Below are 141,391 nucleotides of genomic sequence, written 5' to 3'. Positions count from 1 at the left end.
ACAGTGTTTCCCCCCCCCCCCTTCGGACTGGGTGTCCCTCATCTTCTCCTTGCCCCTCTGGATGTGCCTAACAAGAAATAAAAAGCAATGCATTATTTATCATGACAAAGATATTAATCATGACAACAATCAGTGCTGCGAGCCAAAGTATATCGACTTAACACATGGAGAGGGTCCGCTGATTCACATCAAAGAGCTGGATCCGGGTGCTCGCCATGAGGGCAGGACAGTTGACCCCGTTCCTGTATTTTCTTAGCTTGATGGACCATCATGATTGATGGAAGTGTGTGTGTGTGGCTGCAGCCACCCCAAGAAAAAACTCAGGGTGGCGGCGGGGGGGGGGCCTCGCGGTCACTGCGCATTTTGTCCTGGCGCCACTGCTCCACCGTTCCCCCGTCGGCCTGGGCGCAAAAGGTCTCCCGCTTGTAGCGACTGTGGCCGTACTCTTTGGTCCTGGGCTGGCCACAGCGGCTGCATAAGGGGCTGCTCCCGGCCCCTTACCCACGACGACACTGCAGAGAGAGGGAGAGGGAACGTGTTAGTTACTGACTATAGCAGGCTGTAAAAAAAAAAGAACAAAATTGTTAGTGCCACCGGTTACCGCTTCACACTGTCCACTCCCGGAACGTGAGCGTGCCGGGTGCTGGTTTTGAACTGGCCCATGACAAGCCTGTCCTGGTGGCGGGGGGTGAAGGTCACCGCCGCCTTGTCCCGCTCCGTCAGCCTCTCCCAGAGAGCGATGATCTCTCTGGTCTGACGGACCGTTACAAAGGCGTGGTGACGCAGCTCCACGAGGGCGTGGGTCAGGGCCACCAGCTGGCGGTAACCGGGCTCACCGTCTGGCCCGACGACGTCCTGAAAGAGACAAGATACGCGATGAGACGCTGCAAGCAAACACATTGGTGAAAATATATATTTTCATATGAAATGTTGACAGGTGACGGTGCACTCACTTCCTCCTCTTCCACCTCAGCCTGCTGCACCTCCATCCCGTCGTCAGGAGGCGGGCGGGGGGACCCCGACGAGGCATCGTCCGCAGGCACGCCGCGGGGCTCCTGGAGGAGAGCGCTGTCGTGTGCCAGGAGACGGAGCTCCTCCTCCTCAAAGTCGTCGTCGTGGTCCTCCTCCTCCCCCTCCTCGGTCCCATCCAGAGCGTCGGGATCCGGCTGCAGCACAGCGCCCGACTGGGAGTACAGGTACTCCACCCCCAAGAGTTCCCCTGCAGAGAGAGAGAGATAGACACACACACACATTAGCAGATGCCACAAGACAGCCGCAGCAAACACTCTCTGTCACTAATCTCTATGTACCTGTGTACTCCCTGGGCTGGGTGAAGTCGTCAACCAGCTGGACCCCCTTGACCTCGAGAGCCAGCTGGTTGAAGCTGTGCTGCAGCTGGGAGCTGTAGCACCGCAGCGCCGCTCGCGGTCCTCCCTCGACCGCCGCCCTGCCGTGGTTCTCGTTCCACCTCGCCAGGCCCTCCAGCAGGTACACCTGGTAGTGGACGTCACTAGAGGTCGTCCCTGTACATAAACCACGAGGGACAAGAGTTAGCGATGAGGAGCAACAAAATTAAAACAACACGTGTAAAGGTGGTGGAAAAAGACTTACCAGGAACGAAGCGGCACTGGTGAAGGTGGATGGACTTGAGGGAAGTGGAGCCGCGGGCGCACCAGAAGACGGGGAGCCTCACACCACCCTTGGTGAGCTCTCCCGTCTTGGTGTACAGCTCCACCCCCTCTGGGTCCTGGATGCAGCCGAGGTGGCGGCGCTGCGTGCTCCAGATCTCCTCCATGCGGGCGCGGTCAATCAGAGGGACACCCATGGTGTCCAGCACCTCCCGGAGGAGCCACTCCATCTACGCCGCACCCCTCGTACGGAGGCGACAGTGGTGAGCCAGCACCTTGGCGGACAGCGTGACAGCGTCCCACCCCTCCGAGGACTGCTTGGCCTCTTTCAGGCGGGCCACGTCCCCGCCGTCCTACTCAAAGATGGGAAAGGACAGCCTCACCATGAAGAGGCCGTAGAGCTGGTGGCTGTCGGTGGTGACGCCCCTCGCGAAGCGTCGCATAAGGTGCCACACGTCGAGCCGCACCACCAGCTCTCGCCACTCGTGGTACATCTCATGTACCGACGATTTACCCACGGCAGCGCAGCAGTCCCGGTCCACGTACATGACCTTTGGAGGGGCCTTCCTGGCATCACGGTACCGCCGCATCAGGCCAACCACCATGTTGGTCAGTCCGTCCCCCTCGACCGCAGTGAGGACGGACACAGCCGACCCAGCGGCAGCACCTGCAAGCTTTTTGGCGATCTGCGAGACGCAAACACACACAGTTAGACACACAGACGGCACACCGACGTCATAGAGGGCGCGGCGGAGAGAGAAACCTCACCTTCTTGGTGGAGTCCATCTTGAGGAGCTCGCCAAAAATGGACGTAATCCTGGCCTTGGTCTCGTTCAGCCTGGTCATGGCCTCCAGGACGTAGACCTTGCCGAACCAGGTGAGTCCGGGCACCTTGACAAAGGTCGGGAGCGACGCCTCCTTCTCTTCCGCTCCGGGTGCCCTCACCTTACGGAGCACGGACAGGTATTCTATGGACCGCGCCATCCAATCCCTTGAGTGCTGCTCCACCAGGGAGGCACGAAGGCGAGACACACTGTTGCCCAAGGTGTGCTCCTTCAGCTGCCCAATCAGTGCTCTGTCGCAGGACAACCTGTGTGTGTGTGTGTAATGAATGAGCTTTTTCTCTTTTTATGATTAATGAAATGACAATAAAGGCTATCTATCTATCTAAAGTGACATACTTGTACGTCAGAACAGCTGGGAATTTCTCGCGGTGAGCTACGTCCAGCTGCTCCAAGATGTGCTTGGACCAGCCCGTCACCTTCTTGCCACAGGAGGGGCACTGAAGACACTCTGTGGCCATGTAGTACCACCCACTCCTGTCCAAGACTCTCCTGACGGTCTTGTAGAGGCCAGCGCCCATCAGCTTGCGTCCATCGGAGGAGCACTTGAGGTGGTACGCCCACATCTGATAGGGCAGCCAGAGGAAGAATGGGTGCTGGAAGAAGGCGTGGGATGTGGCGGGGGGCTGCCTGTAGAGGTGCCAGGCGCCTGGCGGGTACCACCACAGGCGGGGCGGTGTGGTGAGGACCACCTTCCCGCTGCTGGGTTCCGTGTGGAACAGTGCTGCTCTTCAGGCAGCGTCTGCCTCCAGCTAAGGGGAAGCAGCTGAAACACACACACACAGCAGAGACACACACAGTTAACGAGTGTGAATGTGCAGCAGACAGGCACACTTAAACACACACACACACATCATACATACCTCTTTGCCGGAGGCAGGCCTCTGGGCAATCAATTTTTGATCGACCCCGCCCGCATGGAGGAGATCTGGAGCACGCAGCGCCGCCACATTGACTGCATCCAGGACCCAGAGGGGGTGGAGCTGTACACCCAGATGGGAAAGGTCACCAAGGGTGGTGTGAGGCTCCCCGTCTTCCGGTGCGCTCGAGGCTCCACTTCCCTCCAGTCCTTCCACCTGCACCAGTGTCGCTTTGTCCCGGGTAAATCTTTTTCCAACGCGTTTACATGCGTTGTTTTTATTCGTTTTTTTTTGCTTCTCACTAACTCTTTGCTCTGTTCCTCCCTCGTTTTTTTTATGTACAGGTACGACCGCTAGTGACGTTCACTATCAGGTGTACCTGCTGGAGGGCCTGGTGCAGTGGAACGAGAACCGCGGCAGGGCGGCAGTCGAGGGAGGACAGCGAGCGACGCTGCGCTGCTCTCCTCGCGCATCACAGCGCTCTCCTCCAGGAGCCCCACGGTGTGCGTGATGTCGATGCTTCGTCATCCCAGTTGGGATCGCCCCGCCCGCCTCCTGACGACGACTGGATGGAGGTGCAGCAGGCTGAGGAGGAGGACGTGAGTGGGACCGTCGCCTGTCAACATTTCATATTTGCCACGGTGTTTGTGCTTGCAGGTTCTCATCATGTGCTGTGTCTGTGTGTTGTGCTTTCTTTCAGGACGCCATTGGGCCAGACGGTCCAACCAGAGGAGAAGCCACTGCCTCTGCCCCCCCGATGGACCCCACCCCACTCGCTGCCGCAGCCACTACTCCAGCCGCCGCTCCAGCCTCTGCTCCAGCCTCCGCTCCAGCCTCTGCTCCAGCCTCCGCTCCAGCCGCTGCTCCAGCCACTGCTCCAGCCGCCGCTCCAGCTGTTGCCATGGCTGGAGCCATCCCCCGCTCCACTGCCTGGAGGCACCGAGTCCAGGCAGAGAAGGAGCGTCGTGCCCGGGAGCTAGGGCTCTACCTCAAGCCCTTGAAAAAGGTCTCCTCTTGTAACTGCAGCCGCTGTGGCCAGCCCAGGACCAGGGAGTACGGCCACAGCCACTACAAGGGGGAGACAAGGGGGAGACCCAGGGTGGCGGTGGGGGGGGGGGGGCCTCGCGGTCACTGCACATTGCTCCACCAAGGCGAAAAAATGCGCACTTCACACAGCATGATGGATACACACACACACACACACACATACTTTACACTTTACAGTAGCCGTCCAGGCTTGGAGCCTGAGGCTGTTGAGCCAGAGCCAGAAGGTGTGTATCTATCTTGCTAAATTGTTTTTGATCTGTGTGTACCAGTGTGTGTGTGTGTGTGTGTGTGTGTGTGTGTGTGTGTGTGCGTGCATCCATTTCATTTTACCTAGACTAAAAGCGTTCTATATTGCCTTGTGCTCAGTGTTCAACAGCGCTGCTGCTGCTCCTCCTCCATCGAAGAGGAAGCCACCGAGCTGCAAGGTGGATACAGCGTTCGTCGAGTGGACGCCACACAGGTCATCATGTGCCGCATGAGGAGTTGGGACGAGCTTCTGTGCCCTGTATGCCGGCAAAAGTGTGGAGCTGTGGCTCGCTGAGCAGAGGGACCACAACAGCCAGCAATTGTAAATAGTTTATTGAAATATGTGTGTATATATAAAATAAACAGAATTACCAAAAGACTATGTTTGTGTGGAGGAAAGAAAAACTATTTTTGCTCAACTCACACCACAAAAAGAAAATACACCATAAAAGTGGGTTGAAATGAAGCCATTCTTTAATAAACAATAAATACATTAAAAACACCATAAAAGCGGGTTGAAAAATAAACAATAAATAAATGAACATTTATTACAATTACGGTTCGATTGAAATATATAGGTTAAGAAATAAATAGACAAATTACATAAAAGATTATTTATAAAAAAAGAAAACGACACCGGCCCCTCGACCGACTGGGCGTTTCTGTCCCGTCTCACCCGACCCGACACGTTTGATTACGCTGGTGCGGTCCACTTTTGTTGTCTCATTAAAATGACCTGGACGGTTCGGTTGGCTCCTTGCGGGAAGCGCGAGTTCAGCTACAGTAGGCCTACGCTCCTCCTCCAGCCGAAACTTCTCACTACTTTCAACCATCACGTAAGTTTTTGGCTTCATAACAGCATATACAATCTTATATTACTACTAAGACGTTCTGTCTTTAGACTGTAGAAAATGCGACAAAAGAAGTGAAGAGACAATTTCTCACGTCAACAACGCAACGGCAAGTCGTTTATTGTATCATAAAAACCGTTAAATTCAAACGTCGCGCCGATCAAACAAGTCACGTGATCTCAAAGAGACCAATAACACAGTAAGGTGAATTATGTCAGTCCACCACAAGACTACTACTACAATGTCTTTACAATTTGTTACTAAAATGTAATAATACTCTCCTCCTTGAGCCTCCCGAAATGTCTTGCGATATTGATATCCCATCTCCCACTACCGACTATTTTTCTAATGTTTTGTGTAGACGTTTTTACACTGCCAAATATGCTGTCTTATGCACGCCTTTTTCCCGGCATGGTCCGTGCGTTTTCACTGGCCGAGGTAAATTGCCTACTTGAGCTAGCACCCCAATTTACCACCCAGACGTGTTGCAAAAGTATCCGCAAGAAAAAACACAGCTGAGACTCGTAGCAGCAGATTCGAGCAGTTGTATCGCTAGACTTGTGCTCGCTCATTAGAATGCTCATTGAACATAGCGATCTATATAATTTCATTTGTGAGGAAATATTTCACAGATGTGCAACTTGTGATGCATAAGTTCACATTTGGGTTTACGAATGCACACATTTTGTGCATGTTCTCAGATTATGAAACACGGGTGTGCACATGTGTTTTGCACCAACTGCGCTGCAATTATTGTTGCAAAAGTGTCAAGTGCATGACTCTTTGGAGTTGTGATGCACAGGATAGGATTTGTGCACCTGTGACAAAGGACCTGTGAACTCGTAGCACCTATTTTGTGTTTACAATGGTAGAAAAAAATATTTACGACTTCAAATTTACTGTCACACATTTGTGACTTTAGTGTACACATGCAACTTACATATTTACGACTTCAAATTTACTGTTACACATTTGTGACTTTAGTGTACGCATGCTCAAGACTTTTGCTACAATAATACCTTCATAAAAACCCCGTTCGTCACAGCGCGGGCTTTCTTGGCGACTGGAGAAGGCGGGGCTACGCACGGAGTCTAGACCTCTTTAGAATAATTTGCATACTAGGAATGTTTTTATTTTTTTAAGAATGAAGACACCCGCATGCAAGAATGAGTTCACGTCTGAGTGTAGGCTACAAACGCGATTAACTATTTACAAGTGAAAAAACGCCAACCTATTCTTTATTTTGCTGACCACTTGTTTTATATCCAGACGAAAGCCTCGTAAGGACAGTTCCTCTGCGTTTTTCTCGTGGATCGCACCATCTCTCCCCGTCTTCGTTTAATTCGACTGCATCACCTTCTCTCCCATGATGATCAGCAGCTCGCGGATTTCCCCGACTCCAGTAGAACTCCTCATGTTGATATCGCAGCTCTCTCTCTCTCTCTCTCTCTCTCTCTCTCTCTCTCTCTCTCTCTCTCTCTCTCTCTCTCTCTCTCTCTCTCTCTCTCTCTCTCTCTGTTGTAGAGAACGTCTAATCCCTTTTTTTGCTACAATAATACCTTCATAGATTTTACCCCCTCGGTTTCACAGTAGGCAAGGCAGTGAAATTGCGTGCCGAGCCGCGACCGAACCGACATTGCAGTGTAAAAATGCTTTTTTGTTGACGATCATATAAGACAAATGACAACGTTTAAAATGAATCTTTAAAAGAAAGGTATGCATCTTGTCTTCAGGAGATGCAGTGGAAAGGTGATCAGTCCATCGCTTAGAGGTCGCATGCTGACACCTAGCGGTAGCTTTTGGAATATCACATTTACAATTTTCAAAACATTTAACAATCAAAAAGCTACTGTTAGGGGTCAGCTTGTGACCTCTCTTCTGGCTCATACTGCTCGGTAACCCAACTACAATTGATCCAATTATGTATTTTATATTTGTATATTTGATTTTATCATGTATAGAAGTAGATCGCAGTATTAGTCAACCTATAACTGTATGCTTTCTTGTTGGGCAACACAGTGTTCTGAATTGTATTCAGGGATAGACTAAATCAATCCCCAAATAAGTTGTGGGATATGGAGTATGAATCGTTCCTTCCTAACCCTAGACGCAACGCCAACTCTTCTACCAACACAAGGTTGCGAGCCCTACGCTGCGTTGCCTTGGAGATCAACAGACTTCTTGTGAACTGCAGCTGTGTAACCAGGAAGTAGGAAGGGTTGCATCACACACATCCCCACACACAAACCATGAATGTGTAAACCAACACTTTTCTCTTCTGGGTCCACAGGGGAAGCAGAGCTCCGGGCGCCTCTGATGTGCGTCAGAGGAATGCAGAGGCTGCCGGGTGGGGGAGGGGAGTCATGTGACAGGGGATTAGGGCCTCTTTTGTCCGGCTCCACCAATCCCACGCCAGAGAGTCACCGCCATGCTCTACCCAGAGTGCCTGTCGGTGAGGCGTTCCAGAATAGTTGAATCAACAATATACATAATATTATTCTATCTCAATATCCTGGACTCGTGTATGGTTCTATTATGGCTGTGTATTGTAGTGTTAGTGTGTCTGAGTTCTTTGTAGGACCACACCAGTACAGAATTTTCATTGTGTGAGTAGAGGTATATATATAACCCAGGATCAGGCTATATTTGTGTTACTTCGGTATCACATATACTAAAATTGGAACGATACAGAGAAGATTAGCATGGCCCCTGCGCAAGGATGACACGCAAATTCGTGAAGCGTTCTATCTTTTAATATTTAATTCATATCACAGCTCTTATCATTGAATATATTGTTTTGGTTTTGGGTGAAACACTGACCCCTAGCGGCGCGCTACAGCGGTGAAACAGTGCCCCCTAGTGGCAGAGTAGTCCGCTACAGCGCTCCTCCACTGTCCTGGACGACAGTTACCAGGAGAAATAGCGCCAGGAGTAGTCGAGCTACTGAATAACTTAAATGGCCATTTTTTTTCCCGGCTTATTGTTTTGTACCTGTATTTGTATTTCATAACAAACTTATTTCTGCATTAAAATAACCAAATTCCCTGTTATCTCCCATGACTCTGATTCTCAACTGTCAAAAATAAATTTGTAATACTGCTTAATCGTATAGGCCTACACCCTATGAAGATTCTTAATTTGTCATTGCACAAGTGCAAGTACTTCCCACGAAATGAGAGCTCTACATTTAACCCATCACGAGCAGCACTAGGAGGCTCTGCTAGAGCTCTCATTCGGGCAGCCTCAGTGCTGCGCCCGGGGACCAACTCCAGTCTACTGCCCAATGCCCAAGGGCACCGACAGGGTTATTAACCGAGCAAGGACGCGTCTTAGTGCGGGAGGAAACCCAGGTGAACACGGGCGGAACATACTCCACTAAGAAAGGTACAAATATTGTCAGATTTTGTCTATGTTCTACCTGACTGCTTCGATCTGCTTAGTTGTAAGCGTATCCTTTTGCGTTCTTCGTTTCATATAGTTTTGCAATATTTACTGCATGTCATCGGAAGGCGATACAATAAAACATTCAATTGCATGCTTTTGTTTAATGAGAAATACACCAAACTTGACAAATTAAAATAAAATATAGGCTACTTGCAATTATTAACAAACTCGTCCCCCGTGTCTCGCCTACAAGCTTTGAAAGTCTGATGACTCTTGTCTCTGCCCGTAGACAATTAAAAACCCATTTCAACTAGAGAGCCGAAGATATATAATATATTCCAGTAGACAACATATTCTCTTCTGTCCATATCCCAGAATACAATTCAGAACACTGTATAGCCCAACACGAATACATACAGTTATAGTTATAGAAAGACTAATACTACGATCTACTTCTACACAAAATAAATATACAATCAGTCACATGCTGACACCCAGCGGTAGCTTTTTGATTGTTAAATATTTTTACATTTTAAGTGTGATATTCCAAAAGGTGTCAGCATGCGACCTCTTCTGGCTCTGAGCGATGGACTCACGGAAAAATATGATGATTCTTTCATTAATCTTATGTGACGGAACGCAGTTTTCATCTTCGGGGACGAAGACGGAACGCACCTGTCCCGTGCGTTCCATCGGCCCCGTCCCGTCGGATCGAGGGCTCCGACCGAACGGTTCGAGCCCAAACTCGGCGCGGGGGCTCGGACGCGTCGCCGCAGGCGGCTGCCGGGACAAACTGCTGCGAGTCCGTCAGCCTTAACTTTGCCAAAGACATTGTATCTACAATGACAAGAAATGACACAGCACAGCATTAAACGAGCACTGCATTAAACAAGCATTACAGTGAGTTTTATGTTTATGGATGCTTACATGAATGATAAGAGAGTGGCTGACTGAATGATGCAGCCTATGATATACATCTGTGTGTGTGTGTGTGTGTGTGTGTGTGTGTGTGTGTGTGTGTGTGTGTAGAATATAGAATAGAATATCTTTATTTGTCATTGCAGCAAGTACAACGAAATTAAGTGCATTCCTCGTTCAGTGCAAAAGTAGCAATAAATAAGTATAAAAAGTCACTATGGACATAAAAAATAAAAACCACACACCCCGCACATATACATCCACATTCATGAAATGTAAAACATAAAAGCTATGCTTTGGTAGCACCGTTCAGTGAGATAATGGCTGTTGGGTAGAAACAGTTTTTTAGTCTGTTTGTCCTGGTTTTTATGGATCTGTATCTCCTGCCTGATGGCAGCAGTTCAAACAGTTTGTGACCGGCGTGTGATGAGTCTATCAGGATGAAATTGGCCTTTTTGAGGCAGCGGGAACGTTGCAGTTCATCCAGAGAGGGAAGAGGGCAGCCGATGATTTTCTGCGCTGCCTTAATGACCCCCTGGAGCATTCCCCTCTGTGCCACAGTGCAGCTTGTGAACCACACACAAAGGCAGTATGTCAAAATACTCTCAATTAAGCAGCGATAGAATGACACCAGCAGCTTTTGAGGGATGTTGTCCTTCCTGAGAACTCTCAGGAAGTAAAGTCTCTGCTGGGCCTTCTTCACTAGCCCAGTGGTGTTGATGCCCCAGGTCAGGTCCTCCATGATGTTGACTCCCAAGAAGCGGAAGTCTGTGACCCTCTCCACACAGTCCCCCGCTATCACCAGCGGCTGGATGGCTGTCTTTTTCTTCCTGTAATCCACAATGAGCTCCTTGGTCTTAGCTGTGTTAAGGAGCAAGTTGTTGGCCTCACACCACCCCACCAAACGCTCCACCTCGTCTCTGTAGGCGGACTCATCCCCCTTGGAGATGAGTCCAACTACTGTGGTGTCATCTGCAAATTTGACTAAGGTGTTGCTGAAGTAAGCAGGGGTGCAGTCGTGGGTATAGAGGGTGTAGAGCAGGGGGCTCAGCACACAGCCCTGCGGGGAGCCAGTGCTGAGGCTGAGGGCCGTGGAGGTGTGGTGGCCTACTCGTACTCTCTGAGTGCGGTCTGTTAGAAAGTCCTTAATCCAAAGGCAGGTGGAGTGTGGTAGTCCAAGGCCTGATAGCTTGTCCACCAGTCTGTGGGGCAGGATGATGTTAAAGGCCGAGCTAAAATCCATGAAGAGCAGCCGAGCATAGCTCCCCTGCTGCTCCAGGTGGGACAGTGCAGCATGGAGGGCTGTGGCTACGGCGTCCTCAGTAGACCTATTAGCCCTGTACGCAAACTGGTGTGAGTCAAAGGTGGGGGGAATGAATGACATGATGTGCTTCCAAACCAGTTTTCCAAAGCACTTCATCAGCACAGGGGTGAGTGCTACTGGCCGGTAGTCATTGAGGGTGGAGATATTTGTTTTTTTGGGCAGAGGGACTATGGTGGAGGACTTCAGACAGGATGGGACGGTGGACTGGGAGAGTGACCGGTTGAAGATCTTGGTGAAGACCCCCGCCAGCTGGTCTGCACAGTCCTTAAGAACTCGCCCACAGATGCCGTCGGGACCAGCTGCCTTCTGCGGGTTGACAGCTCGCAGCATACGCCTCACCTCATGCCATGTGTGTGTGTGTGTGTGTGTGTGTGTGTGTGTTTGTGCGTGCAATGAATGAAGGGTGATATTCGTTTTTTATGATTAATAAGGCACCTTACTGGAGTAGCTCTCTAATGACAATGAAGGCATTCTAATTCTAATTCTAAACTGCATGTAAATTGCTATACTACCAGGATCTCACACTCTCGTTTTGAAGGCCTATCACCGCGCCATTCGTTTCAATGGGAATCGCGACAGACTATACTTTCAACATAAAGTGTACATATTTATACTTCGACATTCGTTACATAATTTATAACACAGATACCTTAGGGTCTATAGCATATAACTGGCTAATCTGCTCACATTTTAATGCATTTTTCACGATTTGCCAGCTCTCGTTTCAAGGCCTATCACCGCGACATTCGTTTCAATGGTCGACGCTGATTGGCCGAAGGCTTCTATGTCTCGACTAAGTCTCGACTCTGGTCGATGCTGATTGGCCGAAGGCTTCTATGTCTCGACCAAGTCTCGACTCTGGTCGATGCTGATTGGCTGGCCATACAGAGAACATCGCTGGGCACAGGCAAACACCCCGCATTCTTCTGTTTTGGAAACGAGGAAAAAAAGGAAAAAAACGCCGCCCGCGCCAAGTAAGGTCTCGCTGCAGCCTGTAGGGTTAGCGTCACTCACTCACGTCCAGTCGCGAAGCGTGGTTCACGGGCGTGGAAAGTTTCAATCTCTTCTTTCAATCCCTAACCCTAACCACTACTACCCTATCCCTAACCCTAACCACTACTACCCTATCCCTAACCCTAACCACTACTACCCTATCCCTAACCCTAACCACTACTACCCTATCCCTAACCCTAACCACTACTACCCTAACCCTGAAAGGGACATAATTTAATAAACATCATCGCTGGCGTAAAACGACTTTGACGGTAGCAGTTGGATGTTGATGTCCATGTCCTACAGGCTGCAGCCAGACATTATTGCCCACGCCAGCAAAAAGCGAGACCCAAAGCGCGTGGGTTGAATCCCCGCCGAAGCGCTGTCATAAAATTGCGGAAGTAGGTACTTGATGCGGATGAAATAACTCGTAAGCTTATAAATTAATTAGATTCATGGTTTTTAGGATTGGCCCAATGTAATATAACACATTTGCTGTTAGTGTTTCTGACTTGTGTCTTCATTTAAACAAAACATGTATTATTATTATTCTTGTGGACTTACTGCTTATGAATTAATTAGCTTATTCATGGTTTCTATGGCTTTTAGGATTGGCCCAATGTAATACAATACATTTGCCGTAAGTGTTTTTCACTTGTGTCTTCATTTAAATAGACAAAACATTTATTATTATTCTTGTTGTTGCTTATTTCTTATAAGCTTATAATAAAAAGAATGAAAAGCATGTACGGTATAAAATTATTTTTTATTCATATATATATGTTTAAGCAATAGATCACGACAGGCTGTGGTATACGTGGCGCAGCGGAGGGGCGGCGACCCCCTTCACTGTGGTATAAATTATACCACAGTTTACTCTTCTACACACACTTTACTTACTGCATTGACTATCAAGGGGGCGCTCACACAGTTTGTCGTTGCATTTTTTTCATAACCAGTCGTTGTCTTGGGGCCCCTGGACAGCTCGGGGCCCCAAGCAATTGCTTGGTTTGCTTGCCTTCTCGCGACGGGCCTGGGTATAATGACCGTATATCACTGACTGAAGTGATCTATTGCTTTTATAAAACGGTTACGTAAATATGGCGAAATTAAAGTCATAGACACCCTCAATTTTGAAAAAGCGAGAAAGTCGGAAAAGCATTTTTTTTAACGAATACAGAAAAGTAGTCCCTCCTGGCTGCCGGCAAAGTGTACGGCGGTTGCTATGCAACACACTAGCGTCCTTCAGAGAGAAGGCTAGAGACGGTAGCTTGGTTCGCCGGCAATTTAGCAATTTAGAAGGCTAAATTGCCGGCGACCGTGTGCCTATTGCTTTACAGGCTTTTTTTTAGGCTTCAGTGAACTACGCTATCGCTTTTATATATAAATAAACAACAGTTCAAGTTAGGCGCGGAGTGATACTGGACTCTGTAAACTGAACGGGCGTCATAGCTGTGTGTATACGCTCAATATACAACGGTTGGGAACCAATCAGATCGCTTGATTTAGGCCCCCCGTTTTATAACGGGGGGCCTAAATCAAGCGATCTGGGTCGCCGCCCCTCCGCTGCGCGTCGGGACGGACAACGCCCCTTAACTGTGGTATAATGAGAGTATACCACGGCCTGTCGTGATCTATTGCTTAAATATATACATATACATATATACATATACATACATACATACATACATACATACACAACAATAATCCTAATTATTATTAGGGTTATACTGTCCTGGTTATAACTGACTGTTAGTCATGTACATTTACACAACTCAGTGCAAACCTAACCTAACCCAACACTAGCCTAACACTAACCTAACACTAACCTAAAACGAACCTAACCTAACAGTAACCTAACACTAGCCTAACACTAACCTCACTAGCCTAACAACTAGCCTAACACTAACAACACTGAAACTATATACAAATACAAAGAACTATATTCACCTGCCCCAGCAGTAGTGTGAAATCAGTCCGCGGCAGAACAAAAATGTTCTCTGCCGTAGCGGGTGTGTCCGGTCTCCCTCTGCTTCAGCTGGCTGCATTTTCTGCACTTGTGCACCTGTGGCACGCCGGTCCGGGCAGAGGTGGTTGAAGGAGGAGCAAGAGGTGCTGCCTGCTCTTCTTCATTCCCTGGCAGTGCAGGCAGCTGAGGGAGGGAGGACGTGTGGGGCTGGCATTGTCCGAGGGAGCGTGGGGGGCGGGCAGCTGATGCTGCCGCTGCCTCTGCCGCCGGGCCCGCTGCCGCTGGTGGTAGTCCCTCTGCTGCAACGCCTGGAGCCAACACAGTCCTCTCATTCTCCCGCAGCGTCCGGGTAAACCTGAGAACGGATTTCAACATAGTGTTTTAGTTACATGTCCAATTTTCAGAGTGCATTATTCAAGCGTGTCACCATAACACTGTCCAAAAGCATCAAACATACCACAGCGAGAGGGTCCTGCAGTCCAGCTCATAGAGCTGAACGGGCCCCCGGATGTGCTGGTAGTGAAGCAGTGTGCTGTCCCACCGCGTACCCCGGGCACCGTGCACACGGTTGCCCATGGGGTACAAACGGCAGAGCTGTATGCACACTGCTTCCACCAGCCGGCTTGCGCTGGGACTGCTGCGGACGAGGGACAAAAACAATGACAGATATAAGCATGATGGGAACATTACATAAAGCAGCTTGTGTGTACGTCAGGTAAATGTATGATGGAAGTGTAGCCTCCTCACCGTGTCAGGCTCTCCACACCAGGTATACTGGTGCGGCCTGGCTTCGCTGCCATGAATCACCCCCCCCCCCCGAGCGGCCCTGTCCCTGTAGCGGGGAGGGTAAACTACTCTGGCCCTGTCGAACGGGGACAGGGCCTCGTAGAGCTTGATGAGCTTGTCTTCCCTCCCCTCGGACAGGGCCTGTTCGTGGCGCAACCCCACCAAGGCCATGGCCAACTGGACCACAGCCAGGTACCCCGGCTGGTGGTCTGGTCCTCTGAGTAAACAGAAAACAATAAGTCAGACGGACGGGACAGAGTGCAGTGTTTGATCAAGTGAGTCACGCCACAGTGGCGGAGCGCAAAGAGGTGGCGTGCTTACCTCAGTGGCCTGCTGAGGCCCTGGCGAGGACCGGCCGGGGTTGTGGGGTGCGGGCTCGGTCGGACGGGATGACTTGGGCGCGTCAGCTGGATGCCCTGACCGCGGGTCCGTCCAAGGCGGAGCTGTGAACTCGCCAGGCATAGGCAGGTGGAGGTTGAGGTCCTCCGCCTCCTGTGGGCCTTCGACGTGCTCGTCGTCCTCCTCCTCGGTAGGTGGTGGACCCGTGTCCAGAACGTCAGGGTCCAAGCTGACGTCCTGCAGCACTCTGCCCATCTGGGAGTACAGGTACTCGATGCCGATGAGTTCCCCTGAAGTACGACAGCACAAATGGCATCACTCAATCTGGCACAAATATCACTCCGTGTGGACACGTGTGAGGGCAGTGGCTCTAACGTTCTTACCGGTGTACTCCCTGGGCTTGGTGTAATCCCTGACCACACTTGAGCCAAGCACCCTTTGGCTGAGCTGGTCAAGGGAGTGCTGCAGGGGGCCACTGTAGGTGCGGAGCAGCGAACGACCCTCCTGTGCCGCGGACGCCGTTCTGTCCTCGTTCCACCGCGTCAACCCCTCCAGGAGAAATGCCTGGAAGTGCCAGGGATTGGCACTTTCTCCTGAGGAAGAACACAGATGTGTTTAGCGGTTTATTCAGTGCACACAATGTGATTGACAATGAGGGCGGCGGCAGTGAAAGATGACAGTGAAACACGTGGTTTACCTGGAATGAAGCGGTTGAGGTGCAGGTGGAACGATTCCAGTGACATGGAGCCTCGTACACAATGGTACGTGGGCAGGCTGATCCCCCCCTTGGTCAGCCTGCCCATCTCCGTGTACAGCTCCACGCCCGGCGGGTCCTGGATGCACCAGAGGTGTCGCCGTTGCTCCGCCTGGATGCGGTATCGGTCCAGCAGGGGAATCCCCATGGTGTCTCGTCCGTTGGCACTGCCGAAGGTTTCCAGTTCCACTTGTGCGGCGACGGCAATGGACCATCTCCCTGCGGCTGATGTGCCTCCAAACTCCGGCTTCGGACGAGAAGGTCATCCCCTGCGCCTCAAGCGTCCTCTTCTTGGCGTCGAGCAACTGGGCTGCGTCCTCTGGGTCCCACAGGAAGATGCTGGAAGACAGCTGCTGCATGAAGGGCTTGTACAGCTGGTGGCTCTCGGTGGTGACACCTGACGCGTAGCGCCGCATCAGGTGCCAGACGTTTGTTGCCCACGTTGCGGTCTGGGCGGCGGAACCGGCAAGCTTCCGGGTCACCTGTTTGAAGGAGACACAACACACATCAATAAGGCTTCACGCACATTGCCAGAGCATAGTACTCAGCTTGTGCTTTAACACCTCATGTACCTTCTTGGTGGAATCCATCTTCAGGATGTTTCCAAAGATGGAGGTGACCCGGGCCTTCACGTCATCCAGGCGAGAGAGGATGTTGTGGCAGTACACCACCAACAGCCAGCCGTAATGCGGCACATCTGGCGTCCGCTTCTGTGGTGGTGGGGTGCACTGGCGCACGACACCCGCCGACATTGCCGTGTTCTTTGGAAAATCAGGATCAGAGTCAGGGTCGCTTTTAACTCACTTTATTTGGTTAAAGGTCCGGTATAGTGTAGTTGAAGCAAAAGGAGGGGAATTGTACAAACACGTGTGGAGATACACTTAGTAGGGCATTCGATAAAATGCGTTACCTGGAGCGTTCTGACCCCTTGGCCTGTGTTGTGACTTTATGAATGGGTGGGCGTGGCCTCCGTAATGCGCTCTGATTAGTTAAGCATGGTGCTGAGCTCCCGCCTTTTGGATACCCGTATGTGTGCTCGGTGCTGGTCCCTTGTGGCTATGTGTAGGTATTACAACTTGGTTTCCGGCTTGATCCTGGCCTCTCGTGGCTATGTGAAGGCATTACTTATTTTCGTGGCCTTGGTCTCTGGGCTTTCTCAGACACCTGGCCTGCTGATGTCACAAGAATTGATACGTGTATGAATGGCTCTACACATGAACGAGTTCTTCCCTAGTCACCAAGGACATATCTGGCCTGCTGATGTCACAAGAATTGATACGTGTATGAATGGCTCTACACATGAACGAGTTCTTCCCTAGTCGCCAAGGACATGTCCGGCCTGATGCATGCTAGAATATGCTACAATGCTAAAATACGCTACAACATGAAGGGCTCCATGAGGCCGCATCCAGGCCTCTGTGTGTGCCTCACAGAGTTTTTTGTGCAGCTGCGTGGCGCTGTTCCACCGCTCATGCAGCTGGATGATGACCCGCCAGTCACAGGCAAGCCTACAGAGGAGCACATGTGTTACAGAAGAACCATACGCAGATACACCGAGAGAGAGGCTGTGTGACAGGGTTAGGGATAGGTTAGTAGTGGTTATAGGGTTAGGGATAGGGTAGTAGTGGTTAGGGTTAGGGATAGGTTAGTAGTGGTTAGGGTTAGGGATAGGGTAGTAGTGGTTAGGGTTAGGGATAGGGTAGTAGTGGTTAGGGTTAGGGATAGGTTAGTAGTGGTTAGGGTTAGGGATAGGGTAGTAGTGGTTAGGGTTAGGGATAGGGTAGTAGTGGTTAGGGTTAGGGATAGGGTAGTAGTGGTTAGGGTTAGGGATAGGGTAGTAGTGGTTAGGGTTAGGGATTGAAAGAAGAGATTGAAACTTTCCACGCCCGTGAACCACGCTTCGCGACTGGACGTGAGTGAGTGACGCTAACCCTACAGGCTGCAGCGAGACCTTACTTGGCGCGGGCGGCGTTTTTTTCCTTTTTTTCCTCGTTTCCAAAACAGAAGAATGCGGGGTGTTTGCCTGTGCCCAGCGATGTTCTCTGTATGGCCAGCCAATCAGCATCGACCAGAGTCGAGACTTGGTCGAGACATAGAAGCCTTCGGCCAATCAGCATCGACCAGAGTCGAGACTTAGTCGAGACATAGAAGCCTTCGGCCAATCAGCGTCGACCATTGAAACGAATGTCGCGGTGATAGGCCTTGAAACGAGAGCTGGCAAATCGTGAAAAATGCATTAAAATGTGAGCAGATTAGCCAGTTATATGCTATAGACCCTAAGGTATCTGTGTTATAAATTATGTAACGAATGTCGAAGTATAAATATGTACACTTTATGTTGAAAGTATAGTCTGTCGCGATTCCCATTGAAACGAATGGCGCGGTGATAGGCCTTCAAAACGAGAGTGTGAGATCCTGGTAGTATAGCAATTTACATGCAGTTTAGAATTAGAATTAGAATGCCTTCATTGTCATTAGAGAGCTACTCCAGTAAGGTGCCTTATTAATCATAAAAAACGAATATCACCCTTCATTCATTGCACGCACAAACACACACACACACACACACACACACACACACATGGCATGAGGTGAGGCGTATGCTGCGAGCTGTCAACCCGCAGAAGGCAGCTGGTCCCGACGGCATCTGTGGGCGAGTTCTTAAGGACTGTGCAGACCAGCTGGCGGGGGTCTTCACCAAGATCTTCAACCGGTCACTCTCCCAGTCCACCGTCCCATCCTGTCTGAAGTCCTCCACCATAGTCCCTCTGCCCAAAAAAACAAATATCTCCACCCTCAATGACTACCGGCCAGTAGCACTCACCCCTGTGCTGATGAAGTGCTTTGGAAAACTGGTTTGGAAGCACATCATGTCATTCATTCCCCCCACCTTTGACTCACACCAGTTTGCGTACAGGGCTAATAGGTCTACTGAGGACGCCGTAGCCACAGCCCTCCATGCTGCACTGTCCCACCTGGAGCAGCAGGGGAGCTATGCTCGGCTGCTCTTCATGGATTTTAGCTCGGCCTTTAACATCATCCTGCCCCACAGACTGGTGGACAAGCTATCAGGCCTTGGACTACCACACTCCACCTGCCTTTGGATTAAGGACTTTCTAACAGACCGCACTCAGAGAGTACGAGTAGGCCACCACACCTCCACGGCCCTCAGCCTCAGCACTGGCTCCCCGCAGGGCTGTGTGCTGAGCCCCCTGCTCTACACCCTCTATACCCACGACTGCACCCCTGCTTACTTCAGCAACACCTTAGTCAAATTTGCAGATGACACCACAGTAGTTGGACTCATCTCCAAGGGGGATGAGTCCGCCTACAGAGACGAGGTGGAGCGTTTGGTGGGGTGGTGTGAGGCCAACAACTTGCTCCTTAACACAGCTAAGACCAAGGAGCTCATTGTGGATTACAGGAAGAAAAAGACAGCCATCCAGCCGCTGGTGATAGCGGGGGACTGTGTGGAGAGGGTCACAGACTTCCGCTTCTTGGGAGTCAACATCATGGAGGACCTGACCTGGGGCATCAACACCACTGGGCTAGTGAAGAAGGCCCAGCAGAGACTTTACTTCCTGAGAGTTCTCAGGAAGGACAACATCCCTCAAAAGCTGCTGGTGTCATTCTATCGCTGCTTAATTGAGAGTATTTTGACATACTGCCTTTGTGTGTGGTTCACAAGCTGCACTGTGGCACAGAGGGGAATGCTCCAGGGGGTCATTAAGGCAGCGCAGAAAATCATCGGCTGCCCTCTTCCCTCTCTGGATGAACTGCAACGTTCCCGCTGCCTCAAAAAGGCCAATTTCATCCTGATAGACTCATCACACGCCGGTCACAAACTGTTTGAACTGCTGCCATCAGGCAGGAGATACAGATCCATAAAAACCAGGACAAACAGACTAAAAAACTGTTTCTACCCAACAGCCATTATCTCACTGAACGGTGCTACCAAAGCATAGCTTTTATGTTTTACATTTCATGAATGTGGATGTATATGTGCGGGGTGTGTGGTTTTTATTTTTTATGTCCATAGTGACTTTTTATACTTATTTATTGCTACTTTTGCACTGAACGAGGAATGCACTTAATTTCGTTGTACTTGCTGCAATGACAAATAAAGATATTCTATTCTATATTCTACACACACACACACACACACACACACACACACACACACACACACACACAGATGTATATCATAGGCTGCATCATTCAGTCAGCCACTCTCTTATCATTCATGTAAGCATCCATAAACATAAAACTCACTGTAATGCTTGTTTAATGCAGTGCTCGTTTAATGCTGTGCTGTGTCATTTCTTGTCATTGTAGATACAATGTCTTTGGCAAAGTTAAGGCTGACGGACTCGCAGCAGTTTGTCCCGGCAGCCGCCTGCGGCGACGCGTCCGAGCCCCCGCGCCGAGTTTGGGCTCGAACCGTTCGGTCGGAGCCCTCGATCCGACGGGACGGGGCCGATGGAACGCACGGGACAGGTGCGTTCCGTCTTCGTCCCCGAAGATGAAAACTGCGTTCCGTCACATAAGATTAATGAAAGAATCATCATATTTTTCCGTGAGTCCATCGCTCAGAGCCAGAAGAGGTCGCATGCTGACACCTTTTGGAATATCACACTTAAAATGTAAAAATATTTAACAATCAAAAAGCTACCGCTGGGTGTCAGCATGTGACTGATTGTATATTTATTTTGTGTAGAAGTAGATCGTAGTATTAGTCTTTCTATAACTATAACTGTATGTATTCGTGTTGGGCTATACAGTGTTCTGAATTGTATTCTGGGATATGGACAGAAGAGAATATGTTGTCTACTGGAATATATTATATATCTTCGGCTCTCTAGTTGAAATGGGTTTTTAATTGTCTACGGGCAGAGACAAGAGTCATCAGACTTTCAAAGCTTGTAGGCGAGACACGGGGGACGAGTTTGTTAATAATTGCAAGTAGCCTATATTTTATTTTAATTTGTCAAGTTTGGTGTATTTCTCATTAAACAAAAGCATGCAATTGAATGTTTTATTGTATCGCCTTCCGATGACATGCAGTAAATATTGCAAAACTATATGAAACGAAGAACGCAAAAGGATACGCTTACAACTAAGCAGATCGAAGCAGTCAGGTAGAACATAGACAAAATCTGACAATATTTGTACCTTTCTTAGTGGAGTATGTTCCGCCCGTGTTCACCTGGGTTTCCTCCCGCACTAAGACGCGTCCTTGCTCGGTTAATAACCCTGTCGGTGCCCTTGGGCATTGGGCAGTAGACTGGAGTTGGTCCCCGGGCGCAGCACTGAGGCTGCCCGAATGAGAGCTCTAGCAGAGCCTCCTAGTGCTGCTCGTGATGGGTTAAATGTAGAGCTCTCATTTCGTGGGAAGTACTTGCACTTGTGCAATGACAAATTAAGAATCTTCATAGGGTGTAGGCCTATACGATTAAGCAGTATTACAAATTTATTTTTGACAGTTGAGAATCAGAGTCATGGGAGATAACAGGGAATTTGGTTATTTTAATGCAGAAATAAGTTTGTTATGAAATACAAATACAGGTACAAAACAATAAGCCGGGAAAAAAAATGGCCATTTAAGTTATTCAGTAGCTCGACTACTCCTGGCGCTATTTCTCCTGGTAACTGTCGTCCAGGACAGTGGAGGAGCGCTGTAGCGGACTACTCTGCCACTAGGGGGCACTGTTTCACCGCTGTAGCGCGCCGCTAGGGGTCAGTGTTTCACCCAAAACCAAAACAATATATTCAATGATAAGAGCTGTGATATGAATTAAATATTAAAAGATAGAACGCTTCACGAATTTGCGTGTCATCCTTGCGCAGGGGCCATGCTAATCTTCTCTGTATCGTTCCAATTTTAGTATATGTGATACCGAAGTAACACAAATATAGCCTGATCCTGGGTTATATATATACCTCTACTCACACAATGAAAATTCTGTACTGGTGTGGTCCTACAAAGAACTCAGACACACTAACACTACAATACACAGCCATAATAGAACCATACACGAGTCCAGGATATTGAGATAGAATAATATTATGTATATTGTTGATTCAACTATTCTGGAACGCCTCACCGACAGGCACTCTGGGTAGAGCATGGCGGTGACTCTCTGGCGTGGGATTGGTGGAGCCGGACAAAAGAGGCCCTAATCCCCTGTCACATGACTCCCCTCCCCCACCCGGCAGCCTCTGCATTCCTCTGACGCACATCAGAGGCGCCCGGAGCTCTGCTTCCCCTGTGGACCCAGAAGAGAAAAGTGTTGGTTTACACATTCATGGTTTGTGTGTGGGGATGTGTGTGATGCAACCCTTCCTACTTCCTGGTTACACAGCTGCAGTTCACAAGAAGTCTGTTGATCTCCAAGGCAACGCAGCGTAGGGCTCGCAACCTTGTGTTGGTAGAAGAGTTGGCGTTGCGTCTAGGGTTAGGAAGGAACGATTCATACTCCATATCCCACAACTTATTTGGGGATTGATTTAGTCTATCCCTGAATACAATTCAGAACACTGTGTTGCCCAACAAGAAAGCATACAGTTATAGGTTGACTAATACTGCGATCTACTTCTATACATGATAAAATCAAATATACAAATATAAAATACATAATTGGATCAATTGTAGTTGGGTTACCGAGCAGTATGAGCCAGAAGAGAGGTCACAAGCTGACCCCTAACAGTAGCTTTTTGATTGTTAAATGTTTTGAAAATTGTAAATGTGATATTCCAAAAGCTACCGCTAGGTGTCAGCATGCGACCTCTAAGCGATGGACTGATCACCTTTCCACTGCATCTCCTGAAGACAAGATGCATACCTTTCTTTTAAAGATTCATTTTAAACGTTGTCATTTGTCTTATATGATCGTCAACAAAAAAGCATTTTTACACTGCAATGTCGGTTCGGTCGCGGCTCGGCACGCAATTTCACTGCCTTGCCTACTGTGAAACCGAGGGGGTAAAATCTATGAAGGTATTATTGTAGCAAAAAAAGGGATTAGACGTTCTCTACAACAGAGAGAGAGAGAGAGAGAGAGAGAGAGAGAGAGAGAGAGAGAGAGAGAGAGAGAGAGAGAGAGAGAGAGAGAGAGAGAGAGAGAGAGAGCTGCGATATCAACATGAGGAGTTCTACTGGAGTCGGGGAAATCCGCGAGCTGCTGATCATCATGGGAGAGAAGGTGATGCAGTCGAATTAAACGAAGACGGGGAGAGATGGTGCGATCCACGAGAAAAACGCAGAGGAACTGTCCTTACGAGGCTTTCGTCTGGATATAAAACAAGTGGTCAGCAAAATAAAGAATAGGTTGGCGTTTTTTCACTTGTAAATAGTTAATCGCGTTTGTAGCCTACACTCAGACGTGAACTCATTCTTGCATGCGGGTGTCTTCATTCTTAAAAAAATAAAAACATTCCTAGTATGCAAATTATTCTAAAGAGGTCTAGACTCCGTGCGTAGCCCCGCCTTCTCCAGTCGCCAAGAAAGCCCGCGCTGTGACGAACGGGGTTTTTATGAAGGTATTATTGTAGCAAAAGTCTTGAGCATGCGTACACTAAAGTCACAAATGTGTAACAGTAAATTTGAAGTCGTAAATATGTAAGTTGCATGTGTACACTAAAGTCACAAATGTGTGACAGTAAATTTGAAGTCGTAAATATTTTTTTCTACCATTGTAAACACAAAATAGGTGCTACGAGTTCACAGGTCCTTTGTCACAGGTGCACAAATCCTATCCTGTGCATCACAACTCCAAAGAGTCATGCACTTGACACTTTTGCAACAATAATTGCAGCGCAGTTGGTGCAAAACACATGTGCACACCCGTGTTTCATAATCTGAGAACATGCACAAAATGTGTGCATTCGTAAACCCAAATGTGAACTTATGCATCACAAGTTGCACATCTGTGAAATATTTCCTCACAAATGAAATTATATAGATCGCTATGTTCAATGAGCATTCTAATGAGCGAGCACAAGTCTAGCGATACAACTGCTCGAATCTGCTGCTACGAGTCTCAGCTGTGTTTTTTCTTGCGGATACTTTTGCAACACGTCTGGGTGGTAAATTGGGGTGCTAGCTCAAGTAGGCAATTTACCTCGGCCAGTGAAAACGCACGGACCATGCCGGGAAAAAGGCGTGCATAAGACAGCATATTTGGCAGTGTAAAAACGTCTACACAAAACATTAGAAAAATAGTCGGTAGTGGGAGATGGGATATCAATATCGCAAGACATTTCGGGAGGCTCAAGAAGGAGAGTATTATTACATTTTAGTAACAAATTGTAAAGACATTGTAGTAGTAGTCTTGTGGTGGACTGACATAATTCACCTTACTGTGTTATTGGTCTCTTTGAGATCACGTGACTTGTTTGATCGGCGCGACGTTTGAATTTAACGGTTTTTATGATACAATAAACGACCTGCCGTTGCGTTGTTGACGTGAGAAATTGTCTCTTCACTTCTTTTGTCGCATTTTCTAGTCTAAAGACAGAACGTCTTAGTAGTAATATAAGATTGTATATGCTGTTATGAAGCCAAAAACTTACGTGATGGTTGAAAGTAGTGAGAAGTTTCGGCTGGAGGAGGAGCGTAGGCCTACTGTAGCTGAACTCGCGCTTCCCGCAAGGAGCCAACCGAACCGTCCAGGTCATTTTAATGAGACAACAAAAGTGGACCGCACCAGCGTAATCAAACGTGTCGGGTCGGGTGAGACGGGACAGAAACGCCCAGTCGGTCGAGGGGCCGGTGTCGTTTTCTTTTTTATAAATAATCTTTTATGTAATTTGTCTATTTATTTCTTAACCTATATATTTCAATCGAACCGTAATTGTAATAAATGTTCATTTATTTATTGTTTATTTTTCAACCCGCTTTTATGGTGTTTTTAATGTATTTATTGTTTATTAAAGAATGGCTTCATTTCAACCCACTTTTATGGTGTATTTTCTTTTTGTGGTGTGAGTTGAGCAAAAATAGTTTTTCTTTCCTCCACACAAACATAGTCTTTTGGTAATTCTGTTTATTTTATATATACACACATATTTCAATAAACTATTTACAATTGCTGGCTGTTGTGGTCCCTCTGCTCAGCGAGCCACAGCTCCACACTTTTGCCGGCATACAGGGCACAGAAGCTCGTCCCAACTCCTCATGCGGCACATGATGACCTGTGTGGCGTCCACTCGACGAACGCTGTATCCACCTTGCAGCTCGGTGGCTTCCTCTTCGATGGAGGAGGAGCAGCAGCAGCGCTGTTGGACACTGAGCACAAGGCAATATAGAACTCTTTTAGTCTAGGTAAAATGGAATGGATGCACGCACACACACACACACACACACACACTGGTACACACAGATCAAAAACAATTTAGCAAGATAGATACACACCTTCTGGCTCTGGCTCCACAGCCTCAGGCTCCAAGCCTGGACGGCTACCGTAAAGTGTAAAGTATGTGTGTGTGTGTGTGTGTGTGTGTATCCATCATGCTGTGTGAAGTGTGTGTGGCTGCAGCCACCCCAAGAAAAAACTCAGGGTGGCGGTGGGGGGGGGGGTGCCTCGCGGTCACTGCGCATTTTTTCGAGGCGCCACTGCTGGTGGAGCAGTGGCGCTGTGGTGGAGCAATGTGCAGTGACCGCGAGGCTCCCCCCCCCACCGCCACCCTGGGTCTCCCCCTTGTCTCCCCCTTGTAGCGGCTGTGGCCGTACTCCCTGGTCCTGGGCTGGCCACAGCGGCTGCAGTTACAAGAGGAGACCTTTTTCAAGGGCTTGAGGTAGAGCCCTAGCTCCCGGGCACGACGCTCCTTCTCTGCCTGGACTCGGTGCCTCCAGGCAGTGGAGCGGGGGATGGCTCCAGCCATGGCAACAGCTGGAGCGGCGGCTGGAGCAGTGGCTGGAGCAGCGGCTGGAGCAGTGTCTGGAGCGGAGGCTGGAGCAGTGGCTGGAGCAGTGTCTGGAGCGGAGGCTGGAGCGGAGGCTGGAGCAGTGGCTGGAGCAGTGTCTGGAGTGGAGGCTGGAGCGGAGGCTGGAGCAGTGGCTGGAGCAGTGTCTGGAGTGGAGGCTGGAGCAGTGTCTGGAGTGGAGGCTGGAGCGGAGGCTGGAGCAGTGGCTGGAGCAGAGGCTGGAGCGGAGGCTGGAGCAGTGGCTGGAGCAGAGGCTGGAGCGGAGGCTGGAGTGGAGGCTGGAGCGGAGGCTGGAGTAGAGGCTGGAGCGGAGGCTGGAGTGGAGGCTGGAGCGGAGGCTGGAGTAGTGGCTGCGGCAGCGAGTGGGGTGGGGTCCATCGGGGGGGCAGAGGCAGTGGCTGCTCCTCTGGTTGGACCGTCTGGCCCAATGGCGTCCTGAAAGAAAGCACAACACACAGACACGGCACATGATGAGAACCTGCAAGCACAACCACCGTGGCAAATATGAAATGTTGACAGGCGACGGTCCCACTCACGTCCTCCTCCTCAGCCTGCTGCACCTCCATCCAGTCGTCGTCAGGAGGCGGGCGGGCTGTGCTGCAGCTGGGCACTGTAGCAACGCAGCGCCGCTCGACTGCCGCCCTGCCGCGGTTCTCGTTCCACCGCACCAGGCCCTCCAGCAGGTACACCTGATAGTGAACGTCACTAGTGGTCGTACCTGTACATAAAAAAAACGAGGGAGGAACAGAGCAAAGAGTTAGTGAGAAGCAAAAAAAACCTAATAAAAACAACGCATGTAAACGAGGTGGAAAAAGATTTACCCGGGATGAAGCAACACTGGTGCAGGTGGAAGGACTGGAGGGAAGTGGAGCCTCGAGCGCACCGGAAGACGGGGAGCCTCACACCACCCTTGGTGACCTTTCCCATCTGGGTGTACAGCTCCACCCCCTCTGGGTCCTGGATGCAGTCAATGTGGCGGCGCTGCGTGCTCCAGATCTCCTCCATGCGGGCGCGGTCGATCAAAGGGACGCCCATGGTGTCCGTCACCTGCCAGAAGGTGTCCAGCACCTCCTGGAGGAGCCGCTCCATCTCCGCCGCACCCTTCGTACAGCGGCGACAATGGCGAGCCAGCTCCTTGGCAGACAACTTGACCTGGGCGTCCCTCCCCTCCAAGGACTGCTTGGCCTCTTTCAGGTGGGCCACGTCCTCGCCGTCCCACTCAAAGATGGCGAAGGACAGCCTCGCCATGAAGAGGCCGTAGAGCTGGTGTCTGCATGTAGTGACGCCCCTCGCAAACCATCGCATGAGGTGCCACACGTCGAGCCGCACCACCAGCTCTCGCCACCCGTGGTACATCTCATGTACCGACGATTTACCCACAGCGGCGCAGCAGTCCCGGTCCACGTACATGACCTTGGGAGGGGCCTTCCCGGCGTCACGGTACCGCCGCATCAGGCCGACCGCCATGTTGGTCAGTCCGTCCCCCTCGGCCGCAGTGAGGATGGAAACAGAGAACAAAGACAAATATACTTTATTGCTATTATTTATTATTGTGTGTGTGTGTGTGTGTGTGTGTGTGTGTGTGTTTGCAATGAATGAGCTTTTTCTCTTTTTATGATTAATGAAATGACAATAAAGTCTATCTATCTATCTCTCTATCTCTCTCTCTCTCTATCTATCTATCTCTAAGTGACATGCGAGCGGACGGACGGGATTGTTGACGGGGAGGGGGGGGGAGGCACACTACTTACGATCGACTCGGACTTGTAGGTCCGGTGAGTGTTCACACTGAACCCAGCGCACCGTCCACCCTGCTGGTAGACTGGGAGCCTCACACAGCCTACGCCTGGCCACGGCCGTCACCATGGGAACAGCCGGGCGTAGGAGGCGAGGGCGTCCTTGTTGTCCATGAGGGGCGACTTGCTGGTGTCTCCTCCCTCTCTCTCCTTCTGGTGGGACGCCGAGATGGAGCCTCAAATTTGTATGTGCAGCACTGTAGTGGACTACTCGGTCACTAATAACAGTGTTTCACCAAAAAGAAAACTATGTAGCCTATAAATAGACATTATTAGATAAATTAGAATTATTATTAGATGAATTAGAAATTATTTAAGGATAGAGACATTATTTCAACTATTCTGTTAGGCCACCGCAATGCATTCTAGGTAGGGGTTGAGAGGGGTTTGTAGGCGGATGGGAGTACGACCTTTGGACACGTTGGAGACACTGCTAGAGTTTTGTAGGACGATGAAAGTAACATTTGTGGATTTCTTGCAGCCTGTAGATCTTTTGATTTGTTTAATAGCACTCGTGCTGGACTGTGCGTGTAGCGCTGTAGTGGACTACTCAGCCACTAAAAGCAGTGTTTTTTCCAAAAGAGAAAAAAATATATAAATAGACATTATCAGACCAAAGTATTAATTATTTTCTCAGTTACTTACAACATAGGCTAACGAAAGTATTAATTTATTCCATTTAAAAACGCTCATTTAAACATATTTGCACTGTGAAGAAATGCCCAAAACAAAATAAAGTGCAAAAACCCTAACCCTAAATCTTTTTCATTGTAGAGTGAGTAAGACAGGAAGAGAGGAAGGAAAACATGCAGCATATGACCCAGGCAGGAATCTAACCCCTCATTTGACTTTTTTTAGTTAGACTATTTTGAATGCATGAGGGATCCCTCCATCTGGTGTTGAACAGTGGTAGTGACGTAAAGCATTATAATCAGGTCAGTAATTGTATGCAGGTGTGCAAACAAACAATTTGAATCAGTGAATGCTGAGAGAGGACAAGGTCTTGTGTTGCTCCAGACATACTAACTTATTTGGATGCATTTTAGAGCTTGGAGCCAACACAGACTACCGGAAAGACTACAATCAACTTCAACAAACCAAGTGAGTGCAATAACTGCCTCTAAATTCATTGTCTATGGGGGAATTGTTTTGTTGGAAATTGACGTGGGACTCAATTAGGGTTGGGTACCGAGAACCGAGTGGTACCGGGGGCAACATGGACGGTTCTACCCGGAATGAATGACTACATTTCTTTCGGTGCCTCGTTTCGGTGCCGCAACAATCCTCTCGCCCTCTTGTGGTCGGAAAGAATGCAGAGCACTTTCCTCTCCTGCTGCCCAGCTGCAGCCATCATGTCCAAAGTAAAACGCTCTAAAATATGGCTTTACTTTACTAAAAGAAAAAATGAGCAGCACATGCAAGTGCAATACAACTATTTTGTATAAGGGCGGTAATACACCGGCATTAAGTTAGTTTAACATTCAACATTCATTTGACATTCAAAATATAAACCTATTATGTGCTTCAACCGTTTGGGTGAACGATGTCAAACCAACTGTGCAACATATAGATTAATATTCCTCATCTGCCACAAGGCTTATTTTTCAAATATATTTCTTCGGCTATTTTTTACAATTTAAAATAAATAAACGTATTATGCTCCTTGACCTTTTGACCTCATGATGTCAAACCAACTGTATAAGACAGATATGACCATCCCTCATCTGCCACAAGGCTTATTTTTCAAATATATTTCTTCGGCTATTTTTTACAATTAAAATAAATAAATAAACGTATTATACTCCTTGACCTTTTGACCTCATGATGTCAAACCAACTGTATAACACAGATATGACCATCCCTCATCTGCCACAAGGCTTATTTTTCAAATATATTTCTTCGGCTATTTTTTACAATTAAAATAAATAAATAAACGTATTATGCTCCTTGACCTTTTGACCTCAAGATGTCAAACCAACTGTATAACACAGATATGAACATCCCTCATCTGCCACAAGGCTTATTTTTCAAATATATTTCTTCGGCTATTTTTTACAATTAAAATAAATAAATAAACGTATTATGCTCCTTGACCTTTTGACCTCAAGATGTCAAACCAACTGTATAACACAGATATGAACATCCCTCATCTGCCACAAGGCTTATTTTTCAAATATATTTCTTCGGCTATTTTTTACAATTAAAGCAGAAGTGAGTGATATATTTGTGTTAATATAAGTCTTAAATAGTTATATCTTCCGACAGCAATCACTTACATAGTGTTTGGACTGAAACACGGGTCTCTCAGTCCCTCTGCTCTGCTCTGAGCCGAAGAGAAAACATTTATCGTATCCTACAGTTTTTATCCAATGAGGAGAGAGAACGGCATGCAGGGCTGTGTGTGGAGCCAAGGAACGCCGTGAATGTGGTGACGTAGCGACGAGGACTGTTATGGTGCATTCAAGGAAACTCGTATTTTTCCGACCGTGAAGTGGTACCAGTTCGATCTGGTACGAGTTCACCGGTCGGAAGTTACGAGTGGCCGTTATAGTGACTTTCACCGGTAAAACAGGTCGGAAAAACACGAGTGGGTTGCCTGAAACGCTACAAAGTCGTAAGTTGTGACTTGAAGCTGTAATTTACGATTTCAAAAGCCTGCCTGGAACGCAGCATTAGCGAAAACGACCGGACCACTCACTTCTGCTTTAAAATAAATAAATAAACATATTATGCTCCTTGACCTATTAGACATAGCCTAATAGTTTCCTTTTCTATTTGGGGTCATTGTCCTGAGTTCCAAATAATGGTTAAGAAATCAGACTTCTTTTTTTTTTGACAGTGTCCCCTAAAAGTGTCAGCTCTGATGTATCTAAGTGATCTACAGTCTGCATTGGCCCACCAAAGGAATGGCTGTTAGTTGTTGTGGAGAAATTAAACACAGTTCAGGCCAGCAAACAATATTCGCAGGGCAAACTCGCAAATTCTGTGGTCACAGGAGTGAGTGCCGAATACTACAGGAGACTGCGCACAACTTTTAACTTGTGTCAGGAAAAAAAAGTCTCAATAGGAACATCTTGACAGTAATCTCTGCAGAAGTGAAATTGTAAAAACCTTATTGTAAAAAATAGCCGAAGAAATATATTTGAAAAATAAGCCTTGTGGCAGATGAGGGATGGTCATATCTGTGTTATACAGTTGGTTTGACATCATGAGGTCAAAAGGTCAAGGAGCATAATACGTTTATTTATTTATTTTAATTGTAAAAAATAGCCGAAGAAATATATTTGAAAAATAAGCCTTGTGGCAGATGAGGGATGGTCATATCTGTGTTATACAGTTGGTTTGACATCATGAGGTCAAAAGGTCAAGGAGCATAATACGTTTATTTATTTATTTTAATTGTAAAAAATAGCCGAAGAAATATATTTGAAAAATAAGCCTTGTGGCAGATGAGGGATGGTCATATCTGTCTTATACAGTTGGTTTGACATCATGAGGTCAAAAGGTCAAGGAGCATAATACGTTTATTTATTTATTTTAATTGTAAAAAATAGCCGAAGAAATATATTTGAAAAATAAGCCTTGTGGCAGATGAGGGATGGTCATATCTGTCTTATACAGTTGGTTTGACATCATGAGGTCAAAAGGTCAAGGAGTATAATACGTTTATTTATTTATTTTAATTGTAAAAAATAGCCGAAGAAATATATTTGAAAAATAAGCCTTGTGGCAGATGAGGAATATTAATCTATATGTTGCACAGTTGGTTTGACATCGTTCACCCAAACGGTTGAAGCACATAATAGGTTTATATTTTGAATGTCAAATGAATGTTGAATGTTAAACTAACTTAATGCCGGTGGGAAACACCTCCAATTTGATGAAACACTTAGTGTTTGGAATAACGCCGTTATTTTTTCAGTAACGGGGTAATCGATTATCGATTATCGTTACTGAACGTTAAATGCAGTGCGTTAAGCTGACCCCACACTACACGATAAATGTCCCGATATCGGGGCCGATTTGCCCCTTACGAGAATCGGGGTGGCGTTCCCATGGCAGCCGAATCGGGACGAAAATCGGCCAAGATTATCCTGTCTGCCGTAGTGTTCTAAGATAGAATCTCATAAACTTAAGACCTCCCGATCTCAAAATCGGGGTTATCCAACATGTTAGATATTTTCGGCATGTTGAGTGTGTAGTCAACATAATAGCGACGCACGCACACACAAACACACACGCAAAACACACACACACGCTGACCCGAAGGTGCTCCATAATGCCAAAGCGCATTCAATTCTCACTTTTAAATTTTCGTTTCCAAATATTTATTTAAAAACGAAAATATCTGTTTTAGTGCGTGTGTGTTAAATTAAATGTTTTTATATCTTAAACAAATTCCGTTGCAAATAGGAGGCGCGCAGCATCAATATCCTAACACAGACACATTTTGCAGATTGTAAATTGACATGATACATTGTAAACGTTCACAATCCTGCTCTATGCTCTGTGATATTTTGTTTATCATCATTTCTATTAACTTCTGCGAGGCGCATAAAGTGGTCATGTAGATCGGTCGTCTGCCCGTCTATTGCGCGATCACACATGAGCAGATCTTGCACACAACGTCAGTCGTGTCCCTTGGCTGTCCTATTTGTTGTATATTTGTTGATGTTGTTATTGTCATGCGTGTTCTGGTTATTTGCGCATGATTAAACATGAGTCTTTAGGCCTATATGGCGATAAAACAAAGCTTTGTTGCGGTTTTTTTCCTTCTTTTTGAAGTGGGGATCGGGGGTGCGCCAACCCGGTTGGGACGTAAAGGGGGTGCGCAGGAAAAAAAGTTTGGGAACCGCTGCTCTAGATCTACCATCTCTTGTCTCTCGATCTCTTGTCTCGTGCTGGATGACGTAGCCTACACGGCCGAGAATCGGATAAGATTATCCTGTAGTGTGGGGTGTTCCGTCTTGTGTTCTAATCTTATGTCGGATCGGAGAGCAAAAATCGGCTGCGATTCTCGTTAAGTGTGGGGTGTACTCCGACTCAAAAATCGCATAAGATAAAAAAAATCGTGTAGTGTGGGGCAGCCTTTAAGCTGACCCCACACTACACGATAAATGTCCCGATATCGTGGCCGATTTGCCCCTTACGAGAATCGGGGTGGCGTTCCCATGGCATCCGAATCGGGACGAAAATCGGCCAAGATTATCCTGTCTGCCGTAGTGTTCTAAGATAGAATCTCATAAACTTAAGACCACCCGATCTCAAAATCTGGGTTATCCAACATGTTATTAAGATATTTTCGGCATGTTGAGTGTGTAGTCAACATAATAGCGACGCACGCACACACAAACACACGCGCAAAACACACACACGCTGACCCGAGGGTGCTCCATAATGCCATCACATCACGATGGAGAGTCACCATCGTGATGCCCCCTCCCCCGGCGCCTCACTTTTCAATTTTCGTTTCCAAATATTTATTTAAAAACAAATCTGTTTTAGTGCGTGTGTTAAATTAAATGGTTTTATATCTTAAACAAATTCCGTTGCAAATAGGAGGCGCGCGGCATCAATATCCTAACTAAAAAAAGTAGCCTAAGTCGGTCAACACACACATTTTGCAGATTGTAAATTGACATGAGACATTGTAAACATTCACAATCCTGCTCTATGCTCTGTGATATTTTGTTTATCATCATTTCTATTAACTTCTGCGAGGCTCCACTTGTGGTCATGTAGATCGGTCGTCTGCCCGTCTATTGCGCGGATCACACATGAGCAGATCTTGCACACGTCAGTCGTGTCCCTTGGCTGTCCTATTTGTTGGATATTTGTTGATGTTGTTATTGTCATGCGTGTTCTGGTTATTTGCGCATGATTAAACATGAGTCTTTATATGGCGATGAAAACAAAGCTTTGTTGCGTTTTTTTTCCTTTTTGAAGTGGGGATTGGGGGTGCGCCAACCCGGTTGGGACGTAAAGGGGGTGCGCAGGAAAAAAAGTTTGGGAACCGCTGCTCTAGATCTACAATCTCTTGTCTCTCGATCTCTTGTCTCGTGCTGGATGACGTAGCCTACACGGCCGAGAATCGGATAACACCTGTGTGGTGTTCCGTCTTGTGTTCTAATCTTATGTAGGATCGGAGAGCAACAAATCGGCTGCGATTCTCGTTATGTGTGTGGTGTACTCCCGACTCAAAAATCGCATAAGATTAAAAAATCGTGTAGTGTGGGGCAGCCTTTAGGGAGAGGTTAAGGGTTAGAGGAAGGGAGAGGTTAGGGTTAGAGGAAGGGAGAGTTTAAGGGTTAAAGGAAGGGAGAGGTTAGGGTTAGAGGAAGGGAGAGGTTAAGAGTTAGGGTAAGGGAGTCGTCACCTGGGCTCCGGTCCCATTGTTACCTGGGCTCCGGTCCATCGTCACCTGGGCTCCGGTCCCATTGTTACCTGGGCTCCGGTCCCATTGTTACCTGGGCTCCGGTCCCATTGTTACCTGGGCTCCGGTCCATCGTCACCTGGGCTCCGGTCCCATTGTTACCTGGGCTCCGGTCCCATTGTTACCTGGGCTCCGGTCCATCGTCTCCTGGGCTCCGGTCCCATCGTTACCGGAGTACCTCAACCCACCATGTACCTCAGGGCAGCACCTCAACCCACCATGTACCTCAGGGCAGCACTTGTTGACTTGCTGAATACATGCATTGCTGAACTCACCTTCATCTTCTCGAAATGGCTAGGCTCCAGGACACCTCTGGACAGATTGGGTGCCTGCTTAAGTGCCATGCCCTCTTGGAAGGACACCAGATCCTTTAAGGCAGGGTTGGGGAACCTTTTTGACATCAAGGGCCTTATCATTTTTTGTAACTTGTTTCAGGACGCCTATAAAAATAACTCACTTACCACATAACTTACACACACAACATTCATTATCAACCTTTTGTTTCTTGACGGATGCCATGCTAGCCATCAATGGTTAGATTTAGAAATTACACTGACTTGTTTAGGCTACCCCAGGCTAGGCTATATGCTTTGTTAACATTTTATTCAATAAAAAATTTTCATTTAAAAAAATTAAATTTCATCCGCTGGCCCGACAAAAGGCTTTGGCAGGCCATACGTTCCCCACCCCTGCTTAAATGGATGCCAGCTGCTCCTTTTCCACCACATCCTGTGGTATGGTGATGATGACCCCGGGTAATGGCACTCTTCAAGTTCTTGACGAGATGAGGAACGTCAGGCATGAAATGGAGGCGCTGGTTTGGCTCAACATGGATCCATGGCTTGTCAAAGGTCACCCCAAAGGACTTCCACATTGCTCTATTGGGGCTCACCATGTCTGTGGTGATGTTAAGCACATGAAGCCCAACAGATGCTGGTGGAATTGGGGTTAGTGCCGCTGGTGGAATTGGTGGAATTGCCTCTATAATGGTAAGCCACGACTTGTTTCCACCGTTTTGTAGCTCCAGCCAGCATAAACACCAGTGCATGCGTTGCATGCCCTTTGTGGTCAGGCAGTGTGACATTGCCAAATAGCCCCCATTCCCATATGGAGCTCCACACCTGGAGTTATGGACATCTCATCTAAGGAGAGCACACACCCGAGATATTCAAATGAGACATTGAGGTTTTTTCCAAGGTGGTACATACAAAGTGCGACAGTCCAATGACAACTAGTGTTTTTACAATTTACTGTTTAACTGTACAATAAGTAACAATAAAAAACTGCTAAATAGAGTATTCTATCCAAATCAATGAATGTGTTACTCTGCCTTAAGGCTGGAGCTGACTGGTGTAATAATGTTGGTGGCAGTATTCTTTAGGCAGTCCAGTCTATCAAGGTTTATCACATTACCATAATCATCATAGTCCTGATGAATGGTATTGCCATCCATCAGCCACTCCTTCACTGATTCACTTGTTTTTTGGTTCTTTCTTCTACTCTCTCTTTACAACTCTCTTAACTTAATAAATTAATTCATACACCACTGCATTTAAACAACACTCTCCTCTCAAGTCCTCAAACTTCTTGCTTTACAAGTCCTAGAATCTCCTTTTGGTTTTTACCCGCACAGTCTAGAAATAACAACCTATTAAGGCGAGTTAGTTAGTCATTAGTTAGTTAGTCATTGATGCCATCGAAGTTTGCTTTTCCTAGTGGATCGGTACATGGAGTCATCAAGAACCAACTTATGTCCTCAAATCATTGGATAGCCATTCAATAACCATCCCTGCAACGTCCTTTCCCGTGTCCAGTACGAAGGCGTGGCGGAAGCCATTTCTGCAAAGTCTTATGTCTCCACTGGGAAAGTCTTTTTTGATCTCATGATAATACTGGACAGGACACCAGTGGTCCTCCGCTCCGTAGTAAAATACAAGCTGAAAAGGGAGAAATGGTTACTAATATTATATCAGTAACATACAGTGTCCCACAAGTAGGAATACTACACTATTTACATTACTACAATTGTTCTTAAGATACCAGTAAAACACTTGCATGGGGAATGACCACCACAATTAGTAGTATACTAATTGTATACTGAATAATGCACCTTTATACCTAGCCCTAAACTCAGGTTTTTCAATTAAATAAATTGGCACAGGCATACAATCTGAAATAATGGGTTCCCTTACCTTTTTCAAATTATTTTTAATCGTCAAGTTATCTCTTTCCAAAACACCTTTCATTTCCTGACCACCCATGTACATAGCATTGGCTGAAAAAGACAAAATAGATTACTAGAGAAATAAAAACACATCTTTTTATTTTTCAGCCTTTACCTGGGTTTTGAATTTCCTTTTAATAAAACCAACCTGCACAGTCTCCGCTAAGCAGTTCAACTGTGGGAGCCACCACAGTACTGTCCAGGGATTGAATGCGGCAAAATGCCAGCTGCACCAGGGCGGTCTTGAGCCTTTCAGGCAGCAGCGAGAGCAGGAAAAGTGGCAGGTAGGCCATGTAGCGCATGTGGCACAGAGCAGGGGTCATGATACGGCCCTGGGGGGTCTGGGCCATGCGCTCGATGGTGGGGAAGAGCAGGACAGCCTTCAGGACCTGGGAGAAGGAGATCAAGGTTATTATCTAGAAAGATCATGTATTCCACATTCTACAGCTATGCAACACTTTTTTTATCCTCCATGGTTATATCCAGGGGGATAAAACCCATCATAATCACTACCTTCTAAGACCCTTTTAATGAAATGGAAAGACTGATCTCTGGAGTTGGACTGATGCAGTTTAAAGTGTGGAATGTATTACATGGAATCATCAACTTGTGGGGGATGGAATTGACCATCACAGAGTTGCTTTGTGCTGATTGGCACTAGGCTGATTGAAAAACTTAGGATAGAAATATTAGTGTTATTTTCGTCCATTTTGGCGAAAATAATGATTGTGATTATTTTGTAAGATATTGGTATTACGATTATTCATTGCGATTAACAGATTAACGGTTAAATTTGCCAAACAATTAATGCAGCACTAATATAAATACTCCTTTATACCAATGTTACAATGAACTAAATTATGTTCAGGTGCCCATTTTAATTTGTGCATGCATGCTATTGCAAGAAGGCTTTTATAACCTGTACACTCCTGCAATGTGAAGAACGAGAAGTGAAAACTGTGGTGATTCATGTGGTGATTCTATGGCAGAATTTCAACTAACCTGGAGCTCAGGATTTCTCTTCATCATATCCAGAATGATATAGCAGCCGATGGAGTGACCGAGCAGAACCAGGCGCGTTTCCTTGGGAACATGCTTTCTTAGGAAGGCCAGTTTGTGCTCAATCTGTCCATTGATCCCGAATATGTCGCCCTCTTCGATGAAAGAGGCATCTACAAAAAGAGAACAAAAGCAAGAATAACATTGTGGAGTGTGTGTGGATGATGGCTGGTTCATGCAGCCTCACCTGGCCAGAGTCAGATTGAGTGGACTCGGGGCTGGGTGAGGCTGTGCACAGGTCAAACCAGCCACCTAACCAGCCCTGACCCTAACCAGCCACCATAACACACTGAGAGGGAGCGCACCATCGTCATGTAGCATTGTCTGCAAACATTACAAAAAACCATCCTTCACCAGCACCGCCCTGCGTCCTCACTCCCCCTTACCCCTAGGAGGAGTGAGACAGCCCCCTAGGAGGAGTGAGGCAGGAGGAGTGAGAAAGCCCCCTAGGAGGAGTGAGGCAGGAGGAGTGAGACAGTCCCCTAGGAGGAGTGAGGCAGGAGGAGTGAGAAAGCCCCCTAGGAGGAGTGAGGCAGCCCCCTAGGAGGAGTGAGGCAGGAGGAGTGAGACAGCCCCCTAGGAGGAGTGATCCATTTAGATGACCAAATAAACATTTGTATTAGGGCTGGGCAACGATTAAAAGTTGTAATGGCGTTAATCTCATAGTAGTCTATTTTAAATCCACTCCAATTGAAGTTAAATTAGATCATCACGAGGAATAACACATTAATAACACATCATTCATACCAAATGTACTTAACAAGCAAAAACTGGACCCAGTGATCTTGAAGGAGTTTTATTGAATCACTCAGTGTGGGTTGAATATGAAACTTACAGAACTCGACTCGATTTTGGAATTGTAAACAGGCAGTTAATTAGTACAATCGTAAACCAACAGTTACTACTAAGTGTAGTTAAATTCAAATAAGCAGCACCAAAGATTTGGGAATTGTAATCAGGCAGTCACTTCCTGCAAGTGTAATTGAATGTAAAGTAAGTGGAACTAAAAACTATTTTTTTTTCTGATATGAATGTTGACATTCTGTGGGCAAAACCTTTCAAAATCAAAGTGAAAAAAAAAAGTTTTAATTTAATTTGTTTTAATGGCGTTAAAATCTGATTGGGTTAGCGCGTAATTAACGTGTTAATTTGCCCCGGCCTAATTTGTATACAAGCTGTAAACCTTCACAGATGTAAAGAGCTTATTTCACACTCCACTGGCACATATATGCATACTCTGAACAAGGATAAAACTATGTGTGGTCCCTTACCTTCAACCATGTCCATGGAGACCGGAGGACGGCAGTGGCCAGCATGGCTCACAGCCCACACTGGATGTCGATAGCCAAAAGAAGCATGAAGAGTCTGCATGAAGGTCTTGTAGAAACCCACGACTCCAGGGTTACCTTGAGGAGTTAGAGGTGGACAACATTCCTGAAAGTCTGACCTTTGCACTTTAAAAACTGCAGGTTGTAGAGCATGTATGACAGAAATGATTTACAGCAAAACAGGGTATATATATATATATATATATATGTGTGTGTGTATTTTGTTTTTGTTTATATATTGCCCCATGCATGCATGCATTCCCACATTTTTTTTCTTCTGTAGCCTACTTCTTGGCCAAAGGGAATCTGGAAAGTCAAGAATGGGGAATAACAAGAATTCCGAATGTCAAAAATATGTAATTATGCAAATACGCTGGTCAGTTTGATGAAGTCTACTAATTCCCATTGGTTGATCAGGACACATTTAAGACAATAAGGCTTCACTAGTGAAACCAAGATGATGAATCTCAAACCATGAGGTTACGGTAAGGCATGGTGTCCACTTGGCCCCAGATGGGGTTGTTAACGCTTACATACAGTTCAGTTAAGAGCAAACAGGCATTACTATGATAAATAAATAAATAAATACACCTGTAGAAACAGCAAGTAACAGCAAGTCACATTCAGGACCAGCTTCTTCTGACAACTCAGCTTCCATGTTAATTGTGTGATATGCGTCTTAATGACTCAGACAGTTGTCTATCATTGTTCTACTATAGAATGCAATTATACAGTTTAAATTAAAAAAAAAATGCACTTCAATAACGATCAACCAATGGGAATTACTAGACTGCATCATGTGACAGACCTACCCACCCACCTCATTTGAATAGTTTTTCCCATTCTTGACATTCGCGACTTCCATTCTGGGATTCTTGACATTCGCCATAAACTAGGTTTTTTAAAAAGTGACAACAAACATAATTAATAAATTATGCTGAAATACATTAACGGGACAATAAATACATTATGTAACAATAAGAGTTAACTAACCAGGGATGACCAGAAACAGAACCTTGTGTTCATGATTCAGGTGAGCCGGGCCAAACTTGAGAACCTCTGTGACGGCACCACAGCAATAGATGAAGTGAGTCTGTGATAGGCCGCGCGTCTCTGACACAGTGGAGTCCATCTTCCACCCTATCAAACACAAGAGATTGTAAGTGGCTAATTATGAAACATTCCTCACTCAATGATTTTCTTATCAATGTTTTCAGCTCAGTATTATCATAAATGAGAGTTCATTAACCAGCCAGTATTTACATGGATTTGTGTAAATCAATTGTTTAATAGGGGGATAGAAGATTGAAAAACCATAATGCAAGCTCCGTGACTGATGTCAGAATAGACTCAACAACAGCAGTCCAGTTGTGTAATAATATTACAGAACATGGTAAAGTATAATTTAGTTGAGATGATAATAAAGATAAAACTCACTTACGTTTGTCAAATGTTACATCGATTTAAATGTGTCCAGCTTATTATAACAATCGCTTAACAGCTTATTATAACAAGTACTTATTTCATACTAGCAAACAGTAACATTAATATATCCATTATAGGTAAGACTTTTACATTTGTCATCAAGCAGCAGTCGGAATTCAAATTACTCCTAAAGCCAAGTACCAAACGCACAGTTGACCTGTCAGCTTGTAGATATTAGATATAAAGCGTTACCTGTAAGCTTGTAGATATTAGATATAAAGCGTTACCCTGTCAGCTTGTAGATATTAGATATAAAGCGTTACCTGTAAGCTTGTAGATATTAGATACGTTACCTCAGGTTGTGACTATAAAGATATAAAGCGTTACCTCAGGTTGTGACTATAAAGATATAAAGCGTTAGCCTACCTCAGGATGTGACTATAAAGAAGCCTGTGAAGAGGCTTCCTGGTTGTTTAGATAGGTCCCTCCCACTCCAACCCAGAGTAGGCGTTCTCATCTCAAACCAGAAACCGGATGGTGATTGGCGAGGGAGAGGGTGGGACTTTCAGTGCCTGTCAATTGTGGCGAGAGAGGGGATGGCTCTCCGAGAGTAAACAATATATGAGTGGAACAATAGTTCATGTTCAATGGTATTAAGTAGTGCATATGAGTGCATCCATTTAAAGAACAACCCTAAAGCTAGAGTTAGTGTGCCATGGCAGGCTGGTGATAAAGCAGCGAGGGATAGGAATTGTGCATACAGACTTCTTCTTCTATGTTGTATTTCACAATAAGAAAACTAAGTGTCAAGGGTTTATTAAAGTATGGGCAGGCAGTAGAGAGAGTAAAATAGTTTAAATTAATTAATTAATGGAGTATTTTGTGATGAAGGATTGACTTATAAAAAGCATGTATTGTGAGCAAGTGTGGAAAAGTTCTAAATATCATGCGGCCGCTATCAGGAAGTTTATGGGGTGCTGGCCAAGATACACAGATAAGGATTTACAGGGCAATGGTCAGAGGATAGATTATGGGTGTTTGTGTTACTGGACGGCAACAAAATCAATTCTCAAGAAACTCGATGTAGTGCAGGCAAAGGCATTACAAAGGCCTTCTGTGGGGCCTTCCATTCCACACCAATCGCAGACTTACTTGTAGAAATGGGGGAGACCCCATGGGTATCAGAAGATCTAAGCTGGCAATGCAGTATATATGTAAATAAGGGCCATCAAGGGGAGAATGTGGGGAAGCTGGCTTTGGAAGGTGCATGGGAGTGGGGAGTTGCAAGAGTGAAAAGGGAGTGTTTCATTTTTAAAGCCAATGATGAGATGGTGAGGATGGAGTTTGGGGAGGAGGGGGTGGCCCCTATAGTTCACTGGCTATGCCACCATGGATTCTACCAGTGCCAGAGATAGATCCAAGTGTATTATCTTATATATATATATATATATATATATATATAATCTTAGAGAACTGCAACATTTGGGGTCATCGTAAGGAAAGGCTGAAGAACACTTGGAGACAGTACATAGCCCTAACCCTAACCCTAACCCTAGTACATAGCCCTAACCCTAACCCTAGCCCTAGCCCTAACCCTTAACCCTAACCCTAACCCTAACCCTACTAACCCTAACCCTAACCCTACTAACACATTTACTCTGGCTCTGGCCCTGATAAAGGGACACTCTGTCACATGTTTCTGAATTGCTTTGTCAAATACTTGGTTTCAACTCGGTTTTCCTTGTCGTTGTGGGTGTTGTGATTCTTTTCATGTTAAGAAAAGGACTATTTGAAATTTCAGCAACCACCACCAGAGGAAATCAGTGCATAGGCCTACTTAACAATTATTCACCGAAGGCTCCAATATTCATGGAGCCTGGGTGAAAACTTGTTTTAGTATATACTACACGGGAACACTCCAAAAAATAAACAAGATAACACTGTTGGCTGGGATTTATTTGTTTTTTATTAGCTGTTTATTTGTTTTTAATAGCGTGACAAGACAGCCGGCACGCGATGAGAACAATATCCCAGCAGGGCCGAGCTCTGTGAGCGACCAACGACGTGTGTTGCGACCTAGGTCGCAGTGGTCGCTGTGTTGGTCGCATTGGTCGCTGTGTTGGTCGTTCGTCTGGCTGCTTTTGGTCCCTCAAAGTCTCTGGGCGGTCGTTAATCAGTTAATTTCCATGTTATTAACGTTTTTTTTGTTGACACCTGCTGTGATCTTCACTTGATCTGCTGCCTCAGGCCAAATCACAGCTGTGCTGACACAACAGTGCCCCTTGTGGTATGATACTCTTGTCGTATTTATTGATTCTTTTTTAAAGATCATGCTTGCACATAAATTGGATTATATTGCACATTTGCCCAAAACGACGATTTTACCACTTTTAAGAATATAGTGTTAAAATGGACAAAAAAACTTTTCTAAGCTGACAACCTGGCCAGAACACATGTTAAGGAGTTAATATTAATAGTGGATAGGTTGTATGCTTGTATCAAAAAGTGTCCGACAAAGTTTTAATATCAGTTTTGGCCCCTTGACTAATTACGTCGTATAATTATCATACTATCATACTAAAATGTTAAAATGAAAGAGGCCGATTGCGTCAATAAGTTTGACTAAAAGAGCAAAAATAAATCTGGCTGAGGAGATACTCGAACTAGCAATCTCTTGATTGCTGACGTAGCGTCACTACCCACTGTTTGAACCACTGGGGCATTTCTATGTCATTTAGTTGGCATCTTCTACACTTATATTAAACTATATTACTCTATAACTGAGAACTTTGTACACAATGTATCTTATTAGTCTTAATGACATTTAACAAAACAAATTATTTGAATAGGCCTACGCCACAAATTACAACTAATCGATTTTATTGATACAGATACAGCAACGATTACATCATTTTAAATTGTAGGCCTACTTAAATAAAAAAAATATTAAAATAATATTAGCAATAAAGAGCTATAGGTAGCTTTCGCCAGAGATCATGGATTTCTGGTACTTCAACTGTCGAAAAAAACGTTAATAACATGCAAATGAACTGATTAACGACCACAGCGACCAAAAGCAGCCAGACGAGAGACCAACACAGCGACCAATGCGACCTAGGTCGCGACGCACGTCGTTGGTCACTCACGGAGCTCGGCCTTCCTCCAGAAACAGCTGAGATGTGTGTGAAAAGGTTCTCCATTAACACAATGTGATATGTTTTAAAATGAAGCTTAATGTCAGTATGCAGGACTTAAAGATTTATATACAAAACAACATGAACCATCTTCTGTTGGGAAAAAACAGTCTGTCTAGTTACTTGACCAGATAAAATGAGACGGAGAGGTAATAAAGTCTGTCAGCATGAGGGCCTCGGATTTATTGAGTAAAGTAGCAAAGGTAATACTGATTCATAAAGCGTGAGAGATCGAATATTCTACGTCCCCTAACAGCGCTGAGGTCGTCTGGAGCTTCGTCTCCGTGGAAGTTCTGTTTCAGAAGAGCACCCGTGATCCGGTGCATGTGAAACTTATAGTATCTTTCCTAGCCAGGTGTGTGTGTTAGACTTTGTGTGGATTATCGAGGGTTCTCTTGTCCCTGAGCCTCCGGGTTGTGTTGTCTTTCTGTGTGATATGTGTGTCCTCGCCATCTAGCTGTGGCAGAGTGTTCTCCGCAGACTGATAGGGGGGCTGGAGGGTCATCTTGACCCTCTTGAATGTGTGGTGTGTTGTGTTCGTTAGGTTTGGGCCCAGAGTTGACTATATTCGTAATGTAATGTGTCCGTTAGGTTATTTTTGCCCATCACTTCTCGGAACAAAAAAATAAATACTGACAAACTTTTCCTAATGTTTCTTTAATGAAGCTCCAAAGCTCATTTTAATACCAAACAACATTTACAACACGAAAAAGTTGTGCTATTCATTCCCCATAATGGAATGTGGTACAAGAGCGAATCGACGGCAGGCTACAGGCTGTAATCTAAAGGACTATGGACCTAAAACAATGTAGAGGCCACGAACAAAGTCTGATCGTCACAAGCATCTCGGGTTATTGTGCCATTGCTGTTTGAATACTGGTTCTCATGTGATTGTGCAAAATAATACAGTTTACAGTACGGTAATAATGACATCCTCATACATTTCGCAGGAACCTTCAGAATTACATAAAAATCCTTCCAAAGTCAGGTGTTATAAAAACATACATAAAAATTCATTTCTAACATTATATCAAAGTTCACAATTACAGAAAAAGCTTGATGTTTCTTAAATTCATTCACCTGCTTCGTGTGTTGAATGAATCCATTTGATTTAGTAGAATTAAACACACTAAATCCACTACTCATTTTTGGAATTGAATGCTGAACACTATTACAATGAGCTGACAACAAACGGTTCGCCTCCCCCTCACAAATAAACGTTTCTTAAGTTGCTGTTTAACAGAAAGTGTCCTTGCCAATATCTGTATTCTCATTGTGCTGTTTTGTGTCTTTATTGGCCGATTCTGAAAACATCTAAATCCAACAGCTTCAGGTATCATCTTGTGGTTTTGTTGCATTCTGCATAGAATAATTAAGGACCATTATCTATGTTAACTTTCAATTTCAATTCTGTTAAAGTCCATATAAAACCAATAATTCAATGTTCTAACACACTGTGACGCCATTCATCTCTTCAGAACACACCAGTGGTATGACACACACACACACACACACACACACACACTTTTTTCAGGAAGTTTTAAGAACACTTTGATCATGAAACCGAGCAGAATAAAAATATGAGCAAATAAATACAATCAAATCACAAAAATCGAAATAAATAAAAAATACATTTACATATGTAGCAGAACAGAATTAAATAGATGACCCACTGTAGTTCAAAATGCTGAGATAACTTCTGAAGTATTAAGCTGCTTTGGATATTGCCTTAGGGTGACAACATGGAATATAGCCTAGTATAAATGACGTCTGAGTTATGTCTGTCCATATTCATCATTTATATCTGCAAATAATTTATGTCAACTATTAAAATGGTGGACATAAATAATCTTGCTGACTCCTCACTTCTTCATCCTCCATTTCTGATTTAATTCCTCAGCTTAGTTCAAAGTTTACCAAATGTAATCTTTTAAATTAAATTAAATTAGATAGCTGGCAGTATCCGTACATGTGGCATCAATCACGAAAAAACATACTGGTACTGTATAACCAGGTAAATTGTAATTAGTTATTAGTGTTATGAACTAGCTGGCTAACAATTATTGCTTACCCCTACAAAAGTCAATTAGTTTCACGTGTTTGCTGGTGTGACCAATAGGCAAAATTATTTCCAAGAGACATGTGCTTAAGACAAAAGATCATCATTCCATTCAGACTCCTGACCAATGTGTTCAAAGGTGCAATAACTTGTTATCTCCAAAAGGGGGAGACAGCGACCATCAAAGACAACAGAGAGAGCGGGGAGAAGGTGAGCCTGCAGGATCCGGATGTCGCTCTTCCATGGCCATTGTTCTTATTCCACTTGGAGCCGTTTCGTTCTCGCACACGCGGGGTTTTGGCAGGGATGGAGGAGGGGCTGCGAGGGGGTTGGTTGTAAGGCGGGGAGTGAGGCCTATAGCCTGGCCAATCATCATTGTACCTCTCACCTCCGTCTCCGCCCCCAGAGCCACTGCCTTCCTCACCTGCAATACGGAGGACAGCGACAGACAGAGGTTCATCGAGTTATCTGTAATCCTATCAACACATTATTTGTTTAAATATAACAAGATGATTGATGATGATGATGATTTCAGTTGGTCATCTTTAATCATAAGAAAGTCCTTACTGTCCATGAAGTCTGTGTCCTGTCCGGCCTGCGCGTGCCTCAGTTTGTTGGCGGCCACCCTGAGCTCACCGATCAGCTGTCTGGTCCGGACATCTGGTCTGGCAATGTCCACCTCCACCTCGGGGTTGTTGATCTGGCTCACCAGCCCGTCTCCCGTCACCTCTGGCAGGTACCTGGCCAGCAAACGGCAAAACAACAAAGGCTTCAATACTTGATTCAAGCTGCTTTCTAGATGCTTTCTATAGGATTAAACATGAATGTACATCGTTCACACAGATTGATCAAACTGAATAATTTGCATTATTTCATGATCACTTGTACGTTGTTGGTGGTTGATAATATTAATATATTGGTTTTGATGAATCCCCTATCATCGCTTTCTCACACATCAATACCTCTGCCCACACACACACACACACACACACACACACACACACACACACACACACACACACACACACACACACACACACACACACACACACACACACACACCTCCCCCGGGTCTGTCCATTCCAGCAGCGGTCATCGTTGCTGACGTCTGCCGCCATCTTGTCGTCGTTGCAGATGGTGTGTGGGAGAGACACCCAGAAGCCCCGCATGGGCCGCAGGCGCTCCTTCAGCTCAGTCACCTGACGGGGGCGAGAGGACGCTGGCTGTGACTCACGTTGGATCAAAGAGTCTCTACGCTTTGAGCATGCGGTGGAGATGAATGCTAGCTGGCGTTCAGTCGATTCGTCCCTACAGTGTTGAGTCAACTTTAAAACCACCCCCACTTCCACAGGCAAACCCGTACACCCTCACGCCTTTCCTTTACATAGTATATATTTCTCTGGCCCCTCTCACCAGGCGGTCCAGGTTGGTCCCGGCAGCAGTTGTGGGCTTCTCCTCTGGGCTGTACGTGCGGAAGGGCTTCCGGTTCCCACCCGGCTCCTTGGGGGAGCGCTTGGTTCGAGCCGGGGCAGGCCTGGGGCTCCCGCAGCCCTGGAACACCTGATCACAGCGTGGTCAGTGAGCTAGCATTGTTAGCTCATTAGCATGGAAGTGGCCAATACTGTCAGTGTCATTGAAGCATGTCAAATTATTTTCCCTTTCCATTTAAATAGAAGAAAGTTAATTTCAAGTTTTTACATTTTGAATAGTTAACAAAAATTGCTGCATCAACAAAACGGAATGGAATATATGTGTGTAGTTCTTGGATTTGCAATTTCTTTGAAATGTGTCTTTGATAATCGCTTTCAATGTTTTCCTCAATGTAAATCAGCAAAGAAAATGGTGGAAGGAGAAGGAGATGGTTTCTGCCCAATAGCAATTGCAATACATGACAAGGTAACATCAAAAATATTTTCTATATCCTATTCTATCAGAACTTCTCTAGGTGAGATAGTAGCTAGAACATCAAAAGCCTTTCCCCTTGACCACTGATTAAACTCCCACCACCTCCTGCTTTCAGCCATTCCTCTGAGGAGCGGCGAGACTCACCTTGGTGGAGATGCTGACGCTGTTCTCCTGCATGTGCATGATGGCCTCCGACACCTTGACAGAGATGGACTCAGCGGCCAGCTCCATGTTGAACGGACCCTCCAGCTTCTCAGACACCTGGTACAAGGCATCTGGCAGGAGGGAGATGGGGAGCAACATGAGAAGTCGACCCAAGGTCACTCATTACTTGAACGGTTTAGGCCTTGTAGCCGACTACTCTCATTGTTTAGTCTCAATTTGAAAATGCTTTTCAATTAGGAGCAGCCTGGTAGGGGGTGAGGCCTCTTGCTGTAAGATGGGTAGGTAGGTAAGTAGAGAGAGAGAGAGATCAATAACAAACTTGTGATCACGCTCATCACAAGTTATGAGGGAACAATGCAGTGTTTTCTGGACCATAACTAAATCACATCCTCATGAAATCAAGAATGTCATGTGACCTTTCGTGTCCCCACCAATCGGCAGCTACACTGATGCCAAAATATAAAACCGATATAAACATAAAACATCTATCCGATCCCACAAGATAGACAGCCTCTTTATCCTAACTAGCGTGCACGTTGCGTCCCCCCACTCTCTCCCTCGCACGTGCCCACCGACAAAGTTGTTCCACTCGGTGTCGAGGTCGGCCTGGTTGGCGAGGCAGCCCTTCATCACGTTGAGGCACAGCGAGTGGCAGGGCCGCAGCGTGGGCACGCCCCGGCACAGCGGGCAGTACCACTGCCGCATCAGGGCACGCGCACACTCTGAACCAGCGCTCAACTAGAAAACACACAATGACCGACATCAAAACAGGGTGGACAATAGCAAAGTGATGAAGAATAACTTTTTTTTTTTACTTCGGAGAGCAAAGTATGTGATTTAATTTTAGAGCATGATCATGGGAAGATACTCGCAGCAAAACAAGAGAGAGACAATGGGTGGACATGATTCTTGTAGTGAAACTTTCCCATTGTGTGCAGTAGGAAACAAAGGTGAGGGGGAGGGACCATCGTGTTGAGGTTAGGATTGGTCACGGCTGAAGTCAGCCATGGCAGGAGAGACCAGGTTAAATTGCAATCCACTACAGGGTGGACAAGTGGACATGTCTGCAAGGCTGCAAGACAGCTAAAGGAATCTACAGAGAAGTCAGTCGATTGGCCTCAGATCAGACCTCGTGGCTACAGTGCAAATTCAAACTATCTCAACAGCTTTCAATGAGAGAAAGAAAGTGAGGTATCTCTAGGTCCAAGGAGAATACAAATTCCTTTTCAGTAAGTAAAAAAAAAGTTTGTGAGTAATTATACATTCAAGGTTTATATAATTGGATATTACAGTTACGATCAATTTTTCCACGACACAAAGATACAAAATATGTGAGCACCAGCAGCGGAGGAGGAGGAGGAGGAGGAGGAAGAGGAGGACGCAGGTGGAGGAGGAGGATGGAGGAGGAGGAAGAGGAGGAGGAAGAGGAGGACGCAGGAGGAGGAAGAGGATGAAGGAGGAGGAGGACGGAGGAGGAGGAGAAGGACGGAGGAGGAGGAGGATGAAGGAGGAGGAGGAAGAGGAGGATCAGTCACCTTGGTGGCTTTGTTGACGATGTCGCGACCGGTGGCCAGGCCTTGAGAGAGGGCCCTGGCCGCGATGAAGGCTCTGGAGACCTGGGAATTCCACAAAGAAAGAACACTCATTAACAACTTAAAGCTGCACTGTTGTTTTTTCTTTTGTTTTGTTCATGTTTCGGTTTTCAGAGCAAAACCAAAACTCACTCAATTTCAAGAGTGGATGAATTTGTGTTTTCAAATCAAAGTTTGCTGCCTTAACAACACAGCCACACAAAATAAATTCAGATCGGTTAGGTTTTGATTTGAAGTTTGGTTCCATTTGTCCTTGGTTTTGTTTTGACTAGGTTTACCGTGCCTTTGTGCGCCAAACACTTCTCATCATTGGTTTCGAGGTACATACTTGAACGCGTAGCTTGCGGGGCATGTCACCAAACGGCTGCAGCTGCTCTGCGTGTTTGGTGACGCACTCCAGGTAGTCGTCGTTGAACTGGTACTGGGGGTTGACCAGGGAGAACACCAGCTCCACCAGGCTGGACCAGAAGTCTGACAGGACCTCTGATAGGCTTACGCTGCCCCCTGTGGACAAAACCATTCAATACAAGATGAGACCCCAGATGGGGAATTTGGAATATGCTATATTTTGTGAGTATGATATATGCAATCCAATCCAGTTCTCAGATTTTCAAGCAATTACATATAATATAACAAAATGTACAACATTTAAGTGTTTTAATCAGTAGGCTGTTGGAGGTGATTTTAATTTAATTATTAATTTTCCGGCTATCATGTTATCATGAGGATTCCTGTTTCCTCCACTGGTAGTCCGATACTTAATAAGCAAAGTTATCCTCATCTACGGTTTCTACCTTGCACCCAGATGAAAGCGCCTTTCCACAACGATGAGATGGTAGACTAAGCTATATGCACAGACCGGGCCTGGGCGTGCCAAGTCGCTGCCGTTGAGCCAAAACAAGCAACAGGGATGTGAAATAGAGTATGACATATGGCATCTGTAGATTCCCAAGCTTTTATTTCTTCAATTCTGTCTGCAAAAAGTCAAACCATTACATCGAGTAGAGCTGTGGATCTACCATTCTACACCATGATCTGTTTCCAATGTAAAGAACAAAACAACTCAACCCACCGGAATAGTATTTGCGAAGTTCTGAAAACAGTTCCTGGAACACACGGACGTTCTGGGTGAACAGTCTTCCGTACGTCTTGGTAAACATCTGGTTCATGGACTTCTCCGACAGGTCTATGATCTCCTTGAAGAACTCTTGAGAGACACAAAAAAACAGGCAGGGTTATAGATGTTAGCTCCAGATGCAACCACCCACGCCCCTACACCTCTCATTCACAAGACAGTTTCGTTCTGTGTAGGCGCTGCGCTCGGCCTGGTTTAAAAGCCCAGTGTGATGGTTACATAAGCTCCTGTCTATCTGTAAATCCCACCTTAATATACTCACATTTAAATGTATTAGTCACGTCTTTATTTAGGACACATGCAGTCTCCTACTTTCTCAGTTTACTTCAATGATTCATTAGTTCAGTTACATAAAGGAAAAGAGGTGGAACACCAAAACAAAAATGACAATATAATTCAGAGCTATGGGAAGAATTATGCTGAATATCAGCATAATTATGCTGAATATCAGCAAAGAACTAAAAGCACCTGTCAGCTTCATTCATGAGCAATTATCAATCTCTTTAAGAAGAGTTAGGGATCTTGCTCAGTGATGCTACTGGATATTACGATCAAACAGAACCTTTCAGCTGGGAGTCAAACAAAGTACCACTCAGCCAAGCATGAGAAAATAATCTGCCTCCATTTGTGATCAGATTGTCCACGGATGGAGAGAGAGTGAGAGGTTAAATACGGCCCATTAGCTTGTTTGCTGGGGCCTCGTCTCACCGTCAAACTTGCGGTGTCTCTGGGTGAAGGTGGTGGCGAGGAACTGGCTGGTGTCTTCGATGGCTTTGAGGTAGTCTCTCTCACTCTGCAGGGACAGAGTCTCCTCCATCTGACTCGAACAGCAGGTGTAGTCCTGCGGACAGAGCCGCAGGTGCTCACCTGGACCAATAGGAAATGAGCAACAATCAGCCACAACCCATCAGATGGAATGGAGTGCACTGCTGTTAACCGATCACAGTCATTAACCAATTAATCACAGTCATTAACCAATCACAGTCATTCACCAATTAATCACAGTCATTAACCAATCACAGTCATTCACCAATTAATCACAGTCATTAACCAATCACAGTCATTCACCAATTAATCAAAGTCATTAACCAATCATAGTCATCCACCAATTAATCACAGTCATTAACCAAAGTTCTCCCATTAATCCCGTCTGGGATTGATTTCACCTTATATCTGACCTTGATAGTTCACCTTATATCTTACCTTGATAGTTCACCTTATATCTTACCTTGATAGTTCACCTTATATCTTGTATATATATATATCTTGTATGTATATATCTTATACCTTGATAAATGTCATCATGATGAGGTGGTTAGTGGTTGATATTGTGTGGTTAATAATGATGGTATGTAAGTATGGTAATAGACTTAAATAAGATGTTCATCATCAGTACCCTATGTTCATTTTCTATGTTACTGTGATTAAAAGAAGAAAAAAGTAAATAAATAATCACCTTTGACGAAAATTAGAATTTGCCTGCATGAATAATGCATTTTCAATCGGTCTTTCTTTGTCAACTTGGGTTGGGCCCTTGATATGTCAAAAGTAATGATATGCAAAAGTCAAGCAAGAGGCGGGGTACATGCAGACAGCAATTAAGATGAGTGGTGGGGGGAATTTTGGGGCAAATTATATTTAATAAACCTTAAACCAAAAATACTCCCTCTCTGATTCTCAATATACCGCTTTTTTTCTGTGTGTGTGTGTGTGTGTGTGTCTGTGTGTCTGTGTGTCTGTGTGTGTCTGTGTGTCTGTGTGTGTGTGTGTGTGTGTTGCTATTAGCGGTTTTCTATCCCTCTATTTCCATTTCAGAACTACTTCTCCACATCCCTCGTTCCCTGGCCATCTGCTCCCCAGGCCCACGGGACAGTGAGCCAAGACTCAGCATAGATCACACACACACACACACACACACACACACACACACACACACACACACACACACACACACAATCAATCAATATTGTACACCCCCTAATACCAAAGTAAAGCATCACTAGATTCCGCCTGGAACAGACTTCCATAAACACAATGCTCATTAATGCAACCCCCAAAACCTAGACACTGTCTTGTGTGTCACACCTTTCAGACAATATTAGACTCCAAATCCGAAACGAAACATATTGGCATGCTCTTCTATTCAAATACAGTGTATTGTGTAAGTATGTATACTGTTACTACTAATTATGTGTTTGTATATGAACCACGGTGAGACCACACAAATCAACGGTTCATCCCATACTGTTTAAAAAGAAAACGCGACTACCGCGGACCTAGAACAAATGGGTAGGACCTCACACAGTACAGCCTCCAACACACCCCTAATTAGGGGCGAGGTTCTTTGTTGCACCGGTGTTGGCAATTTGTTCCCCCTATGTAACATGCCAATTGAGTGGTTACATTCTGCACATTAGCCCTTTTTCAGCCGGGAATCTACATGCACACATATCAGACAACAGTATGAATGAATGAAATCCAAAACAATTACTTGTACAGATGTACAGACTGTCCTACCGGAGATTTGAGTCAGCGGAGCGGTATTGGTGCTGTAGCCTTTCTCTGCATACACCTGCCGCGTGTCGCTGCAACTCTTCCCCGCTGACACGGGCCGCGACAGGGCAGCGAGCGTGGAGATGACGAACAGCGGGACGTTGTGAAAAGAGAGTCGGAAATCCATTTTCGACGCGGAACAGAGCGATTGAAGTGCGTGTTCTAGATAAATAAACGTGACCAAAGAAGAAAAAAACTGCCTCCGGGCAATTCAGTCCATAGGCCTACAATAAAAAATAAAACTAAATAATTTCAAAAAGCGATTAGGTTATCTATCCCATGTGGCCCCAAACCGAGACGCTATCTTTAAATTTGTCTGGATTTTAGGCTACATGTGTAGATCGGCAGTATCTAGTTCTGCCTTTACTGATGGAGTTACAATGCGTAGAGATGTGGGTAGAGTATGAATGGGGCATTCCCGTCCCCCAGTCTCTCATCTCTCTCAGGCTGCCAGCCTATCAATCGCCGAACAATGGACCGTGCAGTAGGCTGGACCAGCCCGCCGAGCAGGGTGAGGTGCCGGCGGTGGAGGGGGCGGCGGCATGGGGGTCGTGCAGGCGAAACTACCTCAGGGTCCTAAATACGTTAATAGACGCGCACAGACATAAACTCGATTACCATAGAGCACACCGACATACGTTTATTTGTATTGGATTAATTCATGTGGTTGGCAACTAAGTATAGAATCGTAATTGACAACTATCTTTCCCAAATAGCAATTGAACCATTCTGATAAAGATATATAATTAACCATAGCCATAAGCCTATACATGTACCAAAGTAATAATACAATTTGTTCACAAAAAATGAACAAAATAAAAAACGTGTGCTCCTTCGATCCATGTGTGCGATAGGGATTTTAAGTAATAAGTAGGTTTGGCTCCCAAGTAGGATGGAGTACAGAAGTGTCCCCAGAATATTAATAAAATATATAAGATAAAATAGATAATAAGATATAACGTGAATGTACATCATATATTATGATGTACATAATAATCCGTCCAATCAGCGTCCAGGAACTTCGCGGTTTTAGCTTGAGCAATCCATCCAATCAGCGTCCAGGAACTTCGCGGTTTTAGCTTGAGTTTACCGCTGCGTACCTACACGATAAAACGTTTTGATTTTCACTAATCGCGTTATAGTCAGACCCAACTACATCAAAATAGGTCGCAACCCATTTTAGATACGGCATACATGGTTCTGAGTTGTAGGAAGTTTAAGGTCTTATCGGCGGTCCAACTATTCTCTGTATTGCAAGATAAAGCTGCTTTCGCACTTTGATGCTAACCACTTAGCCGCCCTTCTTACCGTGTGTGTGTGTGTGTGTGTGTGTGTGTGTGTGTGTGTGGTGTAACGTTAGCGTAGTTGCCCCTGTGGTGAACCGTTCTGAATAGGGTTAGGGTATTTAGGCTTATTCCTCATATACATATATATATATATATATATTTCACATATATCCCCATCACCAACATGGAGTCAATTCGGGAATCAGATGGTGACAGGTATGTCTGGATTTAGCTAGAGGCTATGTCTTAGATGAATAACCTACTATTTGTGTCTTGAATAACTGAAGTAAACTGAAGCTTGTAGTTATTAAAACATTTTAGTTCAAGCGCCAATTAATTTGTATTTGACTGGTACATCCTTTCAACATATAATTTATAACATGCAATTTATTATTTTTCTTTGTAGTTTGGGCGAGATGGAAAGCAGCCCCAGTGATCCTGACAGTGAGTTTGAGTCCCAGTTTGAATCTGGGCGGCAGAGGAAGCGGCCTGCGCCCAACCTGGTAAATTTCACCAGACTGCTATATAAAGCAGAGACAGGGTATGGCGCCTTGCCATTTCTTATTTTTCTGACTTTTAATCCTAATCCCTTATCAAGTTGCCCGCTCATGTTTTCTCCCCTGAAGCCCCTCAAAAAATTGCGGCGCAGAGGCTCGGTGAGCCCCATATCAAGCTCCTGTCCCTCCCGAGGGACACCCAGACCGGCCCCTCTCCCTGTGAGGAGTTGGAGGAAGGCCCAGGCTATCCGTGCGGAGGACATCTATGCAGCCATCCGCTCTGGAAAGAGTGCCACAGTGGTGAGGGAATAGATTACATATAAAGCTATTACTATTTTATATAAACTGTTTGTGTGTGTGTGTGTGTGTGGGGGGGGGGGAGGTTATAGGGGGCGGACACATGAGTAATGAGGGTGAAATAAGGCTCTAAGAGCCCACAATGAGAGCGATTATCATGCGCCGTCGGGAGCTGAGTGATGTGACCCCACGGAGAGGAAGGAGCGCTTCCATTTGGTCATTTTGTTAATGATTGACACCACAGCCATCCAACCTTTGTCGTGCTGTTAAATATGCAACGTGCCAGATTATTACTGTATTACATTTCAATAATTAAAATCAACAGAGTTTGAAGATATGTCTAGGTTTTGTGTTACAGAGATATTTACTTAACTTAGCAGTTACCCCTGGCTGCCGTGTAAGACCACTTTGTACCACGAGGCGTTTGCTGTCACTTCAGTGTTGGGTCTGAGAAATAGCACTGCCCTGAGGGCCTATTCTTTCCTCATCATATTACTATCATGCTTAGTTTGATTGCTAGTTTACGAGCACTTAAAACGTTTCAGTTGGTTCAATTGGTGTCATAGAAATATGAATTATGTAATTGGCAGTATGCAATAACATTAGTTATGTAGGGATTTATTTAATTGTATTGTGTCTGGCAACACGGTTATAGAGCTGTCACTTTACTTCATTAACTCAATACCTTGGTCACAATCTTTTTTTTAAATCATTTTGAATAATACCCATAATAACTATTCATTTATTAAGTAGAGATTGTTCAGAATATGGCCAAGAAAATCGTCATGAACACAATTTAGAGAACAAATCAATCAAATCAGTTGATGGAGTACAAATTCTGGTTACATTTTAATGTTGCAACAAATCAATGATGCATTTTATAGAAAGAATCCAGTCGCCAAATCTGACATAACAAGGCAGTGAAATGTCCTTTTCACGTTAACATTTTCATAATAACTCTTGCTATTATCAGTTGAATTGAGTTACCTCATTTTTATTACGTCTATCTCTGTTCTGGGCTGAGGTATATTGTGGATGCGTTCTATTTCTATAACTGCCATCCGAGCCAGAGCCTTCATCAGAGCCTTCTGCATTATTTGAATAGGGAGTTAATGGGACCAACGGGTGAGACCGCTGCTAACTGATACATCCAATAACCACACAACCCTAACCCAACCTTATTGGCTGCCTTACTGCTGTCCGTCTACAGACTATTGTGGATGAGTGGATTGACAGCTACAAGCAGGACCGGAAGGCGGGGCTTCTCGTGCTCGTCAACTTCATCACTCAGTGCTGTGGATGCAAAGGTCAGGGGTGAAGAGATGAAAGGAGCACATCGGGGTCAGAGTTCAAAGGATTATCTTCCTGATTTCAGTGAAGCAATCGATCAGTCCTTCATGATTGAGCTCCCTGCTACTAACAATGCAGTGCTAGGCTGTTTTAATCTATCTATTGAAAGCACATTGTATCCTTCGCTAAGGACTGCGTGGTAAAGAGGGTACATGGTCAGACTTCAATTCCATAGATAAAATATTACACCCAGTTCTATACAGAAAAATGTAGTTGATGGATACAAGACTATCCTTTTTTAACAATGGAAATTGAACTGAACCTTTTTGACTTTGAATTCATCCAATTCCTACATCAAATCATACCCTAGCTAGTTATATTCTGTTAAGTAATACAAATATGCAGTATTCTTCATTTACCGTCATCATGTTAACAATGTGGATCATACTAGTGTCAGTGTATTACATCTTCCTCGCTCTGTCGTGTGTGTGCAGGGGTGGTGACCAGGGAGATGTTTGACAAGATGCAGAATGCTGAAATCATCAGCACGCTGACCAAAGACTTTAGAGAGGTGGGAGTTAAATTAGTAGCATCTAAATACAAGGTGTTTGTTGACATTTTAACATTTCATCTCATTATCTTCAAGCAACTCTAAATGACTTCATATACGCAAGGAAATACAAATGAATAAACTCATTAAATAAAATATGGTTTGTGTGCCATGAAAAGCACAAGAGATACAATTTATTATTGCTCTTATCGTTATAAAGATGATAAGGCTACATGAGTCCACAGTTTGTAGCAACAAAGTACTATACTGTAGCAGGCGCTATGGGCCAGACCCCTAGAAGCAGGCGTAGTCCTCAGCCCTCTCTCCCGTGTCTTCCTCCCGGGCCAGGAGTCGGTCCACTACCCCCTGAGTTCCCTGGGGCCCCAGTGGAAGCGCTTCCGGGCTGGACTGTGTGAGCTGGTGCAGGTGCTGGTGTTCTCCTGCCAGAACAACCTCCTGTACGACGACTTCCTCTTCAACTCCCTGCTAGACCTGCTCACCGGCCTCTCGGACTCCCAGGTCCGGGCCTTCAGGCACACCAGCACCCTACTGGGTGAGTCGCCACGCGGGCAGGAAGTCTCTTGTGAGTTTGGTTTCAACTCTCACCACACAGGTTTTGGGTTTGTTTGTAGTGGTCATGAGGCAGGATGACTCATCTCCACCTTCTCATGGATGACCTGTATCTGGAGCACTCGGAAAGCTCCTCTTGTTTAAATGAATTGGCAATCCCAATTCCGGTGGGCCCAGTTCTTCAGAGTGTGCGGTTGGTTGGCTCCCCTGGACACAAATATGTCCCAGGGAAAATAAATAAGGAAAATAAAAATGTTGCTTGATTGAGATTATATTTTTTATTGAGATTTATGTGGTCTCATGGGTTTGGTGTAACAGCCATGAAGATGATCAGCGCGGTGGTGGAGGTGGGGGTGTCCGTCAGCACTCAGCTGCAGACCTGCCAGCGGCGCTACGATACGGAGAGCAGCAAGTCGCCCCAGGACCAGGCCACCCAGAGACTGGAAGAGCTCCAGGCAGTCATCAAGGAGGTCTCCCACTCTGCTCCTCATCTCACACTTTGGACCTCTTTCTCCCTCTCTTTCTCTTTCCGCTCCCATCCTGTCATTCAGTCTCTCTTTTCCTTACTCGCCCAATCCCATTTCTTATTTCTTTACCCGCACACCACAATTTTCGAGTGCCCCTCGCTTTTCGACTTGCCCCTCTGAACAGTTACAAGGGGTAGTGGTTAAGCTCTTCCCCTCTGAAATGGGACAACACTACAAGACCCTGATACGTCATTAGTTTTTGTAGATGGCGTTAACATCACAACTAAGTTTACTTCCATCTTCTGATCCGATTATTCCAAAGGCATGGTGGGAGGTTTTGAGTGGGACATTGAAAAACCTCAGTTTGGAAGCTCCATGTAGCCCTTCACTTGGCCCTACCCCTCTATCCAAACGAGAATCGGGACACCCTATGCATGAAAGTGCAAAACCGAGTGGTAAGGGGAGGGGAATTGGGATTGGACCTCTTTCTCACTCTCACTCTATCCCTCTTTTTCTCTTTCAACTCACTCACCATATCCCTCCTTCGCTCTCTTTCTCTCCCCCAAACCTCACTCTCTAAATTGCTCATCCCGATCTCTTTCTCTCCCTATCTCTTAAAGACTCAGTTTGTCTCTCCCCCCTCTCTCTCACTCTCTTTCTCACTCACCCACGCTCACACTCTTCTTCTCTCACCCACTTTACAAGGATGACCTGACACACACACACACACACACACACCTTTTTTCACTTTTTAAAATTAAGGCATTAGATGACAGAGCTGAGAGTCTCCCATCTGTTTCCGCTGTCTACATTACAGTGAGAAATGTAAGGGTTGTAGCAGTGTTGTAGTGCACACAGCCACAAAATCATTCTATGCGATCCCCTGGGAGCTTTGTCCTCCATGGGATAGAATATTTGTTGATTATCAGTCTCTATTCACAGTTGCTTCTGCGATATGGCTTAGAAATATTGAATTCAAGGTGAAGGCTATTGCATGTCTTGTATTGATGTGTGAGAAGAGAGAAAACTGGACCTTTGTGTGTTATGTGAGGCCGTTGAGGAGCACGGTTGTGTGGGCATCTCGGCATGTTCTAGATAAAAATATACACCAGTTTGGTGTGCGCTTTCATCCAAAGCCTCTTGCAGTATTGTGAGAGTGCATACATTCGTAGCATGGGGTGCCCCCAGTGGGTGGTAGACATGGTGGTAGGTACCTTATAGACTTTACACATATACTAACAAACAGTTCACTGCTACTAACAATTATTTCCATTGTCAATCATTGACATTTGTTAGTTATTTTACTTTTTTTATGTTTGACTGTTTATGTGTGTTAAGCTATACTGTGCATGAGTCCCCCTCTGCTGCTGTCTATGGAGCCACTCAAACGGACCTGTGCGTGTGTTTGTCTGCGGGTGTCTGTGGACATGCGTGTTTGTGTGTTACCATGTTTTGGGAACTAGTTGCTGGAACACAGAGAGGAAGTGACATCGCTGATCAACACTGCGGTGCGCGGGGTGTTTGTGCACCGCTACCGGGACTGTGTGCCGGACCTCCGGGCCGTGTGCATCCAGGAGCTGGGCTTGTGGCTGAGGACTGACCCAGAGAACTTCCTCAATGACGGCTACCTCAAGTACCTGGGCTGGACCCTGTTTGATAAGGTAACCAGTACCACAGGGACTAGAAGGCAAACTACATTTCGATATCTTTCTTTGTTGGTTCTATGGTTTCTTTTTCTCCCTCTCCCTGTTGTCATGCCCGTTTTTGTTTTGTTTATTATTTGTATTGAAAGGTGCCATGTAAATGTATGAAGTTATATATATTATACGAAATTAAGCAATGCACAGTGATCTGAATAAACATGAAAAGTTAAAATCATGACATTATTTAACTGCTATGTCTATGCATATACAGTATACATTATATACATATACAGTATACATTATGTACATATACAGTATATACATATACAGTATACATTATATACAGTATACATTATATTGTCATGTTTGAAAATATACCTTGTGTCTCTCCTTAAAAGAAAGATGAGGAGCAGAGACGCTAGTAGAATACTAATAACCAGTAGAATACTAATAACCAGTAGAAAGCAGTCCAGGTGGAACAAGGTCCACAGTTTCAGGCCCTGGGTGTGTGTTTACCAGTGTGTGTGTGGGTGTGTGTTTACCAGTGTGTGTGTGTGTGTGTGTGTTTACCAGGGCTTGCAGATGCGCTGCAGTCCCAGGGGATGAAAAGCCCGCTCCTCACATCCCACCAGGATATGTGTAAAATTAGCATATTTCACTCTGCCCACTTAAGTGTGTGTGTGTGTGTGTGTGTGTGTGTGTGTGTGTGTGTGTTCTCCGCTCCCTCCAGCAAGGTGTGGTGCGTCTGCAGTGTGTGCGCGCCCTGCAGGCCTTGTACAAGGAGAGAGACTTCCTGGGACGCCTGGAGTTCTTCACAAGCAGATTCAAAGTGAGCTCTCCCTCTGGACAGGACTTCTACACCTCCCCTAACCTCCTCCTTTCATCCCCATATTCCCAGCTCCCTTCTCCGCTCTCTGCTTTTTACTTTCTTTCTTTTAGCTATTGTTGTTGCCCTCCTTTCCCCATGTCTCCTTCTCCTCCTCTCTTTTCTTCTCTAATATTTTATTTTATATTATTCATATTTGAAGGCTTAATAATGCTCTGTCTCTCTCTGTCTCTGTCTCTCACTGTCCCTCTTCTATTGATTGTCTGTCTGCCTGTCTCCTGCAAAATAAGTATCTCTTCACACACGCCTCCTCTCTGCTTTGTGCTGCAGTTGATAGATGTCTAGTTATTGTGTGTGTGTGTGTGTGTGTGTGTGTGTGTGTGTGTGTGTGTGTGTGTGTGTGTGTGTGTGTGTGTGTGTGTGTGTGTGTGTGTGTGTGTGTGTGTGTGTGTGTGTGTGTTTAGGAAAGGATGCTGACCATGGTGTTTGACAAGGAGCCAGACGTAGCCGTAGAAGCGGTTAACTTGCTGTTGTTGATCCAGCAGTGAGTGTGTCTCTATACATCCTTTCCCTTTTTGTGTGCATGTGTGTTCTCCATCCCCTTGTCTCTCTTTCATGAATCAAGAATACATTGTAGCTTTAGCCTTTCACGATACTCTAAATGTTACACACTTCTTCAGCGCTCCGCTAGATAGGATATTGGGGATAAAGTTATCTAGTTCACAACCACACTTTTGTGTCTTTGATGAACACAATTAACTTAACCCAAGGTCGGCCCATGACTCGGGGCTTGTGTGTGTCAAAACGGATCCATGCTGCTCTCACACTGACGTATACGGGTGACTCACCTGTCTTTAACTGCTTAGTAATTGTGTGCATGTGTGTGTGGGTGTGTGTGTCTGCATATGTGTGTATGTATTTGTCTGTATGTACGTGCATGTGTGTGTGTGGGGGGGTTTGTGTGTGTATTAGGCTTTCAGAAGAAGGCTTGCAGGAGGAGGAATGTGCGCATGTGTACACTCTGGTGTTTGCTTCACACCAAGGCCTGGCTGCCGCTGCTGGATCTTTCCTTTACCACAAGTAATCCTCCATCCTCCAGCCTCTACACAACCATACCATGATCCCCAAGGAATGGCCTGGCTTGTTAATTGAGCTGTGCCTAGACTGCGCTGTTGTCAAATCTAAGTCTTAATTTCCTATGGCCAAAACCTAATAAAAAAATGATGTCTGCTTTTTAATCTTTTTTTATGTTTGTTGAGATATGTTTAGCAACCATGGCCAAAAACACTACATCTGCATTTAGCCTTCCATGCTGGTATTGTTCATGATCCAATATGTCTGTGTATTGTGCGTGTGTGTATGTGTGTGTCAGGCTGAAGACTCTAGTGTTCCGTGAAGAGCAGTCTAAAACGATGAGTCCTAGGGAAGCCTTCTTCAACGTCCTTATCACCTTCTTCCTGCAGAGCGAGGTACCTCTGGGCGCATGATCTTTATATAGGCCTGGCTAACCTACTGGTTCTAAAAGGTTTGGCATCTTTATAGTTTTTCATCTAAATACCATATTGTAAAGATCTATATACATTAGATGACCTGTTGTTGTACCATATGTTTTTTGTGTAGTTGAATATGCTTCTTTGTATTTGCTTTTGTATTGTTTATATCTGATTGGATACTAGACTTTCCAATTAACAATGAAATAAGTTCATGTTCAAGTCTTAATTTTTATGTTCAATTCATGTTTCACCCCTATTACTTTTCTGGCTTAATATTCTCAATGCAGATGTTAGGTTAATCGTCAAAATGGGGGACATGCTGTTGGACGTCAACAGGAACATTTAATTAATTTCCTTGTGTCCTTTACTCCTTCCCTAGTGCCATGACCACGGAGCCTACCTGGTGGACAGCTTATGGGCCGTGGCCGGCTTGGAGTTCCGGGACTGGGAGACTATGACGTCTCTTCTGCTGCAGGAGTTTGAGCATGGACAGGGTAAACCACACTGCTCTTCTTCTCTGTAGACCTGTAGTGGATGCAGCCTGTGAGCGGAGACTGGCCTTGGTTTGCTCACATGTAAAATGTTCCACCTCCAGCCCATGTTTATGCAAGGAATCATTGATAAAGTATATTTGAGGTATCCATGCTTGGAGATCTCTATTTCACTTCTTCCAACAACACACTATCTCATCTTATTCTTATTTTAATTTTGACATTGTGTTTATTATTGTGTTGTGTCCCTCTGTCCCTGGTTATTATCTTTTGTTCCCTCTCTCTGCCTCTCTTCCACTCTCGGTGTAATTGAAGGCCTGTCGTATCAGGAGGAAGGGGCCCTCTTGGAACTCATGCTGTGTACTGTCAGACGGGCCGCCCAGGCTATCCCTCCTGTGGGGAGAGTGCAGGGCAAGAGGGTGAGGGCCGAGAGGCAAAGAAACAAATAAACACACATGCAAACTCTCTCACTTTTTCACTCACTAACTCACTCACTCACTCAATCACATGCAGACTCTCACCCATACACAGCATTATACATACATACATACCATACACCATTACTTGCAATCCTTCCTCCGGTTTATGTTTTCAAGCTCTTAGATAAATTGAACCTTATATATATATATAAAATTTTGAATACTTCTAAACCCAGAGCTGTTGTGTGTGTGTGTGTGTGTGTGTGTGTGTGTGTGTCAGATGCTGAGCATGAAAAATAAGAAGATCCAGATTCAGGACAAGAGACGGCTCTCCTCTCACTTCATCCCTCTGATGCCTCAGCTGCTGGCCAAGGTACCACCCACCTACCCTATCGTTGTTGCTAAGGACTGGGAAGAAAACCGTATCATTCAGTCCTTGTATGTTTTGTTATGAAAAGCATAATATTGTTGCCTTTTACTTACTGTAGTACTGTGCAAGTAATAGTATTTCCCAGGTAAAGATGTGTGCTGCTGTGGGTTAAAGGGCTCTAATCTAATGCTCCTGCGGCCGTTCCAGTACTCGGCAGATGTGGACAAAGTGAGCCTCCTTCTGCAGGTTCCCCTCTACTTTGACCTGGAGACGTACAGCAGTGCCAAGAGGCTGGAAAAGGTGACTTTCCAGCCTGTGTGGATAGAGATGGGCTTATGCTTAGGGCTGCACCTAGTCCATTCATTTAACAGTTATCTTTTCAGATTAAAAAATGAATCAAGTCTGTAAATTACTATTAATAATAGCAAATGCCCCTCACAAGTAGGCATATTGAATTATATAATTTTCTGTAGTAGTAAGCAGCAAATGTTTGGTATTTGTAGTTAATAAACGTCTTCTATGATTAATTTGATTATCAAAATTGGATAAAAAATTCTGAATCGATAATTAATTATTTTTTATTATGAATATTTAATCCTTGCAGCTCTAAGCCTGAATTATACTTTGAGTAGCCATTGTTCAGTTGGCACACCATGGGTCTCTATTAGGGCTGCTCGATTATGGAAAAAAATCATAATCACGATTATTTTGGTCAATATTGAAATCTCGATTATTCAAACGATTACTTTTGAGTTTGAAAACATGATGCATTTATTCATAATTTCTCTCCAAAAAAAACACTTTGTAAATGAGAACTTCGAAATTTCCCCTTAAAAATATACACAGAATGGTCAAATAGAAAATAAAGTCCAGATATGAATCCAGCTGTTGTGCAATTTCTATTGAAAAAAAAAATATATATATATATATATATATATTTTTTTTAATCGTTTCAACTCAATTATATTAGTTTGGTGATCGTTTCACTCTGAAATCGAAATCGCGATCAAAATTCGATTAAAAATTTGAAATTCGATCGCCCAGCCCTAGTCTCTATGTCACCTTCGGTCACCTACATAGTCTGCCACTGTGCCTGTACTTTGTATCACTAGGCCTTTTTACACTGCCAAGCCGGTTCGGTCGCAGCTTGGCATGCCCGGCACCTTCACAGTCTTATCTCAAGTTGCCTGTGTAAAACCGAAGGGGTAAAATCCCCCGTTCGTCACGGCGCGGGCTTTCTTGGTTTACTGGAGAAGGCAAGTCTAGACATATAATTAGCATTCTCCCAAATGTTTTGATTTTTTTATGAATGAAGACACCCGCATCATGCAAGAATGAGTTCACGTCTGAGTGTAGGCTACAAACGCGATTAACTATTTTACAAGTGCAAAAACGCCGGCATATTCTATATTTTGCTGACCACTTGTTTTTTATCCCGACAAAAGCCTTGTAAAGGACAGTTCCTCTGCATCTTTCTTGTAGATCGCACCATCTTTCAATGTCTTAGTTTAATGCATTATGCGACTGCATCAAGTTCTCTCCCATGATGGTCAGCAGCTCGCGGATTTCACCGTCTCTCCAGAACGACTCATGTTGATATCGCTGTGTTGTCTCTGTTGTAGAGACAGAGCAGCAACACCTCTACCCAAGCCCCCCCGGAACTGCGGAGCGTCTAATCTCATTTACATGAAAATCAACCACCAATGTGTGTAGGGCCCGGGAGGGTAAATTGGGGTGCTAGCTCAAGCAGGCAATTTACCTCGGGCAGGACCGTGCCGCGAAAAAGGCGTGCATAAGATGGTATATTTGGCGGTGTAAAAACAACTATTCATGATAGACCAGTTGGGGTGATACCTCACATATGTTTTACGACACATCCTCTACACATTAAAAAGATCACCAAATGTCACTGAATTTGTGCCCTTTGGTGGACTACATGCGGATTCATGTGACGCTGGACATTATGTGCAAACACTGGCGTAGACAGTTATTCAGTTATTCAGGTCGTGCCTAGAATAATTATTCAGGCTTCACACCACTTTCACAGGAAAAAAATTGTGTGTGTCTACTGTGTATGTAGCAATGTTTTTTTAAATGCCACGTTTATTTTCTTCTGTTCAATTAGCGGTGATGGTATTTCTGCATTCAACCCAATGGTAATTTGTTGTTCTGCAATGGTAATATACTCATTTGTAGTCCTGCCTATGCATGTAAAGGCCCCATTTCATGATAATTCTGCCCGTCTTTTGTGACCTCCCACCTGTCTGCCTGCTTACTGCATGTTTGTCTGTCAATCTGTACGCCTGCCTATGCTTGTCCATCCGGCTGTCTGCCTGTGGGTCTGACCATCCCTCCTTCTGCCTGCTTGCCTGTCGGCCTGCCTGTCTATCTGTCTGTACGCCTGCCGGTCTGTCTCCCTGCGTCTGTCTGTCTGTCTCCCTCTGTCTGTCTCCCTGTGTCTGTGCCTGCCTGTCTTGTCTGTCTGCTTCCCTGTGTCTGCCTCTCTGTTTGTCTGCCTGGCCGCCTTTCGGTCTGCCTGCCAGTACCTGGACCTCCTGCTGATCCAGGTGTGCTCCGTGGTGGAGAAGCACACAGAGGGCAGCGTGCTGGAGGCGTGTGCGTGTCTGGCCTGCGGCCTCTGCTCCGACGCATACACCTTCTCCGTGCGCGCCGACCGGGCTTTCAGCCAGCTGCTGGACCTGCTGGCCGAGCGCTTCAACAGCTACTGTGACGGGGTGCTGCAAGTGAGGCTCATGACAGACAGCAGTATACTGTGTGTTGTACTGCAAGGATCTCGCTGACATGCTCAGCTGGGACCACACGCAATTCTCTCCCTGCTTAGGCACCAAAAGACAACTGTTTGGTATAGGACTAACCACTGATAATGTTTTTGATTATCCATGTCCCTCTTGTCCTAATAGCCTGCATTGAGCAACTATTAGATAGTCATTTCCTAAAATGTTCCAGTATTTGATGACTATAAATGATCTGACTTATAACGTTCCCTCAATCCACTTTTCGTTTCTTTTCAAGAAAAGTTATATAAAGAAAACGCTTCAGATATTTTTTTTGTGTAGTTGAGGCCTGGTATTTAAGCTTCTCTTGACTTCATCACCTGGGTGAGCTTGATTTGATGGTGAACACATAAGAGTGTTGAGTGTGTCCCCAGGGCACAGCTGATGAAGAAGACGTGTACAGCGCATCCATGGCATTGAAGAGGATCGCAGCCTTCAGCAGGTAGGGAAGCAGACGGGGGCTGTATGGGCTGTGGACTATAGTCTTTAGGAAATACGTACAGCGGTCAGTGTATTTCTCACAAGTTTTTGTGTGCTTGGATGCATGGGCACTTGGGTGTGTGTGTGCACACGTGTGGCCTCCCCAGTGCCCGGGATTTGAAGAGCTGTGAGCTGTTCGAGCCCTGCATTCAGCTGCTGAAGCATGGGGTCGAGTCCCTAACCCTTGAGAAGGAGGTATGCCACGCACACACACGTGCACATACAGTTGATTTAAGGAAGTGATGTGTTGCTTCATTAGAGAATGTTACTAGTGTGTTTATCACTAGTGTGTGTGAAGCTGACAGGGCTCCTGGTTGTGTTTTCAGCTCATGGTACCTGCTCTGAAGTATGTTTCGTTCCAGCTGATGTGGGACAAAGTCCGGATGTTGAGCTCCACACCCACTGAGGTCCTCCTCTCATTATGAAACACAAAGATGTCTTCAAACCTGTCTCCAAGTTGGTTTAGTGGAATATCCGTAGGATTCATTGGCTGTGATCAGAGAGTTGCCCAATTTCCTTCTGTTTTTTAGGGTTATTCCCACCCACTTCATGAGTGGGTATTGTCACTCATGAAGAATTAAACAAATGCATGAGCTAATTTCAAACATGCCTTATGGCTTTACTTGCCTCACCGCTTCATGTTGACTCAAGTTTAATTTATTGAAAACAAAGCAGACGTCGTTCAGTGGCCTAAAAACACTGCCTTCTCTTTGTTAAGTGCTTAAATATGCTAGCCCACATTATTATGCATCTTGCTTCAGATCAGTGCTAGACTGGTCTGCTTAACTTGTATCCCAGGGGGCCGGTGTGGTAGACTTAGCTTTGTCATTGTGTGTGTGATTAACTCTCTTATGGGGCCAGTCTCTGGTGCTGGCTGCCTCACGCGTGTCTCCTCCCGCCTCCCTCCCTCAATATCCCACCAGCTGTGTGGACAGTTGGCAATTATCACCACAATCTGTTGGAGTGCATCCAAGCCCCCCACAGCATTGCTCGTGTTCTCGCTATTCTTTTATTCACTCCCCCGGTTCTGTAACTCTCACTCTTGTTATGTCATGCTCTCTCTCTCTATCCCTCTTTATAGTCATACATCCTCTTGTCTTCATCGCTCTCCCTCTCCCTAGTTATCTCCTCAAATCTTCCTACTTATTTATTATCTCCCCCCCCCCCCCCCACCCCACAGTTCTCTCACCTTCCAGTCTGTCTTTCACAGTTATGCATCCGTGCGCCATACCATCTCACCCGTCTCTAATTAGTGTTATCTTCAACCTAATTACCCACAGGCTGTTGTGCTCATAAGATAATGGGATGTTTTCCTATTATCTAAAGGGGGTACTCTTCTAAAGCTACTTGCATTTTATCCAGATAAAAGCTAAGGGGGATGACTACGGGTTGACTGGGATTCAAGGCTTGGACCTTTTGGCCAGGAGTCGGAACACCAAACTTTTCCTTTCCATGCCGAAAACAGAAAATGTTTTGCAGTAAAATATGAAAGGAAAAGTTGTTTTTGAGTGGGTGGACCTCAGGCCCACCCACTTATTGATCGTAAAAGGCCAAAGAAAAATGTCTGCCTCCTTATGCCTCCTCCTCTGTCTCTCTCCTGGCAGACGGAGGTGCTGCGCCTGAAGCAGGCAGTGCGCTCCTTCTGCAGCGTGAGTCAGAGATGTCTGACGTCAGGCCTGGCTGAGATCAGAGACCAGGTAGGAGTCAGGGAGTTGGTCTGGCACCTGCGTCGTCTTCCTCCATATAACACACACTACAAAACCCCCCCTCTTATAAAGTAACTTTAAATGACTGTAACGGTCTATTCTGACTATCATGACACAAGACTACAATGTTCCACAGTCCACTGTCTAAAAGTAGAGCTGAACCAACGAAGAGTTGCATCAAAGTGTACCGCAAATCGGAATCTTACAGTTTAACATGCTTCCTGTTCAAATCTGAATAATTACCAATAGATAACACAAAAGAAAACAGATTAACCCACTGTTATTATTCACATCACATACCTTCAACTAATTTATTACATGGCTCTTCTCAATGCTGTGGAACGCTCCGTTCACTTGCATGGGCCTTCCCGACTTCCCGACTCAATCATTTTTCAAAAATGACCGTTGCTAAGCATATAATAACCGCTGTCAAGGAAAGTGGATTTATTCACATCTACCGTATCACTTCGCAAGTAGTCTGGTAACTTATCAACCCCAGCGTATTCGGTTGCTAAGCGACATCAACGGCTTTGGCGGACTATTTCTCTGCTCATCAACACTACGAATGCTGGTAACAAATGAATTGTAAAAAGACACACCGTGTTATAAGTTATTTTTTCATTTTGGCAAGTAGCCGTGTAATAAGCGGGATAATGTATAGAACGTCGCCGGTCATTATCGAAAATAAGCCCCTTCAGGGCGAAGCAAGACACCTCTGCTTCGTGCCGGTGTCTGGTTCGCCCTGTCGGGGCTTATTTCCTGATAATGACCAGTGTTCTATACATTATCCCTTACATAGTTTAGTTTACATAAGTTTGTTGTTGTCATTGCAAATAATCGCCAGATTTTAATGTTATGCTATTGGAGTCATTGCCCCGACAAACGTTAAACTCTATTTATGCCAGAATATAGAGTCATGGTTTGATGGGACTAAGGCTGTGGTGAATGAATAAATGCTTGTGCTTAATAAATGCTTGGGCTTGTACACTACCCAAAAAAAGAGAGTTCATTCTTGTTCTATATTTCCCACACATTTACAGCATTTCACCGTTTCGTCGGACAGCACTTTGTACTAGTAAATGGTGTATGATTGTGATGTGTCCACTGCCTCTGCAATGCCGCTGTCCCTCAGGCCTTTGTGCTGCTGTGTGACCTGCTGCTGGTGTACAGCGCCCGCTCTGTGCGCTCCCAGCCCGCCCTCCATGCGCTGGCCCTGCCTCCCTCCGACCCCCTGCGCTCCGAGATGGCTGCCTACCTCATCGACTACATCTTCACGGACGACCCCCAGGACGACCCCCCTGACGGTAGACCATCCACAGAGCAGATTCCACACCTCTAGGCCCTAGTTTTAGTCTGGGGAATAAGTACTATGTACTATTTAACACAACTTTAATAAAACATTCCCAATGGTCCCATTTACAGTATATCTGTGCTAAAGGTGAAAGTCATTCTTTATTTGAGCTCTAGATGGCTCTATGCTGAATTCAGGGAGGTGTATTATTTCAGTATTATTTCAGCAGCTATTTGTTCACAGAAATCCAAGACAGTATTTCAACTAACTCTGTTGATTCTGTACGGTATTCAAGCTTTCTCTTTAGGGTACATTTAATTCCACACTAACAGTGTTGTTGCCACCAACCATTTATGTTAAAGTGGTGTCTTATTGAATAGCAGGACTACAGTTACTGTCCAAGCATAGCATCATGTGGCGGTTTGAATCGTGCCGCCTTAAGGCAGAGCATCAATGAGTCTCTGCTGATGGTCCTCCATCTCCTCCATGTCTGCTGTAGGGGATGAGGAGCAAGAGGAGAAAAGGATGATGGGCGCCCTCCAACACAAGCGCAACCTGCTGGCGGGATACTGCAAACTGGTGATCTATGGCGTGCTGGACCTCAGCGCAGCCACAGACGTCTTCAAACACTACTTCAAGGTGAAGGCTGGGTGGTGTTGTGGAGGTGTATCTCAAGTGGGCATAGAGAAGATGAGTTGCAGAATATTTGAACTCATTTTTATTACTGATGTCCTTGATGCCAGTGCTCCTATCATTGATATCTACCTCTACCGATTATTACCATAAAAGCTCTTACCCCTACCTATGTATCTGGAGTCACTGTACGTGGCTAGTATTCAATAGTATGTGTTGGCTTGCTTCCTACAGTATTACAAGGACTTTGGAGACATCATTAAAGAGACTCTGAGCAAGAGCCGTCAGATCAGCACCGTGCAGAGTGCCAAGACCGTCTGCATGTGTCTGCAACAGGTGTGTGTGTGTGTGTGTGTGTGTGTGTGTGTGTGTGTGTGTGTGTGTGTGTGTGTAGCCCTGGTCTATGAAGAGGCGTTTCAATATATTGGAGTAAACAACAGTGATATTCAAGGTGAGCGTTTTGTTCCCTTATGTAAGAGAATGTCTTTCTCTTACATAAGGAACCGGGTTCCTTTTCTTTGAAGTTAATCGGGAGAAAATCACATTGAGCTGGTAGAGGTTCTCTCTACCAGTGTGTGTGTGTGTATATGTGACTGTATGTATGTTTGTGTGTGTTTGTGTTTATGTGACTGTGTATGTTTGTGTGTGTGTGTGTGTATTTGTGTTTGTGTTTATGTGACTGTATGTTTGTGTGTGTTCTTGTGTGTTTAGTTGTTCTCGGAGGTGGTGTCCACAGGCAGCAGTAAGGAGGAGCTGGCAAGGATCAGAGACCTTGCCAAAAAGCTAGCTCTGAGCTTTGGCATTGACCTGCTTAGGATCCGCAAGCCCTTGGTCTCCCTGCACACGTGAGCAGCACCTGCCCACACAGTCCTCTGTCTGCTCCAGTAACCACCTCCATCACCTTCCCTATTAAGGATGTGTTTTGTACTTCTATACTAAATAAGCTTTTAAATGATCCTCAGTTGATCCTCAATCCATCAATGAGCCAATTATATTGCTTGTCATTATAACACATCGATAGTCGCTTCCTTATGAATTTGGGGGTCTACTTATAACTATTATTATAGTTATTATAGATAAATACTTATGATGGTGTTATCTGCATGTCTCAGACCTTACAAACACTAGTGTTGAAGGTAGGTTAGTTCCTCCTTACAATAATAAAGGAACACAATGTGTGTTAGGGTGCATATTTGTGTGGATGCCATTGTCGCGGCCTAAGTGGGAAATTTAACTACCAAGTCTCCTAACCCTGGCGACTGTGTCTGTGTGTGGTTGTCTGTGTGTGGGGGTGTTGGTGTGGGTGTGGTTGGGTGGGTGTGTTGGTGTGGGGGTGGGGGTGTTGGTGTGGGGGTGTGTTGGTGTGGGGGTGGGTGTGTTGGGGTGGGTGTGGTTGGGTGGGTGTGTTGATGTGGGGGTGGGTGTGTTGGTGTGGGTGTGGTTGGGTGGGTGTGTTGGTGTGGTTGGGTGGGTGTGTTGGTGTGGGTGTGGTTGGGTGGGTGTGTTGGTGTGGTTGGGTGGGTGTTAGGGATGGCATCCGCTTTGCCCTCCGGGACCACGAGGAGGGGAGGGGCCAGCCACCCAACCTCAACTTCCTGGAGGTCCTCTGCGAGTTCAGCTTCAAACTCATCCGTCAGGACCGCACCCAGCTGTGAGGGGTCCACACACACACACACACACACACACACACACACACACTTTGACATGTGTGTGCTACACAGTACTTTTGTCTGTGTAAAAAATGCCGGCTGTTAAACAAAGGTTCTCCTGCTCTTTGTCCCACTGCCAGGGTTTCCTTCCTGAAGGCAGAGTGCCCCGCTGCTGCCCCCTGCTGGCCACCGGTCAGAATGTACCAGCGCTCCTTAGAGGGTCGTGCCACGGCCAGGCCTCGAGAGGAGGAGGAAGAGGTGGAGGAAGAGGTGGAGGAGGAGGAGTTGACGGCCTACAGGAGACACAGCCTGCGCTCACAGTCCACCACCTCCCTGGCTAAACGCAGGAAGACCAACCAGCACAGTGAGAGGGACCACAGACACAGTGATGAACGCGTGTCTCTGTCTGTATAAAGACCACAGACACAGTGATGAACGCGTGTCTCTGTCTGTATAAACACCTCAGACACAGTGATGAACGCGTGTCTCTGTCTGTATAAAGACCACAGACACAGTGATGAACGCGTGTCTCTGTCTGTATAAAGACCACAGACACAGTGATGAACGCGTGTCTCTGTCTGTATAAAGACCACAGACACAGTGATGAACGCGTGTCTCTGTCTGTATAAAGACCACAGACAGTGATGAACTTGTGTCTGTCTGTATAAACACCACAGACACAGTGATGAACTCGTGTCTCTGTATGAAAGTGTATCTGAAAATGTTCTGTGAATCATTGATAAGATGTATTATTGTGTAGTATTGCTTGTACATTATTTTTTTTTTATTATTTTTTTTTTTAATAAGAAAAACAACTCTGACACACACACACACACACACACACACACACACACACACACACACACACACACACACAATAGAAACACACTCTCTCCATCCCTCTCTACTAGACTTGCTGTCCAGCACCCGGGGAGGGGCGGGGCTGGACAGCAGCAGTATCCATAGCGACCTGCCCACACCGCCCTTCAGCTCCACCATGGTGATGGGGCTCGACGGGACGCGTCCAGCCGAGGAGAAGCAGGAGGAGGAGGAGGAGGAGGGCGTCCGCTCTGCACCACTGTCTGAGGAGGAGTTCTCCAGCAGGTCAGAGTCCTCTGCTGGTTTTACACCTCATGAGTGACCTGGGTTCCAGGTCCCCAGGGAGAGTGTGGATAGGGACGACCAAATTCTTTGATAAAACTAAAAAATACTATGTTATAGTGGGGCTTGTTCTTGCTTGCGTCTGTAACAAGTGTTTCAATGCGTCTGTTAACTGATGTACACGGCTCACGGAGGGATTCTACCGACCAGGTGAAGATGTATGGCTCCACCGTTGTTGTGTACTGCTGTGTTTCCCAGCAGGCCTCGGATGCGTAAAGTAAGGAGTAAAGTCCATCGCCATTCCTCCTCCAGCCTCCCCAGCCCCGCCCCCCAGCGGTCGCCAGCGGACCTGGAGACACACCTCACCCTGTAAAGGCCCCTGTGACTTTACACCAGACACACCTCACCCTGTAAAGGCCCCTGTGACTTTACACCAGACACACCTCACCCTGTAAAGGCCCCTGTGACTTTACACCAGACACATCAAATTGCTGTGTTTGCTTGCTAAGCTAACAAACTGCTGTCGAACACAGCAGTTTTGAGGGGCTACAACAAATATGACTATCTGCTGTTTCCCCATTTAGTCAATTAGCATACACTTTAATCCAAAGGACTGCCAGTGTGTAAGCATGACAATGGGAAGCAGTACTGAATGACTATCTGGATTTACTGTAAGCCACTCTGGATACAAAGTCATTTTTTTATAATAGTAGAACATTTTATAATAGATTTTCCAGAATTTCCCATCATGAACCCTGACTGATGTGCGTGTCTGCAGGCTGTCTCTGATAGAGGAGGGCCGGTCGGAGGACCAGCCTCACGTTGAGGACTTTGATAGTAGCTCGGAGCCAGACTCCGGCTATACTCTGGTGAGATGGAAGAACAATAGTACAATGAAACAAAAGCTCTTCAAATGTCTATTAAAGAGAAATAATGACTCATTTCATTTCTATATCTTTCCCATCTCTCTCCAGCCTTCCACCCGCCAAACCTCAGCCAGTGTGCTGGAGGATCTGTTTGACTGAGTTCAACCCAGAACTCCTGCTGTCAGTTCATCAGTTTCTATACGTTTTAAGGGATTAAGCTCCATTGTTCTTTACATCAAATGGACATGGTACAAATGTCTAAAGTCTGTCTGCATCATTAAGAGATCTGGGGTTTTCTAGGAGAAGGTGGTTCTTAGTTTTGTTGTTTCCAAATGCAATTGGCTTCTTAATTGTTAAAAAAAAAAAAATATATATATATATATATATATATATAATGCCCTTGTCATGGCTTCTCCCCTGTGTTATGTATTGTTCCATTTTGGGGGGGTGTACATGCTATATTTGTTTGGTTTGTGATTGAATTTGCACTATGTTGAGTTTAATTAAACGAGGCCTTCCGCAGTGGCAGTGATTTATGTTTCATGTTAATCTGCATTTTGCTGTCTTTTGAAGTTATTCACATATTGATTAAATATAACTTTGAAACATTCTTCCCTGTTATTAATGTTTATAAATGACGCTGCACAAAAACACGTTGATTATTGTTGTTCATAACCTTTTGACCAGGATATGAACGCACTCACTATTTTAGCCAATTGCTGACTTTCGCGCCACAGCACAGGACGTATTTAAATCACGTGACAGGGCTACGACCGCAACTTTCGCGCCACAGTGAGGGCACACCTCCAGAAGTCCCAGCAGTCATTTTGATTGGTCCGCTAAGACGTCAGACTCGCGCCAGTTTTTGCAACGAGAGCAGAGATCTGCCGAGGAGGACCAAGTGAATGAATAATAGTACCGTTCGCTTGTAAACTATATTTTTTAATTTAGTGACTTAGTTGCTTTCTCTGATTTAGCTGTCCGGTTTCTGTAAGGACCAGTGACCATGGCTCCGAAGGATTATTCCGCGGAAAAAGGTAATGTTACGTTTTCATTGAACGAGCTCATTTGTTTCACGGCTGCAACAAGTTGCCGGAGATTGAGGACTTGTCCATTCTCGATGGGTCTAAATGCGATCCAGAATTATATTCATATTTATATTGTACAAACCACCTCGTTAAGACCGGCTACACTCCGCTTGACCCGTGTGTGTTTATGCAGGAAATGGCCAGTTGAAGGCGATATCTTGTTTTCTTGGATAAGTTTTACCCTTGAGTAAATCGTATCTTCACAGTTGGGAGTTGTCTATTACTATGTCTATTAAATAGCACTGGTATCGTTTATCACTATATCGTAGAATATTATTTGGAAGTTAAGTTGACTAACTTTGAAGTTAAGCGTCATCTGTTGTCGGGTTTCCCGGAGACCCGGATGGGCTCTGGAAACAAAGGAGCGCGCGCCAGTCGGCGGCACGTGGTCCGCAGCGCGCGGAGTCCCTCGTCGACCGCGTCCACGCGGACCGCGGAGTGCATCAGACTGCATCGCACTCCACCACATAACGCACTCCACCACATAACGAATAACCAAACGTGTTTTCTTGAGTCCTGTTGTTTGGTCGAACTTCCTATTTATTGTCCTAGCCGCCTAGCGGTAGCTTCCTCTTGAGATAGCCGTCTAGCGCTAGCTTCCCGTTGTCCTTGCAAAGCGATTATTGTATAACTACAGGCCAGCCGTAGCTTCCCAGGAACCGCACCAACACATGCCTCACATCAGTAGAGGCTAAGCAGAGCTGTCGACCATGAGCTTCGTATTCACTCTCAGCTGTGCTGCTACCTAGCGATAGCTTCCCCTTCTAGCGTTAGCAGGTCGGGTTGGCTGGCTGCCATTACTACATGTTGGTCCACATCTTGGCTATTGAGCTAGTTTTGTTAGGTGTGGAATATACCGTCCACTTTAAACGATGTCTTGATTAAATAAGACTCAACAACGTAAGGAATAAATATAACCCTGGTTGCATCAGTATAAAGGCGGTTTTCTGAAATTTGGAGAAGTTTCAACGGGACTAGTTTATCAGCGCAGGGATCGCGAAGGGTTTCTGGGTGACAAGGCGCAGAGCCATGTGCTGCTTTGTTTACAATAACATCCCCGAGCATAGGAAAACATGTATTCAACATGTAGACACTTGGCTCCTGTCCGGGTAAAAGCTCATTTTATTTACCTGCGGGTTAACTATTTCGTGTGTTCAATGTATCATGAATATTGGGACTTATTCTTTTTACGATAAGTAGGTATATTTTTGCTTTTCTAAAAATGGACTCTGAACTGAGTGCAACGCTCGTTATGTTTACACTCGTAACCGTTTGGTTTATTCCCGAAAATTATTTCAATCGCACGTCTTAAACTGAGATTATTTTTCCTTTTAATAACATCCAAGCACGCTTTACATTGTGCAAGTAATTACAGTAAGCAACGGTGACTCATCGATATTAGTGTGCCGTGTTACCTGAGAAAGGGGTCGACGGTGGGACAGTCTGTAGGCCCGCTGCTGGTGTTATTGTGGATCCAGTATTTTCTGAAGGGCCTTTTATATGCGATAACTACATAGTTAATGTTTGGCAATGTAAAAAATAAAACACGCATGGGTAACTGAATTCCAGTCGGGTTAATTGTGATTGTTTGTGTCTGGATTTCTTTTTTACAGAGAAATGCAAGAAGTTCCTTCAGGAATTTTACTCTGAGGATGACAACGGCAAGAAGGTGTTTAAATATGGAGCCCAGCTTGTGAGTATATTCAAAACTAAGAAATTAGGTGTATGTTTCAAGTTGGTAGTCATAATGAGAATTGAGTTAAATTAGCTTTATAATAATTTCGTCAGTTGGCCCAAAAATAGAATCTACATAGATCTCCATGTAGTTCTTTTTTTTTAAACTTAAATTAACCAAATACTGCATTCATAGTTGGATTGAACAAATTAAAGTGTTAAATGTAATGAAGTAGTACTGATGTTAATCATGTCTCTGTGGGGGTGTGCAGGTGGCCCTTGCACACAGGGAGCAGGTTGCGCTGCATGTGGACCTGGATGATGTTGCCGTGGAAGACCCGGAGCTGGTGGAGAGCATCTGTGAGAACGCCAAGCGCTACACCGGCCTGTTCGCTGACAGCATCCATGAGCTGCTGCCAGAGTACAGGGAGAGAGATGTGAGTGATATAGGGGGGCACATGGGAGAGAGATGTAAGTGATATAGGGGGGCTCATGGGAGAGAGGTGGATGGGAGGGGCAAGTGGTGGCAGGATTTGTTCTTTACCAAACCAGATGCATGTTTCAATTTTATAGTGTAGTGAATCTACAGTGCAGTATTTAAAAATACTTACTTTCAGTAAACTAGCACTTTGTTTCCCTCAGATTGTTGCCAGAGACTCGCTGGATGTGTACATTGAACACAGGTTGATGATGGAACAGAGGGGTCGTGACCCGGCAGACACCAGGGATGCTCGCAACCAGTACCCCGCTGAGCTAATGAGACGATTGTAAGTCCGCTTTTCCAACAGTTAATTCAATTGTCCTCTAGTGACCTCACAAGTGGTAGGGTCCACACAGATGTATGATGGAAAGATCCACTCCTTAGTGGAGTTAACCAGGGCTCCAGTTGGGTATTTTACCTGTCATACATCATTTTGGACCCTCCCACTAGTGATTTCACCAGTGGGTAGGCTGGTAATCCATGCATATGAAATAGGGGCCCTTTAAACATAACTTAAAACTTCTCGTTTTTCTATCCACAGCGAGGTGTACTTCAAGACCCCCGGAACGTCCAAGCCCAAGGTTGTCCGGGACGTACGTGCCGACAGTATCGGCCAGCTTGTCTCAGTTCGAGGCATTGTGACCCGAGCCACCGAGGTCAAGCCCATGATGGCTGTTGCTACCTACACCTGCGACCAGTGCGGTGCTGAGACCTATCAGCCAGTAAGACCAGTGCTTCCCATCTGGACACGTAATGGCAACCTCAGTAAACGATCACATCATACTGCATCTCAGGCCCATGTGCACTACGCGGCAAAAATGTCATGCCGGTTTCCACAATAAGCGCAAAATATGTGTCAAATGTATCTGCATTAGTGTTATGTGCAAGTAGAGGCCCTCATAATCATTGTCTCTGTGTGGGTACAGGTCATATCCCTAACAACCCTGTTGTCTTCCTCCAGATCCAGTCCCCCACCTTCATGCCCCTCATCATGTGCCCCGGCCAGGAGTGCGTGACAAACAAGTCCGGGGGCCGCCTCTACCTGCAGACCAGAGGCTCAAAGTTTGTCAAGTTCCAGGAGCTTCGCATTCAGGAGCACGTAAGGGCCGTCAATAGAGGAGAATTGAAGATGCTTTTTGCTGCAGAAGGAGAAAAGGATTTACTTTATTATGCCCAGATGGGATATTTGCGTGTCACCACAGCAGAATTACAAAACAGTGAAATAATTTGAGATGACGAAGAATTTCAAAAGAATATTCAAATTACAATAAAAAAAGTACCTATAGGTGCATGACTCCTCTCTCCTGTGTGGCTGCAGAGTGACCAGGTGCCCGTGGGCAACATCCCCAGGAGCATGGCGGTGTATGCCCGCGGGGAGAACACACGCGTGACACAGCCTGGTGACCACGTCGCCATCACCGGGGTCTTCCTGCCCCTGCTGCGTACCGGCTTCAAACAGGCCGTCCAGGTACGGGCTCGACAACCTCTTGTTTCATGCTTATTTTGTGTTGTTGGCGCTGGTTACTCTATGGGAAGTAGCTGCAGAACTGGTGCATGGGGAGGTGGGGGCGAAGGATCTTTCGGCAGCTATACCACTGAAGCAAGAGATTCTACACTGGGAGGGAAATGTATTCAAAGGGCCCATATCACACCTGGTTTGTATTTGTAAATTGACCCTATGGTGATGTCACACATGGGCCTGTCCACCCAGATGTGTGCTTGGTGGATCAGCTTGTTGCTTCAGTCCACTGGGTATGATGCTGCATACTCTAATGTTTTGAAGTGCTTTGTCCTGACTAATTCATCACCCCTGGTGGTCAAAAGCCCCTGTTTAATTGTTGACTTGGTTGTGTGACTGATGGCATCGTCCTGTCCCCAGGGCCTTCTGTCAGAGACGTACCTGGAGGCACACGGCATCACACTCATGAACAAAACGGAGGATGACGAGCTGGGGACCGGGGATTTGTCTGAGGAGGAGATGCGTGAAATCACTGGTACTTGTCTTCAGATGTGATGCGCTTTATTAATCCCTGACAGGCATTGCTGTCTAGACGCCCATTTAAGAAATGTAGCGTTTGTTTACACCACTTTGTCTCTGGACCCAAAGCTAGAGGTCAACCACAGGATGGTTCCTCGACTTCAATGTACTCTGTACTGTGTTTTGCAGCCGATGGGTTTTATGAGAAGCTGTCAGGCTCCATCGCCCCGGAGATCTATGGCCACGAGGACGTCAAGAAGGCCCTGCTCCTGCTGCTCGTAGGTGGGGTGCAGCAGGCCCCCAAAGGCATGAAGATCAGAGGTAATGTCCAGTGAGAGGAACTTTACCAACACCGGGGAACATGCATTACATTACAAATGCTCTGCAACTGTGGAAAGAAATGTTGATCAAATATACTTGATATTCGATATTGTAACGCTCGAGACATATGGTGGAGACATATGCCCGTAAATGATTTGAAACTAGCAAGTGACTCAAGGTTATGTGTTGAGTGCTCTCTGTACGTCAATGCACTGACAATCTAGAAGGCACCTTATGTCTGTGTAATGCATTGTGTGCACATATTTAGGTTTTTATTTTACTTGTTTCCAGGAACCATCAACATCTGTCTGATGGGAGATCCTGGTGTGGCCAAGTCACAGCTGCTCGGTTACATCGACCGCCTGGCGCCTCGCAGTAAGTTAGGCTTCATCAACGACTGGCTGGTCTGACCTTTTTATGGTCCAACCCACTGCCCACAATTCAGCGTTTAAATATAAAATGAAATGGTCGTCATGGTTTGTTTTGCGTTGGAACGTGGGCAGCAGTAGCTCAGGAGCTGGAGCAGGCTCACCTGTAACCGGAAGGTTGCGAGTGTCGAGGTGTGCCTGACGACTCGCCCTCGCTGCTCCTGACATGCTGACGGTCTCCTTGCATGGTTGACGCCGCAGTCAGTGTGTGAATGTGTATCAATGGTTGTCACTTTGGACGACGCGTTTGCTAAATGCAAATGTAATGTGTATTGAATCATGGCCTCTAGCACAACGCCTCACTCAGCCGGCTGCTACTGGTGAAGCGGTAAACGAGTCGCCTGCTCACTGGCCCCCGGTGTCTCACCTGCTGACTGGCCCCCGGTGTCTCACCTGCTGACTGGCCCCCCGGTGTCTCACCTGCTGACTGGCCCCCCGGTGTCTCACCTGCTGACTGGCCCCCCTGTGTCTCACCTGCTGACTGGCCCCCCTGTGTCTCACCTGCTGACTGGCCCCCCTGTGTCTCACCTGCTGACTGGCCCCCCTGTGTCTCACCTGCTGACTGGCCCCCCTGTGTCTCACCTGCTGACTGGCCCCCCCCCTGTGTCTCACCTGCTGACTGGCCCCCCCCCTGTGTCTCACCTGCTGACTGGCCCCCCCCCTGTGTCTCACCTGCTGACTGGCCCCCCCCCTGTGTCTCACCTGCTGACTGGCCCCCCCCCTGTGTCTCACCTGCTGACTGGCCCCCCCCCTGTGTCTCACCTGCTGACTGGCCCCCCCCCTGTGTCTCACCTGCTGACTGGCCGCCCCCCTGTGTCTCACCTGCTGACTGGCGCCCCCCTGTGTCTCACCTGCTGACTGGCGCCCCCCTGTGTCTCACCTGCTGACTGGCCGCCCCCCTGTGTCTCACCTGCTGACTGGCCGCCCCCCTGTGTCTCACCTGCTGACTGGCCGCCCCCCTGTGTCTCACCTGCTGACTGGCCGCCCCCCTGTGTCTCACCTGCTGACTGGCGCCCCCCCTGTGTCTCACCTGCTGACTGGCCCCCCCCCTGTGTCTCACCTGCTGACTGGCCGCCCCCCTGTGTCTCACCTGCTGACTGGCCGCCCCCCTGTGTCTCACCTGCTGACTGGCCGCCCCCCTGTGTCTCACCTGCTGACTGGCGCCCCCCTGTGTCTCACCTGCTGACTGGCGCCCCCCTGTGTCTCACCTGCTGACTGGCCGCCCCCCTGTGTCTCACCTGCTGACTGGCCGCCCCCCTGTGTCTCACCTGCTGACTGGCCGCCCCCCTGTGTCTCACCTGCTGACTGGCGCCCCCCTGTGTCTCACCTGCTGACTGGCGCCCCCCTGTGTCTCACCTGCTGACTGGCGCCCCCCTGTGTCTCCCTCAGGCCAGTACACCACCGGCCGCGGCTCCTCCGGGGTGGGGCTGACGGCAGCCGTCATGAAGGACCCCCTGACGGGGGAGATGACCCTGGAGGGCGGGGCTCTGGTGCTGGCTGACCAGGGCGTCTGCTGCATCGACGAGTTCGACAAGATGGCTGACGCCGACCGCACAGCCATCCACGAAGTGATGGAGCAGCAGACCATCTCCATCGCCAAGGTAACGGAGCTTTGACTTCTTCTCTGCCAGGAGGGAACCGATCCGTGCTGGAAGGGCCTTGCAGGCTCTTTGAGAGTTTCCAGTTTGGAAATTCGAGTTTTGCAGTATTCATTCACCATTAAATGGTTGAATAATTCTGTGTATTTCCAAAAGTATCAGATTATGTCAACACATATCTTATTTCACGTCTGACCTCTTGGTCTCTCCCTCCAGGCGGGCATCATGACCTCCCTCAATGCCCGCTGCTCCATCCTGGCAGCCGCTAACCCGGCCTACGGCCGCTACAACCCCCGCAAGACCCTGGAGCAGAACATCCAGCTGCCCGCGGCGCTGCTGTCCCGATTCGACCTGCTGTGGCTGATCCAGGACAAGCCGGACGCCGAGGCCGACCTGCGGCTCGCCCAGCACATCACCTACGTGCACCAGCACTGCCGGCAGCCGCCCACCCACTTCACCCCCATCGACATGAAGCTCATGAGGTGAGCGGGGGCGCTCGGCGGGGGGGGGTGCTCTAAGACCTCAATTGACAGTCTAATGGTAAACGGACTGCATTTATATTGCGCTTTTATCCAAAGCGATTTACAATATTGACATTCAGGCACACATTCACACACCGACGGCGGAGTCAACCACGCCGGCGGACAGCCAGCTCGTCAGGAGCAGTTAGGGTGAGGTGCCTTGCTCAGGGACACCTCCACACAAAGAGCCGGGGATCGAACCAGCAACCTTGCGGTTACAAGCCAACCCGCTCTACCGCCTGAGCTACTGCCGCCCATTGTCTGTGTCGGTGTGTCTTGGCCACGGTTCTGTGTATTGAGCGTCTGGTGTTTCTCCCCAGGCGCTACGTGGCCCGCTGCCAGACGCGGCAGCCCGTGGTGCCTCAGGACCTGGCGGAGTACATCACCGCAGCCTACGTGGAGATGAGGAAGGAGGCGCGCGTCAGCAAGGACACCACCTTCACCTCCGCCCGTACCCTGCTCTCCATCCTCCGCCTGTCCACTGCACTGGTGAGCTCCTCTCGCTCCCTTTAGGGGCCCAACAGATGACTCCTGTTGTTTATTAAGAAAATGGTTTTATTATGTTTTCATTATTAATAGGGGTCCTATTATGCTTTTCTTTTTTTTTTCCTTCTATTGCTTTTTTCATATGTTTTGGGGTATATTAATGGTTGGCAAAGTCACAATACCACAAGGGGGAGTAAATGACTGAGCTGAGCTGCCTAGAAACGGCTTGTGCTTTCATTTACCTCCGGTACGCGGCTACGTAAGCTTGTACTTTTGCTGGGAGTCAATGGGAGAGCGTCATCAGATGATTCAGCCAGAAGAACAGATTTTGCTACTCAAGTAAAGTTTTGGATAATACATTTTATTTATAACACACTTTACATCAAACAAATGATCTCAAAGTGCTAACAAATGGTCTCAAAGTTAGAAGGTGTTTTCTTGGTTGTGAATGTATGCCTTCACATAACTAACTGCCTCAGCAACTGGATGTTTCACATAGGGGTTGTAATACTCATAAAAGTAGGAGAAAAAATAATGTGCTCAACAACCCTTTATTGTTGTAAATCAATTCTATGAGTACAGCAAAAAAGGCCATAATAGGACCCCTTTAAGATTTAGTTTTGCCGAAATGTAGTTAGGGTTATGCCATTATGCACGCCATCCTGCTGAGTTCGAATTGGTCTGGACGCTGTTGACTGGTCGCTGTAGTTCGGTGAAGTGTTTGCTAAAGTGCTTATAGTGCAGGTAGTATTGATACCTGGCCTACCGCAGTGTAAGCACTTATCTCAAACGCTGGCACTCAAGTCCTCGAGTTGACCAGGGTGACCCCCATCAGCATACCTCAAACATCTGTGATCCTCTCGTTAACGTCTACAGTTAAGTCCTAGACGGTTGGAAGCGTCATCAGTGTTGATTTGCTCCTTGGTGTCAAAAGTGCTGTTTGTGCAGGTAGAAGAGTCACTCTTCCTACTGCAAAACCAGCACTTAAGGCACATGGGTTGGCCCTGTTCTACGTCTGAACGTCCACTAGGGGTGTACTGCTGTTTTTGGTCTCCGTAAGCAAAGACCACTTACCTGACTTCAAAACAAACCATAAGAAACAAAGTGTTTATCAATGTTCTCTTTCGCCTGGCATTCAAGCAAACATCAGGGACTGAAAGTTTGACTGCAGTTACAGTTCATGAAACCAGGAGAGTGACCCTGGTTTGACTGCAGTTACAGTTCATGAAACCAGGAGAGTGACCATGGTTGAGATGTGTCGGCTCCGGTCAGCTTTGCAGGGTGGGCAGTCAGCCTGTGTGCTTCAGAGCCGCTGTGCAAACCCATGCAAAACTGACCGAGGCGAGACCCAACGCCCTGCAGTCCACGTGGCCGCTGGGATCTTGTGTGCGTGTGTTGAACCTCTGAGAGACTTGCCGGTGTTGAGAGGCGGAGACTTGGGCAATTGCCAGCCTTCCCAGAGGGCATTGCACTTGTCTCGGTCTGACAGTGCCGGCACAGCGCAGCCCGGCAGAGTGGAGCGTGATAGTGTCTAGGTGTTAGTTAGGTGTCTTGTCACCCCTGATGGTTTTAACCCGCCGTCGAGTTCTGGGATCTGACCCTCCGGTCACTCTGTTTTTCAGGCACGTCTCCGCAACGAGGACGTGGTGGGGAAGGAGGACGTGAACGAGGCCATGCGGCTGATGGAGATGTCCAAGGACTCACTGCAGACGGACAAGTCCGGTAGCACCAGGTCAGTAGTGGTGGTGCACCTCTGGGGTCTGGCTTCATGGCCTGGCATGAGGCCCGGGGCTGATGACCTTAGAGGGGCACTGTGTAGAGCGTAGCCGATCTAGTACCATAATGGTTGTAATGGTTTATAATGAGAACGAGCGCTTTATATCTACATGGGGAGCGGCGGCCATGTTGCTACAGTAGCCCAGAATGGACAAACTCTAGAGAGACCGTGTTTTTGATTTTTAAAAATAAAATCAGTGTTTTGGACCAGGAGTTCCATGAAGGAGTGGGGTGTATTATCTCCATGGCTATAACTCTTTGTTATACTTTTAGTACAGTCGTTGTGTATGGAAAAGGCAATGTTCTAGAAGTGCTGGAGAAGCTTAAACCTCCCTTGGACTCGCCTCATACAGCCTAGTGAAGACAAGTGTATAAGTAGGTTCAACCCAAGGTGCAAGTTTCTAGACGGCGGAGTCAAACGCTTCCTGTTCACACTTTATTTGTGTGCTCGCGCAAACAACCAAAGCCCTTCAAACTGCCTCTACTTCTTAAACCTGCGTTCTCTTCCATTGTTCTCGTTAAATTCATCACAAAACGCAGTCTAAACCAATGAGGAGGCGGGCCATGGGTTACCATCATTACAACTCCTTAGGTTATCTGAGACGGTAGAATATAGTAAAGCGTGTAGACTTGTGACGCATGTTCCCACACTGGGAGCCTTTCCCTTGGTCGCCCGCGGCCGTCGGCCCGTCTGACCCACGCGGCTTTATGACAGCAGCTGTTCTAAGAGGAAGTCGTTAAAGCCTCTTTGCTTTTTAATGGTTTGCGTTCAATGGATGCTAATGCTTCAGCCAATCGGCTCGCTGTCACGCGTAAACGTTGCTGGGGGATGTCTCGGTGCTAATGAAGCAGTGGACGCGGTGTTTATAGCGTGCAGACAGGAAGTGTTTATAGCACGCAGACAGGAAGTGTTTATAGCACGCAGACAGGAACTGTTTATAGCATGCAGGCAGGGAGGGTCAGACGCCAGCAGCTGCTATTAAAACTGCTTTGGGTTGGAGAGAGTGTTAAGAGCATCCACCCAGGACAAGTGATCAGTAGTTAGTAACGGTTAACCTCTTCATCATAAAGGACCCATCAGTAGTTAGTAACTCAGGTTATCTACCGGTTTGCATATATTGTCAAATTTGCATTGGATTTATTGATTTTAATTGGTGATTTCACCTTAACCTACATCTACTAAAGCCTCTTATTTTCTCTACTTCACTTTACTGGATTGAATATTGACCCAGGTATTAGTCAGACCCTACTATAGGACTACGCACTGATGCACCCGGTGGTAAACTAAATCTAATGGTTTATTCACTCCAACTAACTACATTGATTATTTCAATTGCACAGCAATCAGTCTTTTTTTATTTTTGGTTGGCAAGATGTCCAAGATCTGCTAATTTAATGGCAGCCAGCTCCCTGCAGCCAGCTCCCTGCAGCCAGCTCCCTGCAGCCAGCTCCTACTAGTGATGATGCAATTCAGGGCCTCCTGCCTGTGGCACTGCTGAGCCAGTCAGTGATGCAGTCCCTGGCTCCTCCTCCTCGCTGACCTCTCTCCTCGCTGACCTCTCTCTCTCTCTCTCGTTCTCTCGCTCTCTCGTTCTCCTCGCTCTCTTGTTCTCCTCGTTGATCTCTCTCTCTGCTCCTCCAGGACGCAGCGGCCGGCCGACGTCATCTTCTCCCTGCTGAGGGAGCTGGCCACCGAGGGCCAGGGAGGCCGCGGGGGGGCGGGCGGTGTGGTGCGCATGGCGGACGCTGAGCAGCGCTGCGTGACGCGCGGCTTCACCCCCGCCCAGTTCCAGGAGGCGCTGGAGGAGTACGAGGAGCTCAACGTGTGGCAGGTCAACCAGGGCCGCTCCCGCATCACCTTTGTGTGAGGAGCAGCACTCCCTGGTGGCCACCCACCGCCACTACAGCCCTGTTAACAGCCGCCCCACCAGACTTTTAACTGACCGGTGCGCTGCTTCATGCTGAGCTAGACGTGTTGCAGCAGTGCATGAGTTTTGTTTGATGCAAAATTTAAATTGTATGTCTTGTACTGGAGTGACGCAATTTGGACTTTCCACGATCCTAGCTCTTCTGTCATTAGATTTGGGATAACGTTGATGCGTGTAAATATGTATTTTGAAAGCAGTGTATGGAACATTGACGTGCGATGTTAAGTGTTGGATGTTTTTTGGATGGTTTTGCTTCGCTTGTTGTAGGAATGAATATTTTAGCAATGCATTAATTGATTTGCTAATAAACTTTAATGTTGTAAAACCTACATGTCTGCCTTGGTTTACCAATGAGGTACAGTATGACATTTTTTACAGCAGAGGTTTTTCAAGATGGCAGTTTTTATAGGGGCAAAACCAGCTGTTTAACAGCAGGTTTTGCTGTGTAGACAATAATTCCTGCCTTGGTTGCTGTGTGGACATAAAGCCATTACACATCAGCCTTTGTCCTTTCATCCCTGATTTTAAAATGTTTATTTAGAAAAAATACCATGAATCTAGATTATATTCAACAATTGCTTACATTTGTGAATTCTATGAAATTATGGCTTTGGTATTTGTGTGCTTTTTTTTTTATGCACTTGAGTTAGCCACACGCATACACATGATTTGTTGAAGGACACAGTATACCAACCTTAGTTTGAGGCATCTTTTAAGATTAGGCCAAGTTTAAGTTGAAGCATTTTAACTGAACATGCAGTTTATGAATGTTGACGCTAGAAAGGGCTTCTATTTATTTTCTGGGCTGGGAGAGAGATTAGTCTGCAACACTTCTGAGATGCAGGTCTTGTCCCAGCAGGTGCTGCTCTCCCTGTAGATATAATGAGTTTCCATTTGAAGTTGGGGCTCTTTATGGCTTTTCTCTTCCACTCCAAGGCGCTTTAATTCATAATTGGCACCAGAAGCCCATTATTACAAGGAAGGAAGGGTCCGGGTTTTAAAGGTAGTGAAATCCTATTGGATATCAGCGATGAGTCACATGACCCACGGAGCATGTATATAACCCACCTGCTTGGCTGTAGAATGAAGTCGTCCTACTGAACCAAGGTAAGCTATGCTATGTTATACAATGCAATTTTTATATTGATAGTCATATTTATGCAGAATACATATCTATGGAAAATTGAGTACAAATATCTTTGTGGTAACATTTAAGTCAGCAAACATATTTCCAGTGTTGTGCATGAACTAGTTCAAAAGAACTAGTTCATTGAACAAGTTAATTTTTCTATGAACTTTGAACTGAACTTAACATATTTCTAACTAAAGAACTTGAACTTGAACTAGTTCAGATTTTGTGCTTCTAAAGTGATGCTTAGGTCCAGGTGACATGTTTATTAAATAGAGTTAATGCCTTAGTTGTGATGAATGAAAAAGGTGTGCAAATAATATCCACAACAATTTTAGATGGTAGTGATGGGCAGCTGGTAATGGAGAGGATTCATTTTAAAAAATAAGCACAGAAATATTCACTCCCACTGTTTTTCCTTGGTTTTCTAAAATAACTGTTAATGAACTGAACATGAACTAGTTCAAAACTGAATTGATGAACTATGAACATGAATTTATTCATTTTATTTTGTATGAACTGAACTTGCACAACACTGCTTATTTCTATGTATTAACTTGATCCATTGGATTGTCAATATTTAAAATAAATAAGACAATTGACTTACAAATGTATCTTCATTTACTTGGTGCATATTTTGAGATGTAGTCGGTTGATTATTAAGTAGTAATTAATTTATATTTTACCACCTTTGTCTGTTATCCAGGACGCCAGGATGATTTTTCCCTTGTGGCTTGCAGTGGCCACATGCTGCCTAACATGGCTTCCAGGTCAGTTCTGATTTCCTTCTTCTCCCCTTACCACTCAAGATCAGAAGTCATTGAAGCAAAAACAAATCCCAATACTAATGGCAACAAATTTTCCAGGTTTGCTCGATGCCAAGTCATTATTGGATGTCATCAATCAGGAGGGTAAAACACTTTTTCCTCCACTGATTTCTCTTATCATAATATATATATCCCCTCTTTACTGGGTTTAATCTATCATTGACATATTTTATGTTCAGAATTATCCTATTTGGTCTCACCTAAGTGCACGGTACACTAATCTTGGTCTCTTCCACTCACAGATGTGGTGGGTCCTTCAATAAGCATCGACTCCGCGCGGGCGAATGACTTCCTCACACACTCCAGAGCCAAGCGCAACGTGGACCCCAGGTGGTACAGAGGCAACCCGGACTTCCAGTCCTTCTACCGCTACTACAGCAGCATCGGCCACACCGAGGGGGTGAGACACATATCAATGTCCCCATTCCTGTTTTGTAATCTGATGAATCTCGCTTGATTTATATTACATTATATACGTTCTATTTTGCTAATATGATGGTCCCAGCGGACCACGAGCGTCTTGTACTTTGACTGCTGCGTCGTCCAATCACACGACGTGCAGCCAGAGTTCCACGGTTCCTGAAGGCTGACTGCTTTGTTTCTCCTCCTGACACGCGGCGTTCCCTCCTGACACGCGGCGTTCCCCGGGCAGCTGTACGAGATTGACCGGCTGCGGATGCTGTACCAGCAGATGCGCAGCCTGGAGCAGGTCTACGGGCCGGACGCCACCCACTACCAGAACCAGCTGGGCCTGCCCGTGGTCCAGTGCGACCCGGCCGTCGACAAGAAGTGCAAATTCCTCCCGCCTCCGCCGGCCATGAAGGGAGTAGTCCTGCCGGAGCAGCTCCCTGCCACCCCCCCGCCCCCGCCCCCCATGTCCCAGGCGGACGTGCTGTACCTGTGTAACCCCAAGGACCCCCTCTGCAAGCCACACATTGTGTACCTCCCCACGGGCGCCGTACCGGTGCTCTGTGACCCCCGCTACCACCCCACCTGCAAGCTCCAGAAGACCCCACCCCCGCCGCCGCCGCCGCCCCCACCGGCCCCCAAGGTGTACGCCCCCCCGCCCCCGTCCATGGTGATCATCAAGAAGTCGTCCCCGCCCGCCCCCATCCGCTCCTTCAAGGGAATGGAGTACGACTGCGACCCCTACTGGGACCCCGACTGCCTGATCGACCACCCGCCCCGCCCCGTCCAGGGCAAGGTGGCGCTGCTGCCCCCGCCCCCCGCCCCACCTGTGGAGGAGGAGGAGGAAGCCCCCACGCCGCCTCCCCGCCCCCCTGTGAAGAAGATGGTCCCCTACCCGTACCCCCTCTACTACCCCAACGCCTACAACCCCCGGGACGACCTGTACGACCAGGCCCGCTTCCAGTACCCGCAGCCCGCCGACCCCGCCGACGAGCCAATCGAAGACGGCCAGTAGGACGCAGCCCCGCCTCTCCTCCACCACCTTCTGTATGAACCAAAGACTTGATTCAAATATACTGGCTCCAGACATCAAGGTTGCATGCCTGGCGTCTTTCCTGCCAAATGTACAGTTAACATCTGCGTTAAAATAGCCTGTTCATAAAACCTGCACCTCTCAGGCCCGTCCTAGTTTATTATTTTACCTTTAGTAAATCCCATGCTACACTTGGCAATCGTCAAGTCCGCTGAAGTGTGAAGAGGGGAGTTTAGGAAGAGAGGCCCTGCGTAACAAATCTTTTGTTTCATTTGGAAAATAAAGTTTAAAACACAGTGCTTAATGAATGGTGTAACTCTTTATGAATTTAAGGAACTTGTGTGAACAGAAATAATTTGTTCTCAAATAATTAGTTCCACATGGCAGATAAAAAGGCAGACTGTTAAAGGAGCGGCAGTGGTTTACAAGCTCAGGTCATTATTTTACTACTGCAGGGGATTTAACAGCCAGAGAGCTGCTGACTAGAATAAAGACCCTAACTTCCCTCCTCTCCTGACTACCCTCCTTCCTCCAACTACTCAGTCTCCTCTTCTGACTACCCTCTCCTCCCCTCCACCATTCTCTTCTAACAACCTCCTCCCCCCTCTCCTCTCCTGAATGTTCTAATGAATCTCTCTCCTCTCCTGACTACCGTGTCCTCTCCAAACTACTCTCTCACTTCCTCTCAAACTTTCCTTGCCCGAGTCTGAATTTCATGGCCAGCGGGGCGTCAACTTCAAACGCAGAGCAAACACACCACACGACCACAAAGACCACTAAAAATAAACTGCTACAGATCCTGTTCCAAACGTAAACCATATTCTGTGTAAGCTCACTATGCGTCAGCAAAGGTGTGTGTATACTAGTTGATTCGTTCATTTTATATTCATTTGTGGGTTTGATTCATTCAAAAAAAGAATAGAAGTCCCATGAAAAATCAAGTTATTTATTACATACGAAAACATTCAACATCAACGGAGCAAAGCAAATCAAAAGGGGGAAGGACTAAAACAATGTTTAGGGGATCATGTACATGGGATTTATCTGAATGTGCACTCAATATAAACCAGTGACTTAGATCTCTTTATACCAAGTGGTGTAATAGGGGGGGGATATTTTGTTTTCGATGCGCTTGCATTTGACCAGGAATCCGGTACATTTGAGTCCGGTACATTTGCCTGACCTGACCAAAAGAAAAAAAAAAAAACCCAAAACAAAGGCGAGCAAAAAGGTAAAGATAAACCAGCAGTGAGTTCATTTGTTCTCCTCCCGCCACTCAGAAGAAGAGTCCTCTCATCCGGCGACCAATCCCCTGCCGATCGTACAGCACGTTGAACTTGTTGATGAACTGGTTCATGCTGTTGCATGTCTTGGTGATGGATCCCAAGTAGGCCATCAGGCCCACGTCGTTGCATTGCTGAAAGTAGAGGGAACATCTGTGAGCTGCTCCTTATTACATTGTGCTATATCATCACATGGTGGTGATAAAATACATAACATAGTATTAAATGAAGCATTCAAAAGTTAGTACTCTACATTTCTCATGTGACCAGTAATAAAATAACATCAACAATAAAAGAACATCTAGAATCTCACCTCTAGAATCATCAAGGGGTTTTTAGTACAATTCTAGAAACCACTGAATGGCGCTAAAGGCAGCCCTCCCCCTAGTGGACACTGACTTCATTACAGCCGTTGACACATTCCACCAACAGGAGCTTACGTCGTAGAAGTCCGTTTTGAAAGCGATGGTGCTGAGGACTGGCAGTCGATGGCACAGAGCGTTGGCCTCCCGGAGGATCTCATGGTTAAATGGAACCTCGCCTGGACCAACAGATAGCGGTGAAGAGCAAGATTCTGAATAATTAAGTCAAATTAATTATGTAATAATTGTCTGATCAACCAACATGAAAAAGCGTTTGGAAGTCCTTTTGTTGTTTGACCCAATTGACTGTATTTGATCCCCAAATGGAGCAAGCTGTCCTAACTCTGACTGACTGCTCATACCCGAAATTCCCTGTACGTCCCTTTTGATAGCTGCATCTGGGATCTACTGAAAGACTAAAGAGAACATAGAGGATCCCACCTGCATCCACCGCCTTCACGTACTCCAGAATGATCCTCACTCTGCTGTGCAGCATCTTGATGGCACTGTGCTGCGCGATGAGGTGCTCAGCCACTGTGGAGACACAGGAGGAGAGGTCACCCCGTAGCTGACACCATTCACCGGCTCATGGTAGTAATACTGTGCTGTCAAGTATGATCCAACAAAATAGGAAACAAAGGTTCAGTGGTTCAAAATAACCAAGACAAGACTCTTGGCCAGCCCAAAAAAAAGAATCCCATCTAAGGATCGGATGTCACCTTTAACCCCGAGGTTATGGAGGTGCGGCAGTGGGACGAAATAACAGCAGAAATGACATGGCCAGGCATCTACTGCACTGAACTTTGTGTCCAGTGTCAGCGAGAGAGAGGGTGAGATCCATCCTTACCGGTGGAGTTCTCGCCTGTGCCCGTGGCAGTCATGCGAGCCACATGGTCCACGCCGATCCTCTCCGCCTCCTCAGTGGCCAGTGTGTAGGTGAGCTCCGCAAACAACATGGTGGCCTGGGAGAGAAGCAATCAGCAGCGACCACGTTTAAGGGGTTTAGTGGGAATTCATATGATGCATGTAGTCCAATTGGTTGAATACATTTTTTTCACCAAGACTAATTGCAGTCTTGTTGGAAAGTCTAATTGCAGCCCCCCCCACACCTACACCCACGTCTGGCTGGCAGATTTGCATTTCCTTACAGAGAAGAAGTCCTCACCTCGCCGTTGATTATGTCGATCACTGACTCAAAAACTGTAACGGGAAGCTGCAAAAGAAAATAAAAGGCAATGTTTTTTTTCCCCCCAAAGTGGAACTGTAATACATAACGCTTTCACACAGATGCTCTGGAGAGAAACGTCTCGCTGGACTCACATCCGTGTGTTTGGTCAACGGGTTGAGTTTCAGGAACAGAGGACTCTCGATGATCTCACAGACCTGCCCCACGGAAAGAGCAGCGGCCAGATGAGAGTCAACAGTAACAAGAACAATATGTTATCAGGTTCAACCCAACGCTCCTCTGCTCAGCATACCTGCTTATGAATATGGATGTCAGATTGGTCTGGCGGACCCCCTGTAGTGTACCAGCCCAAGAACTCCATCTCTTTGAAGACCTGTTTGACTGTCAACGATATTATTAGGGATATATATATTATAGGGAATATATATATTTATATATACTTACATTATTATAGGGAATATTACAATAGGAACATGATATTAGCAAAGCTCATACAGCTAAGTGTCAATGTATTGAGGAGATAGTATGTGCTCCTCAATGCTACATGTGGGGAGGCAGGGGAAGGTAAACAGGAGGAGACAGGAAGATAAGCGGAGAACCAACAAACTTGACTGATGTACGCTTGTGTTGCTCTCACATTGTTCTTCCTTGGTGTAGTAATACTCTTTGTCGATATGTGCTCGTTCGTCTACGGTGTGGGAGAGCAGCTCGAAGGAGTTCATCACCTCAATGTTTCTACCTTCCTGCTTCCCAATCAGGGCTCCAATCACTGCAACAAATTAGCAAACACGGTTAGCAAACACGACTTTGAATTATGTTGAATCAAAAGGATTCAAGGTATAACTTGCTTTGTTTACAGTTTGTCGAGATAACATCACACATCGTACTGCTCATGGGCTCTATGTCAGTGATGATGAGCAGCGCATTATACAGTACCCTGCATCGGCCGCCCCTCCTGGGAGCGGATCCGTATCCAGTGATCTGAGATATTGAGGATGACGAGCGGATGCAAGGCGACCGACACGCTGCCGGTGACCCCAGAGGCCATGACGCTGGGGCTGGCTGCACAAAGAGAGGACGAGGATCACCAAAACATGACATGACCGCCCTGGTTCCGAGTCTGACAAGTTCGTGACTTTCCAAAGTGGTTAAAGGTGAATGTGCCAGTGGCCGGTATAATGTATCATTAGTGTTGCTGTGTTATTGTCATTAAATGACTACTCCACTGAGCCTCGGCCGGTGACTGATGACTTTGTTGACAGTTATGAATTTATGCTAGCTCACAGGGTGGTGTGTGTGTGTGTGTGTGTGTGTGTGTGTGTGTGTGTGTGTGTGTGTGTGTGTGTGTGTGTGTGTGTGTGTGTGTGTGTGTTAGCGCGCTTATTGTACAGATCTCTGATGTAGGATCAATGAACGCGAAACATGCAAAGGAATCTTTAACAGCATATTGTCTGGTATATGGTGTGTGTTGGCCCCTGGGGGGGGGTTAATAGACACGTACCGGCGCCGTCCACCTCCATCCCTCCACCATTGCTCGTCGCCATCTTGTCCGATGAACCACGCATGCGCGCTGGGTTCTTCCTCCCCTAGTAGGAGACCATCCGGGGTAGCGCTGTCGCTGCAGATGTTCACAACAAACTATTGGGAACGATTAACGCCATCATGTCAGGTTCCTGTGGAGGAACACGTCAGATTTTAAAGTATAGTGTTTTCATTCGCGTGGTTAATTTGGGGGAATGAAGGTATTAGTGAGTCTGTTTCCAGACGCGGTACTGTTGTCGCTGACAGTCTTTCTTCAGGGTTTGTGATCGTACGCAACGGCGGTGCGTCGCCATATTCCTTCCGTGTACAAGAGTTTGTTTACAAAATGGAAGATTTTCGAGTCTGGAACCTGGATTACTTCCCCGAGAATATTTTAATTGATATTTTATCGTATTTAGGTGTGCGAGAGCTGGTCAGAGCGGGAAGGTAACGTGAGCTGTAATCATTGTTTCTGAGCGGACCTATCTGCTTGTTACATATCGTATTCAAACACAGTAACCCTCTAATGTTGTCACTCCTGTCATCTGATTATACATTTCGTGACTCTTTTTCAGGGTGTGTGAAAGATGGAAACGTCTTGTGAAAGACCAGAGATTGTGGAGACTTGTTGATCTCACTGCCTGGAAAGGGGTACGAAGGCATCTGATTTGACTGACTGTGTTTGACTATTTGGTTGTACTACCAACAACATAGAGCCTACGAGACGAATTAACAACGTGTACGGGTTATAAATCTGATGTCAATCAATATTTTCTTAATTATCCTATCGTATCTTATTAACCATTCATTTACAGGAATCATAAAGGTATTAGTTGTCAAAAGTTCAAATATTGTGTTTTATTTAGTCTCTACTGGTATGTTGGTCAGGTGACATCCCGCATCCTCTGGGTTCTCCTACGCCAGTACCTTGGCTGCGGGCTGCGGTGCCTGCGGTTGCGTGGCTTGCTGCTTTCGGCAAGGGGAGGCGTCTTTTTATCCAAGTCCTGGCTCAGAGCTTTGACCCTCAAGTGCCCGCGCCTCCGCAAACTCTACCTGCTGCACACAGACCTCAGAGGCCTGCCCAGCTGCCGGCTCCTCCCACCAACGTTGCAGGTGCTGGAGCTGCGTGGCTGTGAGCTGCCCCCCAGCTTCTTCAACCAGACCCCTGCTAGTGAGTCACCGGCCCACGGCAGCGCGCCCTCCAACGTGGGCGCCCAGCAACCTGAACAGAGCACGGCGGGAAAACGAACGGGCTTCCCGTCGGGGATCGGCATCCAGCGGCTGGTCCTCAACAACGTGCCGTCGTTCACCGACCAGCACCTCCAGAGCCTGACGTCCTGGGAGGGGCTGAGTCGCCTGGAGTTGCGCGACACTTTTCGCGTGACTGCCAACGGTCTGCGGAGCTGTGCGGCCAAACACTCTGGATCGGGCATGGAGGGCCTGTCCAAGCTCAAGTTTTTAGAGATAGGCATCACCGGCCGGCAGGGCTACCAGCTCCAAATGGCCTCCCTGGGTCTGGGCTCTGGCTGGCTGGGGCTGGAGGAGCTGAGCCTGGGGGGGAAGGAGGTGGGGCCCGGCCTGCTGTGCGCCAGCCGTCTCAAAGACCTCCACAGCCTGTGCCTGTGGGCGTGCACGCTCAGCGAGATGCAGGTCCTGAGGAGCTGCAGGATGATCCGTCAGCTGCGCAGGTTGGAGTTCCTGGAGGTGTTCTTCCAACCGAAGCAGGCGCCACCACGGGGGGACGGGGAGGGCAGCGACCAGGAGGACGAGGAGCGGGACAATGGGGAGGCGGCAGCTGCCAACGACGAAGAGGACGGCCCTAAGAGACAAGACGGGAACGACCCCATTCCCAGATTGCAGCGGTCGTTAGCCGCCCTGCTGCCTCACTGTACACTAGTGTTCACCAACTGTTCTGTTCAAATCAATTCTGACTAATTGTGACTGTTATGTACTCGGCCACTTGGCCATGTTCTTGTCTCTTTAGCCTTAACTCCATTGTATCTACACAGTCTCTCTGTTTCATTACGGTCACAACATGCAGACAGGAAGCTGCTAGCTAAAGCCACAGCTAGCAGAGATGAAGGGTGTACTGTCTGTATGTTCCACCTCGTTCCTGATTCTTCCATTTGTAAACAACCAAAGCTTGAGCTCCAGTGATCACATAAAACATGGTAATATGACCCACCCTAATGAGGTCCATTATTGTTTTCCTTTTGTATTTGTTCTAGCTGTGCCTGGGCATATTGGAAACATGCTGAATATGAAATGGGAATATTTAAGATCTTAAGATTTTAAGATCTGCTGCATTAAGTTAAGCACATTAGTGTATCATCATTACTGTAACCAATATAGTTGTTATTATTTTAAATATGAAAAAATAAATCATGGAAACTCAATTTTCTGTGGAATAGTTTATTCCTATTTTGAATAAACCAATGCTCACCATTTAATAATAAATAAATAAATGGTAGTTATTTTGTATATATTTGTATTAATTGTTCTATGAAACCCAAAGGCAAACAAAACATGCATATGTTGTTTAACATTGCACTTAAAAAATAATAATAAATAAACTAAATAATACAGAACAAAGTTACTTGAAACCGACACACTAAACAATTAGATAACTGTTTGATTTATTTCAGTGCCTAAGAGAAAAGGAAAACATCGAAAATATTCATGCGAATTTCAATTCATTTTTCCACGGCCTAAAATAAAAGGAGGACCGACGTTTAGACTCTGGCAGCATCACAAGTTCCGAAGATTGGTCCTTTTTTGACCAATGAGCAGCCTCTGTACAGCGCGTCGAGACCACCAAGCCAATCAGGAGCAAGGTAGTTTTTTTAAACGTTGGCGGCGGTGGACATTCAAAATACGAACAGAGTTTAAGTTGAGCTCCACGTCTCTGGCATCGACATTATTCAAAATGTCGAAGGTAACGCATTTACTTGATACATTATATCACATAACTTTATTAAGAATGGAATCCATCCTCCGATTCTCCTCCGTTTAAACTACAGTGTTATTTTTCACGTTTATCTGATTCTTGTGAATAGCTTAGCTTAGCCTTCTTCGTCTAATTATAAAATAAACATTTTATCAATTACTACTTGCCTAACATACTACATATACTACTACTACATGCCTGTAATTTAAAACTGTATGGTTAACTCACTTCATTTCGCTAAAAGATTCTAGTTCACGGCGGATTATCATTCATTAATTAGAAGCTAACGTTGGCTGTACAGCTAGCGGCTGTACAGACATCTTATTCATGGTTCTTGATTTATCTTTAGCAGTATGGACAACCTCAGACTAAAACAACTGGTTATTGCTTTCTGAAGAGGTTAAATCTTTCTGTTGAAATGATTTATAATAAGTGATCGATGGACTGGAACTAAAATCTGTCCCGGTGTTCTGTTTTTTTTGCAGAACAAGGAGAACGCCGATCCCAAAGGCTCCCAGAGACAAGTAGGTTATCCTTCCTCTCAGCTGTTCCTGAATTTAATGTGATGGTGTATGAATCAATAATGGTGTCTTTTTCCAAATATCAGTTCACAGCCCTGAGTGCTTCTGTGGGTCCACAGCGTGTTCAAGTCAATCCACGGCCAGATCCCCCCGCAGCCATCGGTACTGGACACCTTCTAACGTCATTTATAGATGAAAGATGTGTTGATTAACGTATTTTTATAAATAGATAATATATTTTTTCTATTCTTTCAAGGACCAGGAAGAGAGCCTGTCTGCTCATCGACTACGGCTCCACTAAGGTAGGAATTCTTAGTTATTGCATAGGGACGTTATATGCGAGTTTTTGTTAGTGATACTCTTCGATAATGAGAAATCAGTGTAATGTCGTCCTAAATCAAAGTAAATAAACCATAGCTCGGGATAATAAGCTGTAGGTCCCGATCTCGCATGACAAATGCTCTGGCAGTTTCAAACAAAAATGTCTTTCCATAATGACAATAGTTTAAGGATTAATGACTACACGATGGCCAAAAAACAGTCCAAGGCTTTTTTTGCTTCTAAAATAGTCCTTTTAGATGTCATGTTGTGAGAGGCAAGCCCTATTGTTCAAAGAAGGGTTAGATAGATAGATTTACTTTATTGATCCCAAGCTGGGAAATTGCAGTGTAGCAGCAGCATTACACACAGTAACAACACAAATAAAGAGAAACAACCTCGACATATATATATATATATGTATGTATGTATGTATGTAATATAAAGAAGCAATATAATATAATTGTAGTGCAAAGGAGACAGTAGAAATATATAAGGTTTTACTTCTCATTTTAGTTTCTGTATCGCCCGTTAAGTTATTTTGCTGAACCTTTGATGTTTATGTATTGTAACGCATATTTAAATCCCTCCTTTATTTCATCTGAATGTCAGTATTAAGAACTTTGACATCGGTCGACCACTGGGCAAGGGCAAGTTTGGTAACGTCTATATGGCACGAGAGAAGAAGATGAACGCAGTGATCGCACTGAAGGTTCTGTTCAAGTCCCAAATCGAGAAGGAGGGTGTGGAGCACCAGCTGAGGAGAGAGATCGAGATCCAGGCCCACCTCAGGTCAGTTGTTATGAATTAAGTCCAGTTTTAATGTCACAATGTTTGATCTAACGATAAGATGTTATGACAGTATTTTTTTATTTTGTTGTACATGTTGTACAGTCGTTAAGTGCAAGGGCTTGGCATTTGTTTTTATGAACATCCTTACTGTACCAAAGACCATATATTGTTGTTTCTCTTTCTTCTGACAAATGTAATGATTGTAAGTTGCTCTGGGTAAAAGCGTCTGCTAAATGCCCTAAATGTAAATGGTTAAGAGATGTTCGAAAGTTGGAAAATTCATTTAGTTAAACTTGAATCTCTGAGATTTCATACATTTTCTCCATTTGCTTAAAACTGCCCCAACATCGTGCAGTTTTCTAACCAAAGATTCTGTCTTTCTATGATCTGTTAAGGCACCCCAACATCCTTCGCTTTTACAATTACTTCCACGACCGCACGCGAGTGTTCCTGATACTGGAGTACGCGCCACGGGGAGAGCTGTACAAGGAGCTCCAGAAATGTGGACGCTTTGACGACCAGCGCACCGCCACGGTTAATTTCATTATATTTTATATTTCTGGTTTGTTTATTGTTACCATGATGTTGAGGGTTGGAACATGTCATTAGTTTGGGCTTTTTGGGATAATGAGACAAGCAGCTTCACTGGCTGTGTTGTACTGGGGTGAAATGGTTTGACGTAGAAGAAGTAACCAAGAGTTGGTACACAGATGAAACACCTCTGAACTTTACTGACGGCCATGAGTACTGTAACCATTCAGTGGTGAAGCTCTGCAATCAATGCCTTATTTGAAGTGCTTTCGTTGATCCCAACTTTTTAGTTTAAGAAAATATTGAATTCGATATTTCAGTGTTTTCTAACATCCTATCTTAGGCATACAATGGTAAGGGAAAAAATACAGAACTGTGCATCCAGACTTTGAAAAGCTTTTTGACAACATAAAATGTATGGATACTCTAACATAACTTTAACTGCAGTATTGCAGTTAAAACCAGTCGTTTTCTAAATTATTTTGGTTTACTTTTCCAAGTGTAGTCAAACCTACGTGGAATGTGACCGGAGATAGCTGTACATGCTTTGTTTTTTTAATGATAAAAAAGGAACCATGTTTCCGGTCTGCTTTTCAAGGTCTTTCGGGACCTAGTGTATTTTGGGAGACACCATCACAACCCCAGTGTGTTTATGTTTTAGTACATGGAGGAGATTTCCGATGCACTGATGTACTGCCATGAGAACAAGGTGATTCATCGGGACATCAAGCCTGAGAATCTCCTTCTTGGCCTCCGCGGAGAGCTGAAGATCGCAGACTTTGGCTGGTCGGTTCACGCGCCATCACTGAGGTGAGTTACCTGCTCTCACACATTAGCAATGTGTCTGATCAACCTAGGTTAGGTTAGGGTTAGTTAGGCTTCTGTTGATTGAGAACTCTGATGCAGCACATTTGCATAGAGAGGGACTTGCTGTGATGTTGTGGTGCTCGCACCATGGGTGGTGGGAGGAGGAGGATTGTCCCAGACGGCAGCCGGTTGGTGGTTAGTTGGTGGTTAATTGGTCGTTTTAGTTGGTGGTTTTCCGACTCAGTCAGTTGAAGGTGCTGTTTTTCCAACCAATCCGCAAAGCTAAGATGCCTAAGCATTGAAGTTGTATTCCCTCCCTTACAAATACTTAACTTCGAGCATAAAAGGCATTTTGCTTCCTCCTTATCCTTGCAGGCTTAGCCATCCTATCAAGCAACCGACCCACTCTCACCACATAGCCCCCGCCAGACGCCCTTCAGTATCCATGAGCCCGGTCTCCATCCCCAGAATTGAAGGGCTCACCTGTTCCTCTTCCATATTTTCCCCCATGTTTTGTCTGAAAGTGACATGAATAGTAGTTGAATCCATAGTTAATCACTACCATTAATCCATAGTTAATCACTACCATTAAAAATGGTGAATGAGATAAAATGCTGCGAATACACAACCAATCAAAACATGTCAGTGCTACAAGCCTCACCCCAACTATTCCTCACCCCAACTATTCCTGTGGAAAGTACTTTGGAAAGTACTACCTGCCTGAGCAGGGACTTTTTGGCAGGTAAAATAATGTCCCCTGGACTTAATTTAGACCTGGGCCCCTGCACTAGAAACGTCTTGCATTCGTCCAAAGGTTCCTAGTTCCATGGCAAAAGCGCCTTTTTGTAACAAAAAAACAGGAATCAAAAGTAACTGGCCTCTTGTCAGTTTTCTGTGCCGTCCGCCCCCCAGAAGTTCTGCTACAAAACTGACCTGCTGGAAACCCTAATCTGGGAGATTAGGGTGCTAGTGAATTTAATTCCCAGTTGCTATATTTAGTAGTTTGTCTTCTAGTAAAGGGACAAGATGCGCTAAATTCATTCCAGATTGGAAATGGGGTTTGCCAAAGCAGAAGTACACTGATAAGAATTGAACAGATGCAACTTTAAACAAAGCAACTTAAAACTCTGAGTATTATTTTGTTCTCTCTATAATCCATGTCCTCTTCCTGTTGTGAAGGCGGCGGACGATGTGCGGGACCCTGGACTACCTGCCCCCAGAGATGGTGGAGGGCCACTCTCACGATGAGAAGGTGGACCTGTGGTGCATCGGCGTCCTCTGCTACGAGTGTTTGGTCGGCAACCCCCCATTTGAGACCGCCAGCCACACGGAGACGTACACAAGGATCACCAAGGTGGGCCATCATGCAGATGAAGAGGAACTGGGCCAGAATGGTTAAGCAAACTGAAATCTATTTCTGAAATAATGGTCAGAATGGGTTTTTGGCAGGTGCTTCACATTATGAAGGTCCAAAGATTATATTTTCTTGATGCAGTTGAGAAAAGGAAAGCAATAATACAAAAAAGCACTTGTACATGGCTATCAATTGTATGAAATATAAAAATCTCAGGTGTGGGTCTGGGGAGGCTGGTGGTGTTCTGGTGTGATGTTTTGGTCATGGTTGACCCCCAGCTCCCTGAGATTTAGGAGGTAGAGTCCTAACCCCTTTGTGTTGTAATGGATGTGAAATGTATATCAATGCAGATGTTTATACGGTAGAGATGCTCCCCATTGCTCCTGTCCCACTCTCCGTCTACACGTTCTTCAGGTGGACCTGAAGTTCCCTAAGGTGGTGTCCGATGGAGCCAAGGACCTGATCTCCAAGCTGCTCCGCCACAACCCCATAAACCGCATGCCCCTGCAGAACGTCCTGGACCACCCGTGGGTGAAGTCCAACTCGCGCAGGGTCCTCCCCCCTGTGTGCAAACCATGAAGCCGCCAGGCCGCCCACTCCCTCCCCGCCTGTCGGCCTTGTGTCTGAACCGGCCAGTCTGGAGTATCTCTGGAGAGACTCAAGGCCAGTTTAGGGTTTATCCACTGTTTCACTGGACCTCACACTGCCAAGGATTCTGGGAGTATGTCATCCTAAGGGGGCTGGTGTCTTGCCCACTTACTGTACAGTTGTTCTTTGTGCTTTTCTTTCCTTTATTTCCCCTGGTGTATCTTCTGATGGATGTGATTGCCTTTGGTGCTAACAAAGTTGTTGCACTGTTATGAGTGGAAGGGGTTCTTAGGTTTTAAATATGTATGTCTTTCAAATGTCTTTTTGTGAAGCTACACCCATCTTTAGGGTTTATAACCTATTAAAGCTTTTTACTACAGAAATGTGTTACAATTATTCTAGTGCAATTTGTTTTAAATGGCAGTCACTATTAGTGAGTGACATGCTCTGTGATAATATGATTTGTGTGGAATGTGCCGGCCTTGGTATGAGCCCCTTTAGATATGCTCCTGGTTGATTTCTTACCAAGCAAGGCATTTAATCCCCGATCACAGGTTCATATCTGCAACACAATGGTGGAAAAAGCCAAGCGGTAGCCATGACTAGTTCATCTAATATGGCTGAAAAGCATTCATCATTGGGAAATTTCGTCGCTCATGAAGGGAACAGGGCTTGTACATCAGAATATATCATGGAATGCATTGTTTTGAGATACTCCTCAATTCTGAGAGGATTTGAGAGTTTTAGTACTGCAAATCCTAAATATAACGCAACATACACTAATAAACCACGTTTTTCTACGTCTCGCATGAGAAACAGTTTCAAACACTGTCTTCTTACAAGGGTGTTGCACAAAATCAGGGAACCTATACAGAAGCAGTCTCTGGGCCCCTTCCTCTCTTGAGCCATGTATCTAAAGAATAGGGCAAACAATTGCACACATGAATCTGTATTGGTTTTAGGGTGACACTTACCTGTTCATGCAACATTTAAACAAGTAATCTGTGATATGAATCCTACGATTACTTTCATGGTCAATGGGGTTTTCTTGGAGTAGGCTAACGTGCTTAAAGGAGTGATTTTATTCCACCAGGTTTGAGTGTGATTAGCCATTACAAGGATTTTGAAAATCTGCCCTTTCCTGTGTTAGTGCAGTGGTTCTCAAAGTAGTGCATTGCCAGGTGGTCCGTGAAGAGTCCGCTACAAAATATGTGAAAACCAACGTGTGATTTGATGTTGCACTAGTTACATTGTGTTCCACTGTGTTGTTACAGTTAATTGTAATTGCCTCACACTCTCTCACTCACTCACACACACACAAAATGGTTAAACCTATATTCTGTGCATTTTCATTGTCTTTTAGCCTTATACTTATCAAATAGCCTGTTGCACTATTGTTGCACTGTTGCAGTTCATTTTTACTTGCTCACCCACCCCTCCCACACACACACACACACACACACTCTTTAGGCTTTTCGAGGGCCCTCCCCCATTAGAGCCCTGGGTTGGGGTTGGGGTTAAGGTTAGGGTTAGAGTTATGGTTAGCCCGCGTCTTCTGATGACAAATAATTTCAATTTTTTTACTAAACTAGGACCACTAAATGTAGGTTGCTCCCAACCTACATTCCAATGGCCATATGCTTCATAGATGGAGGCTGACATTGCGATGTGACAGTGTTGAATACCTGAATACCTACAACACCTTTAATAGCAGATACACCTTTAATACCTGAATACCTACAACACCTTTAATAGCAGATACACCTTTAATACCTGAAAACCTACAACACCTTTAATAGCAGATACACCTTTAATACCTGAATACCTACAACACCTTTAATAGCAGATACACATTTAATACCTGAATACCTACAACACCTTTAATAGCAGATAGGAAATGAGGTTGGCACAGACAGCACGTAATAATAATGACAATTAAGTGAGGGCATCTATCTAACATTGTAGTGGGCACATTTCATCCATGCTGCTTCCCCACCAGATATGCAGGCAATATTTAATCTACTATGTTTTATTGTGTTTAGGTGTTTTTGCACAAGCACACGTTATTGCACAAGCACTCTGTATAGTGTGGACAGGGCCGACGGACTGCAGGTGTAAGTGGGACAGGCTTGGGGGGGGGGCCCAAGGCAGAGGGGTGGCCCGAGGCAGAGGGGGGCCCAAGGCAGAGGGGGGGCCCGAGGCAGAGGGGGGCCCAAGGGAAATTTGAAAAAAACTTTTTTTTGATTGTTACTCAAATAGTTTAATAACATAACTAAATGTCATGCAGCAATATGTCAGCCACAGTTAAATCAATTGAGGTCTGGCTCTCAGAAGAGAAAGGTGAAGAAAGACAGGGAAGGAAGACAACATTGAGGAAGTCAGGTTCTGACTTATTTTCTAAGGAAGGTGAGCATAAACGTTTAAACACACAAGATGAAACCCCATTCTTAACTCCGTTATCGCTGCTAAAACGAACAGAGACGACCCAAAGCAAGAGCAGACAATCGGCTACACTTTCACATGACGAGGCCTTGGTTATTAAGGTAAAGGATAAATAAAGTGTACGGTAGGCTAATACTGCAACAGCAGGCTGCTGATTTAAAGCAACCTCATATTAAATGAATACTAAGCCGTTATTAGGCTACATGATAAATAATAACCTATGGCGTATAGGCTGGTTAGCCGCAGTCATTGCATTACAAAATGGCTATATCATCCTAGCTGCCTGCTAGTAAAACATAATTTGTGGGGGGGGCCATCAGGGCTTCTTGTATATAGGGCCCAGAATTTGGTGCTACGCCCCTGAGTGTGGATGTCCCCCCATGCTGTATCAAATATGTGTGTACATGATGATGCTTTTGAGTGGCTTAATATATCAAGATACCTTTTTCAGTACATATACAAAAAGGGCCCTAAACGTTAATAACAGACTAGGCACACTTCAAATGTAAACCATAATGTAAACCATAATACAGCAATAGTATCTAACTATATGCACCGTGGATTACTGGAATGACACACAATATGTAGGGTCAACATTGGGTGTGTACATTCTACGCCTTTTTATACAGACTTTCACGGGTTATCCTTGTAAGACACGGTTTCAATGTATTTTCTTTTCTCAGTGCTATTACTAGTACTATTAGTACTATAATCCAGCATGCACTTTACAGGTGAACAAAGTGTTTTTGAACCGAGCTCAAACTGTTAACAGGTAGGCTAGTTAAAATGCCGCCAAGTGGTGAATCTGTGATCAGTTACAACTGTTGCGGTTTTGTGTGTGTTTTGTGCTATCGATATATTGTGATGTACCTAACTACACTTATAACCACTAAAAGGGTATATTGTAGTGTTATGATTAGCTGCTCTGTTGTACGTACTTGATAATATATATTTCATCATTTGGGATTCTACATTAGCCAGAATTATTCTTGTGCACGATAGCGTGGCCGAGCGGTCTAAGGCGCTGGATTAAGGCTCCAGTCTCTTCGGAGGCGTGGGTTCAAATCCCACCGCTGTCAGAATAAGGTTTTGTTTAAAAATAATTATTCAAACTCGATATATGACATCGAGTATGTTCTGCAGAAAATTGTCTTTCGTCTTTCAACTCGTTGATTTAGATAAAAATGATGATGAATGATGTTAATAAACGCATAAATAACTGCTTTCATTAATTTGATCCTAATTACAACCTATTGCTTTAAAACGTAGCCTTGGTTCGAAATGATGCATATACGGGTTTAAATGTATAACATCGTTACGTCGTCGTCATCTGAAAGAGTCACCGTCATGAATCCACCGCTAGGCGGCGCCAAACATCGGGGGAATAGTCGTAGTGCTTTCTTCTTCCGGGTCAGAGACGGTTTCGAAGTTGAACAACCATAATAGAAATCCGGGTGCTCGATTTGAATGTTTACGAATGAAATAGGAAAGCTATTATTGTTATTTTAATTGTTCTTAACTGTACCTGGTTACAATTAGTGCCAAATGGCTGGTTTACCACCCGGTGACCCGCAGTTGGTCTCTATGATCGTCAATCATTTAAAAACGCAGGGTCTTTTTGACCAGTTTAGGAGGGACTGCCTGGCAGACGTGGATACAAAGGTACCGTTCAGTCAATTGTAAGGGTTAGATTGTTATATTACGTTATATTGTTATATCACGCTTTGTTATTGGTCAAGTATTTGCAAACTTTTTTTTGGTCTATTCTAAAACCCGCGAGCTCCTCAGTGTCGGTGTGTGGAAGCTGTGATTCTAACAAGCCGCTGCCTCGCATCACCGGGACGCTACGTGTGTGTTTAATATTAATATAAATTAATATATTAATGTCGGTTCTCCCTCTGCCGTCGTTTACAGCCCGCCTACCTGAATCTGAAACAAAGAGTTGACAACTTTGTCTCCAACCACCTCTCCAACCACACATGGAGTCCTCATTTGAACAAGAACCAGCTCAGGAACAACATAAGACAGTTGGTGCTACAGTAAGTGACCCGTCCCTGTTGTCCATGTTCTTTTATCTTCTTTCACTTGAGTGAATGTATATTCTACAATGTAAACATACATTACATTTAGGGCATTAAGCAGACGCTTTTATCCAAAGCGACGTAAAATAAGTACATTTAAATGTACTTCTAATAAAAGAGAAATGGTAATACCTTTCGTGTGTTCATTCTCAATCACACGTGAATCATAAACATGTAGTGGTAGATTCATTTAGAGTTTTCCTTTTCAGGTCTGGTATGCTGGAACAGGGAGTTGACCGGATTGTGGCCCAGGTGGTCGATCCTAAGATCAACCACACCTTCAGGCCGCAGGTGGAGCGAGTGGTCCGGGAGTTCCTGTCCCCTGGCAGCTACAGCGAGGAGCCTCCCCTCCCAGCCTCCTATGCTGATGTTAAACCTGAAAGCAGTGCTCTGGAGCAAGGTAGGATGTGTTCAGCATGGCTTCAGTCCCGGCTGACATGAGGCTGAGCATGACACCATGTTGTGACACGTTGTTGTTGTGTCATGACACCGTGTTGTGTCATGACACTGTGTTGTGTCATGACACCACATGTTCCCTTATCTTCAGTCCCGTCGGCCGCCCCGCCCACCACCACGGCGAGCGACGCCATGTCCATCCTGGACACCATCACCTCTCTGAACCAGGGGGCCAGCTCCTGGGCCGGCCCCAGCGGGGAGAAGGGCCGCAGGGGCCCCCCCTCAGAGGAGTCCATGCAGCTGGGGGAGAAGGGAGACCAGGACACGGTCCTAGTAGAGGAGGGGGTCCCCAGCCCAGAGGGACAGGCCACCGATGAGGTAGAGGAAGCTCAACTGGCGCTAGAGATCTCAGCGGTCGACATCAAGACGGAGGAGTCTCAGGGGGAGTCCAGCAAGGAGGAGGGAGAGGCGGGGGAGGTGAGGACGAAAGAGGAGGAGATGGACGGGGAGGAGGGGGAGAAGGCAGGAGGCCACGAGCTGGCGGAGGAGGAGAAGGCAGGCGGCCGGACCGGGATGTCCTCCGCGGAGAAGCTGGAGGATGACGACTCGTTGAAATCCCCCAATCAGATGAGGCAGAAGGCCAGGGAGAGGCTGAAGGAAGGTGTGGCTCAAGTCAAGCGTTTATTTGTTATTTACTTTGTTTACTTCAATGCCTTTATTTTGTTTTGGTGTAAAAATTGCATTACATGGTGAATTGAAGTGAAAAATTCAACAAGCAATTAGAAATCAGTCGGAAAAGGCACATATTATTATATGTGTATTAATCTATTATAACTATTATATATCATAGATTCCGTACTGGTTTATTTGTGTCCATATTATTATTATCATACCACAGCACTTATAGGCAGCAGTAGGAAGCAGTTGATGTAACGTGTCTCTTCCCGGCAGAGTATTCCCTGGAGGACTCCGACCTGGAGGGTCTGAGTGACATCACTGTGAGCTCCGTGCACACCAGCGACCTGTCCTCCCTCGAGGAAGACAGCGATGAAGAGCAGCCGTCCGAGTCCTCCGAGGAGGGCGAGCTTCTGTCTGATGGTCGGTCTCTTTGCATTTTCCTTCTCATATTTAGCTTTATTTCATATCATTTGCATTAAGCTTTGTATAGTTAGTAACCCAGTCATATTTTTGAATGGTCCCCTCATTCCGTCATTTTCCCCTGCGTCATTTAAAGCAGGAAGTGTAAGGGGGCGGGGGTTTCTAAAAACTACAAGCACTAGTTCCAGTGGGCGGGACTTAGGGGTGTATGGTATAAACGGTATAGAGAGTACACCGGTGTACAATTTGCTCTATGGTATGGATGTTGACGTTACTGTGTGACCGGTAGATCACACAAGCGCTAAAGAAGGAATGATGTTGTACCAGAGACGCAGTTGTTATTCATAATACCATCCGGAGGCACACACAGCTTTTGGCCGTGTTCTATAAGATATTCTAGAACACTCCGGGAGCTCTGGCGGGAGACCTGGAGCTCTATATCTAAATAATATAATATAATATATAGACATCTATAATATAATATATAATATCACGGCCAAAAGCTGTGTGCCTGAATGATATTATGAATAAACGACTGAGTCGGGTTCTCCGACGTCTCAGGTCCTTCCACATCAATCTGAAGTTGTGGTTCAATCTGGACTTCAGAGAGTCAAAGCCAAAGTTTCTTTCCCCAATTCCTGCTCCACCATGGCCGAGAATCAATACACTGGTCTTATTTTGCAAACCCGCACCCACCCGTACCCACGAATTACATTCCGCACCCGACCAGACCCACTATAAATTGATATTGAAGCCCGACCTGCAACCGAAGGAAAATTAGACACATTAGATGGAACGCCGGGGAATTACACTTACCTGGTGTTGGCGTGGTGCTTTAGATTGCTGTGCAATAAAAGCACATCATCCACTGTGGACGTTCTTATTTGACTTCGCTCCTGAATAACAGCCTGAATATCCAGCACGGAGAAGTCTCGCTCGCCATCGCAAAACCCGCCACCGACCCGCTCTCTTCAGGCGTCCGACCCGACCCGCACATCCAAATTGTGCCGGTCACTCGGTCTGACCGAGATAACCGCCACTACGAGTCTTCACTTGTTGTGGAAGTACCAGAGACGTCCGAGAACCCGACGCAGTCTTTAATTCATAATATCATCTGAAGGCGAACAGTTTTGGTCGTGATATTATATATTATATTGTATTATATAGATACCTATATATTATTTAGATATAGAGCTCCGGGAGTCCGCAAACGGCAACCATCACCTTCACCTGCTGCAATTCACGCTGAACAGCCAATCAGCGTTCAACGCTGAATTGAACGCTGATTGGCTGTTATGTTACGTTCCTCAGGGAGTGAACGCTGATTGGCTGTTATGTTACGTCCCTCAGGGAGTGAACGCTGATTGGCATTGTGGGAGTTGTCGTCTTCAATCCACAAGCACCAAAAAGTCACTGTCTGCCTTTTCTCGACATTTTAAATTAGACATTTATGTTTCTATTGGACTAAATATCTAACCCACTTTCAATACAGATTCATGTCTCTACCGGTGAAATTCTCCTCTAAGGTAACCTTTCTTCTCATGGCTGAACCCTTCTTTTTTATTTTGCCTTAAACTCCAGGAGAAGGAGGAGAGGATAAGGAAGCGAGTGCAGACAAAGAGGAGGACGACAAGGAGCAGAAGCCCAGACGCAAGGCCTACGTCCACAAGCCCTTCCTGTACTCCCGTTACTATAGCGACTCAGACGACGAGGTCACGGTGGAGGAGCGGCGCAGATGTGCAGTAAGTTTCCCCTCCTATGTGTTGTCTGCGTACTTTGAGTTTATTCTCTTACTCTCGGTTAGGGGTTGGGGTTAGGGGTTAGAGGGTTAGGGTTAGAGGGTTGGGGTTAGGGTTAGAGGGTTGGGGTTAGAGGGTTGGGGTTAGGGTTAGAGGGTTAGAGGGTTAGGGTTAGAGGGTTGGGGTTGGGGTGAGGGTTGGGGTTAGGGGTGGGGCTATGGTTAGGGGTTAGGGTTAGGGGTTAGGGTTAGGGATTGTATTGTGCGTGAGCAGAGTGTGAGCCGCTCTCTGAACTGATGGTTGCTCTGCTAGGCCAAGGACAAGGAGGACAGACTGCTGAAGAGACAACAGAACCGGGAGCGCATGGAGGAGCGGCGCAAGCAGAAAGCAGCACAGGCCGAACTGCAAGGTGGGGATCCACTGGACCTTCCTCTGTGGCTCTGCTGTAGAACCTGGAGGAGGCTGGATGTCATCGTCCTCTAGGGATCCTTGTGATCCAATGAGTCCATGAGACACCTTGTGCTACACAGAGCCCACACGTTTGCCACATGAACCCTGCTTATGGTGTCACAAGACGCGCAGGAAGCAGTACTCTCGTATATTATATTATTAATTATATATTATTAGAACGGTTCCCCTTTAAGCCTCACTATATCAATGTGCTGTGATCCTGGTCGACTGAAAGTGAATTTTTAATCCCACTAGCCCGGAGGAGGCAACAGCGGAGCGACTCTCCCAGCACGGAGGAACCCCAGGCCAAGCAGGCACGCAAAGAACGGAAAGTTCTGGAAAAGAAAATGGCCCTTAATAGGAAGAGGAAACTGGACTCACGGTGTGTGTCCAGGACTGTGTACAGACTTGAATGTGTCTGTCTGAGCCTGTGTTTACATAGCTGTGTGATGCACTCTATTAGATCGACTAATGGATTGTTCTTTCCTTCAGGAAAGAGGGCGACACCTCAAGCAGGAAGAAGTCTGACTCGGTTGGCGACGGCTCAAAGAGAGTAAGAACAAATGAAACACTGATTTAACACACAGCCTTTTTTAACTATTGTTTATCAATCTGATCCCAACCCTTTTCCTTCTTTTAAAAAAATTAGGAATTGAAATCGTCAGTGTTGAAGCCCCTACAGCCAAAGTCCATCAGGAAAGAGTCGCAGTCGTTGGAGGAGAGAAGCCGACGGCACAGCGGCAGCGTCTCCGAGGACTCCAGCGAGCCCAAGAAGAGCTCGGAAAAGAGCCGCACGCACTCCTTCATCCTGGAGCTGGAGCAGGGCTCCCAGGAGGCCCTCAAGCACCGCCCCGCCGGGAAATTCGACCGGCATTCCCGGAAAGACTCTGTTTCCAAAGAGCGCAAGGAGAAGGATCGGAGCGTGTCGGACGAGCGCGCGAAACCCAAACAAAAGCCAGAGAAGAGTCGAGCCGAGGCCCAAGCGGGCGAGGCGTCGCAGAAGGAGGCTCCCTCCGCCAAAACCACAGGTTCAGAGGAAAAATGGGAGAAAAGGGCAAAGGTCAAAGGTGAGAAGAAGCCGGGAGCGGTGAGGGAAGGGAGAGGGTCCGTGTTGGAAGGTGCGCCGGACGAGGGGACGTCCAAAGACCCCCCGTCCTCCAAGAAAGGGAAGGCGGCCTTCACGGACCCCCTCAAAGTAGAGAAGGACAAGGAGGGAGACAAGGAGAAGGGGAGGGAGAAGGTCAGAGAAAAGGAGAAGCCAAAAGGAGAGAAGAACCCCAAGGGGTCGCTCCCACCGGACATGGCTAGCGCCTCGCGGCCGGAGCGCAGCGAGGTGGAGGCGGACGGCGCCAAGAGGAAGGAGAAGCCTCCCAAGGAGCTCTTGAGACGCTCCAAGAGCTGCTCCGAGGAACGGCCGGGGGAGAAGCCCAAGGGGAAGACGGAGGGGAAAGACGGCGAGAGGGAGAAGAGCACCAAGGGGGACGCAGAGGGCCCGAAGGCCGGCAGCAAGGCCTGCTCCGAGGCCGACAAGGATCCCCGGAGGTCAAAGGTCACGGAGAAGGGTAGGGTCACTGAGAAGACGTCCAAGTCGAAGGTTAGGGAGGACTTGAAGAGTCCGACGTCCAAGAGTGAGAAGAAGGCTCCGGCCGTCGAGGTCAAAGGTAAAGCGGTCCTGCCGGTCGGCAAACACGCCGCCTCCGCCGCCGCCAAGGAGACAGGGAAGGACAGGAGCGCAAAGGAAGACCGGCACGCCCCGGAAGAGCCGCTTCCAGAGAAACACCAGGACACCCGCAGGGCTGCCAAGAGGAAAGCCGAGAAGGGAGACAGAATCCCGGACAAAAAGGACAACGACGGGCCCGAGACGAAGAAGAAGACGATGAAGGGTCACCAGGGCGACGACAAGCTGGACAAGGCGGTGGCGTCCCCGCTTCCCTCTCCGCTGGTCGAGGCGGACGAAACGCCAGCCAACAAACCGGCGCTCTTCCAGGACGCCAGCGCCGACCTCCATCCTGCCGTCACCACGGTGACCCCCGGCACGACCGCCCCCACCACCATGGCCGCCCCCACCACCACGGCCGCCCCCACCACCACGGCCGCCCCCACCACCACGGCCGCCCCCACCACCACGGCCGCCCCCACCACCACGGCCGCCCCCACCACCACGACCGCCCCCACCACCACGGCCGCCCCCACCACCACGACCGCCCCACCAGACGACACGTACGACGCCCTCAGCGACATCACGGCCGAGCCGGATGAGGGAGAGACGGAGGCGCGGCTCAGAGACCTGGAGGGTCTCCCGGCACCCAGCGGGGGGGCGGACCCTCTGCTGACCCTGGTGGACATCTGCACCTCAGCGGACGCCCTGCTGCCCCGGGACGCCCCTCCGGCACCGGGGGGGGCGGACGCAGAGGATGCCGACATCCAGATGATGACGGAGGCGGCGCTGACCCTCCTGTCCATGGACCCCGAGAGCATCATGGCCGCCTGTGTCCCTCCTCCTCCTCCTCCTGCTGCCCCCCCCACAGAGGGGCTGGTCCCTCCTCCTGCTGCCCCCCCCACAGAGGGGCTGGTCCCTCAGGGGGACGCCCCCCCCACAGAGGGGCTGATCCCTCCTCCTGCTGCCCCCCCCACAGAGGGGCTGGTCCCTCCTCCTGCTGCCCCCCCCACAGAGGGGCTGGTCCCTCAGGGGGACGCCCCCCCCACAGAGGGGCTGATCCCTCCTCCTGCTGCCCCCCCCACAGAGGGGCTGGTCCCTCCTCCTGCTGCCCCCCCCACAGAGGGGCTGGTCCCTCAGGGGGACGAACCCGCTGCTGGGGACGGAGGGGAGTGTCTTGCCGCTGATGCACCCCCTGTGGCGGGAGTCGACCCCCAGGCTGCAGCAGAGCCGTCCCTGGTCTCCCCGGACCGGGTCACCGAGGCGGAGGACGGGAAGGCCCGCAGCTCTGGCACGTTCACAATATTCTGCTTTGAAATTGTCTTTTAAGGACGTATTTATTTTTTTGAATACAACCCTTTTTTAATTAATTAAATTAATTTATTCTTAACTTGTACAACATTCTTTCCACAGATGCGTGTGATGGTTCAGAGAAAGAACCAGTAGTTCTCAGGGAGCACAGAGCGCCTCCCCCTGTCCCAGAGGTGAGCAGGGTCAGGGTTAGCCTGCAGCCACACCGGGCCACCAGAATATATCTGGTGGTCATTCTCAATTGCTTCTTGAACATTTTGTAATAATGCAATATATTACATGATTAAATACAATTTAAAGTATTTCATTAAAGAAGATCATGATGATTAACGTCAAATATATCATCTTTAATTTAACTGAACTGAACGTTGGCGGTATAATATTAAATAAATGTATTTTTACCGTTCCTCTATTCTTTCTATTATAGGTTGATCAAACTAAGTCCGACCAGATTCCGACTCCTTTAGGTGAGGAAAAGCTCGGAGATCCGGAGATGGAAGCGGAAACAGTCCGCCTGTTGTCACCGGCAGTGGGAATAAACAGTAAGAGATTTTGATTTGATGGATTAGTGCGTATGTTTTTTTATCATCTTGTATGCATTTTTCAGAATAATAAAATGTTGATGTTAACTGCTGGTGAAATGGTTTCTGTGATTAAAAAGGGTTAGGGTTAGCGAGGGACACGGTGCGTCAGTGTGCTCACCTGTGGACTCAAAGGGTTTTGATTGACATTGGACCACTGCTTCAGCTGCAGGAGAAGCTGTGACCGAACACCTGGAGACCAAAGTAAAGGCAGAAACCAGCGCCAACACCCAGCTGCTCTGTCCTGAACCTCTCCCAACCACAGTGTCAGTAGAGTCTGAACGTTCCAGCCAACCCGGTAAGGCATGATGTGTATATTAAGGAAAGGAGAATACCAGTCTTTCCTTTTCACTGCTGTTATCTGATCCTTCTTCTTCTTTTAGGGGAACCCAAGCCAGAGGTGGTGGGTGCTGAGATCAGCGCCAAGGTGAGCTGCAGTGCGTGGATGCATTTATTTTCCACTAGCCGTTATTTCTGTGGTTTGATCTTCAGCTCCTCCTCGCTAAGTGGTCCCTGAGCGAGAAGCATTACCCTTACAGCTCCCTCATTACCCTTACTGCTCCCTCATAACCACATTACCATTACTGCTCCCTCATTACCACATTACCCTTACTGCTCACTCATAACTACATTACCCTTATTGCTCCCTCATAACCACATTACCCTTACTGCTCCCTCATAACCACATTACCCTTACTGCTCCCTCATTACCACATTACCCTTACTGCTCCCTCATAACTACATTACCCTTACTGCTCCCTCATTACCCTTACTGCTCCCTCATAACCACATTACCCTTACTGCTCCATCATTACCGCATTACCCTTACTGCTCCCTCATAACCACATTACCCTTACTGCTCCCTCATAACCACATTACCCTTACCGCTCCCTCATAACCACATTACCCTTACAGCTCCCTCATAAACACATTACCTTTACCGCTCCCTCATTACCACATTACCCTTACTGCTCCCTCATTACCACATTACCCTTACTGCTCCCTCATAACCACATTACCCTTACTGCTCCCTCATAACCACATTACCCTTACTGCTCCCTCATAACTACATTACCCTTACCGCTCCCTCATAACTACATTACCCTTACTGCTCCCTCATTACCCTTACTGCTCCCTCATAACCACATTACCCTTACTGCTCCCTCATTACCGCATTACCCTTACTGCTCCCTCATAACCACATTACCCTTACTGCTTCCTCATAACCACATTACCCTTACTGCTTCCTCATAACCACATTACCCTTACTGCTCCCTCATTACCACATTACCCTTACTTCTCCCTCATTACCACATTACCCTTACTGCTCCCTCATAACCACATTACCCTTACTGCTCCCTCATTACCCTTACTGCTCCCTCATTACCACATTACTCTTACTGCTCCCTCATTACCCTTACTGCTCCCTCATAACTACATTACCCTTACTGCTCCCTCATTGCCACATTACCCTTACTGCTCCCTCATTACCACATTACCCTTACTGCTCCCTCATTACCCTTACTGCTCCCTCCAGGCTGGGGGGCTGTTTGCTGTATGATTGACACCGCTTGGTGTATGAATATGTTTTATGAATGGGTGAATGTGAGCGCTAATTGTAAAGCGCTTTGAGTTGCCATAGGTTAGAAAATCTCTCCTATAACTGCAGTCCTATTTTTACTCTTTTTGTTTTGCGGGGTTGTATTTCTGAGCGGTCTGTTTCTGTCCAATAGGAGGAGGAGATGGAGGTTGGGGAAAATCAGGCGACGGTGGACATTGACAATGTTGGCAAGTAGCTATGATTGACCTTTCCTTATTCTGCACAAAATCTAACTTTTACCATTTTTTCTTCATGTATAGTGGATTATCCAAATCAGCAAAACATTATTATTAATTACATGTTCTGCTTTTATTAGCCGTTGAAGCGGAGCTGGAGGGAGAGGGGGTCACAAAAGACACACAAAATGTAAGTCATCTTTTAGTAGTAGTTCAAACCGAGTATTTGACTAATTGTTTTTAAAGGAGGTGAATGTGATATGGACTATGTTGTATTATAATTGCGATTGTTAACCAAACCACATGTTTATCTGCCTTTTGATTGACTGTTGTGTGTATCTCGTCTTACCAGACGCTGTGTGATGTTCCGGACCCGAGGCATCAACATGATCCCAAGACTGCGGAAAAAAGCGGTGAGTGTCAAGAGTTGTATAAAGCAAAGCACAATCTACTTCCAGGAAAAATCCAAAAAATGTTTGGGGAAAGAGAGGGAGGGTACAACCTAAGAGGGAGAGGGAAGTTAAAGCAACCTTTTGCTCGTACCACGTTGAAAAGTATGTGCATATCTGTCTGTGGAGTGAAACTTTGGAACAGCTTACCAGAAGATATTAAAGATAGTAAAAATGTTGCCCATTTAAAAACAATGTTTAAAAACAATATTTTTGAAAAGTACAGAAGTGAAAATGTAGAGAGCAACAAAGGGAAATAATTAACTTCATTTTGCAACAAACATGAAGTTTTCTTGTTTGTTTGATTCTGACTGTTTTTTAGCTATAGGATTGATATGGGATGTGTAATGTAAACTAGGAAATTTAGACCTGTTTTGTTTTTTGAGTTGTGAAGGTTTGTGGATATAGGATGGTCGGTGGGGGACGTACTGTGTAGGTATATGTATGTATGTGTGTGGGGTGTATGTATATGCGACATTCCGATCAGACTGCTTATGGTTTTTAATAATGAAATGAGAAATGAGGGTGCGGCAGCTATAAGCTTTGCTTCAGCCGCAACCCTTTTCGACCAGCTGTATAGTATTTGTTACTACCTTGAATTTGTTTTGTTGAAATTTTGATGCTGTGATCGAAGCTGTGATCATTCATTCATTCATTCAAGAGGCAATACTGCACCATTCACAGGTTAAATATTGATCACAAACCATCAGTTGAAATCAAACAACAATCAATCAGTTTTCTCATCGTCAACGTGGCTTGTTGTGGGTTGTCTTCTCTGTTCCAGTGTCTGACTCAGACCAACAGGAGGAGGAGACGACAGCCGACCCGTCCCAGAAGGTCAATATCTTCAAATTATTCTATTATTCCTTGGAGTAGCCATAGGGGTGGTGTGTGTGTGTGTGTGTGTGTGTGTGTGTGTGTGTGTGTGTGTGTGTGTGTGTGTGTGTGTGTGTGTGTGTGTGTGTGTGTGTGTGTGTGTGTGTGTGTGTGTGTGTGTGTGTGTGTGTGTGTACACTGTAATGCCCTGCCCGACAAGGTGAGCTAGACAGGACCCTAATGGCGCATTTCCACCGGCGGGTCCGCTTCAGACCAGCACGCCTCAGCCCAGTGGTCAGGGTTAGCCCAGGTTTAGCCCAGCTGAGTTACAGCGCGCGTTTCCACCACCACCAGTACCCTTATGGTGGGTGGGGTTTAAGACAGTACCCTTATGGTGGGCGGGGTTTAAGCCGACAGTACCCTTATGGTGGGCGGGGTTTAAGACAGTACCCTTATGGTGGGCGGGTTTAAGACAGTACCCTTATGGTGGGCGGGGATTTAAGCCGACAGTACCCTTATGGTGGGCGGGGTTTAAGACAGTACCCTTATGGTGGGCAGGGTTTAAGACAGTACCCTTATGGTGGGCGGGGTTTAAGCCGACAGTACCCTTATGGTGGGCGGGGTTTAAGACAGTACCCTTATGGTGGGCGGGGTTTTAGACAGTACCCTTATGGTGGGCGGGGTTTAAGACAGTACCCTTATGGTGGGTGGGGTTTAAGCTGATAGTACCCTTATGGTGGGCGGGGTTTAAAACAGTACCCTTATGGTGGGCGGGGTTTAAGACAGTACCCTTATGGTGGGCGGGGTTTAAGCCGACAGTACCCTTATGGTGGGCGGGGTTTAAGACAGTACCCTTATGGTGGGCGGGGTTTAAGCCGACAGTACCCTTATGGTGGGCGGGGTTTAAGACAGTACCCTTATGGTGGGTGGGGTTTAAGCTGATAGTACCCTTATGGTGGGCGGGGTTTAAAACAGTACCCTTATGGTGGGCGGGGTTTAAAACGGTACCCTTATGGTGGGCGGGGTTTAAGACAGTACCCTTATGGTGGGCGGGGTTTAAGCAGACAGTACCCTTATGGAGGGCGGGGATAAAGACAGTACCCTTATGGTGGGCGGGGTTTAAGACAGTACCCTTATGGTGGGCGGGGTTTAAGATGACTGTACCCTTATGGTGGGCGGGGTTTAAGCCCGACGGTGATAGCCACGGCAGCTACGTAAGCATGGTGATCTCATAGCAGCCCGACACAGTGTAGCCTGTTAATAAATCCATGAAAAAGAAGAACGCGCACAATGAACAAAGAGCAACAATGTAGGACGTCCAAGAAGGATGGCAAACTTTTGCGCGACATTTTCTTCAATAAACAAAGCTTTCACTGTTGTCCAGAAATACCTCGCGGGTACTGTGTTTGTTTGTTATCCCCCTGTCGCACTGAAGTGATTCTGTCGACCAATCAACAGACGGCGTGTGTAGCTCAAACTTGCCGGCACCCTTTCAGACGTCTCAGTACCCCAACGGAGGAGTACCGTGAGACGAGTACGGCTCATCACGGCTCAGTCCGGGTCACGCCCGCTTTTGGCGGTGGAAACGCGACCTGTGCCGCACCTTTGCAGACTGAACCGACCCGCACCCTGTGGTGGAAATGTGCCATAATGTACCCGACTGTGATTCAGTAAATGATAATCTGCTCCACCTGATATTCATTCCTAATTCTATTCATTTGGTTCTTCAGGAAGATAAAGCCGAGGGGAGAGTGACCCGCAAGCGGAGGCTTTCAATGCAGAGATCCTCCTCCAGCAAGGACTGTGGTACTATAGGTCTACTATTATGTTACTACACTGTCAAGGACTGTGGTACTATAGGTCTATTATGTTACTACACTGTCAAGGACTGTGGTACTATAGGTCTATTATGTTACTACACTGTCAAGGACTGTGGTACTATAGGTCTATTATGTTACCACATTCATACACTGTCAAGGACTGTGGTACTATAGGTCTATTATGTTACTACATTCATACACTGTCAAGGACTGTGGTACTATAGATCTACTATTATGTTACTACATTCATACACTGTCAAGGACTGCGGTACTATAGGTCTATTATGTTACTACACTGTCAAGGACTGTGGTACTATAGGTCTATTATGTTACTACATTCATACACTGTCAAGGACTGCGGTACTATAGGTCTATTATGTTACTACACTGTCAAGGACTGTGGTACTATAGGTCTATTATGTTATTACAATGTCAAGGACTGTGGTACTATAGGTCTATTATGTTATTACACTGTCAAGGACTGTGGTACTATAGGTCTACTATTATGTTACTACATTCATACACTGTCAAGGACGCGGCTCCACACATGCTCACCCCTTGGTTGTGACGTCTCAGTGCGTTGTCATGACAATAACGCCACCTGCATTCGCAGCAGAGTGGAACATTCACATAGTGTTTATTAAAAACATATTAATTTACAATATTTTTTCTCTAAATTACGGATTTATTTCAGTAACGGTGATCAAAGGGCATAGATTACTATGTTTACGATCATATCAAAGAGAAATGACCTATTAAATGAGCTATGGCACTTCTGCATTGACCTGCACAGGTCTGGAAAAAAGATTTAGTTAAATATATATATATATATATATATATATATAGCAAAGCAGGAAGACTGCAGTGGAGGTGAGGCCAAAGTGAGGCACAGAGCGGATCAAAATAGGAAAAAGCACTTGTACAAGCAAAGAGAAAATAGCACAAGTCATGTGCTTTGGTGGGGATGACTGGAGTTGGTAGTAGTAGTTGTATAGTTAGTTGTATGGGTAGTTGTATGGTAGATGTTGTATGTCATTATTTTTAAGTTATTTGTAATTCACATAAATCCATCTTAATTCTAATTGATGCCACTGACTTTAATATAGTTAGCACTGCCTCATATAGGTCTGCATGTCACTGACAGGCTTTTATGTGTCACTTTAAAAGAGTTTGTAGAAAATGTCCCATGAATCATAGGAGGGCAACCGGACACATTGATCGTTTTAATTTGTGTTCTATTAACAACTACCTGAATAACGTTTTAGTTATTCACATAAGTGAGAAAAATGCTGCTGTTATTTTTCTAGAAGGACATCAGTCCCACCGCAGTAGTCTCCAGTCTCCCTCCGCTTTGAGGGCTTGGCTTCCTCACTGCTAGTCGTAAACTAGTCGTTGACCTCTTCTGGTCATAGTTTTCCCTCCCGGTACGAGGACTTGAACAAAAAGGGTACTTTATTATTAAACGTTGTCATTAGCGCGGCTGGAGTAGATGAAAATACCTGACCTCCCTGTGAAAATACATGCAAACGTAATCATTTTTATTCTTTCTACCGATTTCAGCTGAGAAGGAGGAAAAGGACGGCCAAGAGCAACCGTCTGTCGAGGTAGGAAAATAAAATAAAATCCCACCAAACACTACGAACACATGGTGGTTTGGCCTCCATTTTGAATTGGTTGCTTTACGAGCTCAGTTCCTTGCTCCTTTTCAGGGCCCTTAGCGCTCTTTGGGCTCTTTGTTCGAGCGACGGGTTAGCTCACGTTCATTGTGTTGTTCCGTTTTATACTCTGTTTGTGTTCATTTGGTTCATTCCTATTGCCTAATGAATGAGATTTAATTTACTATCATTTTTCTGTCTTTGATTCTTAGAAACTGAATATGTTTGTATCGGTTCTCTAACATTTACACAATCACGTTTCATGAATTGTCCTAAAAGCAGTTTGGACGCTTGAATCCCTTCAGCTTCTGTTTACCTCCAGGAACCCGGAGAGGCCAGAGCGCTGGAGGCCAGAGCGCCACGCCGCGGCCGCTCCTCCAGAGCCGGACCCCACCACGAGGAGGAGCAGCCCAGGGAGGAGCAGCCCAGGGAGGAGCAGCCCAGGGAGGTGCAGCCCAGGGAGGTGGAGCGGAAGACGGAGACTCCCACCCGCAGGGGGCGCCGTCCAGCGACCCAGGCCAAAGACACCACCACCTCCACCTCCACCAGTAAGGGTCTCCATAGCGGGGCTAGGGACTCTATTGAAATTAAACCGTATCAGGGCTTCAACCGCGTGAGGAACTCTAGGGTCAAATCTCCTAACCTTTATGCTTCCTTTCCTTAACCTTTATGCCTCCTTTCCTTAACCTTTATGCCTCCTTTCCTTAACCTTTGTGGAAACTGTCATCGGGTCAAGGCGAGATGAAAAGGTGCTGAAAAGACGCTATTTTGATCCATGCGTTCTTGCCGTATTGATTTCAATCAGGTTGAATGAGTGATTCTCAACAGTGAGAATCACTTAGTCGGAATATTTGAGGCCATTTGAATCCCAATTCACAAAAAGAGGCTAAACTAATGTTGATGTTGAAATGAACTGCCCCCAGTAGTCTTTCTTAAATGTGAAGTTGGCATTTTATTTTCTTCTCTTCTCTTCTTCTGCTTTGCCGTGTCTTCTCGTAGAGTCTGTGGCCTGTTGCTTTATTGCCGCCGTAAAGGATTATGGGATACCAATATCTCCTTTCCTTTCGTAAAAGTTGGTCAGGAGTAACCTATGCTAAAGGAGGGTTAAAGGATGCATCGAGGCTCCTTTCCTAAGCATTTTTAGAATTCGGTTGTAGAAGGGCACATAAAATGTAACAGAACATCACTGGATTTGCCGAGCCTAAAGTTGGGATCTTTTCATCAGGAGAATAATGCCGCTTTTCCACCGCCAGTACCAACTCGACTCGACTCGACTCGCCTCGACTCAACTCGGTTTGGTTGCGTTTCCATCTAAAAAAGTACCTCTTCAATGTGGGCGGGTCGTAGAAAAGAACCTCTCCACCATGGGCGGGTCGTCATTAGGTTTTAATCACGGGAGACGCGATTCCCGGGAAATCTGAATCTGATCAAGACTATTTCCTGATTCCCGGGAAAGGTTATGATGGGAAATAAAATAAAATAAAAAGCGCAATGACTGCGCGTCTATTGTTGTCATACGGTAACGTTGATAGAGGCGAAACTCGAGCCCTATAGGAAAGGAACGACACTGAAACGAAACAGCGAAACGCTGGTCCGTGGACTCCAGCCACGCCGGACACACACAACCACGCCCGACACACATAACGACGCGCAGCCTAACTAGCCCCGGGAAAGGAGCGACACACACGGCGAAACGCTGATCAGTGTCCCCCTCGGGAGCGGGTTCGTGGACTCCAACCACGCCGGACACAACTTAACTTGAGTGAATATTCCCATTTACAGCCGCTGGCCAATCAGTTACCAGCAGCCTGTTTACGTCACACAAAAGTACCTACTCCGCTGGCATGGAACCTCGACGGAGGTAGTACTAAAAAAAAGTACCCGGTACTAGGTACCAGGTACTTTTTTTGCCAATGGAAACGCAAATAAGGCGTGGCGAGTCGAGTCGAGTCGAGTCGAGTCGAGTAGGTACTGGCGGTGGAAAAGCGGCATAACACTTTGCTTCCTTCACCTCCAGGTGTTCCGGAGAAAGATAAGAAGAAACATGAGGAGAAAGAAGAAACCCTGTTGGACCAAAAAGAGGTTTGGTTTCTTCCCAGCTTTAGTATTATTGTTAAATATATTAAATAGGTAACTATTATCGGATATGCACCTGAGGCAACGCATTTGTGTATAATGACAATGATAATGAAGTAGAGACAATCCATTTAGAAGACTAAATATCATTACAACTTTAGTTTAATATCGGGGTGTGGGAGCTGGTATGATGACCATCTCATTATTTATACCTTTTCCCTCCTCAGTCTGAGGACCATGGAGTCCTTGCTGCGGTGGAGACATCCGGTTCTGGGCTTACCTCCCACACTGGTGAGCTGGCTTCAATTCAGCTCTGGTCACATTGGTCCCCATCTCTGGCTTTGTATTTAAAGAGAGACCAATACTGTGTGGTTGGGGAGCTAGTCCGCTAGCCAGCCTAGCCAGGCAGCTGGCCAGCTAAAACCATAATGGATTGAGACACAATTGAATCACAATTGTGTTTCATCCTTTGTTTCTCTTTTCACCTAACTTTTCCCCTAACTGCTTCTCTAGGAGAGCCCTCAAAGACAGAAGGTTGTGAAGACACGCAGCAGTCTGCAGCAGTGAGTTTAATCTCAGTATGTGCACACCTTCTGACCTTTGTTGACTGCTGCATAATGTCTGTATTTTCACAGGTTTCTCAGCCCTGCAGTAGAAGAGTTGAGTTCCTGATGTCGTCTGTTCATTGAGCTTGTGTTTTTGTCCCTACAGGAGCCCAGCGAGGAGACAGGAGATGACCAGCAGGAGGAGAAACACAGCCCAGACACCGGTGAGCGAAACATGACCACATAACCAATGCTGCCATACTACTGCTCCTACCATACCATACCGTACTATACCATACCAACTACTGCTCCTACCATACCATACCAACTACTGTTACTACCATACCATACCAACTACTGTTACTACCATACCATACCACACCATACCAACTACTGTTACTACCATACCATACCACACCATACCAACTACTGCTCCTACCATACCATACCATACCATACCAACTACTGTTACTACCATACCATACCAACTACTGTTACTACCATACTACTGCTCCTACCATACCATACCAACTACGGCTCCTACCATACCATACCAACTACTGTTACTACCATACCAACTACTGTTACTACCATACCATACCAACTACTGCTCCTACCATACTACTGTTACTACCATACCAACTACTGTTACTACCATACCATACCAACTACTGTTACTACCATACCATACCAACTACTGTTACTACCATACCATACCAACTACTGTTACTACCATACCATACCAACTACTGTTACTACCATACCAACTACTGTTACTACCATACCATACCAACTACTGTTACTACCATACCATACCAACTACTGTTACTACCATACCATACCAACTACTGTTACTACCATACCATACCAACTACTGTTACTACCATACCAACTACTGTTACTACTATACCATACCATACCAACTACTGTTACTACCATACCATACCAACTACTGCTCCTACCATACCATACCATACCAACTACTGCTCCTACCATACCATACCAACTACTGTTACTACCATACCATACCAACTACTGTTACTACCATACCAACTACTGTTACTACCATACCATACCAACTACTGTTACTACCATACCAACTACTGTTACTACTATACCATACCATACCAACTACTGTTACTACCAACTACTACCAACTACTGCTCCTACCATACCATACCAGCTACTGTTACTACCATACCATACCAACTACTGCTCCTACCATACCATACCATACCAACTACTGTTACTACCAACTACTACCAACTACTGCTCCTACCATACCATACCAGCTACTGTTACTACCATACCAAACCAACTACTGTTACTACCATACCATACCAACTACTGCTCCTACCATACCATACCATACAAACTACTTTTACTACCATACCATACCAACTACTGTTACTACCATACCAACTACTGTTACTACCATACCATACCATACCAACTACTGTTACTACCATACCATACCAACTACTGTTACTACCATACCATACCAACTACTGTTACTACTACTGTTCCAATGTGCTTCAACCCCACGGATCAGACTTTAACACACATTCCATAAGAAGTCCCGTTCAGTATGACTGTTTGTTAATATGATATGTTAATATGATATGTTAATATGATGGTTTTCAGGCGACCAACCAGATCTGGATAAAGGAGAACAGGAAGGCTCCAGTGACATCAGGACGGATGTACGCAAACACACAAAATATCAAAGAATTCACGATTTATATGTGGCAAAATAAACAGCAATGAAACTCTAAATAATATTTATATATATATTTATTTTTTATTGATATGTTTCTTTACAATAACTGTATTTTCCAGTAAAGGATTGATAAGCATTAAATGAGCCTCATCTGGGTAATCATCCGCTTCACAATGTTTCTTCTAGTTCCTTCTAGTTCCTTCTAGTACTTTATCCAACATTTGCTACGGCGGAGATCTTCACTGAGCTGTTGTCCTCTCTGAAGGTGGAGGAGGAGCGGGCGGAGCAGGAGACCACTCCTAAGAAGGTGGAGGAGGAGCGGGCGGAGCAGGAGACCACTCCTAAGAAGCCCGCCCGGCGCGGCCGGCCTCCCAAAGCCGCCGCCAACACAGACTCAGGTACAGCCTTCAGAACAGACTCAGGTACAGCCTTCAGAACAGACTCAGGTACAGCCTTCAGAACAGACTCAGGTACAGCCTTCAGAACAGACTCAGGTACAGCCTTCAGAACAGACTCAGGTACAGCCTTCAGAACAGACTCAGGTACAGCCTTCAGAACAGACTCAGGTACAGCCTTCAGAACAGACTCAGGTACAGCCTTCAGAACAGACTCAGGTACTGCCTTCAGAACAGACTCAGGTACAGCCTTCAGAACAGACTCAGGTACAGCCTTCAGAACAGACTCAGGTACAGCCTTCAGAACAGACTCAGGTACAGCCTTCAGAACAGACTCAGGTACAGCCTTCAGAACACAGACTCAGGTACAGCCTTCAGAACAGACTCAGGTACAGCCTTCAGAACACAGACTCAGGTACAGCCTTCAGAACAGACTCAGGTACAGCCTTCAGAACAGACTCAGGTACAGCCTTCAGAACACAGACTCAGGTACAGCCTTCAGAACAGACTCAGGTACAGCCTTCAGAACAGACTCAGGTACAGCCTTCAGAACACAGACTCAGGTACTGTGTTCTACTGTGTACTGTGTTGTACTGTGTACTCTGCATGTATTCCCAAACAGCCAACACGTATTCCTGGCTCCCGGGTTCTACTGAACGTATTCATGTGTGTCTCTGATCAGCTGACTCTGTTTGGTGATCCACCCCAGAACCAAACGCCCCGATGCCCTCAGACCACCTTTATCACCATTCCTCTCTTGATGAAGTTGTTAGTGATTTGCTTGAAGGTCCACCAACAGAAAGTGTATTTCCCAAGCAATGACTGTTGCCTCAGCAAAGTGGTTGCGTACAAGCTGGCTTCCAATATCAGTTGTTTTGTTTTAAATCTTAAAAAAGGGTTTTCTTTCTTCCTTTTTTTCTTGGACTTCTGTAAGTGCTCGTAATTGTATAACTATATGATTGATTAATCCTCTTGTCATCCATATTCAGAATGCACTCATGGTTGTGCTAAACGATCTGGACTCCTAATTTGTCATCTTGGATTAACAAAGTTCCTCTTGTCTTATTAAAGCGTCTGCCTTTACTCCATATCAACTGTTGGGGCGACGATCAGCCAGTCATATATTAATATATAATATATGAATATATATATATTAATATATATAATATGTCTTTGGTGTTTTAACTTCGGTAGCCGACAAAATGGAAGAGAAGGCAGATGAGAGCGGGCTGAACACGGAGGAAGACGAGGACGAGGAGGAAGAGGACCGCAAGAGCCGAACCACGCGGTCAGCTTCTCGAATGGAGGCCGAGAGGTACTCTCACACACACACACACACACACACACACACACACACACACACACACACACACACACACACACACCCACCCCCTTGGCAGATAAGGTCACCTCAACGGTCCAATCCCTGAAGCCAAGGCGTAGCCTGGCTATCAACGCTGCACCGTTTCCTGTGTTTATTAACCCCGCATCTGGATGCAAGAAGCTGTTGATATTGATATGGATGTTTGGCGTCTGATAAACAAATGGCACAGAGCGCTTGGCCGCTGTCGCCATGTTGGCTCTGTGCAGCGGCTCCGGGGTCCAGTGGCGGCGCTGTAACGTCTCCTCCTGTTTATGTTGCTGCTAGAAACAAGCCAAGCAAACCGTCGACTCGCGCCAGCCGGCACGGCGGCGGCAAGGAGGAGTCCTGGAGCGGCACGGCGCGGTGAGTTGGCCCCCGTCCACCGGGACCCTGTGGAGCCTGGCTGCGTCCGTAGCGCTCACCTCTCTGTACGCTCAGATCGAGGCGAGGGGGGATTGTATATCGGGAAGTCTAGGGAGTAGAACAGTGTGCAATCGCTTGAGTGGAAAATAACAATGATGTCTTACCAAGTGATACAACCCATAAGTATGATGATAAAATAGAGCTTCAGGGAGCTCGTCAATGATGTGTTATTATTGAGAAGGGTATTTTAACGCTGTGTATTTTAAATCTATGGACAGAGCACAACAGCTGTATTCGTTGCCAAACAATTACTAATCAAACTGAATGACCCCCCCCCCCCCCCCCCACAGCGGAACGCGGGGCCAGGCCGCCGGAGCCAAGGGGGCTCGTAAACGCGAGGCCAGCCCCCCTGCCGTGCGCACCCGGGGGGGGCCCAGGCCAGAGGAGACTCCCTCCAAGAGGTCCAAGCGCTGAGACAGACCATTGCACTGACATTTTTTACCTTTTTACTTTTAGCTGTACTTTGTATGGCGCTTTGTCTGTTTTATTATTCGGTATTGTTATTATTGTAAATATTATTTCACATCCGTGTCAAACTAACACCCCACCCTGCTATTGGACACCAAATGGGAGAACCAAATGGACACCAGATCTTAAAGTCTCTAACTGCTGAGTGGAGTGGCTGAAGCTCTCTGGTTAGTATTAGACCTTCCCTTCCCTTCAGCTGCCATACAACCCATATGGTTTGGATCAGGCGTCATCATTTCATCATTTATTCAGTAATGCCCTGCGAAGGAGAGTCTTTTGGACCAATCAAGGGTCTTACGTGTAATAATACGTGTAACTTACGTGTAAAAAAACGTTTTTCAAAAAGATTTTCAGGCGGGTGTGAAAGTGTCACTTAGAAACCGACTTTTTGTTTGGAATCGGTTTGAGACTGTTCGACTTTTGCTGGTTAGCTTTGAGACCTCAAATGTTTTCTTTATTTGGTGCGAGTCAATACTTATTCATTGTTGTGGACATGAAATAATAACTATTCATTCTGTGAATGTAACGGAAACATATTCCTCCAATTTTAAGCATGTTTTATTTTTTATGTTCTCTGTTCAGTATGACTTTTTTTAAAACGTGCATTGGAATAGCAAAACAGTATTTGCCAACAATATATGAACACGATGAGCTATATACAGTACATTTTGGTTTTATGTGATTAAAGTACATTTTTTAACAGATTGCATGTACTGTACTCTATTGTACGGGTAACCAAGGTCTGAAAAGGGTCATTTGTGTGAATAAATAAAACATTTATTTTTACTTAAACGAAATATGAAAATAAATAAATATATTTTGCAAATGTTTAACCCTATAACGTACTTACTTTAGAGCACTACATTCACAATGTCATGTCTATTGTGTGTCATGTAGTTTTATCTATTACAATTTCTAAATTAAGTTAATATAACAAGACATAGGCCTATTGAGTATAATGTAATATTTAGTAGGCATTGCGTGATGCAGACGTGTGTGTCACAGGGTCCCTTTCCTGTTAGATGTGCGGACTTTCAATGTGTTCATAATCAAACCTTCGAACCAATCATATCCCGGCGGGAAAGAGGACATTCCTGAGTGCTAATTGAGGATAAAAACGACCAACTAACGATACAGGAATTAGAATTAGCCTACTGTAGGATTACTGTGGAACGGTCCTTTGAAGGTGTTCTCAGGTTTATACTGGTACTGGAATACAAGCCCTAAATATTATAATATCTTACTCAAAGTAAAACAAATAATGGAATGGTTCATGTGTCCAGTGTAAGCCTATGGCTGACCAACAGCAGTATTTCACAGATTGGTACCATTAGAGAGGGGGGACCAACATAGGGGACCAGACCTGGTCAAGTTTTTGATTGGCAATTAATCTGAACACTCCTGATGTTATGACACTGATTCTTTGAACAAAATCCAAAAAGAGATTACAACTTTCAACATTTTTTTAGAAACAATTACCGTACGTGTTTCTGGTTACCGTACCTTCCTGTAGGCTAGCGTGCCGACCATACTTTTCTCCAGTTTATTAAAAAAAATAACATCGGCCTATAGGGCCTATATCCTCAAGTATCACTTTTGTGGTCGGGAGTTTGAGCACCAAGGCAACTCAAGAACGATTGGGCTTGACGTCTTGTGACAAAACAAACCTTCTTGGCCATAGCTCGACGCAATCGTGATGGACACGCGCACTGTGGGACCTTCTCCTAATGATACAGTTTAACCGCCAAGCCGGGGGGGGGGGGGGGGGGGGGTTGCCTTCGTCTGAGGATTGGAATGGAAGTACCATTGGGTTTGAGCAGAGGTTGTCCTACAGTGGAGCCTCTTACCATTGGCGGTGGGTAAGGGGCTCCACGTTGGGAGTGGTCTTTCCTCTACTGGGGATATGGCCAACGAGACTGGCACGGAACATAATGGCCGCCTATTCAGCTGCTTCTCTCACAACACGTAAAAGTTAACAGGTGTTAAACGTCAGAAGGGTTTCAGGCGAGAGGCACCGAAATAGAGACAGGCACTAGGGAGGAGTCGTGGTTTAATGGTTTCTTTTGGTTTTTCTTTCGCAGTATTAAAATTATTCTGTGGCAGAGACGAGTTGAATATAATTTGGTGTACTGTATGGGAAATTGCAGTGAAAAGAAAAATACAGAAGACCTAAATCTTTAAGATTGTCTGTCTATATCCACCTATCCATAACGACAAAGAGATGGGAAGCCATATTCCTATACTTATATTGAAAAGTATCTTCGAATGCATCATCAAAATAACGTTTTATAACATAACATCCATAGTGTATAACATTTTTTGGGAGGTGCACAAGTTGGATTGATAACAGAAATGGTGGAGAAAAGAAGCACAGTATTAAATGATTTAATGACGTCCCTTAATTTTTTTTGTTGTTTTTTTACAACCTGGAAACGAACTCATCAATACATGAGCAGAGTAGGAAACAGAGCAGAATAGAAATAGAGCAGAGTAGAAAACAGCCATGTGGCGTCCAACTCCCAGTCGGAGGAGTTCAACCACAGAAGGTCAGACAGAACCTCAGAACACTCCTAAATAGTTTTCAGAAGCACAATAGCGTGGTTAACGTGTGTCTTCAAGCGTGTCGGCATTTAACATCTGACATGATACTAAACCCGGATGGTTGTCTGACGTTTTCATCCATGCCCTCGAGGGACAGCATTAATCACAGAACACTCAGAGCTGAAGTTCAGAGAGCTGAAGTTTGTGGAGAATGGGGGAAAGCTTTTATGATGTGCTTGAGCAACAAATGCATTAGCCATCGCATGCCGGCGTTCCAGAAGAGGTCATTTTTCAGGAGCCGATGAGCAAACATACTATCCATCTCTCTAACTTTGTCTATCTAGCTCATAGCTGTATACATCTGCCTCTATCTATCTACCTGTGTCTCTCTATCCATCTATCAAATAAATTGGACTGTAACCATGGGCTTTACACATGTAAATGTGTATGAACACATGCATGCATAACACATGTGCACACAATCTTGCAGACACGCATACATGCATATACATACACATGCACATGTGCACACAAATGAAGGCCAACATGCAGGCAAGCACACACACACACACACACACACACACACACACACACACACACACACACACACACACACACACACACACACACACACACACACACACACACAATCCGGTCTTGCTCATGGGCTTCCAATGCTAAGACATTTTGAACAGCTTCCAAGAAGAGGATGGATCTTCCAATGTCCTGTCTCTCCCTCTCTGTCTCTCTCCCTCTGTCTCTCTGTGTGTCTCTCTCCCTCTCCCTCTGTGTCTCTCTCCTCTGCCTCTCTCTCTCTCTCTGTGCCTCTCTCTCTGTCTCTGTCTCTGTCTCTCTCTCTCTCTCTCTCTCTGTCTCTCTCTCTCTCTCTGTCTCTCTCTCTCTTTCTTTTTCGTGGTTCATCTCATGCTAGGATAACTTTTCTTCCTTAGCAAAGGGGGGGGGGGGGGGGGGGGGTTACTTCAGCAGCTAAGAGCACTTAAATCACCCCCAGCTCCACGCTCCAGGGTTGTGGTTGATTAGTGCTATCACGCTGCAGCTGATAGGGAGAAACCCAGACCACACTTTCGGTGGGGAAACATTTATTGCGAAATGACTCTTGGCAATGCCCTCTCCTGTATTTCTCCATCTGAACACAATTTGGCAGTGAGTCCTAGAGCACTATAGGGGTGGTGGTGGGGGTGTTGGGTGGGGTGGTGGGGGGAGAGAGAAGAGCATGCCGCGAGCCTCCTGGTGCTCATACCAGCGCGCCAAGGTTCAAGACCTGTCATAAACACGGCGGCGAGAAGAGGTGAAACAGGGATGTTACCATGGTGACGGTGGCTCTGTTAGACCTATAGCTGCTCTCAGCAGCGCCGTCAAGGCATGAGGTCGCAGGGAGCCGAAAGAGGGCTTCAGGTTCGGTTAAGGGCCAACCAACCCGTGTTGCTGTTGGTCATTTAACGTTTACTCACGGACGGTGTGAGTTTGAGCTCTGTGCGCACTGCAGGTGCGCGATGTAAAGACACTGAAACCGAGAATATTATTTAATGTTGTCATGTAAAATCCAGTTTCTATAGACCTACATTTTTACACGATTGAATAGTCACCGGTTATGTGTCAAGAGACCTCTGCGATAAGGGCCGAACGCACCTTGCGTGTGTCGGAACAGTTATTTTGTCCACCAGCAGAGGGTGACCTTAGCCGCTAAAGCGGCCGAAAATAAAATGAATTAGGTTGATCTTGATTCTACACAGAAGATTTGTTATAAAACCTTTTTTATTTTTTCCTTTCATTGTGTCCGATTTTAGAATGTATGTTATCAACATAGCCTACTGAAATACTCACCCTGCAAGATTATTATGAAATCGCACTGTTTGGCATCAAACGAGAAGTTGACAACTGAATGTTCAGATAATTATATATGTTGATTTTTATTGAAATTTGCAACCATATTGTTAAGTTGGATGTTTGCCGATACATATGTACTAATGGAATGCAATAAGACATGGAAAGCCTATACATAAGCTATTATATTTCACTTATTTATTTAATAAATGTAGAATGCCATTGCACAGGTCGATAGGCCTACAAGCAATGATAGTTCGTATTTATCCAAACGGTTTCCACTTGCAGTGAGTGAAGCGGTTAAATCTGAGTAGCCTCCCTGTGTCTGCGTATAACCGGGCCCTGTTTTGGGGTTCTGCTTGACGTCACATTAATAGGACCCGTCGTAGTGCCACGCATTCTGAATTGAATTGGTGAATTCTTATGGTAGAGTAGCCCATCCTAGACTCCGATTATTATCTAGTATTACATGAAATTATGGGGCGCAGTAGAAACCTCAATAAACATCATTGATAAAGGTGTTAAAAACAGACCCGATACGTCTGTTTCTGAATGTTTTGGAAACGAAATATGTGCTATTAAATTGAATTGAAGGACCTTTCGATATAGGGCCTGGGTGAGAAAATATCCAGAAGTCTGTGGTTTGTGTTTTGCATGCAGTGGTTATTCCCCTCTAAAGGCCCCCAGAAATGCAGACAATGACAATATTTAGCTTCGGATGGATTGTCCTCGATGACCGAGGTAGGTTTTGGTTGTGGATGTGATTGGCCATGGAAGTTTTCTTCTTCTTTTTCTTGAAAACTATACCAAAACGACAATGTAGGAAAAGGCCAGGACATCCCCTGTGAGCCATCAATGAAAGAAAATAACTCCCCATTCATTTTCTTTGTATGGTTTATTTACTTAATCCTAACCACTGTCCTGTCTCAATTATTTACATTAAGGGCAGAATATGTCAAAAGTCAACGGCCACGTGGTTCTTCGAACAGCCACTAGATGGAAGGCCTATGACATACGCATTACATATCAGCTTATTCTAATGCTGATAATAATAAGTCAAAATGAAAAATAAAATATCACATAATGTAAAACAAAAGCCTTAACAAGACTCGGACCGGGTACTGTGTAATTTTCAGTAGAGATAAATAAGAGAATCCATTAGGCTATATAATGTATATAATTATATAATGTGGTTATTCTTCATTATCCTGAAGATAACAGAACACATGTTTCTGTCTTTAGATTCTGAGACATGAGCAAATATTAGTCTATCTTTCTCAGAAAAAAAATTCAACATTAATATTAACACGGCATGCATAAAAATAATGACTTTCATATATTTTTACAGTCTTAGTATTCACGAGTAAAGACCAGACTTAGACCTTACATGAAGAGCCACTTTAGGGATTGGGGTGAACCTATCTCTATTGAGTTAATGTAATACAAATGTAATGAATTGAGTAGGCTTAATCTAATGCTTTGACTATGAACGCTGACTATTTTTGACTATCTCTATCTTCCATTATTTACTAAACCAACAGAACAAAGAATGACTACGTTTCTAGAGGCATTATAATAATAGGCCTAGGCCTACTAATTCTAACTATTATAATTATTATTATTATAATTGGTATTGATTATAATTAATCTGGATTTTATATTAAAACAATCCAAATTGCTCAATGTCTTGTGCGCCTTTTTTTAAGGGTAATTTCCCTTACAGAAATGTGGTTGTTGATGTGGATATTAGTGTTGCATTCAAATGTATATTGTATATAATTTCAGTTGATAATGATAGGCCTAATTAATTGTAGCCCTTCCTTGTAATTAATTCTTTCAAATCAAGCGTCCAGTTTTATTTTTAGTAAAATATGGAAGTTTAAAGGCCAAACTGAAACAGTGTGCGCGTTTGGAGTAAACATCAAACAAGTGGACTTGGAAATTCAAATAAATGGTTTCCCTTTGCCCATTCCGCATCGTGTTTATATGCAGTCATAATTATTAAGTAGCCTAGGCCTACTAAGGTTATTCGTATCACACACACCGATATAACATCCAGGGGATAGGCCTATAGTATAAAATGACATTTGACAAAGGTCACCAACCATCAACTCAAATCAGTGGCGGCCGATGATTATTATAAGGGACGGAAGACCATTCATATTTCTTGCGTTTGAAAAGTCCACGTCCACCACTTGTCTGTGGTTGTCAACACGGAACAGGACAGCACGTTTGCTATCTTTAAAGCTTTTTACGCACAGCTTACCTGACGACACGCGAGTGGTCGCACGGCGGGAATAAAGCCCTGGTTCACCAACGTGTTGTTTGAAAATAGCTCTGCTACACACTGATCTCCAATGGTATGCATTGTGTCCATAAATATAACCTTAATTGAAAAAAATAAATAGAGTTCACTTTACACATAGACAGAATAGACGATCCAAGTTATTTGGGCGATAAAGGGTTAAGCTCGAAGAAAAAAAAAAGAGACATTTATTGTCCTGACACGCCAAGAGTGGGACGTCGTTAACAGCGGCCAATCACCGCGCTGCTTTCCTCCACCCCCAGCCAATAGGACGCGCGGAGGGCTCCCTGTCAGTCACAGGTGAGGGTGGATCGTGGACGTTTGTAAAAAAGGGCTGGAAAGAGAATCGAACCCGCGCTGATGGAAGAGTTATGCGGAGGAGGAACATCGTCCTTTTGGATATGCAGAAACTTTCCGTCGCTTCTCCGGGAGGAAAGCAATGAGCAGCCTGAGGTGGAAGAACAGCTTCGAGGGAAACACAATGTGGATGATCTGACGGGGTTTAGCGGACACCAGTTACTCCCTGAAGACCAACTTAAAGGGGTTTTGAAAGATGGCCGTGCGTAGCAATTCATTGATGCCGTTCTCCATCCAAGCCATTTTGAATAAAAAAGAGGACACTCGTGGACATTTACCCGATTTGGATATGTGTTTCGCCAAGACGTCCTGTTGGAAAATATTCGGGGAAATGAACAGCGGTTCTGCGGACTTTCCCTCGGCGTGCAGACCGAGTAGCGAGCCGGGCGACAACAAGAGTTACGACTCCGACTCGGGTCTGAGCGACGATAACGACGGTAAGGCGGTGGTGTGTAAGACCGAGACGGACCCCGCCTTGGACCACCTGGAGGACCACCTGGAGAACCACCTGGAGGACCACCTGGAGGAGAGCCTGCAGGAGGAGACGGACCAGGAGTCCACCGCCGTGGAGAACGCCAAGGGACTCAGTGACTGTGAGCCCGGTGTCTCGGGTGAGGAAACTAACAAAAAAACATTGCGTGAGTGTGTGAGTGTGTGCACATTTTAATTTATTCATCTCGTTGTAGGCCTACACGTTTAATGGTAACAAATTGCCCATGGTCAGCGTGGTGTATAATTAATGGCCGGTTTGATGCGGGCTGCGTTTCAGATTATTAAGGCATGGATCCTTAGGGCCAGACCTTTGAAATGTGGAATTCATGTTGAGTGGTGTGTTGTCATTAGACCTACATGTTGATATTTAATATTGAGTAATGGCGAAATGTCCATGAGACATATCTACCGCTATGTGTATTGCTGTCCTTTTCATTACATTTAAGAATGACCCAGAAAATGTAGTATTTACTAAATTGGAAAAATAAAAATAAAAATCTATAAAAATGCATATTTTCCATCCAGATTCCAACAACCTTGACGAGGCGGGAAGCGATGAAAGCGCCGACCAGCCCAAGCAGAGGAAGAAGCGCTCGCGAGCCGCCTTCTCCCACGCGCAGGTCTTCGAGCTCGAGCGCCGCTTCAACCACCAGCGCTACCTCTCGGGGCCCGAGAGGGCCGACCTGGCCGCCTCCCTCAAGCTCACCGAGACCCAGGTCAAGATCTGGTTCCAGAACCGCCGCTACAAGACGAAGCGTCGTCAGATGGCCGCCGATTTAATGGCGTCGGCCCCTACGGCGAAGAAAGTGGCGGTGAAGGTGTTAGTCCGGGACGACCAGAGACAATACAGCCCGGGAGACCTGCTGCGGCCCCCGCTGCTCGCCCTGCAGCCGTCCTATTATTACCCCTACGGCGCGTACTGCCTTCCCGCCTGGACGCTCTCCGCGTGCGCTGGGAACCCGTGAGCCCCCCACAGGGGCCCCTCCTGCATATTTATTTTCTCCCTGGAAACCAAAGGAAAAAACATTGAAAAACTCCTTGAGGGAAACGAGTGTCTGAATGGACTTATCAGCTCAGAGTCACCAACCGAACTGCCTCACCGTGTTTTGTTGTTGTTGTTGTTGTTGTTGTTGTTGTTGTTGTTGTGTACGACTGAAGATATCACATTTGATGGTTGTTGCAGAATGTTCTGTCCTCTATTGTACGCGCGTGTTCCTACCTCTGCAATGATTGGAAATAGACTGTTTCTATTGGCCCTTCAAATGGCTAATTGTGTTACGTTTTTATCTTTGTTGTGTTTGTAATAACTAAAATATTTCAGCACTTTTGAGCATATAGTGTGGGCATGTACAGTAGGCCTATCAAACATTAAAAGAAAGAAAGACGAAATGTTTGTTGTATCGTGTCTGCGACCGGAGAAGCTTTCATTATTAAGAGATATATCTGCTGTCGAGTGGCCTATATGTTTTATTTTGTTATTTAGAGGAAAACTAATATTTCATAGGCATACCATTATTTGTTTTAATTGGAATGGCATTATGTATGTTTTATTGACAATTTCAAAAAAATTGGCCCCATCTATTTAGGCCTATATGAATATATAAAATATATGAGCCAGCCTAATTACGGTTTTAAATATTGGCTGCTTTCGATTTAGCAATTCTAAAAGTTTTATTTTTTTTCGCTTTATGGATGACGACTGGTCGTATAGTGTTAGTTTGTGGCGCTATATCAACAAGGTAGACATCCGAATATGCTATAACACAATACATTGAGTTTGGTCCGTGTCCACGTGTAGGCCTACACAATAAGAGGGAACATTGCTGTGTTTGTTAGGATATCGTATACATTTATTTTGCGTGGGATATATTAAGTATGAGCATAAAAGTGTGAATACGCTAAGAAATCGTGGCCACATTATCATACGATTAATGCAAACCATTATATTGAAATAACCTGTGTGGGTAAAACAAATTCTGGCAGAATTTAGGCTACCTTAAATACAATTTGAAATCAGCAGCAGATCTGATGCACTGTGGCCCTAGCAGTGAAGTTGTCATCATGGCCAGTATGAGCTATTCTTCAAACACTCCTGTCAAACACGATGATTCATTGCTGTGTGATCCGGGGACAGGGTGAAGTGACGGGCACGTCTACACAGGGAGAGGACGATCTGAGGGTCAACGAGACAACATGTCACGATGCATCTGCCTTTGGTTCGCTTGACGATGTGTGTATATTGAACACCAAACCATTTAATTTATATTAATTAGTAAAACTCTTTGTATTCAAAGTGGTGTAGGTGTTCGGCTAACCCATAAGTGGGAAGAACAACTAGTCACGCTTGAGCCTTGTGCAAAATGAGTCAACCCACCGTGGATTCAGGAACAAGAGACGGCGCGCAGGTCAAAACAAACGGTTGAGTCAACAACCAAGTTCAAGACTAAACACTTATAACCGATCAGCGTCGAGATACGACGGATGTGACTTTGGATGTGTCGCTCTCAGGCACAGATGGTTCAACACTACTACTACTAGGCCTACTACTACTAGGCTACTACTACTACTACTACTACTACTACTACTACTGCTAATAGGCCTGCTACTACTAGGCTACTACTACTACTACTACTACTACTACTACTACTACTATTACTACTACTAGGCCTACTATACCCCCATCTGGGGACCCTTCGACAAAAAATGCCCCCGGCCCTTTAAACATTGTTAGACCGGACACAATTTTTAATCATAATATTTATTTTTTGCACCATACAAACCCCGTCCCTGGAAAGCAACCAGTGAACACATGTGCAAGACGCACCGATAAAATCGTTTTGAATTTCTGGATTGACTGGCTCTTCGTTTTTGCTGATCAGTGGGCCATCTTCGTAGAATGGACCAGACGTTTGGCCATGGATGACGAACGGAACCTTTTGCGCTAAATCCCCTCATGCAGGTACGACCTTACCCGAGAATCCTCCTTCGATTATGGGACACTGATGTCCTTGATTCTCAGCCCTGGAGCTCCGAGAGAACCTATAGGGGAATTGAACGCTAGACCGTCCATGAGCAGGCGACGTGGCGTCCCGTTCTTACCTGCATGAGATATCTGATATAGAGGGGGAGACATGTAGCGGTTGTTTTCCTTCCGACCTGTGATCTTTGAAATGCAAACACCCGTTGACATGCATTGTACCTTGTTCAACTATACATTGGTTTTATTTGAATATCATTTTTGGAGAAAATAAATGCATGGATGGTGTAAAAGATTCAGAAATACTCATTCCAAATAAGCCAGCATATAGGCCTATATATATATATATATATATATATATGTATATATATATATATCATATATCATAATCATTAGGCCTATATATATGTAATCAAATATATAGGAGGCCTACTGTAAATACGGATGTTGTATATGCAATAGTAACTATAGGCAACAATATGTTATTCGCTTTCCCTATTATTCAGTTTTCACCATCTTTGTGTGTACACACACACACACACACACACACACACACACACACACACACACACACACACACACACACACACGCACGCACGCACACACACACACACACACACACACACACACACACACACACACACACACACACACACACACACACACACACACACACACACACACACACACACACACAGACACGCGCACAATAATAAACTAATCATGGATGTCAAGGACAGATCAATTGAATACAAGTGACAATTTTAATGAGACATAATCATGAAAATTTGCTATTTTCTCTGCAAAGACATGTTCCAGTTGTTGTTCTAGATCACGTTACAGTATTAATGATACAAAATTGCCATTTAATACCACATGTTATTTTCCTTTATAGGCTTTTTTTTACTACTATAGATCATGGACTCAATAATCAGTTTGAGTTGACGTACAGCAATGAAAACAAATCTCCAGCCTCCACAGATTGCTGACGCACATGCACGAAAGACTAGTTGAAGTTGTTACTTTGCTGCAGTCCAAGCCTTATGCACGGTGTAAAAACCAGACAGATGGCTCCAGAAATAACAACTTTAGAGGATCCATGATGCGTTCTGGTTCAGGGAACAACAGCTCCTGCCGAGCTTACCAAATCCACACTCGAGTGGACTCGATATTTCACTGTATCCTCCTTGTACACGTTGGACGCTTCGCTAAATGAAGAAAGTAGCCCATCATGATCGTGAATAGGCCAGTTAGAATTTCTATTAGAATACATTTTAGCCTACCACGCCAACTTTTTCGTATAAATAAGGTAACGAATATAGATTAAAAAAATGTTTTAAAGCATGATTCTTCCTAAACCAACACCACATAGCCATGGCACAATATAACATATGCAATAAATACATATACATATATATTACAACAATATTTATGAAACCAAAATATTATATAACATTTTTAAAAACAATCAACACGCCTGGACAGCCAACAAGCAGGGATCGACTCCCAGTGTCAGAGTAAAGAGTTATTCTATGAATTTTCATTTAAAGGAACGAAGGCTGTAAGTTATGTATGTCGAAACGAAAATAAAATCCATATGGTCTGATGCTTCGCTCGAGATTTCGTTTCAAACGATAGCTCAGCCTTTGCTCTGATTTAGCTTTTTAATTTATATTGAATAACGTGATATTGTAGGTAGCACATTTAACCTTTACATTTAATGCAATTGTATTTGTTATTCCCGAATTTCCAACATGCTATCTTCTTAAGTATCTTTTTAAGTAAAGGCCTACACATATATTTTTTCCTGGTTCGTTGAAGATGTTGAATATAAATAATATAATATAAAAACAACAGCACATTTGACATATAGGGGATGCTGCTAATCAAAGAGTCGAATAGCCTATAAGATAACACCAATTTGAGGTTGTCTTGTCACAATGCCTACGTGGTACAAACAAGGTTTACAGCATGTTAGTCACGCAATTTATTTTCGAACTAGTTGGGAAGCTGTCCATCACACCCTCATGTGCATTCTGGAAAATCGAAACCGGGCATTCATCCTCACCTTAAAGCGGCCCAGGTGCGGATTCTTCTCCCCCCTCATAGGGTATTTGTGTCCATTTCAATATACCGAGTTTGAAAGACAAAAACGACGATGAATGCTTATTCTGTTCCAATTTTAGTTTGTCTGAAGTTCTTCTGTCACGTTTTTTCGTTTTTAAAATGATAGTGTAGCTTATATAAAGAAAATACTTGGATGCCAACGGGATAAAATGTTTACTCTGTCCTATATTCCTGGTTTATATGTGATTTTTAATTTACAATAATAATTCTCAAGTTTTGTAGCCTGATTAATGCAGAACGTGCAGCGGGATGCTAGCCTCCCAGAATTATATCACAATGGAAAGTGTTTTCATGTGCCATGAAAAGCACTTCATATAAAATGTAAGCCTACCCTTTTATTAATAATATAAGGCCCGATAATTATATTATTATTATTATTGTAGGCCCAATACCGTAACACCAAAAAACATGTGGCCTATATATATATATATATATGTGTGTGTATATAGTCCTATATGTGTTGATTCAAATGTTAGCCATAAGATGGAACAAACCTTTCGATTTTTGTTATTCTTTTAGTATGTATATTCATAACTCTTTTCGGAATAGTTTTTATCATGCGCAAGGCTATAGTTCAATCTTCTAAAACCTAAATTATTATCAATGGCCATTTAACTAAGTTCTCCCCTCCGTTTGTAGGCCCATGTTGCACCTCAATGCATAATAACACATAAAAACACAAAGATCTACATCCAGAAATATGATTTACCGGATGTATGTATTTATGCCTCTGAATGAATAAGTGAATCAACCAGATAACAAATTAATTAATTTCAGCACAATTAACCTTTAAGATGTGTTGAATTTGGCTGTAGGTCAAAGGTTATAATTAGGTAAAACTGACCAACCCTGAGTGACACACACACCCGAGTGTGTGCGTGTGTGTGTGTGTGTGTGTGTGTGTGTGTGTGTGTGTGTGTGTGTGTGTGTGTGTGTGTGTGTGTGTGCGCTCGCGCGCGCGTGCGTGCGTCTGCGTGTTCACGGTCATGTATGAATGTGTGATTAGGCTATATTTTATGTATTATATATGCCTATATTGTTATAACGATACAATAAATATCTTAAACACGTGTTTTGTAAAAAAAAAAAAAAAAAAGGATTAAATGTGTTAGTGGATGAAGAAACATATAATAATATATAAATATATATATAATAAAGCCATGCAGCTCTGCGTCCCTCCTTCAGTCAACTTTGACCCCGCTGCCATGGCGACCAGACCGCGTCACACCGCGGACGCATCCACACAGGACTTATTTGCCGACTGCGGATTTATTCTTGAAAAGAGCAAACGGGCGAATGAAAATGCAAACAAAAAATTAACGAGCAAATCAAAATGTCTGTTTTTTCGAGTAACACTTGGGAACAGCACACATATAAATATAAAGAGTAATATAGGAACGCTCTCCGACGGCCGATAGTGGTTGGAGCCAGCACAGTCAAAATGGCGGCCAGTCTGCTCCAAAGCGAATCTTTAATACACTTGGTCAACTAGATAAAATCAACCACCAGCGACTTCTTGGTTTTAATTAATTTGTTTTATTTGTCCACACCAATAGTCTACTATTGCAAGTTATTGTTTTCGACATGTCGGACTCTGAAGAAGAAAGTCAAGACCGACAACTGAAGTTTGTGGTGATCGGAGACGGTGCATCGGGAAAGGTAAGGCACCGTGTGTCACCACATTAAGCCCCCTGCTGCGAGTGTTGCTAATGAATAGTGTTACACTGTTGTTGTACACATCGCGTACACACTGCATTCATAGCGTGTTGTTGTGATGTCTCGGTCGCCATGGCTACCCTGCTAGCGCTATCCTCCTCCGCGGAGTCAACAGGAGCACATTATGGTGGCGATAGCGACATGGATGTGTCCTTGGTAAGGAATTGACACGGACGTGTTTACATGCGTGATCATGATGGGCTATGTTGATCTTCGTGCATGAGTGGATCGCATGTTGTCGGTCCGTCCATACACTAAGGCCTGTATGTTTAGAAAGCAAGTGTTCAGAATGGGAATGCAGCATCTGTAGTATATCACATGTGGGAATATCACGGCACACACCTTGCCTATATTTTGGTGATCAGATGGACAGTTTTATTTATTTATTTATTTTTTAATCATAGCGGGGATATTTTTTTACATTTGCCCCG

At 45.8% G+C, this 141,391-nt stretch overlaps 12 protein-coding genes and 3 non-coding genes across 16 annotated transcripts in view; 10 read left to right on the top strand and 5 right to left on the bottom strand.

The window, feature by feature from the left end:
• Positions 1 to 8,122: 8,122 nt before the first annotated feature.
• On the top strand, positions 8,123 to 8,228 carry LOC311349404 (U6 spliceosomal RNA). Its single transcript, XR_014636479.1, has one exon. It is a non-coding gene; the product is annotated as a U6 spliceosomal RNA (small nuclear RNA).
• Positions 8,229 to 14,065: 5,837 nt separating this feature from the next.
• On the bottom strand, positions 14,066 to 14,924 carry LOC311344818 (uncharacterized protein; the record flags this gene model as incomplete). The annotated part of the gene is made up of 3 exons (XM_084469155.1): positions 14,810 to 14,924; positions 14,520 to 14,699; positions 14,066 to 14,417 (listed from the first exon to the last, which is right to left on the bottom strand). Exons 1-3 carry the CDS (start codon positions 14,860 to 14,862, stop codon positions 14,066 to 14,068), a joined length of 585 nt encoding a protein of 194 aa, XP_084325281.1. The 5' UTR covers positions 14,863 to 14,924.
• Positions 14,925 to 21,743: 6,819 nt separating this feature from the next.
• Positions 21,744 to 21,849, bottom strand: LOC311349402 (U6 spliceosomal RNA). Its single transcript, XR_014636478.1, has one exon. It is a non-coding gene; the product is annotated as a U6 spliceosomal RNA (small nuclear RNA).
• A 13,477-nt stretch (positions 21,850 to 35,326) lies between these two features.
• ldah (lipid droplet associated hydrolase) lies at positions 35,327 to 40,581 on the bottom strand. 2 transcript variants are annotated; one of them, XM_084469006.1, is made up of 7 exons: positions 40,557 to 40,581; positions 39,699 to 39,845; positions 38,649 to 38,783; positions 37,321 to 37,490; positions 36,467 to 36,707; positions 36,287 to 36,369; positions 35,327 to 36,031 (listed from the first exon to the last, which is right to left on the bottom strand). In XM_084469006.1, the coding sequence occupies exons 2-7, from the start codon at positions 39,835 to 39,837 to the stop codon at positions 35,843 to 35,845; spliced, it is 957 nt and encodes a 318-aa protein (XP_084325132.1). In that variant the 5' UTR covers positions 39,838 to 39,845; positions 40,557 to 40,581; the 3' UTR covers positions 35,327 to 35,842. The 2 variants fall into 2 exon arrangements, with proteins under 2 accessions (XP_084325132.1, XP_084325133.1); XM_084469007.1 differs by lacking the exon at positions 40,557 to 40,581 and adding an exon at positions 40,484 to 40,519.
• Positions 40,582 to 45,535: 4,954 nt separating this feature from the next.
• On the bottom strand, positions 45,536 to 52,776 carry gpc2 (glypican 2; the record flags this gene model as incomplete). The annotated part of the gene is made up of 11 exons (XM_084469008.1): positions 52,698 to 52,776; positions 50,889 to 51,047; positions 50,118 to 50,252; positions 49,374 to 49,549; positions 48,989 to 49,069; positions 48,026 to 48,191; positions 47,433 to 47,563; positions 46,797 to 46,943; positions 46,446 to 46,582; positions 45,951 to 46,123; positions 45,536 to 45,807 (listed from the first exon to the last, which is right to left on the bottom strand). The coding sequence occupies exons 2-11, from the start codon at positions 50,995 to 50,997 to the stop codon at positions 45,536 to 45,538; spliced, it is 1,527 nt and encodes a 508-aa protein (XP_084325134.1). The 5' UTR covers positions 50,998 to 51,047; positions 52,698 to 52,776.
• Positions 52,777 to 53,123: 347 nt separating this feature from the next.
• stag3 (STAG3 cohesin complex component) lies at positions 53,124 to 73,612 on the top strand (the record flags this gene model as incomplete). Its single annotated transcript, XM_084469154.1, is given in 33 exon segments — positions 53,124 to 53,161; positions 53,163 to 53,244; positions 54,201 to 54,235; positions 54,426 to 54,560; positions 54,618 to 54,816; positions 56,024 to 56,120; positions 56,598 to 56,674; positions 57,002 to 57,206; positions 57,542 to 57,693; positions 59,154 to 59,351; positions 60,064 to 60,162; positions 60,624 to 60,703; positions 61,132 to 61,239; positions 61,532 to 61,628; positions 62,032 to 62,146; positions 62,459 to 62,562; positions 62,843 to 62,935; positions 63,140 to 63,232; positions 65,476 to 65,676; positions 66,102 to 66,169; positions 66,315 to 66,402; positions 66,534 to 66,614; positions 67,812 to 67,904; positions 69,046 to 69,217; positions 69,704 to 69,843; positions 70,072 to 70,173; positions 70,549 to 70,682; positions 71,366 to 71,488; positions 71,627 to 71,850; positions 72,335 to 72,590; positions 72,846 to 72,956; positions 73,366 to 73,456; positions 73,562 to 73,612. Coding segments are annotated over 33 exon segments (3,942 nt in total).
• Positions 73,613 to 74,326: 714 nt separating this feature from the next.
• Positions 74,327 to 86,061, top strand: mcm7 (minichromosome maintenance complex component 7). The gene is made up of 15 exons (XM_084469001.1): positions 74,327 to 74,490; positions 76,155 to 76,234; positions 76,488 to 76,652; positions 76,858 to 76,982; positions 77,238 to 77,418; positions 77,658 to 77,795; positions 78,015 to 78,164; positions 78,576 to 78,690; positions 78,864 to 78,995; positions 79,287 to 79,370; positions 80,813 to 81,024; positions 81,238 to 81,503; positions 81,863 to 82,031; positions 83,651 to 83,760; positions 85,447 to 86,061. Exons 1-15 carry the CDS (start codon positions 74,460 to 74,462, stop codon positions 85,670 to 85,672), a joined length of 2,184 nt encoding a protein of 727 aa, XP_084325127.1. The 5' UTR covers positions 74,327 to 74,459; the 3' UTR covers positions 85,673 to 86,061.
• Positions 86,062 to 87,576: 1,515 nt separating this feature from the next.
• and4 (actinodin4) lies at positions 87,577 to 89,111 on the top strand (the record flags this gene model as incomplete). The annotated part of the gene is made up of 3 exons (XM_084469153.1): positions 87,577 to 87,631; positions 87,931 to 88,088; positions 88,341 to 89,111. 3 exons carry the CDS (start codon positions 87,577 to 87,579, stop codon positions 89,109 to 89,111), a joined length of 984 nt encoding a protein of 327 aa, XP_084325279.1.
• Positions 89,112 to 90,061: 950 nt separating this feature from the next.
• On the bottom strand, positions 90,062 to 93,528 carry cops6 (COP9 signalosome subunit 6). Its single transcript, XM_084469005.1, has 10 exons — positions 93,462 to 93,528; positions 92,897 to 93,022; positions 92,598 to 92,729; positions 92,253 to 92,341; positions 92,095 to 92,157; positions 91,940 to 91,987; positions 91,622 to 91,736; positions 91,216 to 91,308; positions 90,853 to 90,953; positions 90,062 to 90,546 (listed from the first exon to the last, which is right to left on the bottom strand). Exons 1-10 carry the CDS (start codon positions 93,523 to 93,525, stop codon positions 90,406 to 90,408), a joined length of 972 nt encoding a protein of 323 aa, XP_084325131.1. The 5' UTR covers positions 93,526 to 93,528; the 3' UTR covers positions 90,062 to 90,405.
• A 40-nt stretch (positions 93,529 to 93,568) lies between these two features.
• On the top strand, positions 93,569 to 95,806 carry LOC311344650 (F-box/LRR-repeat protein 12). Its single transcript, XM_084469002.1, has 3 exons — positions 93,569 to 93,928; positions 94,057 to 94,132; positions 94,370 to 95,806. The coding sequence occupies exons 1-3, from the start codon at positions 93,828 to 93,830 to the stop codon at positions 95,414 to 95,416; spliced, it is 1,224 nt and encodes a 407-aa protein (XP_084325128.1). The 5' UTR covers positions 93,569 to 93,827; the 3' UTR covers positions 95,417 to 95,806.
• Positions 95,807 to 96,341: 535 nt separating this feature from the next.
• On the top strand, positions 96,342 to 101,714 carry aurkb (aurora kinase B). Its single transcript, XM_084469004.1, has 9 exons — positions 96,342 to 96,416; positions 96,914 to 96,952; positions 97,036 to 97,111; positions 97,206 to 97,251; positions 97,880 to 98,059; positions 98,455 to 98,593; positions 99,252 to 99,400; positions 100,577 to 100,751; positions 101,166 to 101,714. The coding sequence occupies exons 1-9, from the start codon at positions 96,408 to 96,410 to the stop codon at positions 101,328 to 101,330; spliced, it is 978 nt and encodes a 325-aa protein (XP_084325130.1). The 5' UTR covers positions 96,342 to 96,407; the 3' UTR covers positions 101,331 to 101,714.
• Positions 101,715 to 104,778: 3,064 nt separating this feature from the next.
• On the top strand, positions 104,779 to 104,860 carry AC3HAE_019728 (transfer RNA leucine (anticodon AAG)). The gene has a single exon. It is a non-coding gene; the product is annotated as a tRNA-Leu (tRNA).
• Positions 104,861 to 105,239: 379 nt separating this feature from the next.
• On the top strand, positions 105,240 to 127,339 carry bod1l1 (biorientation of chromosomes in cell division 1-like 1). Its single transcript, XM_084469152.1, has 30 exons — positions 105,240 to 105,443; positions 105,696 to 105,820; positions 106,072 to 106,262; positions 106,410 to 106,919; positions 107,210 to 107,356; positions 108,938 to 109,098; positions 109,408 to 109,504; positions 109,801 to 109,927; positions 110,038 to 110,098; positions 110,195 to 112,493; positions 112,616 to 112,686; positions 112,941 to 113,055; positions 113,261 to 113,392; positions 113,478 to 113,521; positions 114,828 to 114,882; positions 115,011 to 115,060; positions 115,223 to 115,283; positions 116,104 to 116,156; positions 117,866 to 117,941; positions 119,516 to 119,559; positions 119,933 to 120,158; positions 121,628 to 121,692; positions 121,914 to 121,977; positions 122,200 to 122,264; positions 122,398 to 122,455; positions 123,876 to 123,934; positions 124,217 to 124,349; positions 125,541 to 125,661; positions 125,995 to 126,072; positions 126,423 to 127,339. Exons 1-30 carry the CDS (start codon positions 105,327 to 105,329, stop codon positions 126,544 to 126,546), a joined length of 5,529 nt encoding a protein of 1,842 aa, XP_084325278.1. The 5' UTR covers positions 105,240 to 105,326; the 3' UTR covers positions 126,547 to 127,339.
• Positions 127,340 to 133,844: 6,505 nt separating this feature from the next.
• nkx3-2 (NK3 homeobox 2) lies at positions 133,845 to 135,105 on the top strand (the record flags this gene model as incomplete). Its single annotated transcript, XM_084469009.1, has 2 exons — positions 133,845 to 134,259; positions 134,666 to 135,105. The coding sequence occupies 2 exons, from the start codon at positions 133,845 to 133,847 to the stop codon at positions 135,103 to 135,105; spliced, it is 855 nt and encodes a 284-aa protein (XP_084325135.1).
• Positions 135,106 to 140,559: 5,454 nt separating this feature from the next.
• Positions 140,560 to 141,391, top strand: part of rab28 (RAB28, member RAS oncogene family) — a 21,055-nt gene continuing 20,223 nt past the window's right edge. The window contains 1 exon segment of the mRNA XM_084469010.1: positions 140,560 to 140,903. Within this exon segment, the coding sequence (XP_084325136.1) occupies positions 140,829 to 140,903 (75 nt within the window). The 5' untranslated portion in view covers positions 140,560 to 140,828.

The sequence above is a fragment of the Micromesistius poutassou genome (genome assembly GCF_964030765.1).
Source record: "Micromesistius poutassou genome assembly, chromosome: 6".
In the NCBI taxonomy this organism is placed as follows: domain Eukaryota; kingdom Metazoa; phylum Chordata; class Actinopteri; order Gadiformes; family Gadidae; genus Micromesistius; species Micromesistius poutassou.
This window is presented reverse-complemented; position numbering and strand designations above follow the sequence as displayed.

Bases quoted from the DNA above. Each gene is read 5' to 3' on its own strand.
- ldah (XM_084469006.1), bottom strand. From the start codon at position 39,837: ATGGACTCCACTGTGTCAGAGACGCGCGGCCTATCACAGACTCACTTC. The intron at 37,491-38,648 runs GTAAGGGACCAC...CTCTTTTTGTAG, and splicing joins CTCCATGGACATGGTTGAAG to ATGCCTCTTTCATCGAAGAG. The intron at 36,032-36,286 runs GTAAGGGAACCC...CTCCCTTTTCAG, and splicing joins TTAAAAATAATTTGAAAAAG to CTTGTATTTTACTACGGAGC.
- mcm7 (XM_084469001.1), top strand. From the start codon at position 74,460: ATGGCTCCGAAGGATTATTCCGCGGAAAAAG. The intron at 76,235-76,487 runs GTGAGTATATTC...GGGGGTGTGCAG, and splicing joins TTAAATATGGAGCCCAGCTT to GTGGCCCTTGCACACAGGGA. The intron at 78,691-78,863 runs GTACTTGTCTTC...TGTGTTTTGCAG, and splicing joins GGAGATGCGTGAAATCACTG to CCGATGGGTTTTATGAGAAG.
- cops6 (XM_084469005.1), bottom strand. From the start codon at position 93,525: ATGCGTGGTTCATCGGACAAGATGGCGACGAGCAATGGTGGAGGGATG. The intron at 92,342-92,597 runs GTGAGAGCAACA...TATCGTTGACAG, and splicing joins CTACACCAAGGAAGAACAAT to TCAAACAGGTCTTCAAAGAG. The intron at 91,309-91,621 runs GTAAGGATGGAT...GTGTCTCCACAG, and splicing joins CACAGGCGAGAACTCCACCG to TGGCTGAGCACCTCATCGCG.
- LOC311344650 (XM_084469002.1), top strand. From the start codon at position 93,828: ATGGAAGATTTTCGAGTCTGGAACCTGGATTACTTCCCCGAGAATATT. The intron at 93,929-94,056 runs GTAACGTGAGCT...ACTCTTTTTCAG, and splicing joins GAGCTGGTCAGAGCGGGAAG to GGTGTGTGAAAGATGGAAAC. The intron at 94,133-94,369 runs GTACGAAGGCAT...TATGTTGGTCAG, and splicing joins ATCTCACTGCCTGGAAAGGG to GTGACATCCCGCATCCTCTG.
- aurkb (XM_084469004.1), top strand. The intron at 98,060-98,454 runs GTCAGTTGTTAT...TGATCTGTTAAG, and splicing joins GAGATCCAGGCCCACCTCAG to GCACCCCAACATCCTTCGCT. The intron at 99,401-100,576 runs GTGAGTTACCTG...CCTGTTGTGAAG, and splicing joins GTTCACGCGCCATCACTGAG to GCGGCGGACGATGTGCGGGA.
- bod1l1 (XM_084469152.1), top strand. From the start codon at position 105,327: ATGGCTGGTTTACCACCCGGTGACCCGCAGTTGGTCTCTATGATCGTC. The intron at 113,393-113,477 runs GTAAGGCATGAT...TTCTTCTTTTAG, and splicing joins TGAACGTTCCAGCCAACCCG to GGGAACCCAAGCCAGAGGTG. The intron at 114,883-115,010 runs GCAAGTAGCTAT...TGCTTTTATTAG, and splicing joins GGTGGACATTGACAATGTTG to CCGTTGAAGCGGAGCTGGAG.